This window comes from Dysidea avara, chromosome 1 (genome assembly GCF_963678975.1).
Source record: "Dysidea avara chromosome 1, odDysAvar1.4, whole genome shotgun sequence".
NCBI classification, from domain to species: domain Eukaryota; kingdom Metazoa; phylum Porifera; class Demospongiae; order Dictyoceratida; family Dysideidae; genus Dysidea; species Dysidea avara.
Genome location: NC_089272.1, coordinates 16,866,274 through 16,983,026, shown reverse-complemented (window position 1 = coordinate 16,983,026; position 116,753 = coordinate 16,866,274). Strand labels below are relative to the sequence as shown.

The 116,753-nt window shown below is 37.8% G+C and overlaps 3 protein-coding genes and 1 pseudogene across 3 annotated transcripts; 3 read left to right on the top strand and 1 right to left on the bottom strand.

The window, feature by feature from the left end:
• The first annotated feature begins 6,423 nt into the window (after positions 1 to 6,423).
• Positions 6,424 to 55,483, top strand: LOC136262903 (hemicentin-1-like). The gene is made up of 9 exons (XM_066057356.1): positions 6,424 to 7,351; positions 14,330 to 14,629; positions 14,685 to 14,960; positions 23,128 to 23,418; positions 31,637 to 31,945; positions 32,000 to 32,290; positions 45,244 to 45,570; positions 50,756 to 51,028; positions 55,200 to 55,483. Exons 1-9 carry the CDS (start codon positions 6,424 to 6,426, stop codon positions 55,355 to 55,357), a joined length of 3,153 nt encoding a protein of 1,050 aa, XP_065913428.1. The 3' UTR covers positions 55,358 to 55,483.
• Positions 55,484 to 62,871: 7,388 nt separating this feature from the next.
• On the top strand, positions 62,872 to 64,499 carry LOC136262814 (leucine-rich repeats and immunoglobulin-like domains protein 1). The gene is made up of 3 exons (XM_066057260.1): positions 62,872 to 62,983; positions 63,050 to 63,340; positions 64,336 to 64,499. Exons 1-3 carry the CDS (start codon positions 62,872 to 62,874, stop codon positions 64,497 to 64,499), a joined length of 567 nt encoding a protein of 188 aa, XP_065913332.1.
• Positions 64,500 to 87,718: 23,219 nt separating this feature from the next.
• On the bottom strand, positions 87,719 to 93,702 carry LOC136258050 (uncharacterized; annotated as a pseudogene).
• Positions 93,703 to 95,039: 1,337 nt separating this feature from the next.
• Positions 95,040 to 98,768, top strand: LOC136258042 (52 kDa repressor of the inhibitor of the protein kinase-like). Its single transcript, XM_066051348.1, has one exon. It carries the CDS (start codon positions 95,917 to 95,919, stop codon positions 98,212 to 98,214), a length of 2,298 nt encoding a protein of 765 aa, XP_065907420.1. The 5' UTR covers positions 95,040 to 95,916; the 3' UTR covers positions 98,215 to 98,768.
• Positions 98,769 to 116,753: the final 17,985 nt, after the last annotated feature.

Below are 116,753 nucleotides of genomic sequence, written 5' to 3'. Positions count from 1 at the left end.
GATGTGTGCACTTGTTGCTATGGGATACCTAATTTACAGGTACTTAAATGCGTCAACATGTCACAGACTAATTAAGTGACCATAATATTTCTTTTATTGCAAAACAGACTATGTCTTGGGAAGCCTTGTACGAACTGTACAGAGCACCCTTAAGCTTGTTTAAATTTTCTCAGTCAATAGAATCCTGCCTTACAATTTACTTACCTAGCTATTTTGTACTTTACAAATGAAGATATACACATAGCGGCAATTATACAATATGGTGATTATAAAGAAATGATGTGAATTAGAGTGGCAAAGTCTTCGACTAGGTCAGATTATTTCACAAAATCACTGATGGAATAAAGGTGGACTGGTATGAGCTGAGTCTTGGATGAAGGTGAATGTTGGAGATTAAAGGTGGTAATTTCTTGTCTTGAATATGTTGCTAAGTGGATGTATGCACATCAAATAACTTCACATGTTGGGATAATCTTGACATTTTTTCACCACTATTTTCGAATGAGGATTCTTAGTCCATGCAGCTGATTCAGTGGGATCACAGGTTCTTGCTATGAAGCATGCTCTGCACTAGATCTGCTGTAGTTGATATTTCAAGGTAGACTCCCAGGGAGCCCACACAAGCCACACTGTTGCAGCAAATTACAGTACATGCTAGTTTTATTGTATGGAAGCATGTGAAATGTTACACTCTAGAAATCCCTAGGATCATGGTCCAAATCAAGGTCTGGTGGCTATGAGCATGGATGCATGAAAGGTTTAGGAGATCAGGTTGATTTTGTCGGTGGTCTCAAGTATTGATTCAAGGCTAACAGTCGAAGACTTGGCAAGCTCTTTATCATACAACAGAAAAATTTCAACTTACTACTGGTTTTAGTCCACTGCAGTGTTAATAAATCCATGAACTTTATTGATTTTCACAGAAAATAGCCTTGTCGTGGCACTCAGTCCGCCAGAATGTTTGTGCTTCACACACTGCACAAAATTCCTTGCATTTTGACTGAGTTCCTTCAGCTGGCTCTTTCTTGTCACCATTGCCTTCTGTTTGTTTCCTTTTTAGCATACAAAATTCAGTGTACTGATTCAGGATTGAAATGCTGGCCCTAGACTGTAGTCTATAGTCACACTAAGCATAAACAAGTGCAAGCTTCAGTGAAAATAATTGATCCATTAATTGCTCTTCTTGATAAATTCTTAGATAAACATCACTGAGACAGCTAATCCCACAATAAGTACTTCGTTACTAATGACAACCAACAAAAACCCACAATCAGTCCTTTAATTGTTTCTTTCTTGGGGCTCTGTTTAATCACCGGCTGGAGGTCCATCGATAACTTGTAAGGGAAGTTTCAGCAATGGTAAGCTGAAGGCTTCATTTTGAGAAAGCGTTCCGTTCCGTAGTTTAGTCCATGATTCCGTTCCGTAGAATAAACCCCACCTTTTTCTTCCTCTTTTTGCACACTTACAAACACTGCTATAAAACGCGAACGTCATATCTGATTGCCTTGAAATTTGGAACACAGAAGGGGGGGGCATAACGGCGCATTTCGGTACCAACTTTGGCTGGAATACGATAAACAGACAAAGAGTTATTAGCGATTATTCACGAAAATAATACCAATATGTTGTCACGCCTACAGTGTAAGCCACTTATGGGAAGAAGCTGAAAATCCATGGGTGAATAGGTTAACTATTAAACCTCAAACCTTTTGTGGTTTGAAAGAAATCGAGCTAAAAACCAGGAAGATACAACGGAAAAAACCAACAGTGTGTAACAATTATGCAATCGAAATTAGCTAATAAAACACGGCTACTTGTCACGCCTACTAGAAAAACCGCTTGGGGTAATGCTTTGAAAATCACTGTACAGATAGAGCAATCATCTTAGAAAGGCTCTTCAAGGGTGTAGAAGAATCAGACTTAAAGCCACGGAGTTATAACACGAAATACAACTTGGTGTAGCAAGTGCAAGATCGAGATACTCTAATAGAGCAGTCATCCTAATAGAGCAGTCACCCTGAAGAGAATTCAAGAGGTCAGCTAGAAACAAGTAACCTGTTTAGAGACAAGCTACAATCAAATTACCCCGTAGAGAGTTCAGCTACAAACAATTCACCCTGTAGAGAGATCAGCTAAAAGAAGTTACCTTGTAGGGAGTATAACTATATGGAAAGAGATAGTTCAGCTAGAAGAAGTCACCTTTGTAGAAAGTTCAGCTACAAAGAAACCACCATGTAGAGAGTTCAGCTACAAACAAATCGCCCTGTAGAGAGATCAGCTAGAAGAAGTTACCTTGTAGAGAGTTCAGCTACAAAGAAACCAGAGTTCAAATGTGACCCCGTCTGAGAAAACTGGTCTTATTGCCCATGTCAGCAGATTCGATTTTTCATCCAGGACAAAAAGCTACATGAATAAACTATCTAATTCCACAATCGAAATCAGTTAGACTTGAGTGGTCTGGTTTTGCTGGCTGCTTTTCCCAAACCCAGTGGCGATCCGTACGTGCGGTGTGGGGCCTTAATGAAGCTCTGGTCAGCCTGGGGATGACTGTATGTGGCTGTACAGCTCTGTGGTGTTGAATACGTACCTCTGCTGTGAATTTCCTTTCATTTTAGCCAATTTTGAGACCTCAATGGCCCAAAACGTGGCCTAATTCATCCCTACACCTTCCTTTTCAATTTTTGAACACCATCTTACCCGCCTTCCAGGTTCCCCTGCCTCCCACCCATTTTGTAGCTCGCCTGATACAGTCAACTTCGGTTTAAAAACTATCTAAAATGGCAGGAAACTTAGTTGTTGACTACTTGCACAGTTGATTCTGTGGAAGGTAAGGGATTGGTGTAAAACGTGTGAAAATTTGGTGCACATAGCTTCAACCATTGGCGAGCTACAACACACTAAATACTTAAAACCAGCATTTCTCGATACTTTTAAATAGGCCAGTTTTCCCAGACTGGGTCACATACAACTACAGATTTATAGCCAGATACTCTATAACAGCTAAATTACCAAATTCAGCCATGAAACACACCCAGAAGTAGTACTAGCTACTTAGAACAGCCACAGCAGCCAGTTTATAACTTTGTATTATTGGGTGGATCACGTGATCTCACGTAACACAGTTGTATGTAACCCCATCTGAAGAAAACCGGTCTTATCTCCCATTTCAGCAAATTCGATTTTTCACCCAGGACAAAAAGCTAAATGAATAAACTATCTAATTCCACAATCAAAATCAGTTAGACTTGAGTGGTCTGGTTTTGCTGGCTGCTTTTCCCAAGCCCAGTGGCGATCCATATGTGCGGTGTGGGGCCTTGATTAGGGTTTCCTATGTAATAATTTGACATCTTCAAAATAATTTGCTAACTGCTGTTACATGTTGGACTAATTCTCACTTGAATACAGCTACAGTGGCGATAGATTCCATTCCCTTCTTGGAGTAGAAATCGATCGAAATATCTGCAAAATCCAAGATTACGAGCTGTAACTCTTAGAGCCTTGATCCTTTATCGCAATACTGGAGTTCAACCTTCCTCTGTGAGTAAACCTTCACCTAAAAGCATTGGTAGTTTGATTGGTGAGGTAGGTTTCCTGTCGCTGCATCATTTGAGCACGATTTTGGATTCCAAAAATGGGTTATCGTCTATGGACACCAAACGAATGATAGCCCAACTTCCTCACACCACAGTAGTAATCATCCATCGACAAAGAAGTCACATACGAAGTATGGTTAAGGTTGAACATCTCTAACTATCTGGTTGAGCACAATATAGGGTAAAATTTGCCAGAAATCACACTTTGACTACACAACTTGTCCACTCAACTGCTTAAAAATAGACATCTTAGTGTAAAACAACTGTATGATCCATAAAGTGCTTAAAAATAGATATCTTAGTGTAAAACAACTGTATGATCCATAAAGTATAACTAATAGCAAGGTTATCGTCGCTGCAATTCAGTTACAAAAGCACTTAGCCTATTCGATCAGGCTCGTGTGACTAGGCTTGGGTGTGGTCAGTAATGATACACTGCCTAAATTTATCACTAGGCATGCAATCTAGGGATAAAATCACAGTTGTTGTAGCACTGCACAAGACATCAAGTCGCATCAAGTGTTTAAATGGCTGAAATCACACGAGTTTAATTGTAATTTCATTTGCGCCATTTAAATAATAATAATAATAAATATATTTTATGATTCCTGACGATGATAACCCGGGATAACCTCACTTCTAGCTGAGTTTTATGGATCATACAGTTGTTTTACACCAAGATATCTATTTTTAAACAGTTGAGTGTACAAGATGTGTAGTCAAGGTGTGATTTCCAGCAAATTTTGCCTTATATCGTGCTCACCCAGATGGTTAGAGATGTTGAACCTTAACCATACTTCGTATGTGACTTCTTTGTTGATAGATAATTACTACTGTGAAGTTTGGGCTATCATTTGTTTGGTGTCCATAGACAAAAACCCATGTAGCCCAAAATCGTGTTCAAATGATGCAACAACAGGAAACCTACCTCACCAATCAAACTACCAATGCTTTTAGGTGAAGGTTTACCCACAGAGGAAGGTTGAACTCCAGTATTGCGATAAAGGATCAAGGCTTCTAAGAGTTACAGCTTGTAATCTCAAATTTTGCAGATATTTCGATCGATTTCTACCCCAAGAAGGCAATGGAATTTATCGCCACTGCAGCTGTATTCAAGTGAGAGTTAGTCCAACATGTAATATCAGTTAGCAAATTATTTTGAAGATGTCGCATTTTTAAATTGGAAACCCTACCGTATATTCTCCAATAGAACCCTGGCACAAAATAACAACTCGTGTTTAACTTGGAACTGCTCCGTCGTCCGAGCTCCAATGAGAATGAAAATCGCTGTGGGGTTTGTCCACACGCTAATCATCATGAAATCTTAGTTTCATCATGCACGTTACATATAAATAAGTTTTGTATTGTTTTGTAATCTTTTCAAGCCTTGTAATGTATGTAGAATACTTTAAAACTTTAAAAATGTACTGTCGGGTGGAAGGTAGTCACTGGTGCTTACTTTAAAGTGCGTGGTTACTTCACTCGGGTTAGCGATCTGCAGAGCAATTTTCTGATGGCTGTGTCATCAGCTCAAAAGTATAAACCGCTTCAAAGTCAGCATAACAATACCATAACTGAAACCACAACTCCACCTTAGGTATTGTTGCATCATTGTGGCACCTCCACTTTAGTTGTTTACCTTTACAAGTTGTTAACTTGATGTTTTTTACTTACTTGAGATAGCTACTTCCCTATGGGTATACACCATTGTATTGAGAAATGTGCAGTAGGTAAAACATATTTGCTCACCAAAAAGCATACAAAGATCACTGAGATCCGATATGATCTGAAGTTACTCTCATAACATGTGCAAACTAGCAGCTAGAAGCAACAGCAGTTTCAAGATAGTCCAGATTACTAGATGGCTTCCTGATTCAATTGTGCCATTTTCCCCTTTAAAGTGTATGGGGAGCCCCGAGAAAAAATGTCAGTTTTTAAGCACTGTGCATGCCAAAAGTAGCTAATTCCAACCCAACAAACTATATATTTCTGAGATCGGCAATTGATACTCTATCTATTGAGCATATAAAAATCCCATTTTTCCAAAACTTAAAAATTGGGCTGGAATTCCTACTTTAAGTGTTCCAAATTTCAGCCTGATTGGAGTACGCATTCGTGTTTTATGACAGATTTTGCAAAGTGTGCGAAATGAAGAAGAAACAAATGAAGAAATTAAAGTGACATTTGATCGCTCTTATCTCAGAAATGTCTGAAGTGATTTTCTTCGAATTTGGTATGTAGACTCCCCTACCTGGCCGGCACTTCTGTAGCAAAGTTCGTTCCAATCAGATAAAGGATCACAGAGCTACATAGGTGTGCAAATCGCATTTTCTTTCTTCCTGTCAATATACTCACGGTGTGGCACACTGGCTTCTTGGGCCGCACGACACACAGCAGTGTGTCTTGATACCCAAACCTCCATGATCCCTAACATACAATACTTCTGTACTGTATGATACTACCATTCTGTATGATAAAGTTAAATGTTAGTTGTCTTAATTGCATGTATTGGTTTATATAGTTTGTTTATTTGCTGTAGTTACTTCCAACCTGGAATTATAACAAACAGGTACGAATGTTAGAATTATTACCATTGTACAGAGCATCATTTATGTATGCAAATAGTTTTATATTCCCCATATTTTAGACCATATGTAGAGTAGATTAGTTTACATGCATGACTTTACACTAAAGTAATGTATAGAACAGTTACCTGAATAATGTAGTAAACTCAAGGTTGTTTTCTTTGTTTTGGTAGATTTTATCTCCTATTTACTATATACTAACATCTTTTTTTTACACTTGTGCCAATATATTATACACACTGTAGATGGAAATCGTCTATCACATATCATGGGCTAGAACCAGTAGTGACTACGGAGGAAATTGTAATGGTACTATAGTTCGTAATGGTAATCTAATTGGAAAGGAATATCTTACTTGTCAATATGGTTGTTCTGGAACAATTTCTTCACTACAGTACATTTGTACAGAGTTTAGCATCAATGATAATTGGTCATTTGGTAGTCGAGTAATATCATATGATTTTAGTGCTGCTAGTGACAATATTATCACAGTAGGTTTTACTGGTAATGCCTGGCTTGGTTTTGGTCGTTGGAATGTTTCAACAACATTTAATATGAAAGCAAGAAATTTCTTTGGTCCAATCAATTCGTCACCACATGCTATCACTCTCCCTATACTTCGACTACAGTCAGGATGTTATCACACAATACCTATGGCAGTTAGTGATCCAGATGGTGATGTTGTCCGTTGTAGATGGGCTGTGGGTAAAGAGTGTGAAAGTGTCTGTAATGCAATACCTGGAGCTGTACTGGACACTGCTACATGTACTATAACTTATTCAGCTAATAATGGAACTGGGTACAAAGCAGTGGCAGTTATGGTAGAGGATTTTATTCCTGGATCATCACAACCTCTAAGTAGTGTTGCTTTTCAGTTTTTAGTATTAGTTGTTTCATCTAGTCAACCTTGTTATCATAAACCAAAATTCATAGCTCCAACACCATCATCGGGATCATGTGTGTCAATACCATTAGGAGGACCTTATACAGCACAACTGAGAGCTTATAGTGGACATTCAGATGCTTCAATAACAGAAATTCAAATTGCTTCAGCAAATGATGTAAGGAAAGGCTCACTGTCACATATTACTAACACACATAACTATTATGTTAGTATTCAGTGGATACCTAAGAGTACCCATCAGTTGTGTTTTGTGGCCATTAACTCAGATGGTATAGCCAGTGACCAATCTTGCATACAAGTAAATAATACAATTGACCTTTTACAACCATCACCTCCTCATCACGTACCATGGACAAATAAACTCTTGGTTCACTTAACTGATGTTAAATTGCCTATTGATTTTGATAAGTCAATACAGCTTTCTCAAGACAGTGCATTTATTATATTTGTTGAACAGAGTTCAGATGTAGAAGTGTATAGAATTAAAGCATCATCATCATCACCATCAGAACTGAATATTAATAATTTAAAACCAAAACAAATGATAATAATGCCGAACTACACTTTTACTGATCGATGGAGGCATTTATTACATTAAGATGGATAAAGGAATTGTTTATAGCAAACATAAATGTATAATTAACAATGCCATAGTAGATAAAACATCTTGGGTTTTTGAAATCACAGGTATGTAATCACCTACAGTATAACTGTATATCAAGACCCATGGTATTGTGTTGTACGACCCAAGAAGCCGGCACGCCACACCATGAGTATAGGAAGAAAACGCGATTTTCACACATATGTAGCTCCGTGATGTCTTATCCAATTCAAACCACATTTGGTACAGAAGTGCCCACGTGGTAGGGGAGTTACATATGAAACATGAAGAAAATCGCCCAAGCCATTTCCAAGATACGAGCTGCCAAAGTTTAGGGTTTTTCTTCGTTTGCATGCATCTTCTTTTCACACACTTTGCAAAATCTGCCATAAAATACAAATGTGTACTTCGATCAAGCTTAAATTTGGTACATTTAAAGGACTCATTAAATCGAATCTCAGCACTAAATGTGGTAGGAATCCAACAAATATTCACGGAGTTATGACTAATTATTCATGTAAAATAAGATCGAACCTCAGTCACGCCCACAGGGTAAGCCCCTTGAAGGAATGAGCTGAAAATTGCTATGTAGACGGAGTAACCATCATAGGAGTGCCTTTCTGTGGTATGAAAGCAATCCAGATAAAGGCCATCAAGATATGACACAAAATCCAACCTGTGTCACAATTATGTGATTTTTATGGATAAAAAACTATTAGTTTTCATGCCTACCAGGCAAACCGCTTAGAGCAATGAGCTGAAAATTGGTATGTAGTTGGAATAATCATCATAGAAAGTAATACAGAAAAATTGGATTACAAAACACTTAGTTATGATTTGAAATCCAACTACAAAGCTACATCGAGATACTCTAATAGCACAGTCACCCTAATAGAGCATTCAGCTGCCGAGATACTCTAATAGAATAGTCACCCTATAGAAAGTACAGGTACAGTTACAAACAATTCATTCTAGAGTTTCATACCATTACAAGCCACCTTGTAGGGAGATCAGCTTGAAACTAATCACCCTGTGGAGAGTTCAGCCACAAACAAATCAACCTAGCCACTGTACAAAGTTTAACTACACTACAAGTCACCCTGTAGAGAGTTCAGCTAAAACTAGTCACCTTGTACAGAGTTCAGGTACAAAAAAAATCACCCTGTAGAGAGATTGGCTACAAGCAAATTACACTGTAGAGAGATCTGTAAAGACATCAGCTAGAAATAAGTTACCTTGTAGAAATACCAGCTAGTTCAGTTACAAACAAATCTCCCGATTAGATCAGCTAGAAACAAGTCCCCGGAAGAGAGATCAGCTACCTACAAGCAAATCACACTGTATTGAGATCAACTAGAAAGAGTTACCCTGTAGAGATGTCAGCTAGAAGTAAGTTATCCTATAGTGAGTTCAGCTAAAAAGGAGCCACCCTGTAGAGAGATCAGCTAAAACAAAGTCACACTGTAGAAAGATCAGCTAGAAAAAGAGAATTCAGCTACAAACAAATTACCCTGCAAAGAGTTCAGCTACACACAGATCACCTTGCAGAGAGATCAGCTGCAAATAAATCACACTGTAGAGAGATCAGCTACAACATCAGCTAGAAATAAGTCGCCCCATAGAAAGATCAGCTAGAACAAAGGCACAACGTAGAGAGTTCAGCTACAAACAAATCACCTTTTTTTAGATCAGCTAGAAATAAGTCACCCTGTAGAGAGATCAGCCAGAAACAAGTCACCTTGTAGAGAGTTCAGCTATAAAAAAATAACCCAGTAGAGAGAACCACTACAAGCAAATTACACTGTAGGAGATCAGCTAGAAAAAGTTACCTGTAGTGTAGAAAGGAAACAATCACCCTGTAGAGAGGTCAAGTCACCTTGTAGAGAGTTCAGCTACAAAAATATTGCCCTGTAGAGAGATCAGCTGCAAACAAATCACACTGTAAGAGGTCAACTAGAAAAAGTTACCCTGCAGAGACATCAGCTAGAAATAAGTCACCCTGTAGAAAGATCAGGTAGAACCAAGTCACCTTGTAGAGAGTTCAGCTACAAAAATATTGCCCTGTAGAGAGATCAGCTGCAAACAAATCACACTGTAAGAGGTCAACTAGAAAAAGTTACCCTGCAGAGACATCAGCTAGAAATAAGTCACCCTGTAGAAAGATCAGGTAGAACCAAGTCACCATGTAGAGAGTTCAGCTACAAACAAATCACCCTATAGAGAGATCAGCTAGAAACAAGTCACTCTGTAGAGAGAGCAGCTAGAAGCATGTTATCCTGTAGTGAGTTCAGCTATGTATGAATGAGCCACCCTGTAGAGAGATCAGCTAGGAAAAATTACCATGCAGAGAGTTCAGCTGCGAACAAATCACACTGTAGAGAGATCAGCTATGACATCAGCTAGAAATCAGTCACCCTGTAGACCAGCTAGAACCAAGGCATGATGTAGAGAGTTCAGCTACAAACAAATCACTCTGTGGGTAAAAACAGGTCACCCTGTACAGAGTTCAACTACACTCTGAGCAAAAACAAATAACCCTGTTACAGAGTTCAGCTACAAACAAATCACCCTGTAGAGATATCAGCTACAAACAAATCTCACTGTAGAGATATCAGCTAGAATAAATGTAGAGAGTTAGCTAGAATCAAATCACCCTGTAGAGAGATTAGCTAGAAACAAGTGAGACATTAGTTAGAAACAAGTTACCTTGTAGAGAGTTCAGCTACAAACAAATCACACTGTAGAGAAACTAGTCACCCTGTAGAGAGATCAGCTAGAAACAATTTACCCTGTAGATGTTCAGCTACATACAAATCACCCTGCAGAGAGTTTTGGTTTAAACAAGTCATCCTGTAGAGAAATCAGCTAGAAATAAGTCAACATGTAAAGAATTGAGCTACAAACAAATCAACACATAGAGAGTTCAGCTACATTTTATGTCGCCATGTAGAGAGTTCAGCTACATTTCAAGTCACCCAGTGGAGATCAGCTAAAATCAAGTTATCCTGTAGAAAAGAAATGGCATGTAATAATTTCAAATTACTGATAAAATCAAATATACAATAGTTAATATAAAACAAAAAAGTCTGCTTTGAACATCTTTCTTCTTTCTCTGTAGTAAAGGAAACAAACATCACAGCATAATTCATGCACAAATACTGACTATATTTATTCCTTCTATGTTTAGGTATTGGAACTAATAGTCCAAAAATTCTACCTTAGCTCAAACAAAAACAGACCAGGGCCCCCAACAGTGATTAAAATTAGAGTCAATTATAGATTTGAGGTTTATTTTGTCTGGTTATAAGGAGTTTTTTTAAAAATAGCTGTTCCAATACTGAATAAAGATGGGTTAGAATAAGTAGTATTTGAACACTATTTTTGCTGTGCACAGGTTTAAAAAACTCAAATCCAACAATAAGACAGCTTTGGTATGTACATATACAAAAAGAAGTGATATCTAATCCAAACACCCCAAGCTGTAAAAAAAGATGTAGCCCTCAAAAGGGCTATGTGAAAAAAGATGTGAAATCCAAGGTGGCGTCCAAGAATTGGCTGTGATGGTAGGTTAATGGTAAAAATTTTAATAACGACAATTCAGGTGAATTTGGTGCCAAGATCAAGTCTCACCAAATTCACCTGAATTGTCGTTATTAAAGAATTTTTCCTTTAACCTACCATCACAGCCATTTCTTGGCCGTCACCTTGGATTTACATCTTTTTTCACTGTGGCTTTTTTGGGGACGATACCTTTTTTACAGTTTGAGTGTTTGGATTAGATTAATATTTTCATCATTAAGGACCATGAAGGTTTGGGTTTATGTGGACAAAAAAATCACCCAAAAACCAGCTTCACAATGCCATCCTGGTACCTTGGCAGTATAACTATAAATGCTTCCAATAACTAGCCACAATTTTTAAAAAATATTCAATGGATTATTCTACTACCTACCTGCCTGCCTGCCCACCCCCATCCCCTCTGCCTGCCTTCAGACTAGCATAACTTGATAATGGCTAAGGCTATATGCTTATTTTTTTACTCTTTGACATCGGCTTTATCTCAATTTATGCCTTTTGGCATATCACAGTACATAAAATACTGTACATGCATCATAAACTTACCTTAGTCCTCCTTTGTGTTCCATTTCCTTTTGCTTACAGTCCAAGGTGTAAAATTCACAGTATCACAATGCATGGCTTTCCATTTGTAAGTGGGAATCGTCTGTGGTGAGAGGTGCTTCTAACAATGTTCTTTGTTTGTAATGACTGTAGCGGGCTGAAAAATAAGTGAAAGTGAAGTGTATTGGTCACATCATTTGTAAGCCAGTAATTGTTAGTTGGGGCACGTGAATCATCCATATTTTCATGGAAACTCGGTTGATTGCAGAGATGCTTCTACTGTTCTACATTTGTAACACTGCATGACATAGCTGAAAGTGAAGTAGAATGGCCACTTCACTATAGCTGGGGTACAAGTTCAGATGAAAGCATTAACTCTGGCACTATTCTTTTCTGTTGATGCAGTATGCAAGGGTTCACCAGTCATAGCAATGTTGCAAATAAAGTAAAAGAAAAACAAGTACAGTGGAATCTCAGTTATCCAACCCCTGAGACCAGGGGTGGTCCTTAAGTCTGAAAAGTTCATATCTCTGACACTAAATGTTTTCAATATTATTAACTACTCTAATAGAACAGTCACTACTCTAATAGAGCAGTCATTTCCATAGTTAGGTTAACAGAGAATTTAGCTGAGTAAGCTTTAGATAACTGAGGTACCACTGTATGGGGAAAATTAGGAATTTTAAGCTCAATTAAGGATCATAAAAAATGTAGGGAAACAAGGAAGGTCACCTACACCTGCAGATATTCTAGTGAACATTTAATCCTTAATTTTGTCATCGGTATACTGTAGACTGAAGACTGAAGCAGTGATTAAATATTCCCTAGTATATCTGCAGATGTAGGGGACCTCCCTTGTTTCCCAGCTTTGTAATCCTGGCATGCACCCATTTCGGCCAGCTGTGGGCACGCGCATGCTTTACTGAAATAGTTTTTGTTGTGTTTGTGTGTACCTACCTATGTTTGTCCATACACACCCACGTGAGTTATAATGTTTTTTAAAATGGTAAGAAGCAGCCAGAATGTAAGAATTGAAAGCTAAATTAAATTTGTATTAAGTTTCCGCACACTTAAACTTTCCTCTGAGGTGGTTTCTTCTCGGTGGTCTGAAAAAGGGCATGGCAACTCTTCATAATATTATACTTCTTAAACGGTCTTCCCTTTCTGATTTTATAGACGTTTAATGACTTTAAAACAACACTGAAGACTTCTTAGGCTACTAGAGGTAGCGTATCCTTCAACTTAAAATGGGGGCTTTATCCGTACCACAGATAATAGAGTACATAAAAGGGATAGGAAAAGCAATATTGTGACGTACATTTCTATTGGAATTCCATGTATTACACCACAAACATACTCGTTACGTTTGCTGCGCTTGTATCAAAGAAAAACAAATTGTTGTAATGACAGAATTTTGTAACCAACGACTGTGAAACTTCGCTACAGTGAACTAAAGTAAGTAATCGAAGGAACTAGGATGGTACCAACCCTCAAGGAAATTATACACAAACATTGAAAGTGAAAAAATGGCTCAAAAATTACTTTAAACCACTTAACTTTCTTCGTAAATATATTCTATCCTTTTAACTTTGATAAACCTAGTATTCCTTACAATTTAACAGAGAGAACCAGAGGGAATATCAGAGCAAAACAGCAACTAATTATCTTTCATTTTTAATAAAAAGTTTAAACCACCTAGCAGTACCACACAAGGGTAAAAGACTGTGTTGGTGACACACCTAGCTTACCACAAGATTTGAAAGTGGAACCGGCTATATAAGAAGCGGTATGGACAAAGCATGAAGGTGAAAGTATGACAGCGTGTAACAATCACAGTTAATGCGATATGCTTTGGTATAAAATCTATGGTCTGAATTCTCTCGCCAAATTCTCTCACAAAGGCCTAAATACTTGCTGTAGTCTGTTGGATTACTATTTACGCTGCTCAGAACACTAATTCCCTTGCTTGAGCACAAAACTGTCTTGTCCTTTCAAGTCACACGTAACAGAAATCAAGCCATAGTGTACGGGATTCATTACAAGGGCAGTAATCTCCATAGTGTACAGGATTCATTACAAGGGCACTTCTCATGCTGTTTCTTTGTAATGCTCTATAATGGTTGGAACATACAGTACATGTACAGTAGTTGAAAATGAGGTCAAATGGTCATTTTGAAATTGATAGTTGGTGCATGCATTCAATTGCATAATTATTATGTGTCTATATAGCACCATTCTTTCTTTGATGCAGTATATTATTGTTCACTACTCACCAGTATTTATTACAAAAAAGTAAATAAACAAGTGTAAATAAAGAACTGACTTTTTACATTTGTGTAGGGAATCAACTGACAGACCAAAGTAGGGATTAAACATCCACTAGTATAGCTGCAGGTGTAAATGAACTCCCTTGTTTCATTGCTTTTTATTTCTAAAATCCCTACTCCATAGTAAAATTTCTAATTTTTACTTACGCTTGTATATATGTAAAACGTCATAAAAAATTATTTGTAAAATGTATAAACAGATCCAGCTCCAATTGTTATTTCCCATCCAACTGATATCAGTGCAGCTGCTCCATTTAGTGCAGTGTTCACATGTTCAGCTGATGTGTATGATGGTTCAGTACTGCAAGTTGAATGGAACAAGAAAAACTCTGTTTTACCTAGCAAGTCAAATTATTTCACAAAATTCCTCCCATCTGGAATCACCACTAGTACTCTTGTTATTCCCAATGTAACTAATGAAGATGTTGGTAGTTACTATTGTTCTATGTGGAATAACAGGAAAGGAGCACAGTCAAGAAGTGCAAGTCTTTTATTTCCAGGTTTGATTATGTACATGTCTGTTTCAGTTGTATTTAGATTATATACAAATTACAGGTTCACCACTTCAACCACTGGTAGTAATTCCTACTCCACTTGTTAGCCTCACCACAAACAATTATAACTTGACAATGAGGTGTCTGCCAGAAAGTAACACTTTACAATACTTTTGGGAAAAGCAACACAACAATCTGTCCACAAGAGTTCATGATGTACACTCATCAAATCTGACTATTACTAACTTGAAACCAGATGACTCTGGAGAGTATCAATGTACAGTGAGTAATTCTACTGGAAGAATAACCTCTGATTTTTTTAAGCTTGTTGTTCAAGGTAATTGGATCTCATAATAATTCATATGTACTGTAGCATTACAAGTCTATAGAAGCTATTACAAAGGGAGAGGGAGTGGAGGATAAGTGCAATTTTTGAAACACTGTAGCTCAATGCCTATTGACCCTAGCCTTTCCATGGCTGATCAGTACACCTTGAGAAATTATAATCAACCTTTTGAATAAGATAGTAGCTTAAATCTTATCAGCTTAAAGTTGTTCCATAGCATAACATTGTACCAAAATTTAAAGTAGATTTAATAAAGGCACAGAAAGTATGAGCTGTCAAATTTGGATATCTGGAAAGGACATAAAAGAATGGCTTTGGTAGACCAGGGCATTACACTGAAGAAATGGTCAGCACTGTGTAAGTTTAAGGTGAAGTTAACTGTGAGCATATACCACTTTATACACACTCCAAGGTAGTATAGAAAGCAAACAAAACATCTGTCCCACATGTATGCTTGTAATAAAACTGTTTACTCAGTTTTGCATATGTACACTACACAAATGCCTGACTTCAAAGTGGCCATGAGATGCATAAGTAAATGATAGGAGTGATGAATGATTCCTAATCTGATAGATTTTGGGCAAATCATTCTTGGTACAAATGTTACAGTAGGAATGAGTTGAAGTTGAGCTGGGTGAAAAGAGTTGTAAAATTAAAGGTATAAGCAAAAAAGATGTTAAATAATGCCAATCATGTGTAATGATCATGGTGTAATCATATCTAATCCAAAACAGCCAAGCTGTAAAAAAAGTGTGCGGCCCTCAGAAAGGCTATGGTGAAAAAAGATGTGAAATCCAAGGTGGCGGCCAAGAAATGGCTGTGATGGTAGGTTAATGGTAAAAAATTTAATAACAACAATTCAGGTGAATTTTTGTGCCGCTTCACAAAATTTACCTAAATTGTCGTTTTTAAAATTTTTACCATTAACCTACCATCACAGCCATTTCTTGGCCGCCACCTTGGATTTCACATCTTTTTTCACCATAGCCTTTTTGAGGGCCGCACACTTTTTTTACAGCTTGGCTGTTTTGGATTAGATTTCATTTCTTTTTGTATTTGTATACCCCAAAGCCGGCCTATGGCCAGCTTTGGGACTTTTTTAACCTATGTTTTTTTCTTTACCACAGGAAGAAGAAAAGATGAAGTAGATGTACTTTAAATATTTTATCAGTAAATGTACAAATTATATATATAATACATATGTGACCGGATTTGCGAAAAGGGGTCTTCCACACACATCCAATTTGCCAACTTTGACAATTGATAACTTCAGATTGGAAAGAGCTATTGCCTTGCAATTTGGGCAGTGGTGAGCACTACTATAGCTGAATACATGGTGAAATTTTCAGGTTAATATGTTACTTGAACACTGAGTTATGGTCTCCAACGTTTACGGAATTGGATGTGTGTGGAAGACCCCTTTTCGCAAATCCGGTCACATATATTGATTACAGAAATCTCCATGGTGGTTTCTTTGTAACTGAACACTCTACAAGGTGACTTCTTCTAATTGTTCTCTGTACAGGGTGACTTGTTTGTAGCTGAACGATCTACAAGGTAACTTCTTCTAGCTGATCTCTCTACAGGGTGATGTGTTTGTAGCTGAATTTTGTATAGGTGATTTGTTTGCAGCTGAGCTCTTTACAGAATGGTTTCTTTGTAACTGAACTCTCTAAAAGGTAACTTCTTCTAACTGATCTTTCTACAGGGCAATATGTTTCTGGCAGAATTTTCTACAGGGTGATTTCTTTGCAGCTGAACTCTCTACATGGTGGTTTCTTTGTAGCTGAACTCTCTACAAGGTAATTTCTTCTAGCTGATCTCTCTACAGGGAGATTTGTTTGTAGCTGAACTATCTACAAGGTAACTTCTTCTAGCTGATCTCTCTACAGGGTGATTTGTTCATAGCTGAATTCTGTACAGGTGATTTGTTTGCAACTGAGCTCTTTACAAAATGGTTTCTTTGTAGCTGAACTTTCTCCAAGGTAACTTCTTCTAACTGATCTTTCTACAGGGTGATTTGTTTGTAGCTGAACTATCTACAAGGTAATTTCTTCTAGCTCATCTCTCTACAGGGTGATTTGTTTGTAGCTGAATTCTGTACAGGTGATTTGTTTGCAGCTGAGCGCTTTACAGAATGGTTTCTTTGTAGCTGGACTCTCTACAGGGTGATTTGTTTGTAGCTGAAATCCCTACAAGGTAACTTCTTCTAGCTGATCTTTCTACAGAGCGATTTGTTTGTAGCTGAGTTCTCTACAGGGTGTTTGTTTGCAGCTGAATTCTCTACATGGTGGTTTCTTTATAGCTGAACTCTCTACAAGGTGACTTCTTCTAGCTGAACTCTCTACAGGATGATTTGTTTGTAGCTGAACTCTCTACAAGGCGATACTTCTAGGTGATCTCTCTACAGGATTCCTTGTTTCTAACTGAACCCTCAACAGGGTAATCTGTTCATAGCTGAACTTTCTACTGGGTGATTTGTTTGCAGCTGAACTCTCTAAATGGTGGTTTCTTTGTAGCTGAACTCTCTACAAGGTAACTTCTTCTAGCTGATCTTTCTACAGGTTGATTAATTTTTTTGTAGCTGAACTCTTTACATGGTGGTTGCTTTGTAGCTGAACTCTTTACATGGTGGTTGCTTTGTAGCTGAACTCTCTAAAAGGTGACTTCTTCTAGCTGAACTCTCTACAGGATGATTTGTTTGCAGCTGAACTCTCTACATGATGATTTCTTTGTAGCTGAACTCTCTACAGGGTGATTTGTTTGTAGCTGAAATCCCTACAAGGTAACTTCTTCTAGCTGATCTTTCTACAGTGTGATTTATTTGTAGCTGAGTTCTCTACAGGGTGATTTGTTTGCAGCTGAACTCTCTACGTGGTAGTTTCTTTGTAGCTGAACTCTCTACAATGTGATTTCTTCTAGCTGAACTCTCTACAGGGTGACTTGTTTTTAGCTGATCTCTCTACAGGGTGACTTGTTTCTAGCTGAACTCTCTACAGGTGATTTGTTTGCAGCTGAACTTTCTACATGATGGTTTCTTTGAAGCTGAACTCTCTACAAGGTAATTTCTTCTAGCTGATCTCTCTACAGGCCGATTTGTTTGTAGCTGAACTCTCTACATGATGGTTTCTTTGTAGCTGAACTCTCTACGAGGTGATTTCTTCTATAGCTGATCTTTCTACAGGGTGATTTGTTTGTAGTTGAACTCTCTACATGATAGTTTCTTTGTAGCTGAACTCTCTACAAGGTGATTTCTTCTATAGCTGATCTTTCTACAATGTAATTTGTTTGTACCTGAACTATCTACATGATGGTTTCTTTGCAGCTGAACTCTCTACAACGTAACTTCTTCTAGCTGATCTCTCTACAGGACAATTTGTTTGTACCTGAACTCTCACATGATTGTTTCTTTGAAGCTGAACTCTCTACAAGGTGATTTCTTCTAGCTGATCTTTCTACAGGGTGATTTGTTTGTAGCAGAACTCTCTACAAGGAAACTTCTTCTAGCTGATCTCTCTACAGGGAGATTAGTTTGTAGCTGAACTCTCTACACGTGATTTGTTTGCGGCTGAATTCTCTACATGATGGTTTCTTTGTAGCTGAACTCTCTACAAGGTAACTTCTTCTAGCTGATCTCTTTACAGGGTGAATTGTTTGTAGCTGAACGATCTACAAGGTAACATCTTCTAACTGATCTCTCTACAGGGTGATTTGTTTGTAGCTGAACTCTCTACAAGGAAACCTCTTTTAACTGAGCTCTGTACAGGGTGAATTGTTTGTAGCTGAACTATCTACAAGGTAACTTCTTCTAGCTGATCTCTCTACAGGGTGATTTGTTTGTAGCTGAATTCTGTATAGGTGATTTGTTTGCAGCTGAGCTCTTTACAGAATGGTTTCTTTGTAGCTGAACTCTCTACAAGGTAACTTCTTCTAGCTGATGTATCTACAGGGTCACTAGTTTGTAGCTGAATTCTCTACATGGTGGTTTCTTTGAACTATCTACAAGGTGACATCTTCTAGCTGATCTTTCAACAGGGTGATTTGTTTGTAACTGAACTCTCTACAAGAAAACTTCTTCTAACTGATGTCTGAACAGGGTGAATTGTTTGTAGCTGAACTCTCTACATGGTGATTTGTTTGTAGCTGATCTCTATACAGGTTACTTATTTCTAACTGATCTCTTGAATTCTGTTCAGGGTGACTGCTCTATTAGGATGACTGCTCTATTAGAGTATCTTGATCTCGCACTTGCTACACCAAGTTGGATTTCGTGTTATAACTCCGTGGCTTTAAGTCTGATTCTTCTACACCATTGAAGAGCCTTTCTAAGATGATTGCTCTATCTGTACAGCGATTTTCAAAGCATTACCCCATGCGGTTTTTCTAGTAGGCGTGACAAGTAGCCGTGTTTTATTAGCTAATTTCGATTGCATAATTGTTACACACTGTTGGTTTTTTCCGTTGTATCTTCCTGGTTTTTAGCTCGATTTCTTTCAAACCACAAAAGGTTTGAGGTTTAATAGTTAACCTATTCACCCACCGATTTTCAGCTTCTTCCCATACGCGGTTTACCCTGTAGGCGTGACAACATATTGGTGTTATTTTTCACGCATAATCGCTCATAACTCTTTGCCTGTTTATGGTATTCCAGCCAATGTTGGTACCGAGATGCGCCTTTATACCCCCTTTCTGTGTGCCAAATTTCAAGGCAATCGGATAACGCGTTCGCGTTTTATAGCAGTTTTTGTAAGTGTGCGAAAAGAGGAAGAAAAATAAGAAGAAAAAAGAAAGAAAAAAAAACGAAGAAACTAAGCCAATTTTTGAAGTCGCATATCTCAGGAATGCCTGAAGCGATTTCGCTCAAATTTGGAATGTGGAGTACTGAAGTTGGAGGGAATGTACACAGCAAACTTCGTCTTGTTTCATCAAGGCAGCACAGAGCTACGGAGGTGCGAAAATTGCGTTTTCTTTATTCCTGTCAATATACTCACGGGGTTGCGCACCGGCTTCTTGGGCCGCACGACACACTACCGTGTGTCTTGATACATTAAAATGTTTTGCATTAACATCATTACATCCATTTCTTGCTATTTCACAACGTTTTGCCTTGAATTTTTTTTTTTTTTTTTGGGGGGGGGGGGGGGGGAGGGTGGGATGCACAACCCTTTTCAGAGTCTGGCTGTTTTGGTATAAATATCACTTCCTGCTTAAAACCTTCTCTTCTGCAGGAATAGCAAAGTGGTACATAAGATAACTAACTTGTGGTATTTATATTGTTAAATATCAGAGCTTATTTTAAATGTAAGGATAAAGTCCTTGACAAACTTACAGGTGGCCAGACAAACATGTAGTTGGCTCGACACACCAATGCACTGTCTTGACACACCAATGCACTGCTCTTTGCCTGTTGTGCTGCCAATTAACCTGAGTTTTGTCTGTAACAGCCACATAACTGCTGTATAGCTGCTTGGCATGTAGTACCTCCCTTGGTTGCAAGAATGTAGCATCTCCTAACAACTAATTGGTAATTATTATTATTATGGAAAACAAACAGTCATGCACATTTCAGACAGTAGATTAGAATGGTTTATTCTGCAGTGCTGTTGAATCACCTAACATTAATTTATTTAAGCAACATATTGATTTTAACTGAGTAATTAATTGATTGTTGTACTATAACTCTGTATGGAGGTTTCTGTACAGAAAAAATAAAATAAAAACTATGCAATACAGCTTCCACTTATACTGGAATCAGAAATGAAATATTGTCCAGCCAAATACAATTATGGTCAGAAAAAGAATTTTTCCTCTATTCCACTGTTATCATAATCCCTCATTAATATATGTACTATTAAGTGTCAAGGTTTATTTGCTGGGTGAATGTTCTATTAGGATGACTCTTCTACTAGAGTATTTCAAACACACTTTATTACACACCATTGAACACACCATAGGCAGTGTAGTCAAGGGGGCTGTGGCCCCACTTTTATGGGACAATATTTGCAAGAAAAGATCAAGATACTCTAATAGAACAGTCAGGATCTACATACTCTATTAGAGCAGCCACGTTATTCAGAGAAGCAGTGTAGCGAGCTACTTAGCTACATATGTGTAGTTATAAATAAGGAGATATAGTTGGTGGAGGACAGCTATTGTCAGCAGACAATCACCTTTTCTTTTTTTTTTAATCTTCACTTACAGCTGGCCGGCCCTCTCACTCTTTGGCCTGCTCCACCGCCACTGGAACACACATTAGGCTTTTGAATTATAACCCCGTAGCTGTTATTCCAATTCATTTGTAACCAAAAAAATGTAAGTTTTGCAATGGATAGGCAATTTTTAATTTGTCATTATTAGCCATTAATTATCCTGTGATGATAGGTCATTTTTACTAATCATGATTTGTGAGCTAGCTACAGTGGCTTTTGGTTGCATTCAAACATGCTAACTTCCCTTATTCTGTATTGTGCACATTCCTACACTTTCACAGCCGGCTCATTAATAATCTTCATAGGTCTAACACAAGCTGATTGTGTAGTTAACATAATGAAGCTAATGTGCACTGTATACAGAGTGCAGAATATTTGAATGCAATTAAGGTCCACTGTAGCCATGCTTTATTTTGTTGTCATAACTCTGTACCTCTCTGTTACTTTGACTTGTACCAAATCACAAAAGGTTTGAGGAATGATGGTAAACCTATCCATGTATCAATTTTCACCATACCACCTTGTCTACTAAAGAAAACAAACAATGTAGCACCAGCATTATCACTAATCTATAAAGTATCACTTACACCAGGTCAACTTCCTAATGACTGGAAGAAATCTTTCATTGTTCCAATTTTTAAGTTGCACATCTCCAGCCAATTATCAACCTATTTCATTAACGTACATCTCTTGTAAAGTATTTGAGTACAACATTTACTCCAACATCTATTATCACCTTAGTTTTATGTAAACAACAGCATGGATTCAGAAAAAAACCGCTCATGTGAAACTTATAACCACTGTCAATGACTTTGCCACTCATCTTAACGCAGGAGAACAAATTGATGTCATTTCTCTGGACTTAAATAAGGCCTTTGACATGGTATCACCAGAAATTATTTCACAAACTCTCTTTTTACGATGTTAATACAACCATTTTATTAACTTGGATAAAAGATTATCTAACTAACAGAACCCAGCAAGTCCATTTCTCTCTGGTGTCCCACAGGGTTCAGTCTTAGGCCCTCTTCTTTTTCTCCTGTATTCCCTGAGAGAATTTCAAGCACAGTAAAGCTCTATGCCTTGGTGTGATAATACCTCATCCATGCATCAGAGTACAGCAGTCTTGCCATGTCACCTACATTGCTCAAAAAGCAAACAATGATAGAGCATTCTTGCTAAGAAATCTAAAACACTGTCTTCCATCAGTCAAGATCAAATCTTATGAGTTGTATGTATGTCCTATTTTAGAATATTGCTCCACTGGGTGGACCTCCCACACATCTCAGGACAATTACAAACTTGAATCAGTTCAATGCCATATGGCTAGATTTGTCTTAAATGATTTTTTGTACACTTCCAGTGTTAATCATATGCTTGAGAGCCTCCACTGGACCACACTGGCACAATGCCATACTCAAACTAAGCTGTACATAATAACTCCATGCAAAATCATAAATGATATCCTTCATATTCCAACCCACAATATTTTAATGCAATCCATACCACCTCATCCAATATACAGCCACTGTACTCATCACTTCAAAGTTCGAGATTACAAACATACAAACTGTCACTTTTCCCTCATCTATATACAGTACTCTGCAATGGACATTGCTTTATCACCTGACATTGAAATTTTTGAAGACAGACTAAATCATCATTTGCAATCACTATATAATAGGTCAACTGTAAAAAATTATTATAATAAGTACATGATACTCACGTTGAGTTTGTACATTATTAATAAATAATAAGTAAATACATATGTTTCAAAAGACGAAGAAAAATAATAAATTTATTAAGAAATTAAGCCAATATTTGAGAGAGAGCTCATAACTTGGGAATGCCTAAAGTAATTTTGCTCAAATTTGGTATAACCATAATGAATTATTATTATACTGTGAAGTATAGAAATTTAATTCATTACATGTATTTTGTTTTGACAGTATCTCCTCCAAAATTTCTTAAACATCCAAGCAGGGCAAATGTTCAGTTTTTTTCAAGTGTTACATTTAAGTGTACAGTGGAAACATTTGGATATGCAACAGTTGTATGGAGAAAAGTTGGATCAATACTTCCCATTACAGCTATTGTTAAGAATACTTCATCACTGAATGGTGTCACCAGTGTGTTAACAATTACCGGAGTAGCTGGTTATTATGGTGGACTTTATTACTGCATTTCAATGAATCAAGCTGGATCAACTCCATCAAATCATGCAGAATTAATTGTGCAAGGTACGATAAAAGTTCTAAATCAGTACCTGTGCCTACACAACTAAATACTGTATGTACATTATACACAGTATAAGTGTTCTGCACAGTGGAGGTTTCTCAGCAGACTAATGCCATAGAAAATCAGATTTGTGTGTCATTATATCAGTACAATGCAAGTGTAAGAAAAATTAGGAATTTTACAAATAATAGATTTTAGAAATTAGAAGGAATTATTACAATACAACATACCTAAAGAAGGAGTTTATCACATTTAATTTCTGCTTTTGAGCAATATTAATAAGCCATTAAAATTACACATTGGTATTGACTCCCTTTGATTAGGTAATTTCTATCATGGTCATTTATTTAAATTCCTAAGCAAGGTGAAGTGCACTTTTAATCCCTGCTTTAACCATGCTGATTTATTGCTCATCATACAAGTATACAGAAAATTTGGAATTTTCAACTAGAGTAGGGACCATAGCAAATCAATAAAAAGTAATGAAACAAGTTGGAATATAGTGTACGATATTAAATAACTGTAAAACAATAGGAAGTGTTATATATATCTAATCCAAAACAGCCAAGCTGTAAAAAAAGTGTGCGGCTCTCAAAAAGGCTATGGTGAAAAAAGATGTGAAATCCAAGGTGGCGGCCAAGAAATGGCTGTGATGGTAGGTTAATGGTAAAAATTTTAATAACGACAATTCAGGTGAATTTTGTGCCAATTGACCAAGCAGCACCAAAATTCACCTGAATTGTCGTTATTAAAATTTTTACCATTAACCTACCATCACAGCCATTTCTTGGCCGCCACCTCACATCTTTTTTCACCATAGCCTTTTTGAGGGCCACACACTTTTTTTACAGCTTGGCTGTTTTGGATTAGATTTCACTTCTTTTTGTATTTGTATACCCCAAAGCCGGCCTATGGCCTGCTTTAGGACTTTTTTAACCTATCTTTTTTTCTTTACCACAGGAAGAAGAAAAGATGAAGCAGATGTACCTTAAATATTTCTGATTTTATCAGTACAAATTATGTATATAATACATATATTTATTACAGAACTGTCCATGGTGGTTTCTTTGTAACTGAACACTCTTCAAGGTAGCTTCTTCTAGCTGATCTCTCTACAGGGTGATTTGTTTGTAGCTGAACTATCAACAAGGTAACTTCTTCTAGCTGTTCTCTCTACAGGGTGATTTACTTGTAGCTGAATTCTGTACAGGTGATTTTTTTGCTGCTGAGCTCTTTACAGAATGGTTTCTATGTAGCTGAACTCTCTACAAGGTAACTTCTTCTAACTGATCTCTCTACAGGGAGATTTGTTTGTAGCTGAACTCTCTACAGGTGATTTGTTTGCAGTTGAACTATCTAGATGATGGTTTCTTTGTAGCTGAACTCTCTACAAGGTAATTTCTTCTAGCTGAACTCTCTACATGGTGATTTCTTTGTAGCTGAACTCTCTACAAGATAACTTCTTCTAACTGATCTTTCTACAGGGCAATTTGTTTGTGACAGAATTTTCTACAGGGTGATTTCTTTGCAGCTGAACTCTCTACATGGTGGTTTCTTTGTACTGTAGCTGAACTCTCTACAAGGTAATTTCTTCCAGCTGATCTCTCTACAGGGTGATTTGTTTGTAGCTGAATTCTATACAGGTGATTTGTTTGCAGCTAAGCACTTTACAGAATGGTTTCTTTGTAGCTGAACTCTCTACAAGGTAACTTCTTCTAACTGAACTCTCTACAGGGAGATTTGTTTGCAGCTGAACTCTCTTCATGATGGTTTCTTTGTAGCTGAATTCTCTACAAGGTAACTTCTTCTAGCTGAACTCCCTACATGGTGGTTTCTTTCTAGCTGAACTCTCTACAAGGTGACTTCTTCTAGCTGATCTTTCTACAGGGTGATTTGTTAGTAGCTGATTTTTTTACAGGGTGATTTGTTTGCAGCTGAACTCTCTATATGGTGGTTTCTTTGTAGCTGAACTCTCTACAAGGTGACTTCTTCTAGCTGATCTTCCTACAGGGTGATTTGTTTGTAGCTGAACTCTCTTCATGATGGTTTCTTTGTAGCTGAACTCTCTACAAGGTAACTTCTTCTAACTGAACTCTCTACAGGGAGATTTGTTTGCAGCTGAACTCTCTTCACGATGGTTTCTTTGTAGCTGAACTCTCTACAAGGTAACTTCTTCTAGCTGAACTCCCTACATGGTGGTTTCTTTGTAGCTGAACTCTCTACAGGTGATTTGTTTGCAGCTGAACTCTCCACATGATGGTTTCTTTAAATTTGTAGCTGAACTCTCTACAAGGTAACTTCTAGCTGATCTCTCTACAGGATGATTTGTTTGTAGCTGAACTATTTACAAGATAACTTCTTCTAGCTGATCTCTCTACAGGGTGATTTGTTTGTAGCTGAACTCTATACAGGTGATTTGTTTGCAGCTGACCTCTTTACAGAATGGTTTCTTTGTAGCTGAACTCTCTACAAGGTAACTTCTTCTAACTGAACTCTCTACAGGGAGATTTGTTTGCAGCTGAACTCTCTTCATGATGGTTTCTTTGTAGCTGAATTCTCTACAAGGTAACTTCTTCTAGCTGAACTCCCTACATGGACGTTTCTTTCTAGCTGAACTCTCTACAAGGTGACTTCTTCTAGCTGATCTTTCTACAGGGTGATTTGTTAGTAGCTGATTTTTTACAGGGTGATTTGTTTGCAGCTGAACTCTCTATATGGTGGTATCTTTGTAGCTGAACTCTCTACAAGGTAGCTTCTTCTAGCTGATGTCTCCACAAGGTCACTAGTTTGTAGCTGAACTTTCTACATGATGGTTTCTTTGTAACTGAACTCTCTACAAGGTAACTTCTTCTAGCTCATCTTTCTACAGAGTGATTTGTTTGTGGCTGAACTCTCTATAAGGAAACTTCTTCTATAGCTGATCTCTCTACAGGGAGATTGGTTTGTAGCTGAACTCTCTGCAGGTGATTTGTTTGCAGCTGAACTCTCCACATGATGGTTTCTTTGTAGCTGAACTCTCTACAAGATAACTTCTTCTAGCTGATCTCTCTATAGGGTGATTTGTTTGTAGCTGAACTATCAACAAGGTAACTTCTTCTAGCTGATCTCTCTACAGGGTGATTTGTTTGTAGCTGAATTCTGTACAGGTGATTTGTTTGCAGCTGAGCTCTGTACAGAATGGTTTCTATGTAGCTGAACTCTTTACAAGGTAACTACTTCTAGTTGATGTCTCCACAGGGTCACTAGTTTGTAAACGAATTCTCTACATGGTGGTTTCTTTGTAACTGAACTCTCTACAAGGAAACTTCTCATAGCTGATCTCTCTACAGGGAGATTTGTTTGTAGCTGAACTCTCTACAGGTGATTTGTTTTGCAGCTGAACTCTCTACATGATGGTTTCTTTGTAGCTGAACTCTCTACAAGGTAACAACTTCTTCTAGCTGATCTCTCTACAGGACGATTTGTTTGTAGCTGAACTCTCTACATTCTGGTTTCTTTGTAGCTGAACTCTACAAGGTGATTACTACTAGCTGAATTATCTCTTTCTATAGTTGCATAAATTCCCTACAAGGTAACTTCTTCTAGCTGATCTCTCTACAGGGTGAATTGTTTGTGGCTGATCTCTCTACAGGGTGACTTGTTTGTAGCTGATCTCTATACAGGTTACTTGTTTCTAGCTGATCTCTTGAATTCTCTTAAGGTGACTGCTCTATTAGGATGACTGCTCTATTAGGATGACTGCTCTATTAGAGTATCTCGATCTCGCACTTGCTACACCAAGTTGGATTTCGTGTTATAACTCCGTGGCTTTAAGTCTGATTCTTCTACACCATTGAAGAGCCTTTCTAAGATGATGACTCCATATGTACAGCGATTTTCAAAGCATTACCCCAAGCGGTTTATCTGGTAGGCGTGGCAAGCAGTCATTTTTTTATTAGCTAATCTCGATTGCATAATTGTTACACACTGTTGGTTTTTTCGCTGTATCTTCCTGGTTTTTAGCTCGATTTCTTTCAAACCACAAAAGGTTTGAGGTTCAATAGTTAACCTATTCACCCACCGATTTTCAGCTTCTTCCCATATGCGGTTTACCCTGTAGGCGTGACAACATATTGGTGTTATTTTTCGTGAATAATCGCTCATAACTCTTTGCCTGTTTATCGTATTCCAGCCAAAGTTGGTACAGAGATGCGCCTTTATACCCCTCCTTCTGTGTGCCAAATTTCAAGGCGATCGGATATGGCGTTCGCGTTTTATAGCAGTTTTTGTAAGTGTGCGAAAAGAGGAAGAAAAATAAGAAGAAAAAAAAAACGAAGAAACTAAGCCAATTTTTGAAGTCGCATATCTCGGGAACGCTCGAAGCGATTTCGCTCAAATTTGGAATGTGGAGTGCTGAAGTTGGAGGGAGTGTCCACAGCAAAATCGTCTTGTTTCATCAAGGCAGCACAGAGCTACGGAGGTGCAAAAATTGCGTTTTCTTTCTTCCTGTCAATATACTCACGGGTGTTACGCGCCGGCTTCTTGGGCCGCATGACACACTACCGTGTGTCTTGATCCCTACTGTGCTCAAAATACCATAATGGAAATGCATATTAGGGATATAACACTTCTTATTGTTTTACTGTGATTTAGTATCATGCACTACTCCAGCTTGTTTCAGTACTTTTTATTGATGTACTTTTTATCGATGTGCTATGGTCCCTACTCTAAAATTCCAAACTTTTCTGTGTATTTGTCTGTTAACTTTTTTTGTAAATAATTATTATGACTGGTGAACCCAAGCATTCCGCATCTGAAATTCCACCGCGTGCCCCAATTATCATTTGAAAGGGAAGTATCCATTACGCTTCATTGTCAGCTCTGTTCAACCCGTTACACAGCAGTACGAATCAAGAACTGTTTGAAAAGCACCTCTGCTATCAAAATAGCCGCTATGACAAATACAAACGATTTCCGTTCTTGTTTCTGTTACGAAGGGAAGCCATCACATGCTAATTCCAAATCAACACTTTTCGCTGTCAGCAAAGATGAATGGGACACAAAGGAGGACACTGGTAATTATATAAGTCCATGAAGAATGCATTGTACGTACTGCGGTATGCCAAAAGGCACCTGTCGGGCCGAAGCAATGTCAAATAGTGAAAAATCAAGCCCGTAGCGTTAGCCGTTACCACGTTACGCTTGTCTGAAGGCATCAGTTAGTTACTCAGTTACTCGGTCAGTCAGTAGAAAATTCTGTTAAATAATTGTTGTTAAAAATTATGTAGCAATTTGTGACTGGGCCTGCGAAAATAGGGCATGTGGGCACAAACTACACCAAATCACTCTACAGGTCATATCTCAGTAATGAAATAGTATTTTTGCATTCTGTAACTTGCATCATGATGACAATTAAATGCTTACTAAGCGCTGAAAATTGCAATACCATAGCATAATGGTATAAAACATTATTAGCGATGAAAGACTGGAAAAGTAGGCAAAAATCATGTGACCACATGCCCTATTATCGCAGGCCTGGTCACATTTATTGAAAGCGTTTTAAGTTGATCTGAAAATTTGTTTGGGCTTAGTTTTACCTGCCTCATCATCATCAGGGAAATTTGAGGCAGGTTTTTGGGTGATCTTATCCCATGGGCCACGCCCACTCCTTTTGTGGTCCCTACTATACACTACTATCGTAGTGTATGATGGGCTAAAGTTGGAAGTTAACAGTGCTTCAAAGGAAAGAATGGAACTATAGTGGAATCAAAGGCTACTACTATACACGTATGACAAAAATATACCCCACACAATTTAATATGTATATAGCCATTTCACATAGTTTTCAATATGTACATACAGTATGTATGTTCTGTCCATTGCACAACCCTACACATGTACAGTAGAATGATATGTGTAGCTAACCTCTCCTTACTTTGACTGTTGGAGCCATGTCATACATTATAGACAATTTCCATTTTATTCAGACAACATTAAGCCATAAGTGTATCGCCACAAATTGACACCTAGAATGAACAACAGTTAGGGATCAAAATGAACAAGGGTGGTATTGGTACAAAATGGGTTGAAATTGCATACACAGTTCATGTTTTCGTTAATTCCTTAGGCTGCACAAGCTCATGACATAATCTATATTATACTTCAGAGTGACAATCAGAGTCCTCCATGACCAAAGTTAGTCAGTGGTAGCATTTAAAAGTTTGGCTTCCGTCAACAAATTCTAAAAGTAATTTTGTAAATAAATCTGTTGTAAATGATACCAATTTTTGTGTTGCTTATATACAAAGATTGCTCTTGGTTCTAAACGATTAAGCTTACTAAGTTGCTGCCAAGCTAATGATTAGATTATGAAAGTTACAATACTAAAAGTCTATATAATTATAGTGAGAACAATTAATCAAAAGTCACAGTAGTTTGAGTCATGTGCCCAAGAAAATAAAAAATGCATACCACAATTTATTAAAGCACGACCACTAATCTGTTTGCAATCCCTACTGTAATTCATGTGACTTTAATCAGGTTAATGCTTCATCTCAGTTTTTCAAGTAGTCTACCGCACACAATATACTGTAGGTACTGCCTAAGGGCGTGCTGTACATAGTTTATTATGCATGCATTATTTACATTGCACCACAAAATGAGAACTCCCCTACTCCAGGAATTTCTGGGTATCAAGACACACGGTAGTGTGTCGTGCGGCCAAGAAAGCCGGCGACCACACCGTGAGTATATTTACAGGAAGAAAGAAAACAGCTTTTTCACGCATGCATAGCTCCATGGCCTCTTCTCCAAAGCACACTATTTTTGCATTATAGCTGTCCCCCAGGTAGGGTACGCCACACAGCAAATTAGATTAAATTCACAACAGCCATTTGCGAGATATAGGCGTCCACAATTTCGTTTTAATTTCTTCGTTTTTTTATTCTTATGCCGTACGGGGGCTACGGGGGCTTCGATTTCTTTTTGCACACTTTGCAAAAATTGCTATAAAATGCAAACGTGTAACTCGATTGCCTCGATCTTTGGCACAAATTAAGAACGTGTAACGGTGGATTCACGTACCAAGTTTGTTGTAAGTCTGAGTAGTATTCAAGGAGTTATGGACGTTTATTCACGTAAAAACAGATCAAACTTCTGTCACGGCTACAGGGTAAACCAAGCATAGAAATAACTTGAAAATTGGTGTGTAGATAGGCTGATCATCGTAGCAGTGCCTTTTGATAGTTTGAATAGCAATAGAGTTACAGCGACAAAGTTATAAAGCAAAAACTAAGCAAGTGTAAAATCGCGGGATCGAGATACTCTAATAGAGCAGTCACCACGGGGTAAAAAAGGTGTGCAAAAAATGTCGAAAAAAACAACTTACCAGAGTTCGAACCAGGGACCTCCATACCTAACACCTCCATCCTTAACCACTGAACCACTGCTACCTTGACTGATCACCTTACTTAATTTCTGCTTTATAAATGAAATTTCTAGTTGAAATCTGCTTATAGTCAAACGTTTGTAATTTCATAGATCTACCAATAGAAGTTCTAGACTGTTCTAGAACATTCTATGTATGTTCTATTAGAAGTCCTCAAAAAAATGTGCACTCTATTAGAGTATTACAATAATATTATCAAATATTGAATTAAATCATGCAATGAAATACATTTATAAGTCTGTCTTCAATAATCATCATTGTATCTACATAGAAAAGAAGAAATGTGAGTAAAGACAAACCTCAAAGTCAGCCATAGGCTGGTTTTGGGGCCTTGTAAAGTACAAAAAGGAGTGAAATCCACACAAAAACAGCCAAGCTGTGAAAAAATGGTGCGGCCTTAAAAAGCCTGGGTGAAAAAAGTTGTGAAATCAAAGGTGGCGGCCAAGAAATGGCTGCAATGATGTTAATGCTAAAAATTTTAATAATGGCTGTGTGCATTGTTAAAATTTATTAGCATTAACATCATTGCAGCCATTTCTTGGCCGCCACCTTTGATTTCACAACTTTTTTCACCCAGGCTTTTTAAGGCCGCACCATTTTTTCACAGCTTGGCTGTTTTTGTGTTGATATGCCTCTCATACTGTGTTTTGTGCTGTTAACCAATTTTAATTATTTTGAAACCCAATGGCATGGATAATACAATGGAGAATATTTGGCCTCATTCCGTTTTCTTGCTAGCAACTTTGTAGTTTATTAAATTGCTGTGTACAGTACCATGTTGTGTTTGATTATAGTTCCTCTTCCGGAGATTGTGAGACCACTGGAAAATGTTTCTGTTCCATTTCTACAAACTGTCAGTCTGTGTTGTCTTGCTTTAAGTCATGGAGCACTGACCTACAACTGGAAGAGATTGGATGGAAACCAGTTGTCTTCAGGTTCCACTAAATCTTATATTCATAAAAAGTTTTCAGATATCAATCAAGACACTATCACTTATCAGCTAAAGATTCACAAAGTCAAACTATCAGATGAAGGATGGTACTGCTGTGTGGTTACTAACAATGGTGGGCATACTGAGAAATGTATTTGGCTAGAAGTAGACTGTAAGTTGAAGTAATATACATCTTTGAGGGTATAATGTGGTTATGTATTTGTAGCTACTCCAACTATTATTCATTCACCAAAATCAACTACAGTCAGAGCTGGCAGTGAAAATATTACTCCATTATGGTGTTCAGCTACCGGAATGGGTCACATTCACTACCAGTGGGAGAAATATCAACCATCTGATGGTAGCTGGATAAACCCTTCCTATAGAGTTGTTAATATCACATCGCGTAAACTGATATTTAGTGTGATCAGAGAAGACGATGAAGGTGTCTATCATTGTATTGTTACTAATAATGATGGTAGTGTAGTATCTGATAATGCCACTGTTACTGTGTATGGTGAGTGAAGTGTACTGTGTATGCCATTGTGTTATTCCAATGTACAGAATTCTGAGACTTAGAGTAAATTATCTATTCTCGGACACCATGTATACTCGGACACTCGTTCTCGTAAACAACTGGACGGAATCCTACGAAAATTGGTGTGGAGATACCTTGCATATAGCCCAAATATACCTCAAATTTTGAGCCAAAACTCTTGTTTGATTGTTGTGCTAGACCACATCAAAGGCGTTGCTCAAAATCATAGATTCTCGGACAAAATTCAAGTATTGTCGGACACCGGTCAGCAATCCTACATCAAATACTTTAAAGATTTACCACCAACACCATCTGTTAGGGCTATTCATTAGCTATCAGCAGAGCCATAGTTTATTTCTTTCTATCTCATTTGCAGGAAGCTGTGATCGGAAATGTGCGAGCATGTCACCACCTCTATTCTCGGACACGAGTTATCAGCTGGTTCTTCTACATGGTTATATCAAATCGTACAAAAATTATTATGGACATACTTTATACACAGCCTATCTGAACCTCCAAGTTTGAGGTTAAAAGCTTTTATGGTTAGCTAACTAGAGCGGATTAAAGTTTCCACAAAAAAATTAGTATTCTCATTTTTCTCGGATAATAGCCAATGCTTCCTACCCCAAATAATTTAGCCACTTCCTACCACCACCATCTGATACAGTTGTTCATTGGCTATCAGCAGAGCCATAGTTTATTTCTTTCCATCACCGTAATGGATAGTTATGATCGGAAATATGTGAGTATGCAATTACATCTATTCTCGAACACATTGTTTCTGTGTTGTCTGATTAAATCTTGGCTCAAGCTATTTCTGGTGATGCAAAAAGGTAGTTCACTGGCATTACATGCTATTTAAAGTAGTTCAAGTCTATAAAAATTTTAAAAAATTCACAAGAAATAGCTTGAGCCAAGATTCAATCAGGCAGCATAGAAACGATGTGTCCGAGAATAGATGTAATTGCATACTCACATATTTCCGATCATAACTATCCATTATGATGATGAAAAGAAATAAACTATGGCTCTGCTGATAGCCAATGAACAGCTCTATCAGATGGTAGTGGTAGGAAGTGGCTAAATTATTTGGGGTAGGAAGCATTGGTTATTATCCGAGAAAAATGAGAATACTAATTTTCTCGTGGAAACTTTAATCCGCTCTAGTTAGCTAACCATAAAAGCTTTTTACCTCAAACTTGGAGGTTCAGATAGGCTGTGTATAAAGTATGTCCACAATAATTTTTGTACGATTTGATATAACCGTGTACGAGAACCAGCTGATAACTCGTGTCCGAGAATAGAGGTGGTGACATGCTCGCACATTTCCGATCACAGCTTCCTGCAAATGAGATAGAAAGAAATAAACTATGGCTCTGCTGATAGCTAATGAACAGCCCTAACAGATGGTGTTGGTGGTAAATCTTTAAAGTATTTGATGTAGGATTACTGACCGGTGTCCGACAATACTTGAATTTTGTCCGAGAATCTATGATTTTGAGCAACGACTTTGATGTGGTCTAGCACAACAATCAAACAAGAGTTTTGGCTCAAAATTGGAGGTGTAGTTGGGCTATATGCAAGGTATTTCCACACCAATTTTCGTAGGATTCTGTCCAGCAGTTTACAAGAACGAGTGTCCGAGTATACATGGTGTCCGAGAATAGATAATTTACTCTAGTTAGGGTAATTCTGTGTGCGAATGTTTTTTCAGAGTTTATACAACTGCATGGCTTCTATTTAGTAAACAAAAAAACAGTAGCTATTTGTTATCATCATCACCATTCGAATTTTTTCCCTATATAATTGTGTGGCTAGCTCAGCTAGTTTGCAAAATCAAGACACATGGTAGCGTGTTGTGTGGCCAAAAAAGCTGGCATGCCATACTGTTAGTATTGTACACTCTGTACAATGACAGGAAGAAAGAAAACAGCATTTTCACGTGTGCATAGTTTCATGGCCCCTTCTCTAAAGCATAACAATTTTGCATTATGCAGTAGCTGTCTGCCAAGTAGGGTAGGCTACACAGCAAATTTGATTAAATTTGCACCAACCATTTGCGAGATATAGGCGTTCAAGGTTTAATTTAATTTCTTCTTAAACTGTAGAGGGGGTACAAGGGCTTTGATTTATATTCTCACACTTCTGCAAAAAATGATATAAAAAGTAATATGTAACTTGATTGCTTCAATCTTTGGGACAAACGAAGAGCATATAAAAGTGAATTAATCTACCAAGTTTGCTGTGAATCCACTGAATATCGAAAGAGTTATGAGCATTTATTTACATAAAATATCAACCTTCTGCCACAGCTACAGGATAAGCAGACTAAGGGGATAGCTTGAAAATTGATATGTACATAGGCTGATCATTGAAGCTGTACCTTTTGATGAGTTTAAAAGCAATAGAATTACAGCTACGAAGTTATTGGAAAAGCAAATTGTATACCTCAATACCATTTCACACCTGAGCCAAGTCTGTTGCAGTCATGTTTTATGAATGGTTGCTTATATGAAGTGCCTGTAGTTTGTTATTCATGCTATAGTTGTTGTACAGGTTTTCAAACTGCCTGCACAAGCTTATGCCTTTTGTGTAACTACCTGTCGGTTTAAATTAATAAATAAATACACTGTCTATCACCATCACTTTAAGACTACATATGAATATAACATTTCAGGGGCAGATCTAGGATTTTTTGAAAGGGGAGGCTAAGCTGGACAGGGACATGGGTAACTAGCCTACCAAGCCTTCTCACAAGGCCCTAGTTGTAAGATTTTCATGTAGTATCCATGGTCAAATTAGCTATTTGGAATAGTGACTACATTGGTGTGCAAAACACACTAGCATCCCCCCCTAGGAAATTTTTGAAAATTAGGCCCTATAAAAATGAATCTGAGCATATTTTTAGCAGTTTTCAGTGGAAAATAATGGAAGTTCAGTTTATTATATATCATTCAAATTTTACTTTCCATTAAATCAAGACTGATGGCAATATGCATTGAGTAAAGCTATCATGCATGCATAACAGGGGCATAGCTAGAAATTTTAAATAGGTGAGGCAGGCCTTGCAATGCTTTATGTTTGCCATGCACTCTATTGTGTAAGTACAACTGGCATGCATGCTCCAGCTAGGGGCCGGGGTCTGGGGGCATGCCCGCAGGAAATTTTTGAAAATTAAGAGTTACAAGATTGAATCTGGAGGCAGCTTTAATCCTACTATTATGGTAATTGCAAAGAATGCACATTACCCTGGGGAGGTTAGACCATCTGAGATTGATTGTGAGAGCAATTTAATTACAAAACTATTATGTTAAAAGTTTGCTTGACTGTTCTATTAGGGTAAGTACTCTATTAGATTATATCTATCTTGCTTGACCAGTTTCTGAAAACCTCTGTTGCTAACCCCCTAGAGTTTCCCCTGGGTGGACACCTACAAATTGAACTAAACAGCACATAAACTTTGTTAATGCAAACTTTCAATGCATCTAAAAGGTCCAATGTAGCTCTGAGTTCAGTGACTTCAGTCACTAATATTTGGTGAGGTACCTACCTCACCTGCCTACATTGTATCTACGCCTCTGGATATCTTTTCAGTTGTATCTACCAAGCATTTAGAAATAACTAGCTATATGCCATAATGTATCAGATCCTCTTAGCCATGCTCTAATCAGCTAAATCTGTGAGGTAGAAACATGTATAGCTAAGTAGTAACGTCACAATTATTAGTATGCATGCTCCTTAGCCTAGTGACACTTTGTTAGCCATAACACCAATAAAGTATACTGAAAAGCAGAATGCAGTGAAGGGTACTAGTAGCTATTAGCCAGTCCATTGGCAATCCTTAGCAAAGTGCAACTATATTTACATTTATGGGTTTTCTGAATTTGTTGTTGTGATAGTCAACTTATTATATCTGCCAGGTTATGAAGACTGAACTATAGGCTAGCTACAAATGTCATGATCAGCACCATAACCCACAGCATGAGGTCATATCAGAAGGTAACTGATACAGATTTTACATTCAAAGACAAAAGTGGGTGAATATGCTATAGCTGCCTTATGAGACTGCAAATTACCAAAAGATTACAGTTTGCTAAAATGGCTGAGTTGGTAGCTAGCTACATATTATACTGAAGCTGATAAATCTAACCAATTAAACCAACTAACACTTTTTGAATCATATAGTTCATTTTTAAATATAAAAAACCACACTAATCACCTCTTATAGCCATAGTGGAAAACACTGCTAATCATCTGAATAAAACAAAACCCACAATTAAAACTTTTGTAACTGGAGGTGCAGCCCACAATCAAATCTTGTTTTTGAAGGGGCTTGAGGAAAAGGAAGCTATATTCTCCTGGAACAGAGTTGAACAATAGGTATAGTTACATAGACATTATTTGTGTTGGTAGTGATGCATAGTTCCTGAAATAAATCTGCTTTTGAAGATTTAGGGTTTTATTGGCCAAGTACTAACTTAGAAAGGAAAGAGGGGGCTACAACCCCTTTAGCCCCCCTCCCTAAATCCACCCCCCCCCCCCCCCCCTAAATCCACCCCTGCATTTGTCCATATTATTGCTAAAGAGAATTTAATAGCAAGATCTCTGGACATAACAAACAGGCCATAGAGGTAGGAAATATAGTAGTTGTACATGATGACAAACCCAGGTTACAATGGAGATTGGCCATCGTAGAAGAACTGATAAGGGGAAGGGACAACTTGGTCCGTGAGTAGAAAGGGAAAATGCATGAAGACGAAAACGTAGCATGATAGAGCAAAGGTTGTTCAAAAATGGTGGTCCTGCTGTGAGACAATCATTCAAGCTTGCTGAGCTACCACCTCCCCTGTAACTACAGTCATACACAATTCTTATGGGAGTGATAGCTGACTCCTTCTTAACAGGGTGGTGGGGCAAGTAATGCACATCTGTTGTGTTTACATCATTCACTTGTTCTATAAACCCACGTTGCTCTTGTTCTGTGATAATGTTGTGATAGACTTGTAGGAGTTCTGGAGTCTTCTTGAGATTATTGACTAGTGCACAGGTTCTCCTTTTGCAAGTGGTGAAGTTAGAAGGTAAGTGTGGCTTATTTTCCTTCCACAGGAATCTTGCAACATAAGCACCTTCACTTGTCTGTGATATACAGGACTGCTGGTAGTATTGAAGAAACATCAAATCTGGAGATGGTGTGTCAGTTTCTGTTCCAACTGCTTCGATTGACCAAAATCGCTCTATGTCTGGTTCCCTTGGCTCATCAGTGATCATAGTAGAAGTGATTTGGAGTAGGGCAGATGAAGTAGCTTCAGAGAGTGTGGTTGGTAATGGTCCAGACAGTAAGTAACCTAGTTTAGACCGTTGTGCAGTAGGACCCTTGCCTCTAATAATATGATCTTCAACAAAGCTCCAGTAGTGGTTTGTTCCAATTAGGAGTGATATCGTAAAATTGTTCCCTGATGTGACTGGATGGGCAAGCTTCAAGTCCCGTAGGTGTGGCATAGTGTAGACTGAGGTTGACACTAGATTCTGGATAGGAGCTGCAATTGGCGGTACAATTAAGACTGATATTGATATCAGCTCACCAGATTCTGTTTCTACTTCCACTGTGGCAACTCCAAGCTTCTGGCTGGTAGTAGATGTAGTGCCAAATGATGCCACAGCTATGTCTGCTGTGGATGTGGGAGAGATCTGTAGTTCACTGGCCATTTCTGCTGAGAGAAACGATCGTTGTGTCCCCTCATCAAACAAGATATTAGCTTGAGTCTTCATGTTGCCAGCAATTATGGGTGCAACAGCAGTCTTGAGCAAATATGTTGGATTCTGGGGAGCCTCAGCACATGATGCTGGTGTTAGGAACCCACCGGTAGTGGTTGTTGGTGTACTGTTAGAAGCACTCTTCTTCTCAGGTGTTGTAACTTCAAGTGATGAGTCATGGTTACAGAGGCTGGTGTGGTGCTTCTTCTTGCACTTCCTACAATGAAACTTGGACGGACACTGAGACACTCTGTGATGGGCTAAACAGTTATAACACAAGTTACTTGCCTTGACAATGTTGATCTGCTTCTGGATATCAGTTACCACATCACAGTTGTGAGCAGAATGGGTTTACTTGCAGAACACACATTGCTGTTGTCTCTTCTTACCATCAGTGTCTCGTTGCTGTTTCTTGAGGGGCTCTAGTGAATTGATGTGAAAAGAAGCTGCAGTCGACCTTGACATGGGACTGTGCGAGTCATTTAGTCCAGGCTCAAGAACTCTGATCTCCTTTAAAAGTGCTGCCATTAGGTCTGCTAGAATCCACTGAGAGTTAGAGTGTTCACGAGCTAAGTTTCTGCGAATGTCTGACGGAAGCTTTCTCATAAGGATTGGTACTAAGATGTCTCCATAAGAGTGCTCTGACTTGCCTAACGACGATAATTCCCGAATATGACCTTCAACTGAGTCATAGAAAATACGCAAGCTGGCAAGACTGCTTGTTGGGGATGGCATTTTCAGGAGTGCTTTCATGTGGGCATTAACCAGCTTGTGTGGTTGAGCATCTCTGTCTTCCAGTAGTGCAATTGAATGTACATAGTTTGCATCGGTAAGCGGTAGTCCTGCAATCGCACGGGCAGCATCTCCTTCCAACTGTGCCTTCAGGTAGGTAAACTTCTGGATACCACTGAGGTTGTGGTTAGCATGAATTGACACGTAAAAGGAGTCCCAAAATGTTTGCCATGTCAAGGGGTCTCCAGAAAACATGGGTAAGGTGAGCTTGGGGAGACGACTGTTTGCAAACTGTTGGGGAGTATCACCGCTCGGTGTAAATGGCTGTATCATTGGATTCAGGCATGTACTCATTGGATTCAGATGTGTGCTCATTGGTGACTCATATAGGCTCCTGGGGACAAACACTGTTGTGATTAACGACCTTTGTGAGCTGACACTGCTAAGTTTTGATGAGTGAAAAATTGCTGGAATCAGAGGAGGTGGGCCAAAGGATTTGCTACACGTTGTAGTAGTCACTGGAGAAGGTCCTGGTACATTGTGTGTGATAGAAGTGTCACTATTATTATGAAGCTCTGCTGTTGTGGGAATAACTGGTAAGGTATCACTATTCTGTGTAGTAGTGCTTACTGATTCCAAACCTGACTCATTAACACCTTGTGATATTACTGACTGTGCTGTCACTGAAGACTGATCAGCTGGTAGGGTGACAATACCTTGTGATTGTGGGTCCACTGAAGACTGACTAACTGGTGGTGAAACTCTGCCTGACTGCTTTGTACTGTTCAGCTCAATGTACCTTCGATTTCTGGCAATCTTATCCATGATCTCATCATGTATGTCTTCCGCTTCTAGCACAGCCGATTCTAGTTCACTTGCATCATCAAGCGCTTTCAGTAACTGTTCATCAATGTGTGCAATCTTTTCCATCTTTCTGGTGAGCTGTTCAATAGCGTTGTTTAACGACGTGGTTGTATAGTCGTCAAATTCTCTGCCAACTAGTTCGTCGATCTTGTTGTACAATCGAGTCACGTGTCCCTTGTATCCATTCCGGGATGTTTGAAGACAAGTCCACTCCTCCATTGGTCCGCTAAACAATAACCACAAACAAATATTCTAACGAGAGATGTGGCTTGCCTCTTGGGGTACCATTAAAGGAATTCCACAGTACAACGACTTCTGAGACTGCGATTAGAATAACGTCGAGAGCAGCGGCCGGCCCTGCCATGTCACAGCACCAATAATGTCTGTACGAAGATGTTGAGGTTCGAGGAGGGGAGGTAGCAGCTTGTGACAGTGGGATTGATACAGATAAATATTAATGCACACTACACACACATGACACACACTATTGAATCACACATGACATACATATTACATCATACTATTCTAATTAAGGTCTCAGTCATCTCCTACAATAATTCATGAAAACTGCTAGAATATTGAGTAGCACTTGACCAGAGACTTTCAGCATACTGTATTTACTCTGTCAAATGTGCTGGTCACTGTAAAGTGTTAATATATAATAATAAAATGCCACACCTCCAAAAGTAGCCACACTTGACTGATCGTGCAATGATCAATTTTGAAAATTAGGGCTTCAACATTGTTTTCAAGCATCGCCACATTCGAATAGTTGCTGCATTGATTTTTAACACTAGGGTAAATTAACACTGTAGCATTTAACCAAGTAAATATCATACACTACAATAGTAGTGTATAGTAGGACCACAAAGGAGTAGGCCACGAAATAGCATCACCCAAAACCAGCCTCAATTTTCCCTGGCGACAATGAGGTTAGGTAAAACTAAGCCCAAACAAGCTTTCAGATCAACCCAAAACGCTTTCAACAAGTTGCTACAGAATTTTAAAAATACTTTATTTAACAGAATTTTTTACTGACTGGCTGACTGATGCCTCCAGACAAGCGTAACTTGACAATGGCTAAGGCTATGGGCTTGATTTTTTCACTGTTCGATATCACTTTGGCCTGAGAGGTGCCTTTTGGCATACTGCAGTATGTACAGTGTATTCTTCATCAACTTACCAGTGTCCTCCTTTGTGTCCCATTCATCTTTGCTGACAGCAAAAAGTGTTGATTTGGCGTTAGCACGTGATGGCTTCCCTTCATAATGGAAATTGTCCGTAATTTTTATAGTAGCTATTTTGATAGCAGAGGTACTTTTCAAACAATTCTTGATTTGTACTGCTGTGTAACAGGTTGAACACAGCCAACAACAAAGCATAATGGATACAGTGAAACCTGTCTATTCCAGTCATCATAGGGACAAAATTTTCTGACCTCAGTAAGGAGGTGGCTGCATTATACAGATCACTTTGTACACAGTTAGCACATGCGGGGATTTTTATAATGGCCAGTTTAGACAGGTGACCTCTTTATGCAGTGACCTGATTAGACAGATTTCACTGTACTTCATTTTTCATACAATAATTGATATATATAACTGGGGCACGCAGCACTGTTAATTTCACTATGCATGGATTGCAGAGGTGCTTTTCTAGTAGTTCTAGATCCAAAAGCATCGTATATAATGGGTTGAACATAGCTGACAACGAAGTGTAATGGATACTTCACTTAGATGAATAGCTGGGGCATGCTGTGCCATTTCAGATGCGGTATGCATGAGTTCACCAGTCATAATAATAATTTACAAAAAAGTTTACAAACAAGTACACAGAAAAATTTGGAATTTTCAACTAGAGTAGGGACATTATTAGCGCATTGATAAAAAGTACTGAAACAAGCTGGAGTAGTGCACAATATTAAATCACAGTAAAACAATATGAAGTGTTATATCTCTACTGTGCTCAAGATCCTATAATAAAAATGCACAGTAGGGATATAACACTTCCTACTGTTTTACTGTAATTTAATATCGTGCACTACTCCAGTTTTTTTCAGTACTTTTTATCAATGTGCTATGATCCCTACTCTAGTTGAAAATTCCACATTTTTCTGTGTACTTGTAGTATGTATCAGCCTTTTGCCATTCCACTGTTATATTTACTGTTCACTACCAACTTCTCTTAATTGTTTTGCATTTTGCAAAGGTTAAAGGTGGTACTCTTATATAGCTACAAGTTTAAGGAAAATTAGTTTGATTAGGGATCATAGAAAGGAAAGTAGGGAAACAAAGGAGGTCGCCTACACCTGCAGATATACTGGTGAAGTTTTAATCCCTACTTCAGTCTATACCCAAGACCATGACTGAATTAGGGATTAAATGTTCACTAGTATATAGGTACCCGCCGATTATGTTGGCATAATTATGAGCATAATAGGTGCCTGAAGGCATTGAGCATAATGCTAGCATAATGGGTAGAATATTTGTGTAATAGTATGAATTCTTGCTTATCAAAATAGCTATCACAGAAAGATCGATATATTCTAATAGAACAGTCAGTAACTCTAATAAAACAATCACATAGCTGACTATTCTATTAGAGTATATCGATCTTTTCTGTGATATGCATTTTGACAAATAAGTTTGTGCTTTAGCCACTTATGTTTATCCATAAACTGGAAATTATTAGTAGAGCATGAGAACTGAGGCATAAATAATTGGGCATAATTTGAGCATAATAGGTAAGTATTGAGTATAACTTTAAGCATAATAGGTAAATTTTTGAGCAGTGCAGCATAGCATAATAGGTAAAATTATGACCATAATCGTTGGGTCCCTATTAGTATATCTGCAGGTGTAGGCGACCTCCCTTGTTTTCCTTCTTTTTATTTCTATGATCCCTAATCAAACTTAAAATTTCTAATTTTTCCTTAAGCTTGTTTGTTAACTTTTTTGTAACACTATTTTGACTGGTGAACCCACGCATACCACATCAAAAGAAAGGATGGCACCAGAATTAATGTTTTCGTCTGAACGCTTGCCCCAGCTATCAAAGACTGCTTCGAAAGTGCAGTGACCATTACGTTTCGCTTTCAGCTATGTTCAGTCCATTATTCATCACTACAGACAAAAAAACATGCCTCTGCAACAATCCAGTCACCATGAAAATACAACAATTCGCGTGCCTCCAACTATCAATTACTGCCTCAAAAGTGCAGCGGCCATTAAGCTTTGCTTTCAGCTATGTTGAGCCCATTACACAGTGTTAAATACGAAGAACAGCGTTAGAATCATCTCTGAAATCAGTCCAGTCATCATGGAAAATACAGACAATTCCCGTTTACAAAACACTGTAGGGAAGCCATGCATCTCACTACCACAAATCGACACCTAAGACTGTCAGAAAAAAGAAATGGGACACAAAGGAGGATAATGGTAAGTACATGATGTGTGCATTGTACGTACTGCAGTATACCAAAAGGTACGCCTCAGGACGAAGCAACATCGAACAATAGAAAAATCAAGCCCATAGCCTTAGCCATTATCGAGTTACACTTGCCTGAAGGCATCAGGCAAGCAGGCAGTTGGTCAGTAGAAAATTCCATTAAATAATTTTTTTTTTAATTTTGTTACAATTTATTGGAAGCCTTTAGGGTCATACTGAAGGCACTTTTGGGCTTGGTTATACCTGAGCAATATTACCAAGGTGCCAGGATGGAGTTGGGAAGCTGGTTTTTGGGTGATTTTTTTTGGCTAGGAAACCCAAATCTCCATGATCCCTAATATGCAGTACTACCGTACTGTATGATAATACTCTTATAAAGGAGCTATGTTGAACCCTAACCTTACTCCTTTGTTGCTTTAATAAAAACAAGTACATAGAAAAAATGGAATTTTCAACTAGAGAAGGGACCATAGCACATCGATAAAAAGTATTTAAACAAGCTGGAGTAGTGCTCGATATTAAATCACAGTAAAACAATAAAAGGTGTTATATCCCTACTGTGCGTTTCGATTGTGGTATCTTGAGCACAGTAGGGATATAACACTTCTTATTGTTTTACTGTGATTTAATATCGTGCACTACTCCAGCTTGTTTCAATACTTTTTATCAATGTGCTATGGTCCTTACTCTAGTTGAACTTCCAATTTTTCTGTGTACTTGTTTGTAAACTTTTTTGTAAATAACTACTACAACTAGTGAACCCATGCATACCGCATCTGAATAGTGCCGCGCACCCCAATTATCGTCTGAAAAGTGACGTATCCATTATGCTTCATTGTCAGCTATGTTCAACCTTTTACGCAGCATTTTGGATCAAGAAATATTTGAAAAGCACCTCTGCAATCCACGTATACTGAAAGAAATGGTGCCGCGCACCACAGTTATATCAATTATTGTCTGAAAAGAGAAGTATCCATTACGCTTCTTTGTTGGCTATGTTCAACCCATTACACAGCAGTACGAATCAAGAACTGTTTGGAAAGCTCCTCTGCTATCAAAATAGCCACTATAAAAAATACAGTTTCCGTTACAAAGGGAAGCCATCACATGCTATTGCCAAATCAACAGTTTTTGCTGTCAGCATAGGTGAATGGGACACAAAGGAGGACACTGGTAAGTCCATGAAGAATGTATTGTACATACTGTGGTATGCCAAAAGGCACCTGTCAGGCCAAAGCGACGTTGAACAGAGAAAAATCAAGCCCATAGCCTTAGCTGTTATCAAGTTATGCTTGTCTGAAGGAATCAGTCAGTCAGTTACTCAGTCAGTCAGTAGAAAATTCCGTTAAATAAAACTTTTAAAATATTCCGTAGCAACTTGTTGAAAGCATTTCGAGTCAATCTGAAAGTTTGTTTGGACTTAGTTTTACCTAACCAATACTGCCTCATCGTCGTCAGGGAAATTGATGCTGTTTTTTGGATGATATTATTTTGTGGGCCACGCCTACTCATTTGCGGTCCCTACTATCAAGAGCACATAATAAAAATAAGGAGGGAGAGTGTCTAACTAGGATACTTTCAGCCATAATCACTGTGTAGTATAGAGTATCCACACAGTGGTAGAACAAAAGCTTTGCCTTAATCAACACCTACCAACAGCACTCACCACCTATCAACAGCACTCAACATCTATCAACAGATCTCTATCATCAGTAAAAGTGTTAATTTGTTCAATGTCTATTCAATAATATGCAGTGATTTTGTACAGGCTGTATTGGCAGTTAGACACTCTCCCTCCCTATTTTTATTATGTACTCTTGCTACTATACAGTACTATCATACTGTATATTACAGAATCAATGAAAAAAATTTTGAAAAGTGTGCAATTATGAAGAGTTTTCACTCAGTCCAGTGATTTCACTTAATGAGTAACTTAGATATGTAGAGTGAGACATCATCTTGTTCAAGCACATATATCCTGATGATGACTGCAGCTGCATGAGAAATGTGCATGAGCAATATGCTATTGTACCATGATAAACTTATCTACACAATTGTGGTTGGATTATGTACTTATCATGAGTATAATACAACATAACATACATGTAGTAGTGCCCAACAACTTGCTATTGCAGGTCCACCAACCATCACGTCAGTGAGTAGTGATACAACTTCAGTTGAAGGCAGTAAAGTTAGCTTGATGTGTAATTCTACCAATGATGTTGATGCCTTAGATGAAGTGAAGATAGTTTGGCTACACAAGATATCAAAAGATCTTAAAGAGGAAATTACAACAGGCGAGAATGTTTTAATTTACAATAAAACTGATTCACCTACAGACAAGACACACTCAGTATTACTGTTTGACCCAGTTAATCACACTGATGATGGAGAGTATTTATGTCGAGCCTTCAACCATCCTCAGTCCTACAGTGAAGGAAATACCACTTTGAAGGTTGAATGTAAGTAAACATGCTGTAGTATTCAGATAAAAACTCCGTTGTAAATATCCAAATCACATATGGTGCCTGCATTCATAAATGTCCAAATTTTAAAATACCCATAACTTTCTACTACATGATCCTTAGTACATTATTTTTGGACTCCAAGTGGAAACAAACTTGACTCAGGGGCGGAGAAATAGGGGGCAACTGCCCCCCACTTTTACAAGTGGAGGGACAGTGACCCCTCACTTTTTCCAATGCCCAGTTGCCAACTATTTTAGTCATTAGCCAACTTGTTTTGCCTTTATTTACTGGAATTTGTGCTAAAGGTTATGCAATCATGGAAGACTGCATGAATCAGTGCTGGGAGTGCACGAGATTGATATACTCTAATAGAGCAGTCACCTAACTACTCTAACAGAACATTCAGTGGAATTATTATACGTTTGCCCTGCTATATGCAATTAATTCAATATGTCTTCACTAACACTTATATCTATATGTAAATAATCAACAGCATGAGTCTATCTGAAATGTCTTCATTTACTGATGTATCTAATTGCATGTACAGTGTCTCAATGATAGTCATTGCATAGGAGTATCCTATTCAAGTACACATGTTCCACTGAAAATGCTCTCAGATTCAAATCTCAAAGCATCCAAATCTCAAAATTTTCCTGTGGGGGGGCATGCCCTCAGACCCCCTTAGTATTTGCATGCTTTGCATGCTAGAGTGCAAAGCACACTAAGGTACAGTTAATGATTTAAAACACTTTGTAACTTACAGCCAACCCACATGACTTGCCCCCCACTCTTGAGTACTGTTCTCCACCCCGGACTTGACTTATAACATACTTCAAGGGTGAGGTCATGACTCACCCACAGGAAGCGTGGTTGATTAACATCAAGTATACATTTTGAGAAATTTCTCTACTACCATAAATTTCAAAGTGCTATCCTTTCTTGCACAGATTTCCCTTCATACCATGCAACTTTTCACAGAAGATTTTTTGCATACAGAACAGTAGCCTTGATTTGTAACAGTTTCAGTCACATCCACATCATTTTTATAAAAAGAAATTTCAAGCAGTATACAAAAGTTATTGACTTAAATAAAAATCACAAGAATGTCAGTAAAATGTTCTTGAATCTCACGAAAACATTTGTCTAACACAAAACAGATGTATAGAAGTAATTCCATAAAGTTTGAAAGGTCTTTTTTCCTCTTCCATCACACACACGGTTGTCAAGATTCATTTTGCATAGATTGTATTTTTGTCTCAGTCCGCCATTTTATTGTTGCAATCACGTGATACTACCCACCATATGATGTGCTGTAACGTGGCAAGTCTTTTGATGTTTATCCCAGCAATGTAGTGTAAATGGGGATGAAGTTACAGCAGGTTTTGTAAGTATAAACAAAGGACTTAGTTTTAAAACAATGTTTTAACACCTTAATATTGTTCAAGAAAGAAATCTTTGGTAACATAGCAATCGCCAATGTATAAGGAATAAAATGGCAGTTGATTCATGGAAATAGCCTCAGAAATAGCACATGTGAGTGTCAAATTATAAGACTTTGAATGGAATGGTGTAAATCTAATGCATAATTTTTGGGCATTTATGGATGCACTCACCTTTTGTAAAAGTGTCCATTTTGTCACAAAAGCGAAATTGACAGCAGCCACTTTATCTCAAGCATGTCATGAGCAGGATTGTACTGAATGTGCAGACAAAATTTTATTTTATCTACAGTATGACCCTAGAAAGGCACTGGTAACTGGATATGCTATGACTGGCTTGTATACATCATTCATCTGTAGTCAAACACAAAAAGTAATGTGTGCACATTCTTGTAACTGGAAGGTTATCAAAATACTGTAATACACTTCATTTGTTAGAATGCCAACTGCATGATGACCACTTCACCACCCTTACCAACCGATCACCCATTTGGAGCGGAGAACAGTAACACAGCTATGTTCATTAAAATATGTATCTAACATACAGTACAATATGTTCTGTATTAGGACAAGATGTGAACTGGCAAACAGATGCGAATTAACCAGTCAATATTGTTTGCTGGAGTGTATATTGCCAATTTGTCAAAATATTATGTACTTTAATTATTGTTATAGTAGGGATCATGAAGGCTTGGGCTTTTATGGCCAAAAATATCACCCTAAAACCAGCCTCACAATACCTTCATGGCACCTAGGCAGTATTAGTTAGGTATAATCAAGCCCAAAAATGCCTTCCGTATGGCCTCCAAAAGTTGCTACGAATTTTTTTTGTGGAATTTTCTAGTGACTGACTGACTGACTGACTGACTGACTGACTGGCCGACCGACCGACCGACCGACCGACCGACTGACTGACTAATGCCTTCAGATAAGACTAACTTGATAACAACTAAGGATACAGGTTTGATTTTTGCACCTGCTTCAGCTTAACAGGTTCCTTTTAGCATACCGCAATACATACGTACAATGCATGCATCATGGGCTTACCTTTGTCCTATGTTCAATAGCCAATTTTGGCAAGTTTAAATAAACTCAGTTTTTCAAATTTTGGCATCATTTGGTATCATATTTTTGCCAATTGTGGCAAAATTAGGTTTTTCCCAAATTTTGGTAATTCAGCATTGTACATACTGTGCATTGCCAAATGTGGATCCAACATGTTGCCATTTATTGGATTCCATATTTTGCAGCTTATGGGCTATTGCCAAAGTTTGAACACTATTAAAAGCAAAGTCTGGCAAAGTAAGGAATCTCTTTTTGCCGTTATTGGCAATTTATGAAATCAAAACTAATGCAACTTTAAAATTTTGACAACAACTAATGTAGAAGTTACCAAGCTTCCAAAACTGGTTGTTCAAGACTCAAATTTGGCATAAACCTTTTTTTGTCAAATTTAGCAATAATTTTGATTCCCTATATTGCCAACTTTGGCATTGTGTGGGATCTGAATTATTTCCAAATTTGGCAAAAAAAATGAGCAGTGTATTTTCCTTGTCGAGCTAAGAAGAGTACACAGCTTTGTCATGGATCCCAGTAAGTGCTTCGATTTCTTTCACAGGCATCTTACAGAAATTGGAAGGTATCGAGTTGTACTTATATTATAGTGGTGTGTATAACCATTGAGTTTGGAAATGATGTGTTTATATTGTTTTTATTTCCAAGTTTGGCATGACTACTTCATGCCAATAATGGCAACTTTGTTATACAGTATGGCCAAGTTTGGTAGTAAACAGTAAGTCTGCCAAAATTGGCCATATACCACTATTGGCATGAAGTAGGCATGCCAAACGTAGCAATAATAAACAATATAAACATCTCCTTTTCTTGCCAAAATGGAAACTCAACCAACAATCAAAGGTTACACGTGCCACTATATAAATAAACCCGATACCTTCCAATTTTGGAATATCTGTAATATGCTTGTGGGAGAAAGCACTTACTGGGTTCCATGACAAATCTGTGTACTCTCCTTATCTTTCCGAAGAAAACACACTGCTCTAGTATTTTCCAAATTTGGCAATAATTCAGATCTCAAAGTTTTCCAAATAATTGCCAAATTTGGCAAGAAATAGTTTTATCTAAACCTGCCAAATTTAGGTCTAGAACATACCTCTCCTTTGTGTCCATTTCTTTTTGCTGAGGTGTTGATTAATGTTACTTCAATGGTTTCCCTATGGTTGTAATGGGAATTATCTGTATTTTCCATGGAAACTTGATTGAGTGCAGATTCACTTCTCTTGCTGTTTATATAATGGGCTGAGCATAGTTGAAAACAAAGCATAATGGCAACTTCCACTTTAGAGGCACTATTTGACAGCTGGGGCATGCGAGCTGTCTGTATTATAGGATTGATTGCAGAGGCAATTCTCCTACTCTCTTCATTTATAGCACTGTGTAATTATAACCTGCTGAACATAATGTGAAAGTGAAGTGTAATAGCTACTTCACGTGCACGTTCAAGGTAGTAATTGATAGTTGGGCACATGTTCAAACAAAAGATTAACTCTGGTACCTTTCTTTCTTTTGATGCAGTATGCATGTGCTCACCAGTCATAATAATGTTACAAAAAAGTTAATAAACAAGTACAGTATAAGGAAAATAGGGATTTTAAGTTTGATTAGGGATCACAGAAAAAAGTAGGGAAACAAGGAAGGTCACCTACACCTTCAGATATACTAGTGGAATTTAATCCTTAAGTTGGGTATAGGGATTAAGTGTCCACTAGGCACTAGTATATGAGCAGGTGTAACAACTTCCCTTGTTTTACTACTTTTTCTATGATCTTTATACTTGTAACAATTTGTAGTAGCAAACTGAAGAAAGAATAATATGCAATATGGTATTGTTATGTATTCATTGTTTGAAATGTGTACATACAGTACATATGGAGCCAATTAGTAGTGGAATTACATTACAATGATGACAGTCATTGTTATGAATATCCACATTTGAATCTACATACATATCTCCACTTGACACAATGAACGATCTTTAATTTTTGTTTTACATAAAATAATAGATTGTGCATTATTTGATCCTCAGGAGAGGATAGGCAAGAAAGTATACCAACATACACTTATTTGGTTTTTTGCTTTATAACTTTGTAGCCATAAGTATGCAGCTGTTATAACCACCAAAAGGCAGTGCTACAATAATCACTCTATGTACAAACAAATTTTCAAGTGATTCCTCTAAATGGTTTACCCTGTAGGTGCGACAACAAATTGATCTTGTTTTACGCGATTAATCGGTCATAACTCATGAAAAGTTCATCGAATTTGCACCAAGCTTGGCACTAGGATTCATCCTTAGACTCCCTTTGAGTGTGCCAAGTTTCAAGGCGATTGGTTAACGTGTTTGTGTTTTATAGCAACTTTTAAAAGTGTGCAAAAAGACGAAGAATAAAAAAAATGAAGAAATAAAAACAAAATTTTGGCCACTCATATCTTGGAAACAGCTGGGGTGATTTCCTTCAAATGTAGTATGTGGGGTGGCCTACCTGGCAGGCACCTCTGCAGTGAAACTGGTTCCAATTGGTGAGGGATCATGTAGCTACATAGGTGTGAAAATCATGTATTCTTTCTTCCTGTCAATATACTCACGGTGTGGTGTGCCAGCTTCTTGGGCCACACGACACACTACCATGTGTCTTGATAATTACATTGCTAATTGTATACAGATGCTCCTATATTGACATTACTTCCTGGAGACTCCCCATATCATGTTAATGTCAATCAACATGTTCAAATTAGTTGTATAGCCAAAGGATTACCTCTTCCTGTTGTACAGTGGTTCAGTAATGGTATAGCTGTGTCCAGTGTTGGACAACTGCAAGCTTCAGTGACTGTCCAAACCAGTTATCCACATAATGCAATGTACACTTGTGTGGGGATGAACAAAATTGACAAGATGGAGCATAAAAGAAATGCTAGTATTACAGTGATTGTTGGACGTAAGATTGCGAATGTTTATATACATGTGTGCATAACTATTATCAGTATGATAGTAATGTATAATAGAGACCATGAAGGTTTGCACTTTTCAGCAAAAAAATAAATATCGACCAAAAATCTAGCCTCAACTTTCCTTCATAGCAACCTAGCAGTATTGATTTGGTATAATTTCAAGTCCAAATGTTTCTTCAGAGTGACACAAAATGCTTCTGATTTAATAGCTACAGAAATTTCTATTCAATAGACTACATACATCACCAACTGAATGCTAACTGATGCCTTCAGACCATACAGTGTAACTCAAAAATGGCAAAATGCTGCATTAGTGGTTTGGGTCTCAGATGTACCTTTTTTTGGCTACCACAGTACCTAGTACAGTAGCTACACAATGCACATGTCATGAACTTACCATTCTCCTGTCCCATTTATTTTTGTAAATGAGTCAATTCGTAGACAGACCAAAAAATTAGCACCAAAAAATAGCACCAAAAAATGGGCATTTCATGCACTTTGTGATACAATTATGAAACTTTCCACACAGATTGTGCTCCTTGTGATATATGTTTTTTTATATAGAGCCATCACAGATTTGACCTTTGGTGACCTTTAGAGCCATTTTTCACTGAAACTTAATCATTTTTGTCTTGATCTCCCTGAGGCATTTGTTAAAACATGGTATCAAATTAAAGGTGTTAATCTAAGAAGTATATTGATTTTTGTTTGAAGTTCGTATCTCATTCCACTACAAGGTTATTATCATTTTTGTAATTCATGAAATTCTTTGCCCTTGGGATATAAATTACTAATGGGCAAGTAATTCATAGAATTTCATGGTTAATATAAATGATCATAACTTTAGAATGCAATCACTTATTGACTTCAATAAAAGCCGAGTAGTTCATTTTAGCAGCACCTTTAATTTGAAACTGTGCAAAATGATGCCTGAGGGAGATAAAGACAAAAATTGTGAAATTTTCAATAAAAAATGGCTGTAAAGGTCACCAAAGGTTAAATATGCGATGGCTCTATATCCAAAAAATTATGTCACAAGAAACACAATATATCTTGAAAGTTATAATTGTATCAAAAAGTGCACAACTGTCGCACTATGCCGCTCTACTATAAAATGCACTCAGAAAGCATAATATTTATTACCACAATATTGGATATTTGTACACAAAGCTACAAATTTCAGTGTAAAATGTATAAAAAAGTGCTGTGCCCTCCAGACCCCATGCTTAAATCCTGGTGCACCTCCCCTTTCCAAACTCCCTGATACCAATGAAGTGTTCCTGCAATCAATCCACTCACGTATGTAGTTCAACTGCTGGAGACATAGTGCAAAAATTATAGATGATTTTCATAAAACATTCATAAATTTCATGGGTTCATGTGTTGTTTTCACTGTGTGATAAACTACACATGAAGCCATTGTTGTACTACCCACCCACACACCTTAGTAATACAATCCATAATCAAAAGAAATCTGTCTCAAAAAGGACTAACATAAGCCCATAATTATAGTATGTTCACATTGAGCTGAATCCTCAAAAACGTTTAATAACTCATGGATGCAATTACACATGGTCTTGACATTTGGCTCATTTGTAGTACTGCTTGACCCGCTGAAAATGTTTCAAGATCTTGTTATTCAAATGTTTGACATAATATTTACGGCCAATCAAAATTTTCACAATACATTTCCTATAGGGAAGCCATATAAGTACAGTGTCCATTACAACCCTTTCCCAATGTTGTAATGGAGCCAAACCGTGCGTGTCTGTTGTTGACACCTTTGCCGTTACTAATAATCATCTGGTTGGCTGAAATGTTAACTCTGTTGAGAAAAAATCCACTTTTAATTTTTAGCTGTTTTTCAGGATTCAGCTCAACGTGAACATACTATAATGCATTACTCCTACTGGGGGGAATGCTGCATGGGCCAAGCAATGTCTATGTCTATAATGGTAAAAAAGTCATGTCTTGAGCATCTTTCATTACTGAGTCACGCTTGTCTGCATGAAGGCTTCTGTTAGGTGGCTGTGGACATTAGTGTTAGTCAGTCATATTAATAAATTTCATATAATAAACTGTAAAGGACTTTGTAGGAAATAAAATGCACTTTCCGTTGCTATATAAGACAGAAAAAAGATGTTTAACAAAGATGCAGTACGTATTAAAGTTTGGACTTTTCTGGTCAATGAAACTAACCTCACAACAACTTCATGGCACTATGACAGTATTGGTTAAATCACAGTAAAACAATAAGAACTATATAATGTGATCTTCCTTATGGTATTTGGTATCTTGAGCACAGAAGGGATATAACACTTTTTGTTGTTTTACATACTGCAATATAATATCATGTACTACTCCAGCTTGTTTCAGTACTTTTTATTGAAGCACTGTTGGTCTCTACTCTGATTGAAAATTCCAGATTCTTTGTGTACTTGTTTGTTAACTTTTTTGTAAAATAAACAGTGTTGGGAAAGTTACTTTGTAAAAGTAACTAGTTACATATTACATATTACTTGCAACAGAACTATTTAGTTACAGTTACATATTACCCATAAAATAAAGTAACTGAAATAATATTACATATAATATAATACTTTGTGTCCACAGCCTTAAGCTGTCACATGTGAAACTACCACCTAATCACGTGACATGATTTCGTTGTTGGACAATATGCAAATTTTGGTTGTAAGTAAGAAGCTGGCGAATAAGCTTCATTCAGTAGGCCTCGTTACTTCGTTGTGGCTAGGCGTTACTCAGAAGATAACTAACGAGATTAGTAACTTCGTTACTTGTAGTAATAATATTACGTAATATTATACTCGTTACAGTAACTATATTACTTAGGTAACGCGTTACATTTGTAAGTAAAGTAGCTTGCATTATATAACTTGTTTTTATAGCGTATTTCGTTATATTACTTTGTTACCACAAAAGTAATAATATTACGTAACGCGTTACATAAGTAATGCGTTACTCCCAACACTGAAAATAAAATTATTATGACTGGTGAACCCACGCATACCACATCAAAAGAAATGACGTCGCATGCCAGCTACCAATAATTGTGTGAAATATGAAGTATCCATTACACTTCGTTGTCGGCTATGTTCAACCCATTACACAGCAGTACAAATCAAGAACTGTTCGAAAAGCACCTCTGTATTCAAAATATCCACTATGAAAAATACGGATGATTTCCATTATGAAGGGGAGCCATCACATGCTACCACCAAATCGACACCTTTCGCTGTCAGCAAAGATGCATAGGAGAGCACTGCTAATTCCATGAAGAATGAATGCATTGTCATTGTCAAAGAAACTGAGGATGGTTTTGGGTGATGAATTTTGTGGGCCACACCCAAACCTTTGTGGTCCCTACTATACAATACTATTGTACTGTATGATGAACTATTCATGCCAATTATTTTATACATTAGTGTAAGTGGCTGTTCTATTAGAGTATCTCAATTTTGTTCTAGTTATTCTCTGAAAGTGCATCAAAATGCTGTCTTTTACCCCATCATTATTCCCAAAAGGCATAATTCCCGCATCCCTACCACTTAGCTATTTCAGTAATCATTTGGGGCATGCAATAAGACCAAAACAATAAGCCTGGCACCATTCATTCATCTGCAGGGTGTATAGGTTCATCGGTCATAATAATTTTACAAAAGCAAGTGTACATAAAAATTAGAATTTTTAAGTTTGATTAGGGATCAAAGAAAAAAAAGTTGTGAAACAAGGGAGGTTGCATACACTTGAAAATATACAGTACTTATCTATCTAGTGGATGTTTATTCCTGTACTTGTTCTGTTAAACTCACTCCACTATTGTTTGTTCATTATATCATGAGCCACTACAAGATAAAGAATTTTAAAGTATACTGTACATACATAAGTAAAATTTACTTAATTTGATTTCTCTCTTCTGTATTTTATGTTTTCAAATTTCCATACATGCTCATAAATGTATTTTTCATTGTGTACAATTTTAATGATAGGGGGAGGGGAGGAGGGTAATGATAGTGGTTAGGAAATGCTATTTTTGTCAGGGTGACCTCTACTACTTACAGTCCTGCCATGTTGTATTTTAGAGGTCTGGTATTTTAATGCTAAACTATTTTTTTACTAAAACATCTTTATTGTTTACAGAAACTTGTCCAAATCTTGCTAATCCTGTAAATGGAAGAGTGATTGTTGTTGGTCAAAGTGCATTCTATGTTTGCAATACTGGATTTACTGTGGTCGGAAATCCTTTCAATACTTGTGTGAGTGGAAAGTGGATCTCTCCACCAGCAATGTGCAACTGATTTGCAAGAACATCATAACATTCCCCTTTTGTTTGAATTTCTATATTTAACCACAGTAGCTTTCATAGATACACAGTGTGACATTCATTTTAGTTAAAATCATTATTGTATCATTATTAGTTATCCCTTAGGACTTTTTGACAGAAGGTATTATTCTGTACCTGGCACATTCTGAGTTGTGTTATCACTATTGTGATCATGATACACCATGTACACTGGGTACATAGTTGTGGTTGGATCTGTGAAAAGAGGTCTACAAATTCCCTACTTTAACTAATCATAACTCCTCATGTTTTTACTCTATTACCTTCATAATTACACCAAGCAATAATGGTATGTTATGGGTACATTGTGACAATGTTTTGAGCTGATACCTTACTTACATGCATACATACAATTTAAAAGACCATTGACCCTTTTCACAGATCCAGTCTGTATTGTTATGTGAGACAAGCTGCAGGCCTGAAAAAATGGGACATGTGGGCACAAACTACACCCAGTCACACATCTCAGTACTGGAATGAAATATCCTCCTTCTCTAACTTGCATAGTCTTGAGCCAAATATGCCCAAAATGCTTTCAGGAATTTCCAAAAATTTTCATGCTCTTTAGTGTTCCCATTAAGCTTTTTGCTCCTAGGTTAACAAATTTCTTACAATCATCTTGGAACATTTTAATCAGTGAATGCTCTATTAGGGTATTTCACTACAAAGTGACTGTTCTATTAGAGAGTATTAGTGTGAAACATTATGCTGGCATAGCAGTACTCTAGCCAATTAAGTGATAAAAATTGTATTGCCAGTCATGAAAGTTTGAAAAAGTTGACAAACTCTATGTGAACACATGCCCTATTTTCACAAGCCCAGTCACATACAGTATGGTGTAACATTGGTGTTTACTGATGTAATGGACATTGCAGAATAAGTTCATGTAGTACAGTCTTGCTGTACTGGTACTTCAAATACAGTGCAAGCTTTGGTTACAATTATGAATTCAAGGTTGTGAAATAAATGGCTATAACAGTGCTGGCAATCACATTAAAACATACATTCTTGGAACATATGAGACTTGGTTCGGATGGATTTGCATGTTTTTCATTATCACACAACAAGAGTAAATAATGTGGTTGTTAAAGTGGTTAAATACATAGCAGATTATATACAATGGCAACAGCATATTTGTACAGGTTTATAATAGATGTCACATCAATGCAATTCTTGGTGGCTGAGATGCAACAGTTGCAGTGTTGACTGGTTGTAAGCATATAAGTCCTCTAAAACATCTCATCATCAGCTCACAAACTTGTTTGAAGTACACCCCATACACCAGTGGATGAAGAAGGAGGACTACAAAAATAATATTAGGAACAATGATAAATTCCATAAACTCCTTATAAGCTTTAGCTTCTATCAGATATCTACCCAACAGATACATAAGGGGAAAGAAAAGATTAATAAATGCACTCCCCAATACAACAACTAATATTGTTATGATGGGCTTAAAATGGATTTTGTTGGCTTGCTTCTGGTTTGAATTATCAGTTTTGATCTCGGTGGTTAATTCCTGATAATCTGGTCTCCTTTTCAATTTGCTTGTGAACCTTGTATACCTTAGCAGCCAAGAACACATTGATAACAATTGTAAGAAATGATGACAAAATAATAGGTAAAATGTATATCTAAGCTGCTTCAAGGAAAGCATATCCAGATGCAAGGCAGGTGCCATATGGGACTGCAGTGTAACCATCAAAATTACAGACTAATCCAACTATAGTAGGAACTGCAGCCAATAGCCAGGAACCTCCTATCAGACAGCCAATAGCACAAGGTGTCATCATTCTCATGTGCTTGAAAGGAAACGTGATGGCAAACAACTTATCAAGTGATATTGTCAAGTATGTGCAGTTGATCACATTTGCTGGAAGATACAAAACCTTGTGAATATTGCAACTGGAAAAATCTTTCTCTCCAACCACAAAGGCTAAGGTCATTGTTGTAGTAGTAGATGACAGACATGCATAAAATACCATCATCATATCTGCAGTCATCAAGTTAGCCACAAAGATATTATGAGGCTTGTGCAGACTTCTTGCAGTTTTGATAGTGTAGAACACCCACCAGCTATCAGCAAGATGATGGCTGTAGTAATCAACCTGAATACTGAGGACAGGTAAGTGAAGTATCCTGGGAGGACAAATCCTTCAAACGTTCACTCAGAAGTGGCCATTTCCTCATTGTTTCCCAAACCACAATGATGCACTCCACTGCTTATGCCCTCTTCATCAACATCGTATGTATTGACAAGATCTCTTAAGCAACACACACACATAGTGATACTTGTAAACTGACACTGTTGTCAGAATAGTCACTATATAAATTATGATAAAGCCTTAGCTTTGCACTTATGTCACAGTCAGTCTGATAGTTTACACTATGTGTCTGTATGTATATACACACAATATCATTATATAGTTGAGTCATCTCTCATGGAGTTGTTATAGTATTCTATAGATCCATATAGCATTCCAACATTTAGCATCTTTCTACAGTGTGCTTATAGTATGTTCACGTTGAGCTGAATCCTGAAATCGGCTAAAAATTAAAAGTGGATTTTTCTCAACAGAGTTAACATTTCAGCCAACTAGATGATTATTGATAACAGCAAAGGTGTCAACAACAGACACGTATGGTTTGGCTCCATTACAAGTTCGGGAAAGGGCTGTATTGGACACTGTACTTATATGGCTTCCCATAGGAAATGTATTGTCAAAATTTTGATTGACTGTAAATATTATGTCTAACACTTGAACAACAAGATTTTGAAATTTTTTTAGTGGGTCAAGCAGTACTACAAATGAGCCAAATTTCAAGATCGTGTGTAATTGCATCCATGAGTTATTAAATGTTTTTGAGGGTTCAGCTCAACGTGAACATACTATAGTGGTATGAAGAGATCCTAATTATATAATGTTTGGATCCTATGTAAGTTGATCTTGTCGTTTGTATTTACCAAAGTTGACCATACATAATGGGTGACCAAAATCAAACCTTAATGTATATACCATTCTTGGTTACAATGATTGGGATACATGGTAGTAATTTAGAGAAGTACTTGTATAATGCAGAAGTGTATGGTTTCCACTGCAGCCTAGTGACCGTTACATTAGATTACCCTGGACTGCACATGCTTTATTAGAATATTTCAATCTTTTCACCAAAATTATTGTTCAGAACAATCTACAAGTGTTGCTATTTGTGTAAAAAACCATTAAGGCCAATGAAACTTGATTAGCAGTTTCGCGTCATCGCCCGCATGCTTTTGATACACCCGCATGGAATTTCATTATTGGTATTTCAGATCGAAATACTCTAATAGAACGGTCACTTTTACTCTAATAGAGCAATCAGCTATACTCTAATGGAAAAATCACTTGTTATAGATTAGTAACGTACCTTAGCTATTTAATGCAAGAGTAATCAGTGTAGATCTCACTATTTTTTGGCAGAAATATTCATGTTTGGATGTGTGTTGTGCTTTTGGAAAAATAATGAATAATGAATAATAACCGCCCGCCCGCATCAAATTTTCAAAAATCTGAGCGAGAAACTGGTAATCAAGTTTCATTGGCCTAAAGGTTTTTTGAATTGAGCAGCTATGATGTGTTACTGTAACATCTGCTTCAACAGGATCTGTCACAGTCACATTATAATTATATATCTGCCTTATACTTTTTGTTAATCAATATTTGTGACAGACATGTACTCTAATAGCTACTTCTGAATCAGTAGTCAACTACTCTAACAAAACAGTCACATTAACTTTTTTTTTAATCTACAGGTATCGTATAATGAAACATGTGATACCAGAGTGTGGCCATGAATGTGTGAGGCCTATAGGTATATCTGTCAAAACAGAAATCAAATATTTAATTGGTGAAGTCTAGTATTGACATGTAGTTAAGTAACACTACAAGGTTTTATATCCACATGTTAATTTTAATATCATTTAGTAAACATTCTCTATACAAATACAAAGTGTTTAGACATTCTGATAACAATAAATAGCTTGAGTTTGGCTGCCATTCTTCACTTTATAGCAGCGTACATGAAAGGGGGCCAAACTCAAGCTATTTATTGTTATCAGGAAGCCTATACACTTTATATTTGTATAGAGAATGTCTACTGAATGGTATTAAAATTAACATGATCTATTATGTGTAGCTACTCAATGACCATACCAGTGGTAAAATGACAGTGTGCCTACTTTAAGTAGCTGGTACACTTGTAACAAAAAGTAGTGATACCAAAGTGAAGCCATGCATGTGTGAGGCTTATAGGTATATATGTCATAATAGAAATCAGACATGTAATTGGTGAAGTCTAGTATTGACATGTAGTTAAGTAATGCTACAAAGTTTTAACATGTAACTTATGGTTCTGCTCTTTATTATCACTTCTTTTGGACAGATTTGATTTTCAGTTACTTCTACTTTACATGGATGCACTCTTTTTTACAACAATGCTGTTTTTGCAGGCGAATTTCCTTTACATTTGTACAACAGTTGTGCCCTTATTGTTTTACACTAGTTGCACTTCCATACTCACATGCTGTCTTCACATATAGTTCATGTCATACATTACACTAGACTGTCCACATATTTGCAAATATGTAAGGAATATAATTTTATTATAGACTAACAAATTTTATTATGGATTACTCATTTTTCACTAAGGATACCTACTATGTAGCGTAGAGCCAATCTTGATAGTCATTAACTTTTGAGAATGTTTAATCGATAATTTGTGGGCAGCTAAACAGCCATGTAAAGTTATTCAGTGGCAGACAATGTGATGGAGTAGTGTGAAAAAGTTTTGGGAGTAGGTCCTAATTATAATCTCCTATTGTGACAGAAAAGTGGCATGATCTACCCTTGCGGAGACCCATGACATCAAAACCAACAGAGATAGAATGTATATAAACGTCATGAAGTGCATAATTATTATCAGTAAAATCATAAGAAAAGCGATACTAACAGGTCCCTGAGTCCAATTTTTTACCTACCCATGATCACACCCAGAGGGTGTACTTTGCTTAAACCTGCCAAGTGCATGCCACTCAGGGTGTTACCACACTAATTAGCATGTTAAGCTGGATTGAACAATGTCCATGTTTGTGTCTGCATTCATTTCAGTGTACGACTGTGTATATCTCTTCCAACTACTAGTTCATTTGTGGTTGCAGCTGTGCTTTCATTGCCAATAACTACTGAACTATGTAAAAATATAGAAAGCAAGGACAAACTTGTCAATTCATAATTCAAAATATCATGATTAAACAATTACCTTTGCTCTATACAGACATGTTTTATTGGCTTACTGTTGGTTACTATAAATTGTTTTCGGCTTTTTTTTACACACAGCAACTGTTCCATCAATTTTAATTTAAACCAGCCATCGGATATTATCGTCAACAACTATCATTTATCCTATGAGTTTAAATGTACAGCTGAAGCAATTGATGTACAGATTTTATGGAATAAAGTTGGACCAATTCTTCCTGTTATAGCCACTGAGAGAAACACAATATCAGGAACTATTACTACTAGTACACTGAGATTTAATAATAGAATGACTGGATATTATAGTGGGGAGTATTATTGTATTGCAAAAAATGATGTTGGAGAAACTACTACACAGCATGTCAGTTTACATGTACAAGGTATAGTTTTCAGGATTGTTAAGTAAAGAAATACTTGTAATAACTAAAGTACATGGCAGGAGTTTTAATTATCTGTTAAGGTTTACTCCAAACGTACATGTAATTTTTGTTTACCTAATCCATGTGAAAGGAGCCAGGTGTACAAAGGGTGTACCCTTTAAAGCCAGGTTTTTAAAAGTTGTGAAATCAAAGATGACAGTCAAGAAATAGCTGCCATTATGTTAATCTGTTAAAATATTGACAGCATCATTTATTATTAGAGACTGAAGGTTTATTAGATAGTTTTGGCACATTCACATTTTAAACACCACCACTCAATAATTATATACATGCCACAGAGAGAATGGTCAGGCATACATCAGTTGTATGTTCCCACCTGGATTGTTATTACAGTGGTACCTCTGTTATCAGAATTCATTGGGCCCTAGGTGTTTTCGAATAGTGGAAAGATTCGGATAAACAAAGCCCATACATTTATAAACAGAGCTCAGTAAAAATACTCTAATAGAACATACACTTTGGGAAAATACTCTAATAGAACAGTCACTTCCACAGTTCTGTTAACAGATAATCAAAGGCCAAATAATGTAGGGGCCACTGTAATTTGAATTTTAATTTGCGTTTCATGTATTTAAAACTCAGCATAATAAAAACATAATAGGATGGAGTGGTATGCCAGCATACATATTAGGTGAATATTACAGACTGTGGAGCTTGATTCCATGAAAATAGATCAAATTGCAAACTGCAATAGAGCACTCAAATGCATTGTACATAGCTTCTTAGATTGATATTCTCTAATAGAACAGTCGCCTTGTAGTGAAATACTCTAATAGAGCATTCACTGATTAAAATTTTCCAAGATAATTGTAAGAAATGTTGCTAACCTAGGAGAATAATGCAAGCATAATGGGAACATTCAAGTGCATAATAGGTGAAACTTTTCAGAAATCCCTGAAAGCATTTTGGGCAAAACTTTGAGCATATTTGACTCAAGCCCACCTGAGCCCCCGCCAAAAACAGTCCTATCAAAGATATGCACATATGTCCACTCCCAATGGTTTTGTACTGGAACAAGCATATTTTCATGTTGTAAACATGTCTGCATGCCTAAATCATGCATACTAAATGTATGGAGTGTCATAACTCACCTGTTCTTGCTTGTATCAAAGTGCCTTTATGATAGGTGTTTAAAGGGCTTCACAGCACTACTAAATGTTGGGGGGGCTGGCCCATGTAACAAGAGTTATTAACTAGAAATTTGTGGTACTTTTTGATGATGATCTTAGCTATATACTAAAGCCATTTCACAGAAACAAACCTACTGAAAGTCTATGCATGGGCTGGAAAAATATTGTGGATAAGATTTTTCCCAATAGAGAAATCACAAAATTAATATCCCATGAAAAATTAATTTCTTGTTTTACAATATAGTTACTAATAGTTGCACATGTTGCATTTGCTGCCTCAATTCCCAGTTTCTTTGTTTTATGTAAATAATAATACTAGGGTTCATTTTTGGAACCATTATAAATTTTACATAATGGTTTTGTGACAATGTATGCAACTACTGCTTCATCATTTTTAATCATTAGTACCTCCACCTGAAATCATAAGACCCTTGGAAAACTCTTCTGTTGTAATTCATAAAACTGCTATATAGTCTGTACTGCCTAGCAGTAAGTTTTGGAGTACTTACTTACAAGTGGAAGTAGGTAAATGGGAACAGCCTTTCCTCTAATGCCAGCCAGTCTCTCACCTTTGGAAACTATTCAGATACTAATCAGGAAACTATCATGTATCAACTGACAATTCCTGTTGTGCAATTATCAGATGAAGGATGGTACTGTTGTGTGGCTACTAATGAAGATGGTAGCACTGAAAAATGTATTTGGTTAGATGCAAAAAGTAAGTGAATCATACATTTTGGAATTTCGTTTTACAACACTGTCATCTTTTTACATGGGTATGTAGCACCATCAACCATGACCAGTTCACCAATGGACCTCACCATTAGAGCAGGCAGTAAATATGTTAATCCGTTACAGTGCTTAGCTACAGGAATGGGTCTCATTCACTACCAGTGGGAGAAATATCAACCATCTGATGGTAGCTGGATAAAACCTTCCAATAGAGTTGTTAATATCACATCACCTCAACTGATATTTAGTGTGATCAGAGAAGAAGATGAAGGTGTCTATCATTGTATTGCTACTAATGATGATGGTAGTGTAGTATCTGATAATGCTACTATTACTGTGTATGGTGAGTGTAGTGTGTCATTTAATCACCGATAGGCGAATAATCAAAATACTTAGAAGCTCAGACAGAGAAATGTCTTGGGTAATTCTTTACAGAAAATTTTTTCGAATGAATTTTTGTAATGTTTGCAAGGTGCTGTAGTAACTAATTAATCTAAGCAGACTACATTTGCATTAATTATTAAACAAAGTACTATATAGCACAACATTACATCTTTGATGATTACTGTAACAGTGTAATATTTAGTTATAACATCTTTACCATTAGTTAATCACTGAAGTCAATTTAGCTTTTTGTATGTTGTAAATTAATGCACTTGATGTAGCACAGAAAATTCAACTGCAGGTCCACCAACCATCACTTCAGTGAGTAGAGATATAGCTTCAGTTGAAGGCAGTAAAGTTAGCATTATGTGTAATGCTACCAATGATGTTGATGCCTTAGATGAAGTGAAGATAGTTTGGCTATATACGCAAGATATCAAAAGATCTTAAAGAGGAAATTTCAACAGGCAGGAATATTTTAATTTACAACAAAACTGATTCATCTATAGACAAGACACACTCAGTACTACTATTTGATCCAGTTAATCACACTGATGATGGAGAGTATATATTTCGAGCTTTAAACCATCCTGCCTCTTATATATAGCGAAAAAAAATTGACATGATTATTAAATGTAAGTACAGAAATTTCTAACTAAATTTTTTTACAGAAGATCTAAGTACTCTAAAAGAGCAATCATTCATGTAAATCATACTAAAATATTTTTACACAAAATTTTTTATCACGGAAATTTTTTGCATGAAAATAATGGTTGCTACAGAGCTATACAGCCAGATACAGTCACCCCTGATTGGCAGTGATGGGTAAGGTGTGGGGTTGTGGGGTGGTGAGTAGGGTGGTGGTGGGGCAAAGAGGGGTGATAGATGATTCATTATCATTTATATTGTATGCATATAGTACATGTGACTATGTATTACATTGTTTGTACGTAGGAACTTGTCCAACTCTTGCTAATCCTGCTAATGGAAGAGTGATTGTTGTGGGTCAGAGTGCATTTTATGTTTGCAATACCAACTACATTACAGTTGGTAATCCTTTCAACTCTTGTGTGGGTGGTAAGTGGACATCTCCACCAGCAATATGCAAACTATCCTAACTGGTTAATATGCACAATTAGTCTTATTGACAATTTAGGTAGTGTGTTAGGTGTATGTTACAGCAGCTACTGACTTTTTTGTGTGATAGCTCGTTTACTATAGTATTATAGAGTTTCCCATTATAGCTAGCATGCTTGACAAAAGTGTTGTAATTTACCTGCAATACTGTACCATTCCCATTTTGTAGCAGGAATTGTCTTTCATATGTGATTGGAACAAAAAGAATAATTTTAACTAGGATATATGTGATACAGTACGGTATACACTCTACATAGTATTTCTACTGTAGCTAACTACTGATCCACTATAATAGTATTCATTACTGATTGCTGTTCATAATTAAATTAACCAGCAATTTCTAAATCCAATTATTTACTCAATTTCAACATTATTTATTTATTTGAAATAGTACCAATAAAATTGCTTTACTACTAATGGAGAGTCAAGTGTACTGTTTTGTACTGGCTTTAGAATAATTATACAATCCAGTACATGTACGAACACAACATACCAGCTAGCAGTTATGGTAAATATGTAGTTGACAGCACTAAGAGGGTGGAGCACAGAGCTCTCTTCATTGAATGCAAGGACAATTTAATTTATCTAATCCTATTTTACTAGCCATAATGAATGTCCTGCAGCTTGACAATAATCACATTCACTACACATAATGTAACTATACTCTGTGTATATACTGCACCAAAATTCAGCAGCACCACTTTGTAAGATCCGCCCCTGAAAAATTGCAGGTGTCAATGTATCTAGCTAGATGGAGAAAGCCAAAATTATGCACAGTGCCAGTACTGACATGTGCAAACCATAGACAGCAGAAAGGTAGGGGGAGGGGCTAGGAGTCCAAAGCCTAAAATGGACAAAAAAAATTGCCTACAGTGGGAATTGAACCACTGACCTATTACTTTGAGAGTTGGCATGTTACCACTGTACCAAATTACAGTACTATTTCCAGCTGTCTAAAAACTGTTTTGTACTGCTTTTAAATCTTGTATGTTTATTATCCTATTAGTCAACAGCTATAAAAACTGTTGTTTTTTTTAAATTTATTTTAATTAGCAAAACCCTTAGGGGTATCACACTAATGCATGATGTAATATCAGTTTCTGTTGGGTTACACCATCATGTCTGAACAGTAGATGGAGTGAGTGTTGCTGATTTATATAGGAGCAACACAACACTAGCTTTAATAAATTAACTAAATGGACACTAACCGAGTGGACACTAGCTTTAATAAATTAACTAGTGTCCATTTGGTTCTACTTGGGGTACTTAGAGATAATGAGTCACTCTCTAGAATTCCTATGGATATAATTACATGAAAATATCAAGGAAAAAGCCTGGTAGACTCCTGTAAGCATTTGAGCGTAAATCGGATGGCTGCAGGTTCGAGGCCACCTAGGTCCAGCCATGGATTTTTTCTCCTTTCTGCAACTTTTCAAACACACCTTAAGCAGCTAATGTTTTAGTATCTAATGTCTTTGAGCAGGCTGTAGGACCAGGTGTCCTACAGACCTTCAGCACTTGTGCTGTAAAGCTTTAATAAATAAAAATAAATAAAATAAGGAGGTGATAAAATTGTTGATGTCTGAGAAGTGCATAAAGCAACAATCTTGTTTTTCCAAATGACCAGATTTCTTTCTCCTTTCTGTCTTCTTTCTCTTACAGTAATTCTTGGTGCAATAGCTGGTTAATGCTTCTCTCTGCAACACTCATATCAGGGTTGATATACACATTATTCCATTTAGAGTTGGATCTGAGTTGTGGTGAAATTTTCCATTTGTTTGCTTCATTGTCTAAGCATGCACGTAAGGGTCTGATTTCATTTGTCAACTTCTTGCCAAGTCAAGTGACTGAGGTAATTTGAGTCTCTGCACCTAGAAAGTTACACAAGTTGTTGAAGGTGGATGTATCAGTCAGAGTTGGACTCTGTGGTAGGTTATGGATTATTAATTCTTTCTCAATCTGAGAGTTCATTGGTAAGGTCAAAAGTAATGTAAGTTTACATGTTGTTCTGAGAATGGGAGAGAAGTAGGGGGAGATACATTTAACTGTTTGAAAGATTCTAACATATCAGTAACTTCACTTTCCAGCTGTGTTGTCTGCTCAGATGAGCTATGAGCTTTGCAAGTTAGATCTGAAAGGGGTTTGATTTCATTAGTTTCTTGGTCAATACTTCTGCTTGTGAGCTGGCTTCACCTAGAGTGGAAATATATTGACTACAGATACCCTGTTTTAAATGTTTTGACTTTAAAAGTTGGTGTTTCAACTTATAAGAACTTTGGGCCATCATGAAAGCTAAAATATGGCTACAGATTCTGAGTGCACCCCCCAGACCCCAGAAATTCTGTACTCAGGTCAGTCCCCCCTCACATCAACTACTTCCTCACCACTGGTGCAGACATAGGTACACAGACAATATAGCTATGTCAAGCCACAGACTATACAGTAATCTTTATGGTAAAGTTAATGTACTTACCATTTTATTCTCTCTCACATGCAAACATTATGCATAACACTTGCCTGGAAAGATAATTATATGCGACCGTATTTGACAAACTAGGCTTCCACACACATCCAACTAATTATGCAATTACAGGTCAGAATTTGAAAGTGATAGCATACTCCTACATTGAATTATAATCCTTCAAATTTGCAAATCTGGATGTGTGTGGAAGCCTGGATTTGTCAAATCTGGTCACGTTAGCCATGTTACAAAGCTCAAATATATAGTACAGAGGTAGAAGTTTAGAGGAAATATCATGTTCGAATTCCTAGTGGTTATTATCAATATACTGTATACCCAAGTGCAACCAGTTGTCTATCCAACACTATGTATTTATTTTTTATTATCAGTGTAGTAATAAAAGTTATATCATCCTTTAATATACACCATCAGTACAATTAGTTTTTATGTGTATCAACAATGACATCATTTGCATACATTTACCGCATACATGTAACAGTGTCATTTTTATATCAGTACCAGTAAATTATGGACACAGCTAGCTACATGCACATCCATTAACTGTAATAAGTCACAATATTTTCAGTTTGGTCAGTAGTTGTGTAGGTGCATATAGGGATTGGTCTTGGTCCATAAATATAATTGCCTATACCGGCAAGGAATTGGAATTTGACATTGTTGTATAAAGAACTGGCTTACAGTTAGTTACATTGGAACTCAACTTGAGCTGCTAGCCTAATAGCTATAACTTACTCTGTCAAAAGCATGTATATACTCAGTAGGTAGAGTATTAATTGTGGACCTCAGAAATATACGTACACGTAGTAGTTAGTGAATGTAGTGACTACATGGATGTAAGGTGTAGAGCACTGGCTGTTCTTTAAAAAGTTTAGAATTTGACCACTTTCTTCAAAAACCTCAGATATCCTCCTCCTGATTTAGAGTTCCTAGGAAGATAGTTTGCAGAAAAAACAACCTACAAAATCATTGATTGAGGAGATCTTTGTGCTTGTAGCAAGCCAGACGGTTAGAAAGATTGAATCTCTTTTAAGCTTGGTATGAAGAATACTTGTACATCTAATTTCTTCATTACCATAAAAAATTATAAGTGATAGGTTTGGTTTCACTTCCCTTGGCTGGTAGAGCACCTTGAATGACAATTTGCTTGACCCATCCACAAAAACCAGCCTCCGTGAAAAACACATGCACAAGTTTACTCACTTCTCTGGTAGGCTAACAACATTTGAAATTACATGCAAAACCTGGCCATGGGAATTCTGGACATCTTTTTTTGAGCAAACAAATGAAAAGAAGATAATGATCAATACAGTACCTCGTACACTACATATAGTAGTACTGTATTATTAGGTTTATATTTTCTCACAAAAAAATACTGACCAGAAACCAGCCCACAATACTTTATGTCACCTAGGCAGTATAATAACAGTGTGACTGGGTCTGCGGAAAAAGGGTATGTGGGTACAAACTACATCCCATCGCATAGCAAGTCATATCTCAGCAATACAATTAAATATTTGCATTCTGTCACTTGTATTATACAGCTAACTAAATGTTTAATAAGTGTTGAAAATTACATGGCCATATGATAGCCACATAAAAAGTTATGAGTCATGAAAGTTTTAAAAGGTAGGTAAATTTTTGTGTGCCAACATGCCCTATTTTTGCAGGTGTGGTCACCAATATTAAAAGTGCTGTAAAATAAAAATACCCTATTTACTCGATTTGTGCCCCAGGGGTACTATAATAGCCGCACTGTGCTATTATTCGAGGGTGTGCTACTACTAGAGATTTCCAACCAAATTAAAAAATTTACATTCCTTAAATTCTTTGGTATGGCAAATATTGTGCTATCTATAAGAATCATTTTAGTGCAAACCGCATCTCAACCAGTGGCTCCTACCAAAAGATATAAGCAAAAGAAGTCAGCAGAGCGGTGATTCTTGTGTACAGAATTTTTAGGCCTTTTCTGTACATTAACGTGGCACCAAGCACAATATCCAAAGTGTAGGCTTGAGTACATTATGCTTTTAAATTACCTATTATTCTTTCTTGCAATTCTTTTTTTATTCACCTTCCAAAATTATTCCCAAATATTCCTGGAGTAATTCCTGAAATTGTAAAAGTCAAATGGATATTCTTCTGCAGCTGAATATATATAACCACTTGCAAGCATAAAAACTATATAACCAAAGATCGAGATACTCTAATAGAGCAGTCACAACTAAACTTGTCTGAGTGTTCTATTAGGGTGAGTGACTGCTCTATTAGAGTATCTCGATCTCGATCTCGATCCTTTTGTCCGATTTTGTGTTAGCAATATTTGTGGATGTTCCTTTACGAATTTTTCTGCAATACTACACAAAAAATGTATGAATTCTAATTAATTATTCTGGAATATCACTCTACTATTCCGGAATTATTCCTGATTCTTTTACCACCGATTATTCCAAAAATTATTCCGGCATAATGTACGCATACAGTACCTACCAAAGTGCAATAAATTTGACTATGAATCTCCTAATTACATGAAATTTTCACCACATCACCATTAATGTAGTAAAATGCATGAGCTAGGTAAAACCTTTCTAAAGTGATTGCCCAATGGCGGATCCAGGATGGGGTATTTGGGGCAAATGCGCCCCCCCCCCCCCCCCCCCTTCAAGAAATCGCATACAAGATCGAGATACTCTAATAGAGCAGTCAATTACTCTAATAAAGCAGTCACAATGTTCATGAGGCAGTGTAGCTTACCTATGAAGCTATAAATAGGATTTTATTTTACATAACAGACGTGATATATTTGGTAAAGGATAACTAGCTATTATTGTTGTGACCTTTTTTTTTTTTTATCCGCCCCTGTTGCCCATAACAGCAGATTTAATTTTTCACCAAGAACACAGAGCTACAAGAAATAAACTATCAAATTTCATTATAAAAATTAGCTAGACTTGAGTGGTCTACTTTTGCTGGCTGCTTTTTCCCAAGCACAGTAGAGATCTGCTGCATGGGCGGGAGCCCCTAATGGAAGCTCTGGCCTGGGGATGGTTGTATGTGACTCAAAAGACTATTAAACAAATCAAAAGTCTATGGTATACGAGGGCCTCTTCTTCAATGGATCTCTTCCTGGCTAACCAAACGATATCAAAGGGTAATTGTTGATGGAGAATCATCTAGCGCAACAACTGTTAAGTCTGGGGTACCACAGGGTACTGTACTAGGCCCCCTTATGTTTCTTGTATATATTAATGACATAAATGAAAACATTACATCTTCAGTTCGATTGTTTGCTGATGACTGTGTTATTTACAAGACTGTTACAACACCGCAAGATTCAAAGCAGTTACAGGAAGACTTACATAAAATATGTGAATGGACTCACAAATGGCAAATGAAAATAAATGTTGAGAAATGTGCTGTGCTGAGGTGTACTCAAACCCTGAACCCCATACAATATACGTATACCTTATCAGGTCATAATGTCGATATAAAGAAGTGCCATACATACTTAGGTGTAGCGATTGATAACACTATGTCATGGTCATCACATATACAAACAGTAAGTAACAGAGCAACCAAAGTGCTAAATTTTATTAAACGAAACCTAAACAACTGCCCATCTGATACTAAAAGAACAGCGTATTTAACATTGATTCGACCAATTATGGAATATGCCACCCCAGTTTGGGATCCGTATTATAACACTGACATTTATAAGTTAGAAAAGGTGCAAAGAAGAGCTGCTCGATGGATTTTATCAGATTACTCCAGAAATAGTGTTACGTCATTATTGTCCTCTCTTAGTATACCTACATTACAACAACGCCGTCAGTTATCAAGATTAACACTATTCTATATAATAATTAATAATACACTACCGATCTCCATCCCCCCATATTATCAAAGAACTCAATTTTGTACCAGGCAACATCACCCCAATCATTTCATTCTGCCACAAGCAACCCTCAACACCTATAAATATAGTTATTATCCTAGAACTGTTAAAGACTGGAATGAGTTGCCAATTAATATAATAGAATCAAGAAACTTGGATGAATTTATTTACGTACTTAACCTTCACTACTGTAATTAATTATCAAATTGCATGTATGTATGTATGTATTTGATTGTACCATTTGGGTTTTCACCCCCTGGGCAAACCAGCTGAGCTGACTGCCCAGTACCTAATCTTAAATCTTAAATGTGGCTGTACAACTGTGGTGTCAAATAAAGACCTGTGGTGTAAATCAACGTTGAAACCGGGTCACTACTGCTGACCCGGATGACCCACAGACCCGGATTTGACCTGGATTAATTAAAGCCCAGACGTGTTTCGGCTAGTTTCGAGCGAGCGAACGAGTCTACATTTTGAGCGTTCGATTCGTGTTGAGTAAATATTGCAACTTCAGCCTAGCTGTAGGTTGAAGACCAAAGAAAAAAAAAAGGTCTTCATCTACTGACAATAGCTACCCTCGCGTATGTTGGTAATGCGATAAGTGGGCGTGGCTCACGAAAGAGCTACGCGATAGCGTTTATAAGTTTCCACGTCGTCAAACGAACAATTTCGTTTCTCACGTGATCCAAACCGGGTCAGACCCGGATGACCCGGAGAAACTGTGACCCGGATGACCCGACCCGGTTTCAACACTAGTGTAAATGTCTTTCATTTTAGCTTACAATCGGAATTCTCAAGACAGGTTTTCCCAGACTAGGTCACATATGCATAATATAATTTATGTACATATGTGTATGTGTGTTTGCGTTGTGTGTATGTATGTATTAGTGTTGTTTCAGTTAACTGTAACTAAAACTTAAAGTACTTTTAGTAAGGTGAACCCATCCAAAAACAGCTTATAGCTGTAAAAAAAGTGCGCGTCCAAGTAAAGCAGAGTTAACTGCGACAAAAAGTTATGATATCATAATGCGGCCATGTGTGAGGTGTGCAAGTTGTAAAATTAATATTAGCTAATCAGATAATACAATGTTATTGTTAAAGTGTTAATGAGAACTATGTGATGCTGCTAGTTTTTAAGTGTGTGAGCATCTTCATAAATGCCACATAAATTTAATTCTCAATAAAGCAATGTGTATAGATTCTCTGATAGTAATAAATAGTTTGAGTTTGGCCACCTTTCCTTTGTTCATAGCATTGCTGTATACAGGAAAGGCGGCCAAACTCAAACTATTTATTGCTATCAGAGAATCTATACACATTGTTTTATTGAGAATTAAATTTATGTGGCATTTATGAAGATGCTCACACACTTAAAAACTAGCAGCATCACATAGTTCTCATTAACACTTTAACAATAACATTGTATTATTTGATTAGCTAATATTAATTTTACAACTTGCACACCTCGCACATGGCCGCATTATGATATCATTACTTTTTGTCGCAGTTAACTCTGCTTTACTTGGACGCGCACTTTTTTACAGCTATAAGCTGTTTTTGGATGGGATTTCAATACTTTTTGTTAGAATAAGCAATGCACTGTTGATAACAGAAGGTGAGTTTCCATGGTTTTGACAGAAACCCCAGATTACAGTGACAGAATATTAAAATATAACTGTAATTTTAGTGGCCAGGGCCGCCAACATTGGGGGTAACTGAGGTATTTTGCCCCCTACCACAGCCCGAAAGGGGCCACTTGAATACCTGTTTAAAGAAAGATCGATATACTCTAATAGAGCAGTCAGGATCTAGACCCTTCCTTGCCCCTGGGCCCCTCTTTAACTCTTTTCCCTGGGCCCTCTAATTTCTCTGGGCGGCCCTGTTAGTGGCATGCAACTGCAGTCAACTAACACCCATTTTAACTAGTAAACCCTTAACAAAACTTTGCCTTTCATCTTGTACTGCATTGAAACGATCAAGATACTCTATTAGAGCAGTCACAAAACAGCTGTAACACAACAATCAATATTTAGCATAGTTACAACTTCTGCTTAGCATCGGATTGTATAGTTCTAGCTACTTACAGACTTTACAATATAAAAATATGGCACTTGTAGAAATGTAACTGTTCTATTAGAGTATCTCGATCTACTTCAAGCATTGACTAATTCAAGTGAAGTAGCTACGCCCCTGCCAAGAGATCTTGTGAAATGAAATGAGAATAGTAAAGAAAAGGCAGGTATGTACAGAGACAATAGAGGGGCGCGTAATTATGTCCTGTTGTAAATAAACGGCTTTAAAATTTATATTACTACTAAATAAACGCACCAGAATAGGCTTGTGTGGCTGTTGTCTCCAAGGTTGCCTCATTACTTGTCTTTTCGTGTTGAAGAGATTTAGTCACAATTGGTGAGTTTAACTATACATGTATTTGTGTTGTAAAACTTAATTGTAAAAAGGCGATTAGCACATATCATGATAAACATGTATTTGTCACAGTAGAGTCTCTCACGAAGTCACGATTATTACGAGACATTGGACCAGGGTAAAAAATTTACTGCTATATTTAGAGGTTGTAGCGTTTGTATATCTTAGTATCTTAATAATCCCCCATGATCACTAATCACTAATAGTACAGTGAAAACTGGACATTATTCAGGCCGTAGGGACAAAATTTTCTGACTTTACCTTTTAAAGAGATGGCTGCATTATGCGGCCTTAAAAAAAGGTAAGAAGCATGCTGTTCTAACTGGCTATAGAGATGGATTTAGTGTATGACAGCTTATGAGACAGTGAGTGCTGGCAGCAAGGGGGCAGCCAATCTGTTAGAGTACCAAAAGCACTGCTTCAGACATAGGCAGTTGACTGACAGCCCCAAGTGTAAAAAGTTTCACTATTGGTCCTTATAAGCTCCTGATGAAGAAAGTGATGAAGTCATTATCCATAGGATATATTTTTCAGAGTATCCATTTCAGTTCTACAATATAGTAGCCAAGCATAAGATGAACATAACACAGCATTCCAGTAGTTTAGTGGTGACCACAACACTGCCTGAGTTAAACTGTGGTGAGATTTGAGACTACCAGAAGCCCTGGAATGTCTTCAACACATGAAATACCAAATATCTAATGCCTGGCTTTCATCCACAGTGGACCTGTCTTGGTGGCCACTTGTACAGAAGGGAAACAGCTGCCACATAGTCTTGTGAGTGAAACAGCTAGTTGCCACACCCCTTAATTATCAATTTGTAAAATCTTTAGCAAAATTGTGTGTGCGAGCAAGTGTTATGTGGCAGTGCCGTGTATATGGTTGCTGCCTAGCAGTGACACATCACGAGTATTGAAGTCACAATGCGTTACTGTATCATCCATCTAAATACAATCTCTGAATGTGTCATTTTGTGTAGAGAGCAATCTTCCACAAGAAGTGACCTGCAGGTTTCAGTGTATATTGTTAACCATTAATACTGTTCACAATATTGTGAACTGTATGTACAGTGAAACCTCACTTAGTGGCCACCTCTTTAATAAGACCACCTTATTATATTGGCCACCTCTAGTAGGTCCCAAATATAGCTAAGCATTACTTATGACCTCATTAATAAGGCACCTTGTTATTCAGGCCAAATTTTTTGGTCCCACAGCTGGCCATATTAATGAGGTTTCATTGTACTTATGTGAATTTTTATTTTTCGTAACTTTTCTTCAGGTTTACTGATGGGCACTATGAAGCATTGTTGACTGGTACGTGTATAATGTGGTGACTTGAAATGCTAAAACAGTACGTATAGCATGTCTTCTATGTACATGTAATGTGTTGTAATGTGTCCACACATCCACACATCTTAGAAATAAATATAATTGTATTCTCTATAAATAGTCAGTTCCATTGTGCCACTGGGTCATAAGTTGGTTGAGTATGGATCATCCAGGACACTTGAGTCACATTTTGTCCTGGCCAAGTGGATCTCATCCACTGACAGAATATACAGGATCAGATCACGTGTATAAATTACGGTGGAACTTGTTTATTGCCACCTTCACTCATTCAGCAGGTAACAGTGTATAAATTCTCAATTGTAATTGGCTTTTCAAGAGTGGTTGTCTTTCTATACTAGTGGCCATTAAGACAAGTTGTACTGATAGAGTGTACATACTAGAGATGCAACAATATCCTCCACTTAGTGTCGTTTGATAGTGATGCAATGGAGACTATGTATAATTGCATTTAAATACTATTATATTGCATCTCTAGCACGTATTTATAACAGGAATGTTTGTTAACTGTTTAAACATACTGGAGCCACACCCACTCATCTGGATTCTACAAATGGAGTCATACCAACTTGTTGTCATCATACTTACTCGTTACTCCCATTGTGTTTGGATGAATATACATGCCGTCATGTGAGACTTGCTACCATGGCGGGCCACTGGAAAACATTTGCATAGCAGTTATATTACAGTCATTATTGTACAATTCTTACATTATTGTTGTGAAAAGTGTTTGGTATTCATGTGTCTCCTCTGTATGTTGTAATTACATGTGTAATTTTGTGTGGAGGTGCTATAAAATGCAATAATGCATGGTGACAATTGTATTAGGCGATTTTGCACACTTCCTTTTAAGCTAGCTACATGTGCTAATTACTCACAGCTTGTGTCAACAACTGGTAACCGCAGTTGTACTCTTGTGTCATTCTTTAAGCCGCGTCCTTAGAGGACAAATTATGTGGGGGCGACTAATTTCAAAACGAAGGATGGTATGCAGCACCATAGATTATATCTATGGACTATAATCTATGGCAGCACACTTCTTGGTGGCTATATGTACTGATTAACTACATAGAGCGCCAGTTCATCAATACCCAGCTGAGTGACCGCAGTTGTGCTCTGCGTCATTCTTTAAATTCCGAGTAAAATTCTTAGAGAGCAAATGACGTGGGGGCGACTAAATTCAAATTTCAAACTAGCCATTCTCGAAAACAAATGTTTCAATCTGAACGAAACTTTTAGAACAGTTTAAAGACACATTGCCCTACATGCCAAGCGAGTATTGCGGAAAACAACAATCTGGGATTTGTATTTGGCCTCTAGGTCGACTGAGGACGACTGAAACTTCGTTTGGTGCTGAAATCACGACTGTAGGGTAATCATGTGATGTATGGTGAAATCGATGATGTGAATCTTGAGGTGATTGAGTGAATACTGAAGCGACAACGGGGCGATCAATGTTCGGAATGCACAAAGGAACGCAAGGCATACACCTGCGGTTGCGTCTAACCGCATGCGATAAATTTTTTTTTTAAATTAAACTTCCCCTTTGATGTCGGCAACCTCGATCACGAAACAATCGACATGATTTGCTTCACTGCTTGTGTGGTAGTTACTAGTGACATGATGAGTTCAGCTCCAGAGTTTCAGAGGGATAGCGTAAGTGACGGGTGGATTACAGGAAGGCCGAATTTGACAACGTTCGTTCTTGTAAAATCCTCACGTAGTGGTCGCGTCATTTATTGTCTGCGGCGCGCGTTTCTGCTTTACTGGCCGCGCGACTCACTACCGTGAGTCTTGATATGTTTTAGGTAACTAAAACTAAAACTATAACTAAAAACAAATGGATATAATCACTACGACTAAAACAAACGTATATAATCACTGAAACTATAACTAAAATCAAATCTATATTATTACTAAAACTAAAACTGCTTACAATATAGCAAGTTGATCTTATTACTGAAACTGTAACTGCTTGTTAAATGTATTTGATACTACTTCTAAAACTATATGCAACTAAAATATCTGTATCATATAGTTACGTACATACTATTAAATCTATAACTAATAAAAACTGTTTGACCAAAATTCACGAACTCAGTAATGTAGGTACTAGGTAGTAGTGATGGCCTATAGTATGCTAACCATTTTTGTTAATGGTCACTGTAATGTAATGCTTTTAGCTAATGGCTACATTTATGCATACCTGCATGCTTCAATAGCCCCTATTGAAAGAGTATTTGTCTACAAGTAGGGAATCGACATCTGGCAAACGCAACAGACTTACTAATAGTAACTTGGAAAGGGAAGTTCTGCTAAGAAAGAATAAGGAATACCTGTGACAGAGATTGCGTCAAATGCACTGTATTAAGTGTTGTATTAATCTATATTATAAAAAAATTGACAGGTCTTGTAATACAAAGATTAATGCCAGCGAATTTCTAGCGGCTCGCAGCGGCTCGCGTCCATGCAGGGTGGAACTTAACATGACTTTAATACTCACCATGGTAGGTTCAGCAGAGGTAGCTAAAGTGATACACTGTGATAGTCACCATTCTGGCTCGCCTATAGTACAGAATCCATTCTAGGGAATCGTGGAATCAACTTGGAATTACAGAATCAGCCGGAATTATTAGAATCATGGAATTATATAGGAATCCCTTTTGGAATTAGACGGAATAAAGGAATCGCGAGGAATCGCTAGCAGAATCAGAGGAATCAGAGGATTCAACGTTCGGAATCTAGGAATCAACTGGAATTACGCGGTGATTCCGAATCACGTCGATCATAATCCTGAGTGGCGGACCCTTCGGACTAGTAGAGTAAATTATCTATTCTAGGACACCATGTATACTCGGACACTCGTTCTCGTAAATTTCTGTACGGAATCCTACGAAAATTGGTGTGAAGACACCTTGCATATAGCCCAACTATACCTCCAATTTTGAGCTAAAACTCTTGTTTGATTGTTGTGCTAGACCACATCAAAGTCGTTGCTCAAAATCATATATTCTCGGACAAAATTCAAGTATTGTCGGACATCGGTCAGTAATCCTACATCAAATACTTTAAAGATTTACCACCAATACCATCTGTTAGGGGCTTAGGGCTATTCATTAGCTATCAGCAGAGCCATAGTTTATTTCTTTCTATCTCATTTGCAGGAAGCTGTGATCGGAAACGTGCGAGCATGTCACCACTTCTTTTCTCGGACACGGGCTATCAGCTAGTTCTCGTACACGGTTATATCAAATCGTTCAAAAATTATTGTGGACATACTTTATACATAGCCTATCTGAACCTCCAAGTTTGAGCTAAAAAGATTTTATGGTTAGCTAACTAGAGCGGATTAAAGTTTCCACGAGAAAATTAGTATTCTCATTTTTCTCGGATAATAGCCAATGCTTCCTACTACAAATAATTTAGCCACTTCCTACCACCACCATCTGATAGAGCTGTCCATTGGCTATCAGCAGAGCCATAGTTTATTTCTTTCCATCACCGTAATGGATAGTTATGATCGGAAATATGTGAGTATGCAATTACATCTATTCTCGGACACATCCTTTCTGTGCTGTCTGATTAAATCTTGGCTCAAGCTATTTCTGGTGATGCAAAAAGGTAGTTCACTGGTATTACATGCTATTTAAAGTAGTTCAAGTCAATAAAAAGTAAAAAAAATTCACCAGAAATAGCTTGAGCCAAGATTTAATCAGACAGCACAGAAACGATGTGTCCGAGAATAGATGTAATTGCATATTCACATATTTCCGATCATAACTATCCATTACGGTGATGGAAAGGAATAACCTATGGCTCTGCTGATAGCCAATGGACAGCTCTATCAGATGGTGGTGGTAGGAAGTGGCTAAATTATTTGGGGTAGAAAGCATTGGCTATTATCCGAGAAAAATGAGAATACTAATTTTCTCGTGGAAACTTTAATCCGCTCTAGTTAGCTAACCATAAAATCTTTTTAGCTCAAACTTGGAGGTTCAGATATGCTATGTATAAAGTATGTCCACAATAATTTTTGTACGATTTGATATAACCGTGTACGAGAACTAGCTGATAGCCCGTGTCCGAGAATAGAGGTGGTGATATGCTCGCACATTTCCGATCACAGCTTCCTGCAAATGAGATAGAAAGAAATAAACTATGGCTCTGCTGATAGCTAATGAATAGCCCTAACAGATGGTATTGGTGGTAAATCTTTAAAGTATTTGATGTAGGATTACTGACTGGTGTCCGACAATACTTGAATTTTGTCCGAGAATATATGATTTTGAGCAACGACTTTGATGTGGTCTAGCACAACAAATCAAACAAGAACTTTGGCTCAAAATTGGAGGTATAGTTGGGCTATATGCAAGGTATCTCCACACCAATTTTCGTAGGATTCCGCCCAGCAGTTTACGAGAACGAGTGCATGTCCGAGTATACATGGTGTCCGAGAATAGATAATTTACTCTATGTTTCAACATTCTGTACATAAATAGGAACTACATTGATTTCTCTTCCGTTTCGTGGCTGTCTGCTTTTGGTGGGGACTATTGTACGGAACGGAATGGAACGGAATGATGGACTAAACTACGGAACGGAACGCTTTCTCAAACTGAAGCTTGCAACTTACTATTGCTGAAACTGCCCTTACGAGTTATCAGTGGCACCTCCAGTGGGTGATTAAACATAAGATAAAAAGATATAAAGGATCGATTGTGGGTTCTTGTTGGTTGTCATTAGTAACGAAGTATTAGTTGTGGGATGAGCTGTATCAGTGATGTTCATCCTTGGTTCATCTACAGATATACCAAGAAGGGCACTTTATGTGAGCTGGTTTGCTCATTTTGACTTTAGAAAACAGTCTGGGCCGGCTTTTCAAGTCATATGTCAGTGTACAAATAAAGCAAGCAGGAAGACACTGGTAACAGGAAAGAGCCAGCTGAATTAATACTTGAAGAATTTTGTGCAGTGTGAGAGGAGCAAATATTTTGGCAGATCGCAAAGGGGCTATATTCTGCGAACATCACTGAATTGTATGCGTGGAGTTATTAACAGCCGGTGCAGTGGACTAATGCTGTATTCAATAGTGAACTGATTTTTTCTGTTGCACAAATTCAAGGATGTTTCTGACTGCTAGCCTTGAATCAGGCCAAATGCCAAAACTCCAAGATCAACCAAATCTCAATTATAAGCCTAGCTATGCATGTGAAACCATGCCCATAGCCACCAGGCAAATGTGATTTGGACCAAGATGTGTGTGTAATTTCAATGTATCTAGTCAGACCGGAAATGGAACACTCACATTAATTACATACCACCTAAGAATCCTAGGATTTCTTAAATGTAACATTTCACATGCTTCACTTCAAACAAAACAGTTAAATTTGTTCATCTATTTTCAAGTGATTCCCAGTCCAGCTGCATGGTCCATGAAATTACAGTGGGATCTTACAGTGTGGGCTGCTCTGTGTTGGATCTACTCTAGAGTTGAGATTTCAAGGTAGACTGCCAATGTACCGACACTGTTGTAGCATATTTAAGTGGAGGACAAATGAATACAGTAATGCTAGATTATTTAAGTATACAAATTTTTCATAATGAAATTGATATCCCATTTTGATTTGTACCTCCACTTTGCAACATATTCAAGAACAAGAAGTTACCACCCTTTTAATCTCCAACCGCTGTCATTAAATCTTTCTTGGGGTACGTTTGTTTAGCAGCTGGAAGTGCCACCGATGACTTGTACAGCAATGGTAAGCTGCAAGCTTCAATTTGAGAAAGCATTCCATTCCGTAGTTTAGTCCATCGTTCCGTTCCGTAGAATAGACCCCACCTCTGCTTTTAATACGATAAAGAGTTAGGCCACTCCAAATAAATTCTCTGTTTCTGGCCCACCGCCTGCATCTAGTTACTGTCAGCTCTAAATATTCTATTATCCCGTATTCTTCCATTATTTTCCGATTATTCTTGCATACTGAGAGGCTCAGTAAAAGCATAGATTATATATTCCTTACCAGGATTGGAAACCAAGGCAATTTACACCAATCAACAGTTTCACTCAGCACTGTAGTGTATGTAGTAATATGTATTAAAACGTGTCAATCAGTACATCATGTGCACAATCTAAAAATAGCCTAGTGTTACAAATATGGTGTGTGCATGTGCAAGTTCTGTCTAAGTCTATCACTACATCTCCTCTCCTTTAAGGTTCAAAACCGTAGTCGGTCGGGTGGACGTGTAACCATTCCAGTCATTGATCTGGTAACAGGTCTTGAAGAGTTGCCACTAGGTTGTTGTGTGTCCGGGTTTACTGTGACCACAGGGTTGGTGCTATCAGGCTGTACAGTGTTAGTACTACTACTGTTTGGAACCACACGGAGATGGCAGCGGTTACGTCTGATTGGCCCCTGAGGTGTGTTTACAATATAAGAGCGAGGGGTGTCGGCTTGAGATCTGACTTGGCCTGATGTTGTTGACTGGCCAGTTGTTATCCACACCTCCTCCTCATCAGGGATAGGAGAAAGAGAGTGAGCTTGATGACGTTGATCATAAGCCATCTTCTGTTTGAGTTTAAATTTGGCATTTAGCTCTTTAAACGTTTCAAGGTATTCCCAGTGTGGTATGTATTGGTCTTGTACCTGAGGTAAAGTAGTGCGCAGGGATCGTCCCATCAGTAGTTGCGCTGGGGACAAGTTGCACCAGGGCAGGGGGGTAGTGCGGTAAGTTAGCAAAGCAGTGTATGGATCATCAGAGCTTATAAGCAGCCTTTTTACAGTTTGAACAGCACGTTCAGCTTGTCCATTGCTTTGCAGGTAATAAGGGCTGCTGGTAATGTGGTGAAATTTATATGATGAAGTAAACTCAGCAAACTCGTGAGAAGAGTACTGTGGACCATTGTCACTGATGATCTTTTCTGGAATGCCATGTCGTGAAAACATGAACTTGAGTCCCTCAATAATGCTTCGTGCTGTTGTGGTTTTAAGTTTGATAGCCTCGATGTACCTGGAAAAGTAGTCAACAGCAACCAAATAGTTGGCTCCATTCAGGAAAAATAGATCTGTTCTGATCTTCTGCCAGGGGTAGTCGGGGAGATATGATGGCAAAAGAGGTTCTCTCCTTGGTGTCGAAACTCTCACACATGTTGGACACCTTTCTACCATGTCTTTGATGTGCTTTGTAATACCAGGCCACCATACTGATATGTTAGCTCTAAGGCGGCACTTCTGTATCACTGTGAAAAAAGTGGGATATAATATGGTATTTCTAGTGGCTTATTGAATACAAATAAGCCTTAATATAAACCCTGTATTATACTCATCTTATACTTTAGTATAATGCATACTACACTATTACATATATGGTTTCAGTTTATTTACCACATTACCTAAAATAGCTTATATCAAATATAATGCCCACACTATACCATCACATATATGGGAAGCAATAAAACCCGGAATACGGAATAACGGAACAGCGGAATAACGGAATAAGCGAAAATTACATTCTTAATATTTTACTACTATATATACAGTCTATAGCATTTATACAATACTCACCTCGTAGCAATTCCACAGGGAATCACTAAGGCGATCCTCAGGGAGATCTTTAAATAGAACTAGCACAAAACTAACCACTCTAGAATAATCTAACTAAGCTAAAATACTTTCTAATACACTTTACTACAAAATCGCTACAACACTATAAGTTCTTTTTGCTACAGCTACTTATACCAGCCATCACACACGAGTAACTGCCCAAATTTATTAGAATCAAGCTGCACAAAGTGATGTCAGCTAAATACAGCACTTAACCTTTTGAATTTACATTAAGCTTGTTTGGCGATGGATAACTAACAGGTTAGCCAAAGTAGATTATTTCAGGGAAGATTTCTTAGGATGGAATGTTGTCACTAATAAATTCGGGCAGTTACTCGTGTGTGATGGCTGGTATAAGTAGCTGTAGCAGAAAGAACTTATAGTGTTGTAGCGATTTTGTAGTAAAGTGTATTAGAAAGTATTTTAGCTTAGTTAGATTATTCTAGAGTGGTTAGTTTTGTGCTAGTTCTATTTAAAGATCGCCCTGAGGATCGCCTTAGTGATTCTCTGTGGAATTGCTATGAGGTAAGTATTGTATAAATGCTATAGACTGTATATATAGTAGTAAAATATTAAGAATGTAATTTTCGCTTATTCCGTTATTCCGCTGTTTCGTTATTCCGTATTCCGGGTTTTATTGCTTCCCCACATATATGGTTTCAGTATGTTTAACACAATAACTAAAGCCTTACATGTGATTGTTAGTATACTACAGGTTATATCAAGCTTTTTTGTATTCAATAAGCCACTGGAAATACCATCTTATATCCCTCATTTTTCACATTGTATGCCCTGGTGACCTTCATGGAGCTTGGATAGAACCTCTCTTTGCAGCAACTTAGGAATCACTATTCTTGGCCCGTACAGCAATAGGTTATGGTGCAGTGTAAGATGGCCCCTGGCCTGCCAGTACGGTTTGAGTTCGAGTGGTATGTCCCATTTGGATGGCCAGCCATGCTTGCAATAGTCAATCAGACTAGAGCAAACTGGATCACTGGCTTGGGCTTCACAAAATTCATTAAGCCGGTGGCTGCTGGCTGGTAGCATAGTAACACAGGTCTCTAATAAGTATTCTGCTTCTTCCTGTAGGGGACAAACAGCCGCTGAGGCTGTGGAACCCAGTGGAGAGCGAGACAGTGCATCTGCAGTGACCAACTGCTTGCCTGGTGTATGTGAGATACTGTATTCAAAACGTCCCAGTCTCAATCTAAATCTCACTATTCTTGGTGGAAGGCTATGCAAGCTTTTGTTTCCTAACAGAGGTAACAGTGGCTTGTGGTCTGTTTCAATCTGAAACTTCTTGCCCAGAATGTAGCTGGAGAATTTTTCACAAGCCCAGGTGATGGCAAGGGCTTCCTTTTCTATTTGTGCATAACGACGTTCTGTGTCTGTCATGGCACGGGACGCGTAGACTACTGGGAGCCACCCCTGGTCACTGTGCTGCAGCAACACTGCCCCCAAGCCATAAGAGGAGGCGTCAGCAGAGACTTTTAAGTCTGCATTTACATTGTAGAGGGCAAGAACTGTAGGCTTTGTTAACTCCTCTTTGATTTGGTTATAGGCAGATGCTTGTGCATTGTCCCAGGTCCATGCATTGTTCTTGCTAAGCAACTCACGAAGTGGTTGGCTAAGGCTTGCAAGACAGCTAGAAAATTTGCCCAAGTGATTAGCCATTCCCATAAATCGTTTTAATTCTGAGACATTTGTTGGGGCAGGCATCTTGGCAATAGCAGCAGTTTTCTCGGGGTCTGGCATGATCCCTTGCTGAGTGATTAGGTGACCCAAAAACCTGAGTTCTGTCTTAGCAAACCTACATTTGTCTGCGTTAAGTGTAACACCCGCAGATTGAAGTCGCTGAAGGACACACTCTAATCGAGTATCATGTTCATCTTTGTTGGCACCAAAAACAATTACATCATCCATGTGACAAAGTACACCTTCTATTCCAGGCCTTAATTTAATTTTTAAGGTACTGAGGATAAATGTCCTTACATATTCACAAATGTACAGACATAGCGTCAAATTGTATAGACATGAGCTAGAGGAGCACTTTGTATAGACTGCTGGAATTGGAATAGGGAGTTTCCATTGAAAGTTTTGAGGTTAAACACAACCACATAGCTGCAACATATCACCAGACTGTGTCATAACAGCTGCTGGTGATAGCAGTACACAAAGGGGAGGTGGCATTGGTAAATCCTTGGGTTGGGAAAATGTAGTATCTCCTAGCAACCAAGTGACAGTTATTGTTAGCACTACAAACAAACATGCACACATCAGCTTTTATGGTACCACTATTAGTTTTGCAAGGACATGGGTGTCCGCCCAAAACTAATTATGTGCAGACATTGTGCTATTCGTGCGGATTTTGTCCGTTGACCGCACGTTAATTTAAGGCCTGTATTCCCACTAAGGTTTTGTCCTTCTGGTGCTGGAAATGTTCCGGGGCACTACAGATCCCAAATGGCAGCTTGTTAAAGCAGTACCGTCCGTACGGGGTTAAAAAGGTTGTCAGCAACCTTGATGACTGTGCTAAGGGGACCTGCCAAAAGCCACTATTGGCATCAAGTGTGCTAAAAATTTTGGCGCCAGCCAACTGTGCCAGTGTATCATCTACAGACGGTAGAGGGTGGACCTTACGCTACACATTTTCGTTAAGCGGCTTGAGGTCTACACAGATTCGAATAGCACCTGTTTTCTTGGGCACAACAACCATCCCTGCGCACCAAGGTGATGGTTCTTCTACTTTAGAGATGACATTCAGTGACTCCATTCTATCCAGCTCATCTTTCACCTTGGAGTGAAGTGGCATGGGGACATGACGTGGTGTGAATATAGCATAGGGTTTGGCTCCCTCTTGCAGTGCAATTGTGTATGCATCCCCAAAGCTCCCTAGCCCCTGAAAAATGGATTGAAATTTCTGTACTACTTTATACTGGGTGTTGTCACTTAGGGAATCTACTTTAACCACAAGGTTCAAGGCCTCAATTGCAGGTAAGCCTAGCAGGTTTTTTTTCAGGTTTTCTATCACATACACTGATTGTATGGTTTGCTTACCCTGGTGGTCAAGTTTTCCCTCGAATTGTCCTTTCACTGTCAGGGTGGCCTGTGATGGTCCGTAGAGGGTCTTCTGTGGCTTTTCTAGCTTAACACGTAGCTTTTGGTAGGTTTCAACTGTGATGGCAGAGACTTCTGCCCCAGTATCCAGCTTAAATAGTACATCCACATTGTTCAGTGTCACTGTGGCTGTCCACGTAGTGGCTCGTGTGTCCTCAATGGCATCCAAAAAGGCAGAGTCTAGGCTAAGGCCCTGTGTGGTTGAGATTGTGTCCGTATTCTTACCGCCACAGGCACAGCAATGATCTGTAGCTACCTTGTCAATTTTTGTAAGACAGCAGGCTCCATAATGCCCTTTTTTCTGGCAGCGATGGCAGACAGCATCCTTAGCAGGACATTTCTCCCTTGAGTGTTGTCCCTTTCCACAACGTAAACAAGATTTGCTGTCCGACTGTCTCTGTTTGAAATACTTTTGGATTCTGCTGTTGCGGTCGTCTTGTGTCATAGCTAGGTGTTCTACGGTAGCCTCGTTGCAGTTCATCCAGGTCACCCGACGTTGCTCCTTTGAGCATTTGCTGCTGCTCCTGTACTGCCTCGCGCTGACGGACAAGCTTCTTCGCCTTCTCTAGGGTCAGCTCGGGATCTAACTGGAGTCGCTGCGACAATGAAGCATCTTGTATGCCAACAACGAGTCTATCACGGATCATTTCGGATGTGAGAGTACCGTAGTTGCAGTGTTCAACTAAGTTGTATAGCTCCACGATATACTGCTCTGCTGATTCGCCAGGTAGTTGGCATCGGCGGTTAAACCGTGCTCTCTCGAAGATAATGTTTCTCCGAACCTGAAAGAACCCATCGAACTTCGCCAGAACTGCTGCGTAGTCTTTCCGGTCATCTTCACTAATGTTCGTAGAATTTAAGACGGACTCCGCCTCCTCTCCTAAACAGTAAAGAAGTGTGTTCACTTGCTTGGGTGCAGAAGCGTCTTGAAGGCCAGCAGCAGAACGAAATTGTTCAAATCTCCGTTTCCATCTTGGCCAATCATCGGGCGTCTTGAAATCAAAGGGATCGGGAGGCTGGAGATGGATTTGTTGAGTCGCGAAGCACGCTGCCACCATGTAGTAATATGTATTAAAACGTGTCAATCAGTACATCACGTGCACAATCTAAAAATAGCCTAGTGTTACAAATATGGTGTGTGCATGTGCAAGTTCTGTCTAAGTCTATCACTACAGTGTAGTGTAACGGAATCTCGTTTCACTATACCGTGTTCTTTATGCGATAAGATGTCACAAGTGATGGCGGAGTCTCGAGCGAGTAAGGCCAAACGGAGTAAAAAGAAGAGTACTAAAGATGCTATGAAAGATACAGATGAAAAGAGTAAGTTTCATATAAAGATTCTCGAAATTTCGTACTGAGCTACTGTCCCATCATATAGAAGGAAAGGAAAGCCTGGATACATTCATAGCGGCCATTAGAAACATCCTGGAAGATAGTTCATTTGAAATAAAGTCTCCTGTTGCAGCTGAGGCTAGAAAGGTTGCAGTGAACTTGTTAGCCTGGTGTTCAAATGGAGTCAATGTGGATAATTGTTATTTGTTCACCACAACACTATTAAAGGAATTAAACCAACCCATCCTTTCTAGTAAAAAACAGTACTTCAACAGAGAAAAATTGTGGAGGAAATACGTTTTGCTATGGTCATCAGAAAAGTTCATAACTCAATGGGTCACATTTTAAAAGCTGGCAGATTTATCTCCAACACCAATCCTGTACCAGCATCTCACTGACCTTTTATTTTGGAAACTTTTAGATGATCATTGCACAGCCTCATCCCACAGTGAATCATTACCTTCTGCAATTACGCAGCGTGAAGGAAATGCCATACGGTATGCTGCTGGTTATGTATGCAAGAAGCTTCGGAAAAAAATTGAGAGGAGTAAACATGACTACAAAGAAGAAATGGTATTGTGCCTTATGGAGTTGGTTAAAGATAAGGATAGTAGCTATGGCAATTCTGAAGAATGGACTGTGAAGGTGAATAGAGGGGGATTATGTCGTATCAAGGAGGCCACTTTTAATGTATTTCTAGCTATTGAGGAAGAATTGAAGGAGTGTCTTCATACACTCAATGGAATTCCAAAAAAGGATGAAATTATTCAAAGGGTCACTGCAAATGATGACGTTGAATTCTACTGGCTTATTGCTACAGCTGATTTTGAAATTGATGAAAGAGAAGTGCATCAAGAAATCTTAAGCAAGATAGTGGAACTATATGTGACAGTACGAGGGTTTTCTTTTGCCAGTGCATGGCTTGAAAAATACAAACAGAAAACCAAAAAGAGTACGCAGCGATCCAAGAGTCTTCGTAGAGATTTATATGACAGCAGTATGTAGATTTATTAAGCAAAACGATAGTTCAATTACATGATTGTACAATTATTATTGTAATCTATATGTTCTTCAAATAATTTATATGGTTAAGGTAATAGCTTCCGTGAAAGGAGCTCAGTATAATCTGCTTTCTGATATTGGAAATGTCATTCTGGGTAAAACTGAATGGTTGATTAGCTGCAACGCACCTAGCCAAAGCACATACAAATACACCGCAGTCAGATGAATTTAGTTGTTTTGGTGTATTTGCAAAAGGACTACAAGTCCATTGTCTGCCAGAATACTCCGTTCCTGCTGACACCTGTTCCGTGTACTGGTACAAGTGTCTCACACAATCTGCGTTGTAACCCTGCAGTGAATCATAGTACACTATCTGCTGTTTCGTAGGATTAGGATTCACACTAGCCAAGCACCAGTGCACATCAAGGTGGATTGGAAATAGCAAAATTTTGTTACACAGCACATTTTTCTCTTTGTCCAATGCTGCACGGCTTCATATCCACCACTTGCAAGCTTCGAATAAAAAAATGTACTGTAAACATACACATCCCCGTAGGCTGCTGATATCAACTTAAAATATGCATTGAGCACCTGGAGAAGAGGAATATATAATTGCAAATAACAATACACTGATATACTTACTTGGTCATTTAACCACCTCAACTCATTCAGTGTCTGGAAGTCACAACGCTTCAAGGAGATGGAGCCACATGTTGATATCACTTCTTCTGAGGGGCCAGGGCCTAATGCAGTACTAATCAAATCTATTTGTAGTTGGGAAGCCACAAACGTTCCATTGAACATTTCATTCCCTTGAACGTCTAGTTGGTGACCATCATTTTGACCAGGCTTGGGAACTCCCAGAGGTACAGCATTATCAGTAGTATGATTTCCTCTTGGTATTTTAGAAATATCACTAAGAGGCTCGGCAACACCTGGAGGTACAGCATTATCAGTAGTGGGCAATTCATTGATTATCTCTAAGGAATCTTTGCTCTCTATGAGATCAATTGTAGAAATATCAGATGAATTGCATCCAGGATTATTTTCATCAGCTGGCTTCTGAATTTCATATTTTGTCACTGTTGACCTCTGTACCTGCTTCAGTTCTTTACTTAGTGCACGGAACTTTGGTTTGTGTTTGAACACTTTTGGTAGTTTTATCACCTTTGAAAACAGTGTCCTTTTTCTATCTTTAGTTCTGCAACGTTTTCGGAGAGGTATACTTTCTACCTGTACATCTAAATCCTTCTTATTACCTCTACAATTCCCTTTTGAAACATTTCCACATACAGAATTAATCACTTTGAGAGCATTTGTGTTCTTACAAAACTCGTGCACGTTGGGATTTTCATGTGCACCTCTCCTCTGCCTCTGACAGCCGAAAAAGTTTTCTAAGGGGTCTTGGGAAAGCCTTTCACTAAGGAAACACTTAACCTCAGGGATTGTAAAGATGTACCGCACAAGTTCCAAGAACGATTTCACTATAAGTAAAAATGTAATTGTCTTTCAAACAAAACTATAATGCAAATACCTGTGATAGTGATACCAATACGGATCTCTCTTGCCAGCAACATCAGTTCTTTATCCTTAGCAGAAAAGCCTTCCCGTTCCATTACACTCTTTTCCCATTGTTCCAAGTACGGGATGAATTCTGTTTCAAGCCACTGCAACACAATTATAATGTTCATTGCATATGAACCTTAACATGTGTGATAGTACTATATACCATGTAACTAAAGCTATTGTGAAAGCATTTTAGGGAAAAGATACAATTGTTATAAGCAGATGATTTTGAATTTGCTAAATAAAACTATAAAATTAATAGCTATACAATCATCCTGATCCAAAACAATTGTTGATAGTACACTCAAGCACAATATAATGGTAGTATTATAAAACTGTCAGACCAATTAAAATGGCATGCTGAAATACAACCTGACAATTACTGTCCTTAATTATCACTGCTAGTAGAACACATGCATTTAGAACCATGATTGAAGCTTTACTTTACAATGGATTCAGGGTGTCACTATAGACGGGTTCTATTCATGATCTCATGCAATATAGGCACTTGTACAAATGTATAATATTACTTTTAAACACTCATCTTCATGCCATTTGCCATCAGGAGGAAGGTATGGATCCTGAAAAGCTTTCTGTTTGTGCCAACCAGTGACAGGGTTTTTAACATTCAGGCAATCAAAGAATTTATCAATCATCCTGATGAACTTGACTGTTGCACTCACTTCTTCTCCACCATCATGCTCCATTGCATTGGCTACGGTCTCACTCAGAGCCTTGTAAGTACCACAACAAAATCAACTTATTGTGTATTATATATAATCTTACTTCTGCTGCAAGATCAACCCTCATCTTGGAAAACGTTGTCAGATATATGTGCTCATATTTAAGTTTTGGAACCAATCTCTTTCCGTCTGATTTAGTTTCATCAAGGTACAACTTTTCCAAATGCTGCCAAGAGATCTCTTTGCCCTCACACTACAAGCGAAAAGAGTATAACAAGTTCACTACTATGAATTAGGTGCATATATACATGTTGATAAGTAGTATAGTATCAAACATTCAAGTTCTGTTTTCTTACCCAAAGATGTCTTTTGCTACTGTTCCAGCTGTTTCTGATAGTATTTAGTAGATGCGGGGGGTCAGAAATAAAATACAGATACCCAGATCCTTCAGATGCAAAAACATTAGGAACCTTATAAACCATTTCATCCTTTTGGCTGTGCAGTTTCCAGTCGACGGTTTGGGGAAGCACCATCACAAGTTACTCCAAGAACCCGGAATCCCATTCTTTCTAATCTTGACACTGCTTCCCATACCATGTCAAACATCAAATCCCCACTTAAAGTTTTACATGAAAACTGAGCATATGGATAGTTCAACTTGAAGAAGATACCTCTAACCATAAACACCAGCATTGATGAGGCTAGATCCTGTTGGCTTTTATCATCACCACACATGGCATTCTCAAACTGAAGTAGCTTATTATTGGTATCCCCAAGATCAACGAAACCAATCAAAGAACCATTGTGTTTGTCATACACAAGGTCACTCTTAATATGCACCTCATCCATAATCAAAAATACATATCTGTTGAGGTCATTATTCAAAAAAGCCACATCAAAAAGATCACGATCTGTTTCATTAGAAAATCCAATTGTAGTTGATGTGTAGTGTGTATAATCACACAGCGTACGTTGTGAAGGTAGCTTCATGCATCCAGACTTTTGCAGAAGTTCGTAACCTTTTCCAGATAAGCGTCTAAGGTACAGGCACCACATTATAACAAGTGGGTGCCATTTCATTGATCTAGAGTCTTTTAAAGATAACGCAGTTTGTTGTTGATCCCAAAACAACCTCTGGAATGAACCCTCAGGATAAGTTGAATACACCTGTTGTGTATTTTCAGTCATTATAGTTTTGAGATCATTGCTCATTTTGACATCCAACTCTACACCATTTTGAGCAGTATCGGCAGAAATCTTCTTCTTCAATCTGGTTATGCAAAGTTTGGCTTTCCTATTCTCATTATGCAAGCGTCTTAAACGTTCATCCTTCTCAGATGAACACAAATTTGCATAGGTGATATGGCTACTTGGGTTGGTTCCATCATCCTTTCGGTAACGGGAGTTACGTGACACCATGGTAGTCAGTATCTTTCGGTATGCTTTACAACTTTCACATCGTCTAGAATCATCTGATTTAATCAGTATCTCACATCTGCTGTGATAAATGGACATATGGCCAGTTCTAGTGCTGTCTAACATTGCAACAGTTGAACTTCCTACGTAAAATAAATAGGCATGTGTACCAAACAAATTTTTGAAATAAATGCATGCAGATATCACATTGTCAATCATATTTGCAAGTGTTATAATAATTTAACAGATTTACTTTCTTGTATTTTACAGAATTTATTGAAGGAGATTATCAACAGAAAAAGACAAAACGCTCTCCTACTATATACAGTTAAATGTTCATCATTAAAATTAATATACATTACTGAATTTGACAAAACCAGGCTTCCACACACTTCAACTTTTATGAGTTTGAAGGACCATAACTCAGTGCTGTCACTTTAAAAGTTATTTCAGAATCAATGGTAATGATTGTGAACAAATTTCATGTCAAAGGATGCTGAGACATAAAGTTGCAGTTCGTTAAAGTCAAAGAATCGGATGTACGTGGAAGACTGGTTTTGTCAAACTATAGGGTCACTATTTAATTGAAGATAACATAAATTCAGAAAAAAAGCAGTTAGGAGAAAATAGAACATGCTTGCAACATCACCCATTAAGTATGAATAACTTACGTGAAGCATCTTTGAATTCCCCATTGCGAATATTGGGAAGTCTCAAGTACTCATCATCACAGTTCCCTTCACAAATGCTACTGGTGCATATGATGTCCATTAAGTCTGATACTCTAGAAACTAAATATATATCCACATATACAGCATAACTATGACAGTGATGCATTATATTAATAGCTATACAAAGCAAGGACAAATAATGTACTGAACACAATGATCCAACATTAGTTACTATTAACTGTGATGCTATTGTAATTATTTACTAAAACACTCAAAGGAAATTTCCTCCCTTTTCCCCACCTATTGAAAAAAAGATTTGAGAAAAGTTGTAGTATAGATTGGCATTGTATATTTTAGTATCATGTTATAAACATCAATATAAAGCCATTTTAAGGCAAAAATCATGCAGCTTCTAGGGGTTGCACCCATACTTACTCTAATGCTACTTTATACTAGAGCTATACAACAACCTATATGCTAGAATTGCCAGTAAAATCACTAGAACATCATGCTAAACAATTTTTCACCACGACATATTTTCATCTCCACAGTAGTATTCCTGGGCTCACCTGAATTCAACAGTGATGGAGTATCTCTAATCAGATTGCAATTTTCAGACTTTACAATCTGTTTCTTGTAGCTTAAAATCCAAGTAAAATTCTTCCTGACAGTTAAGGATAGCAAAACTTCACAGCCATATTCAGGGGAACCCAATTTGTAGATACTAATTTGATCATTATCATATGATTCAATCCAACCTGCTGCTACATGAAGAGCTAATACAAAAGTTTCATATTAATATGCATACCTGTAGGTACAGCAGCACACTCCTTCAATCTACTGTGTAGTGTTTCTAAGCTTTCGACTGGTGCATCACGGTATGCTGACAATGGTAACTTGACATTGAATGACAGGGGCAAAGATACTTTCAGGACTGAAACTTCACTCAATGGGATTGATACCCGGAGTCTTTTAGGCTTAGGCTTAAAATATTTTCTACTAGTGGGCCTGAGTGGCCTTTTCCCTCTCCTGTCATTGTACTGTAAAAACACAGACAAATTAAGTAATTAATACAACACATCAGGTTTTAAAAATAAATATTTCAGAGCAATGCCTACTGACAGTAGCCAGAAAAAACTGTCAGAACAACTTCTATAACACTGCATTCTTGGAAATACTAGGCAAACTTAATGATAACAGCTCAGGCAATGCACTAAAACCGCGATGGAAAGCGCTTTTCTTTGTAATTTCCCTTAAAAACCAACTGGATGAGAGCGCTAACCAAGTCAGAACGGCGTAAGAATCATTTATCTGTTGCTTGAAATTGTTCTCAGGGAGTTTGGATGCTTCCATAGAGCAATAAAACCTCCATACTTAAAGGTGCAACGAAGAGCGCTTCAGTAAACTAAACGGATAATGCGAGTAACTTCACCCAGTTTTCGACGATTGTTTGCCAATAAAACAATTGTGTTCAACTTACCATGACGAGAAATCCTTGTAATGAAAGGGACAAGATGCCAAACTGCTTTCCCTCTTCACTTCTTCATTGGCAAACGAAACCATAGTAATCAAAGGAGAGGTGTTGATTATTACAATACTGACAGCTCGCCCTTTTTATACAGGAATATCTCTGGTTTCCAATCCTGGTAAGGAATATATAATCTATGGTAAAAGCCATCTTGAAACAGTGTCAGCTCACGTGTCAGCAATGCTATCGAGTTGGCACAAACTTCACGTTTGCACTATTTTTGCAACTTGAAAAGCTTAAGCATGCTTTTATGCAGCTTTTTATGGTTGTGCCAGGAAAATAATGTCTTGAAAAGCCGCCAATCTTATAATGAAATAATGGAAATGGACCGCCCGCATACAAATATGCTTGAGTCCAGGACGGGAAACAGAAAATTTATTTGGAGTGGCCTTAGTGAGTTATGGAGTCATAAAGTTAAAGATTTTACAAAACAATGCTTTGCAAGGCTGATAGATCTACTTCTGAGTTTCTACTGGAAAACCACTCAGAACTAATTGGCAAAGCTTGGTAATAGATAATTTCATTGATTCCATGGAATATGAATGCTGTAATCGACCAGACGGGACAACAAGCAAACATGAAGTTTAGCATGCCTGTAAACACTATCCAGGTGATCCTAATGCTTGTTTTTGTGTTGTTCTTCAATCAAAACATACTTAGAAACAAGCATCTGTTTGCTTTCCTCGATACCAGAACACTTTCGCCAAGCATTCTCAACTTCAGCAGCTTGTAAACACATACCCTATGATGAGCAGACATCCACCAACGTGTGTACAAGTCAATGTAGTTTCAGGAGCTATTACAAGACTGGAGTATCTTCTTTTGTTTCCAGATAACAAAGGTGTGTAGTGTCCGTGTTCATTTGTTTCCCAATGGCAGGCCAATATACAGGAATTTCAAAAAGGGGGTTCATGGTAGGCGATCCCAGATGCAGGGGTCTGGGGGCACAGCCCCCAGATGCTGAGAAAGGTTTAATATTCAATGTCCTGAAAATAGCCTCAAATTGCTTAAATGCAGAAATGCATGCACTGATTAAATAAACTTCTCACACATCATTTTGTTGACACAAATTCCACTCAACATGGGCCCATCGCACACTAATAAAAACAAGAGATTAAAATATGGTTGTAGTGCATGTACACTCCAGCATTTCTAGGACTGCTCAGTGTCATTCATTTCAGCTATAAGCTAAACCTTACATTTCACCATTATCCAAACATGGATGATAGCTAACTACAATAAGGTTAATATGAAAACAACTGACAGACTCACACACTTGACATTTCAGAATACATATCATAAGCCATGCTTACTTGTGTTATAGTTAACAGTCTATCAGTCACATGCAGTGTCCATCAAGTCGGTTGCTATTCCGGGCTCTTATTAGAAAATATTTAATTACGATTGGACTTGATTTTATAATTTTGTGATTGTGGCTTGTTATTTTACTCAGGCCCGTAGCCAAGGGGGGTTCGGTAGGTTCGGACGAACCGCCCTCTTGGGAAAAAGGTCCACAATTTCAGTAAAAAGGTCCACAATTCCAAGTCCATATAAGTCTACAGCAAACTGGAATCGATTCCTTAAAGTCCCCAAATCGCTAAAGCTGATAACAATCGATTGTGGTTTTACATTATACACGTGATTTAACACCTTATGTAAACAACGGTGATGGGACGCGCGAAACAGAAAGAGCGTGAGAGGAAGCGGTCAGCTTCTTCCTGTCAGCGACTAGATAAACTTTTTGCGAAGAAGAGCAAGGTATTTGAAGAAGAGGTGATTGCAATTGATAGTAATTCTGACGACGATTCCGCTGAAGATGTTTTGACCAGCTCTACTCCCTCCTTACCTTCTGGTAATATAGCTAGCTAGCTATATAGTTAGCTTGCTATAGTGAATAGATAGTAGATAAACATTCTAATTCTCGTAAATGCAAGTATTAAATTACCCGGTTTTGAGTGTAAAATGATTCTACTGTGCTCATGCAAACGTGGCGTGGCTTGTGCCTGTCAGTTATCTACTATACAACAGACTGTCAGTTACTGATTACTCCAGGATGCTGTAATTCAATGCACAACATATAAACAATAGATTGTGCTAATAATTTTAATTGTCATTAAATTATCAACTCAGTATACCATGTATAGTAGAAATACAGTGTAATGTATAGTATGAGTACGTAATACGTAGTATGAAACTGATGGCTCACAATAAATCATTCTTCTAATCTATTATAGGAACGGAAGTCATTTTAAATCCGGTTGAAGATATTACCAGTAGCCATACTCCACCATCACTACTTACCCCTGCATCATCATCAGCTTCTGAGTCTCAAATGGTGAAAGCAACTGATGTGCCACAACCTAGCAAAACACCAAGCCTTGTCCAAATGGACATTGGCATAATCTATTCTAAGGCTACGTCACCTGCTGATTTTTCTGCTGCAGTGCACTCGCTGACGGTGGCTGAAAAGTATGAATTGCTTACAAACCATAAAATTCCACACAAGGACCATGCATTTCCAACACAGCATGTTGGTGGTTGCAATCGCAGTTTCAAACCTGCATGGCTTTCACTGCATCCTTGGATGGTGTACAGTGAGCAGGTTGATGGAGTATTCTGCATCATATGTGCCATTTTCTGCACTGATTTGTCCAAAGGAAGCTTTGTTAACAAGCCATTCCATGCATGGAACAAAAAAAGTGAAAAGGCTAAGGAGCATGAAAATTCTTTGTATCATCAAAAGTGCATGGAACTGGCTGATAGCTTCAAATATAATGTTGAGCATCCGGATGTCTCCATCACATCTCAGGTAGATGCTCGCAAAGCTGCAAATATCGAACGCAACCGTAGCATTCTGAAATCTTTGGCTAGCGCTGTGCTGTTTTGTGGCAAACAGTGCATAGCCTTGCGAGGAGATGCAGAGAAACCTGAAACACCAGGTAATCCAGGAAATTTTCTTGCTCTACTAAAATTGCTAGCTACAAATGATGATATATTAAGGAAACATCTGGAAACTCCTGCAATGAGAAATGCAACATACATCTCTCCTCAAAGTCAGAATGATTTGATTGAGGTTATAGGTGAGCAAATATTCCAAGGCATAGTAGATGATGTCAATGCATCTCCATTTTATGCTATTCTGGCAGATGAGGTAACATCCCACAATGTGGAGTACCTAGCTTTATGTGTCAGATTTTTTGATCATAAGCAGAATACAATCAGGGAAGAATTTTTGGCATTTCTGCCCTTAGTAAGAATAACAGGTGAGGCAATTTCTGCTGTCATATTAGGCTTCTTAAGTAAGAACCAAATTCCAGCATCAAACATGCGTGGTCAGGGGTATGATGGTGCTAGCAACATGGCTTCAGATTCGGTAGGTGTCCAAGCACGTATTAAGCAGGCAGCCCCATTAGCTACGTATGTACATTGTAATGGCCATTGTCTTAATTTAGTTATCAGCAAAAGTTGTAAATTACCACAAGTACGCAATGTTCTTGATCGGATGCAAAGCTGCAGTAAGTTTTTTCTGTACAGTCCAAAGCGAATGGGTGTTTTAGAACTCATTATAAGGCAAAATGTGGTTGATGAGACAAGAAGAAAACCCTTGTTGGATGTTTGCAGGACCAGATGGGCAGAACGGCAGAGTGCTTATCAACACTTCTATCAGGCATATGTGTTCATTACTGAGGCTTTGGAGCTGATCGGCTACAAACGGCACATGGAAAAGTATGGCACCACCTATTCAGATTGGGGTACAACAAGCCGTAGTGATGCACAACAACTGCTAGCAGGAATCATCAGCTTTGAATTTATTGTAGTCTTTCTTACAACTTACCAATATCTCTCACACTTAGCTGGTATCACAGTAAAGCTACAGAAACGTACACTTGATATTATTGAAGCTCATGAAGAAATTACAGAGATTACCAAAACTTACAGCCTTGAGCGGAAAAATGTTGACTCTGGGTTTGCTAAGATATTTGAACACAGCAAAAGAGTTGCAGAAAAAGTAGATTGCACCATTCAAATGCCACGCATTGCCTCTAGGCAGAAGCATCGTAGCAATGCTGCAGCAGATAATCCTTGTGAATACTTTCAAAGGAATGTAGCAATACCACTGCTGGACCACATAATTTCTTTCTTGGACCAGCAGTTCTGTGATTCATCTGTTACTGCTATTATGCTGTTAGGGCTTGTGCCATCTATTCTTTGCAGAAAGAATATTAACCTTGAAACAGCTGTTTCCAAATACAGTGCAGATCTTCCATCCCCAGAACTATTCCAAATGGAACTTAAGCGTTGGAAAAATCGCTATACTGGTAAGAAAACCAGAGAAAGACCATCATCAGCTGGAGAAGCACTAAAGGAGTGTGACAAGGATATGTTTCCCAACATATTTGTACTTTTACAGATTGCTTGTACCATTCCAGTAACATCCTGCGAATGTGAGAGGAGTGCAAGTGGATTGAGGCGTTTAAATAATTTTCTAAGGGCATCAATGGGAAAAGATCGGCTCTCCCATTTGGCATTAATGCATATACACTATGACACTCCAATAGATCTTGACAGTGTAGTAGATACTTTTGCCACACAACATCCACGTAGACTCGAGCTGGATTCACTGCCCTGAAATTCACATAATTATTATTATGATTTGGCACTTGTAACATTTTTTTAAACCACTTACAGTTTAATAGCGATAACAATTAACACTTTTATAGTGTACAAATTCTCTATCATGATAATATTATTATGTGTATAACTACATAGTCCCTTGTTGCAATGCATATGGTACAAAATTGACACATCAGTAAAAATCGTGCTATTTTAGTGGCTGAAATGTCACCAAATTCAGTCTTTTAGCATGTATTCCTTAAAAAATTTCCTGGGGGGGCATGCCCCCAGACCCCCCTAGTTTTAGCATGCTTCGCATGCTGGGTGTGCTTCGCACACCATATCACACCATATGCATAATTATGGTGCAGAATTAGTAAATAATTGTGCTATTTTAGTGGCTCAAATTCAGTCTTTCAGCATGAATTTTTTTTTAATTTCCTGGGGGAGCATGCCCCCAGACCCCACTAGTTTTGTGCGCTTCGCACACCTCAGCATCACACTAAAAGGTCCACTTTTTCTTCAAAAGAACCTACCAACCTAAAGGTCTGCCTACGGCCCTGTTACTGCTTTCTTATATCAATCATAGATCCTTTACACACCCGGGATTGGGATCTTCTGTTTTTAACACTTCCATCTGCACTTCCATCAACACCTTTCTACAAAGAGATCTACGAATTGATGCATCAGTAACTTGACTTTAGCGTATTAATTCTCTGTTTAGTGGACAGTACGGTGGGTTTACTTCGGTTCGATTAACAAGGAAGGATAAGTACACAAAACAAATTGTAAGTTAAGAAGACGTTGTTTCAGGCGGGTAGAGCTAGCCAAAATTTGTCGCCGCTATTCAAACAACAAGACTTGAACACGAAGATATGGACTAATGACTTCGCTGGTTCGATTCCTTATCCCAAGTTATACTTACAGACTGAATTTGACGCTCATAGAGTGAACAATTCCAGAGTTACAGCTAGCCAAAGTTTTAATCGCTTGGGTCCGTCAGCGAGTTTTGTTACTGTTTTTGCATCCACAGTCACATTTCCGCCTTATTCGAAGTAAGGAACAAGATTACTGTATCAAACAACACGAAATTCACTACAGAACAATGGATCAGAGTTTTCTCCTTCCAGTCAACACCAATTAATTAACGGTGCGGATAGTCCAGCACGTAAGTACAGCAAGTAGCTATGCGGAGATTCCTATCTCATCTATGTATCAATTTTTATTACCTTTGCCTACCCCGTATTTACCGTTGGTGTTTCTTACTTTACCTTGGAGAATACTTAAGTGTGGTGACTGTGGTTGTTCTTATCGTTTTTGGTGTTTGTTCGACGGCGGGCATTAATTAGAAATGTCGGAAGAACAAACTGGAACTTCTCAACCAGAGAAGTGGCGTAGACCTGAAGACGATGATAACAATTGTCCCTCCTGTGCGGAGGATGTTTTGGATAACGGAGTGCAGTGTCAGTGGTGTGGTTCCTGGGAACACTTTTAAGTGTACTAGAATAAGTAAAGGTGAATATGATATGTTGTCCTTAAACTCCCCTCGTATCATGTTTTTTTGTTGTGAATGTCAGCCTAAGGTTAATAGTGCTTTTGAATTTTTTGACAAAATGTTTGCCAGGCAGGACTTGTTTGATAAGAGGCTCCAGAGAATAGAACACAAACTCGATAGATTGTCTGAAGGAGTCTGTGAAGTTCAGGAGGGTAATGAAATGTCCACTGATGCCAATGAGGATAATAGTGTGGTGCCAAAACCTGGCCTTCTACCTAGAGTTGAATCGTTGTCTGTTGGTGGTTTTTCATCTGCTGTGGCATCTGTTTTGAACGAAGAAAAAGATAAAGAAAAGAGGAAGTTGAATGTTATTCTTCACAATGTTACCAAACCCACTGCTGATGACGGTCAGTCTAGGAAGAAGGAGGATATTGATCATGTTTCTAGTATTTTTCACAAATCATTGGGTGTGCCTGCTCAAATCACTAATGCTGTAAGGTTGGGTAAAAGAGGCGATAAGCCTTGTTTGCTGAAGATCTCAGTTGACTCATTAAAGTCTAAGGCTTCGATTCTTCAAAATTGTATCAAGTTGAGAGGTAAAGACGTTCCTAAACATCTGTCCAAAGTTTTATCACTCCTGATATGACCCTCAAAGAGAGGGAATGCAATAAGTTTTTGAGAAATCAGCTTAACAAGAATGGAAAGAACTATAGGATAAAAAATGGCAAGATAGTGCAGAAGAACAACTGAGTTCTATCTGCACTGATAATCATCATGAGAAGATTCAAAATGTGTCTAGCTATACCATGTCTGCTATTACTTGTCCATAAACCTACTCCTCCTTGGTGGTCCAAAAACCTCTCTAAAGCCATTAAAGCTAAGCAGCTTTCCTTTACCAAATATAAACATTCCAAGTCAAGATCTGATTATGCCACCTATGCAGCAAAACACAATGATGTCAAATGTAAGATACGATCTGCTAGAAATTCTTATGAACAGTCCCTCTTGGACAAGCTATGTTCTAATCCAAAAGCACTGTATAGTTACATCAAGTCTAAACAGAAGATTAGATCTAGTATTGGCCCATTGGAAAAGAGTGATGGTTCTGTCACTGCTGATGATCAGGAGGTGGCTGAAACCCTAAACCAATTCTTTGAGTCAACATTTACCAGAGAAGATTTATCTAGTATGCCTGTTCCCTCTTTTGTGTCTGAAGATAGTATTAGTGATATTGACATAACAACAGAGTCAACAGTTCTTCAGAAGCTACTTGAGCTCAAGGTTAACAAAGCTCCTGGCCCAGATGGTATACATTCTTACATCTTAAAAGCTTGTGCTAACACACTTTATGTACCTTTAACCATTCTGTATTCTCGATCCTTATCTAGCAGTGTCCTCCCTGATGAGTGGAAACAGGCACACGTTGTTCCTGTTTTTAAAAAGGGTCAAAGAAACCAAGCTTCCAACTACAGGCCAATTAGTTAGACATCTTTAGTTGTTAATATCCTGGAATCTATTATACGTTCTGAATTGGTAACCTTTCTTGATGGACAAGGCATACTTAATGGTGAACAGCATGGTTTTGTTAACAGCAAGTCCTGTTTTACTAACTTGTCACCAACTTTTGAAAAGTGGACTTCTACTTTGGATCAAGGATTTGGCATTGATGTCATATTTCTAGACTACAGTAAGGCATTTGATTCTGTACCTCATCATAGATTGATCTCTAAGTTGGAAGCATTTGGTGTTCATGGTAATTTGTCTTTGTGGCTATCAAACTTTCTTTCCAACCGCTTCCAGAGAGTTGTGTTGAATGGTCACTTGTCGTCTTGGGCTCAGGTGGTGAGTGGAGTCCCCCAGGGGTCTGTTTTAGGGTCCCTGTTGTTTATATTATGTGTTAATGACATCCCAGACCTTATCGAAAGTAATGTAAGAATGTTTGCTGATGACGCAAAAATCTATTCTGTTATTCAGAGCTTTGACGATCACCTTAGGCTGCAAAGTGATGTTGACCGATTGTTCAGTGGTCCCACACATGGTTGCTTCGGTTCAATATAGCTAAATGTAAGCTGATGCGGATTGGTAACTCTGCTCCGTTCACCTACTCTATGCTGGACAGTTCCACCAACTTACCCTTTGAAATCACAGAAGTGCAAGAAGAAAAAGATCTTGGTATTTGGTGCACTGAAGACTTGAAACCATCTCTACAGTGTCATAAGGCTGCAGCAAAAACTATGCAAGTTCTTGGTTTGCTAAGAAGGTCCTTCAAACTTCTTTCTGTTGACTTGTTGACTTTTTTGTACAAAATGTATGTCAGACCTCACTTGGAGTATTGCATCCAGGTCTGGAGCCCTTTCTTAGCGAAAGATATTGATCTCCTAGAGAAAGTACAGAGACGTGCCACCAAGTTATTACCTAGTTTATTTGATTTACCATACGAAACTCGTCTAGAGAGACTTGGTTTATATTCACTGTACTGTAGACGTCAAAGGGGAGATCTAAATGAGACCTACAAGATATTGAATGGTTACTATGACATCAACCCTACCTCATTTTCACTTTGAGTAATACGGATACCACCAGAGGTCACCACCGTAAACTCTTTAAATTTCGATCTCGGCTGTTAGTGAGCCATAATTTTTTCACTAACAGAGTAGTTAATTAAATTTTGTGGAATTCTCTTCCAGCAGATGTTATTTCTGCACCAACCGTGGCATTATTTAAGAAGAATCTTGATGATTTATGGAGAACAACAAGATATGGACACTCTCAAAGGCCTACGGCCTAGCTTGACAGTCTTGTGCTGCCAAACAATTTTTAATAATAATAAAATAATAATAATAATAATTAATCGAAATAATATTAATAGTAGCTATCAGTGCAGTATGGTCAAGGATGGCTCGATGGATAGCATTATAATAGAAGAGGAAACCACTGTCTGTATTCATGCATCATTAAAGTGGTTTCTATGTACACAGATAACCTCGAAGCGCTATGGTTAATACCTGGAAGCCACACGCGGTTCAGCTGGTAGAAGCCATGGAATGCGTGCAATGAATGCTAGAACACAAATTACAGTAAAAATAAAATTTCCAGTTTAAAATAGAGGTTTCGACCGAACCCCCTGGGTACGAGCCTGGTTTCTGTACATTTTTTAATCACAGCATCCAATAGTTGTGCAACAGCAATTAACAGACCAACTAAAATATTTCCGCTTATGCTAAACTCCACCAAATTTTAATAGCTTGAAGCAACTGCTATATTTGACTAGCATTAGTGTTTCATTAAATGCTATACCACTTTTGGAAATTGTACCATGTGTTGTTACACTGGTGTATAGAAAAGATTCTGACAGGCTGAGAATAGTTTAATTATAAGTGCAGGCATCTGATTTTAGTACACAATACAATACAGTGTTTGTTTTCATCTGCTTTACCAGTTAGGCACTCAAAGGCAAACACAGAATGCAGAGCCTCTACAAGGTGTTTACCACTAGCCTAGGAGCTTATAAGCTATAGCTAGTATGCACTTGCTTGTATATCATCTAGTAGTAAAGAGCTACATCCACTTGTGTACAGATAATTCACAACTACCTACTTGTAGTAAAATAAATGTAGCAGGCAGACAGGCTGTTGCACTGTATTGAGTATTGAAATTTAATTTCATTTGCATATTTGTTTGCATCATCATAAAATTATAAATTACTGCTGGTGAGATTAATGCTGGGGAGACAAATATATTGTAAACATCATGGTTGTTTTGTTAAAGTTGAACATTCTTGAAACCTTGAAACCTTGCAGTTGAATAGTGTTATTGGCTATGGCAGATACACAAACAGCATATTGGCTATACACTGATTAGATGTCTGTGTATATTTATAATAAAAGTTATACTAATGCCTAAGTCTTGCTTTGTGCCAGCTATATACACTACAGATATGTACCTATACATGTGTGTACACAGTGGCTAGTCCTTTGTGGCACTGTGCTCGATAACAATTTTGGACTGGCTATACTTTCTGCTTGCTACTTATAGCTCATAGGTAGTAGCTACACCGTTATTCTGCCAATTTACATACGGTAGAATTTGAATACATGTCCACAGTATAATGATACATGTCTACAGTATAATACATAACACTTTCACACCTCAGATCAAAGGAAAGCCTGTGCATATATATCATGCACATATACCACTTATATTAGCTGGTCACCGGTCATGGTGCAAATATTTATTTAGCTGATTGTTTGTTGTATAACTCCATCTTTATAGACAACAGTAATTTTAAGCTTACATCTTTTCACATGCACACAACACTCAATTATGAGGTATGTGCATTAAACAAATTAAATTAAAATTAAACTCGAGTATCAAACACACTAGTTGTATGAAGGTAAGTTTTTGGGTGAGCTCGAGGCGGGCTGGTGTTGGAGCGGCCATCCCAGCGAAGCTAGGCCAACCCTAGCTCACCTCTAACTCACCCAAAAACTTACCTTCATACAGATAGTGAAAGTCATCATTATGTTTAATAGGCAAACATTAGGTTAGCATTAGGGTTAGGGTTGGGTCCAGCTTCGGTTTCTTCTTCACTGGTATGGGTTAGACTATATAGTATTTTATATTTGTAACATTTAAATAGTACAAAAACAAGAAGAGTAGCCAGCAAGTATTGGTGGTACAGTGGTAGAGCGTGGGTACTCAAAACCTGGATGTGTGGGTTCAAGCCTCAGTCGCATCACACTTTTTTCTTCGTTTCTTATACAGAGGTTTTGAGGTTGACTATGTCGTGCATGTGCACCAACTAGCCAATGAAATTTAAGCAGCATATTTGAATTTCACAAAGAGTAAATTTCATTGGCTATATCTGTTGCACATGTGTAATACGATCGTGCCACTTGAATCAAGCAAGCTCAAAACCTCTGTACCTTTTTGTGTCACAATTTTTCTATTTTTTTAAAAAATAGCAATGATTGGCTAAATATCAACAGCCTATAAAATTACAAGGTTTGTGAAAAAGTAGGATTGAAGTTGTACCATTAGCTAGTGTTTGGGTCATTGGGCACTGTCCATGAAAGTACAATCAAATGTTTCTAGTTTCTTGACATTACTATCCACCAGTTAGTGAAGACTGTGCTGCTGAGAACTGCTAGCTACAATTTTGAGGAAACATTTGGGACTCCCAAGTTCTGGTTGAACTACAGTAGTCAATAATATTATTACTGTCCCATATCTGTATGGTGTAATTTTTTACTAATAATAATACAGTTGCAGTATGCAGTAGCTATATTTAATAATAAAAGACTGCACGATGAATTACCGTTTAATTCTACAGATGCATGTAGCTATGTATGTACCATACATACAGTAGCTAGCTACAGTAGGCGAGACAGTAGCTGGAAGTTCAGTGCATGCATTTTAGGCCTGTTTATGCGATATTTGTTGATAAACACTATCGGCAGTTGCAGCTAAAATGATGAATGGTACCACGCAGTATGACCACAGCATTAATTACTTTATATGGCTTCCCGTTCATGCTATTTTGACTTTTTATGCATTAGATTAGTTCGTAGGGTCCGAGAAGCCAGATGGTTAACACTGGGCAGGAAGTGTTTACTGATTATGCCCAGGGGGGGAATTACATGCAATGCAGCATAGCTACGTAGCTATATATGTGTGATGCGGTACATGCATGCAGTTATACTATATAAAGTAACTATACACCATAGGCATAGCGATCTGCGTTGCTACTGTAGCTGGATCGAAGCAGACTGAGAGCAACTACTGAGCCATGCTTTCAGTGAGACGACACAGGACAGTGATTTTTACATTGCTACTTTCTTACATAGTAGTGCGATGCTCCTTTTCCACCCACTTTCGCGGGACAATTTTTATGGTGAGACCTAAACCAGGAGGTGCACATGAACAGGTTAGCGTGTAGATATTTATGCCAGCTAGTATGAGGGGTCAGCAACGAACTACGTACCGTAGATAATTAGCTTTCTATGGAACTATATGGTACCAACTTCAGTGGCGGATCTAGAAATTTCAGAGGGGATTTCAGATTCTACTCAACTTCAGCCTAGCTGTAAGTCGGAAAAAAAGGTCACAACCTGCTCGTGAACGCCGTAATTGTGATTTCAAAGGCATTTGTTAAAGTTTCGCCAGTATAAAGTCCTATTAGTCCAGCACCTAAGTCAAATATTCGTTCATTTTCTGATAAAAGCATCAAATGTTTTACAGAGTATATGGAGCGTGCACTAAGTGTTTTAAGAAGGGGAGGCACATAAAAAGTACTCAGGAACACCCCCCTGACAAGGAAACTATTAGGTTACTATTAAAAATCAATCATGTTTCTATCAAGTTAACTGCTGAGCCTAGTATCATAGTAGTACAAAGCATACAGCTGGAACATAATAGCCTATTAGTAATCTATAAAAAAAATTGTTTTCTCACCTAGGCAGTAAACAAAATCACTAAAATTTCCATTTGAAGGGATTCTGTTAAGTTTTTGACTTTCAATGCTGACGATTGTGTAGTACTATGTACAAGGATCATCCTGATGTGTATCGTTTCTTTGTTGAAGGGGTATAAAAAAAGTTATGTAATGCTAAAGTTTTAATAGGTCACAGGTGGATATCTCAACAACTACAGCAGTTCAATTATCAAGCACAGAGCTTGAACAAAAGAACCCTCGTCCTTATACTGGGTACCATATGAAAGGTAATTAAATTTCTAGTTTAATGAAGGCAGTTGTAAGTTGTTTCAACATCTTGTTCTCAAGTTACAGCACTTTTAATTCAGTGTAATATAGCATAAGCAATAAAAGCACACAGATGAGTATTAAGGTATTTCTTAGTGCTGTGATAATGCTCAAATTAAGCATAAAGGAGCTGGGTTCCAATGAAGTGAGATTTTGAGCACATACGAAGTACCTTATGACACATCCTTGTGCTTTTCTTGTTTATGCTATATTACACTGAATTAAAAGCACTGTAACTTGAGAACAAGATGTTGAAACAACTTGCAACTGCCTTCATTAAACTAGAAATTTAATTACCTTTCATATGGTACCCAGTATAAGGATGAGTGTTTTTTGTTCAAGCTCTGTGCTTGATAATTGAACTGCTGTAGTTGTTGAGATACCCACCTGTGACCTATTAAAACTTTAGCATTAAATAACTTTTGTTATATCCCTTCAATAAAGAAACGATACACATCAGGATGATCCTTGTACATAGTACTACACAATTGTCAGCATTGAAGGTCCAAAACTTAACAGAATCCCTTCAAATGGAAATTTTAGTGATTGCCTAGGTGAGAAAACTAGCTATTTGTTTTTTTTTATAGATTACTAATAGGCTATTATGTTCCAGCTGTATGCTTTGTACTACTATGATACTAGGCCCAACAGTTAACCTGATAGAAACATAATTGATTTTTAATAGTAACAAATAGTTTTCTTGTCAGGGTGCAAAAGGGGTGTTCCTGAGGACTTTTAACGTGCCTCCCCTTCTTAAAACAGTTAGTGCACGCTCCATATACTCTGTAAAAAAAATGGTGCTTTTATTAAAAAGTGAACGATTATGTCAATTTTAAGGGCTTATGTACTGCACTATATAATATACTACGTATAACTCGTGGTGACACGACGAGTCGTCAATAAATTTGGGGCGCGCGCTGTTCTTTGATGGGTTTTCAGCTGAAACAATTGCAACCCCCGTATCCGCCACTGAACTTGGTAACCCTGACACTAGACTCCTGACCCCTTGTAATTGTATTGTACATGTAGTTAATTGTCAAATTATGACGTTTTCATCATTTACTATAGCTAGTAGCTATTAATCTAATAGTCGTCCATTGATAAAAATCTTCGAATCTTATAGGATCTCAAATCCCATATACAATGTATGTATCTACACTCCATCAGATTGTCTCGTCTTCCTCAAGCGCGCTTGTCGATTTTGATTGATTGATCGATTTTTTTTTTTGGGGGGGGGGGGGGGGGTGGTTTGATTGGTTGATTGATTTTTACTTTAGCTCAAATATTCGGCATACCCAGCAAAAATGATCCTGCAAGAAATGACCGGATTCTAATTTCTCCTTATCAATTTGGCTTTATGCCGGGAAGATCATGTTCTACCCAGTTATTGTAGGTATTAGATTACCTTACTCAGCATTTGGATAATGGTTATAGTGTTGATGTAATCTACTTAGTTTTTCAAAAAGCGTTTGATACTGTCCCACACCAACGTTTATTGCAAAAGTTAACTTCTTTTGGCATTCATGGCAATCTCTTAGAATGGATTAAGAACTCCTTATCTAACAGAAAACAGCAAGTTGTATTGAATGGATATAAGTCTTATTTAGGGATCAGCCGATTATGCTGGCATAATTTTGAGCATAATAGGTACATAAAAGCATTGAGCATAATGCCAGCATAATAGGTTAAATATTTGTATGATAGTATAAATTCTTGCTGGAAAAATGACAATTGCAAAATAAGATCGATATACTCTAATAGAGCAATCAGTGACTCTAATAGAACAATCATCAAACTGACTGTTCTATTAGAGTATATCGATCTTTTCTCTTACATGCAGCAAGAATTTATTATTTGTGTTCCAGCCACTCATTTTTTTTTCTTTCTATACAGTTTTAAACTAATAACAAGCATATGAACTAAGGCATGAACATTGAGCATAATAGGTAAATATTGAGCATTAATTTAAGCATAATAGGTGAATTTTTGAGCAGTGCAGCATAGCATAATAGGTAAAATTATGAGCATAATCGGCGGGTCCCTAGTCTTATTCCTCTCCAGTGGTGTCTCTCAAGGATCTGTGTTAGGCCCTTTCCTTTTCACTATGTTTGTTAATGACATTCCATCAATTGTGTCTAGCTCTGTGTTCATGTTTGCAGATGATACAAAGATTTTCCGTGTGATAAGAAACGAAGAAGACTACGTTACATTACAAAATGACTTAAATTGCCTCTACAGATGGTCACAACTCTGGCAATTGAAGTTTAACATCTCCAAATGTAAATATCTCCATTTTGGCCCAGCTCACCATCATGGCTTCTATTATCGTAATGGAACTCCAATTGACACAGTTACGTTCATCCCACAATCATCTCGGAATTCTCTTTGATAACAAGCTTAAGTTTCATGATCATACCGCTAAAGTTACAACCAAAGCTAATCGAATACTTGGCATGATCAAGAAATCTTTTGACTATCTTGACTCGGGTATGTTGTCTAAGTTGTTTACCACACTAGTTCGACCCATCTTGGAATACAGAAATTCCATTTGGGCGAGGGGTCCGTCACGGGCTGGAATCCCGTACAAGTTATTTGGAATCCCTCGGAATCTCGCACAAAATCTGGAATCTTGCCTTGGAATCTGGAATCTTTTGATTGATTAAAGTCCGTGAATTTCCGAATAATTCCGGATATTCTAATAGCGTGCAACTCGTGACACGTTTTGTTATTGTAGATTATACTTAAGTTCTTATATTTAATTGTACAAAAATCATGATAAATTGTATACAGGGTTTTTAACACTTCTGAATGAAAGTCGTAGAGCGGCCCGGTTGCGCATGCATGCGTCTCTACTGTCACTGGACGTTCTAGGAATGAAATAACCTGTGTTACCATTTGAAATCCCTATCATGGTAGTTTTCATAGCAAGACGTATAATAGCGTTGTTATTTATAGGCAATTACCGGTAATAGATAGCTAACTAATACCACAAGTAGTAGATAGTAGATAGTATACACACGCAAGAGCAATCGCACTAGCTACGACTTTCATTCAAGAAACGTCAAAACCCTGTAAAGCAGCTTTCTAGATCATCCTCGTGTTCTACCTTGCCTTCTACAGTATGGCTGAGCTTTTCTAGCTGACTGCTAGCCTCGCTGCAAGCTTTGTTGTAACTGGATTTCAGGATTATATTTTCGATTGTGGTATGCGTAGTGATTTTATTCCTCTCCTTAAACTCATCGTGAAACTCGTTGTGAAACTAGAGAAGAAAGAAGCTACAACTCTCACAGCGAACCTTGAAGTTATCTCGTCATTTTGTGAGCAGAGAAATGTCGTCAGATGCCATTTCAACTCCCCAGAGTCCAAAATTATTATCTCTAAAGCGTCCTAGGTCCAAAGAAGGCTCTAATCAATGTGGAAAAAGTCTAAAAGAAACACTACTTGTCCTATATGTGATGAAACTATCAAAGAGCCCACCAAGCACAGAAAGGGTGACGATTCCATCTACTGTGAAGGCTATTGTGACGCCTGGATCCATCGCAGATGCGCGGGCTTATCAGCAGCGACCCTTGCTGTACTTGGTGAAGCTGGAGAAGATCAGACATTCTTTTGTCTGTACTGTGAATTACAAGCACACAAAGCCGAAATAGAGAACTTAATGTCAACGATTACTGAACTCCAAACCTGTCTCTTTGATTTAAAGCGCAAGTTAGATGCTACTCAACAGTTACAGCAGACATCAAAGTCTCAAACATCTGTTCCTTCAAACACTACAGCTAAAGAAACACATGAAATCCTTAACCAAAGCATGAACAATGCTGAGAGAAAATTCAATGTTGTAGTGTATGGCATTCCTGAGTGCCCTCAGAAAACCAATCGCCAACTCCGTACAAAGCAAGACTTGGAAAATGTAATTGATGCTATGTCCAAAGCTGACAATGAAATTGAGTCAAATGATATAAAAGACCTCTATCGTCTTGGAAAATATGATCACAAAAGCCAGCGTCCAAGACCCTTACTTATCAAATTCCTTCGTTCCAATGTGGCACTTGACATTTTAAGCTCAAAGAACAAACTAGAAGCTCCTGTATACATAAAACCAGACCTGACTCCATTTGAACGCCAAAAAGAACGCCTACTACTCAAAGAAAGAAGATCTTTAATTGATAATGGCACTGAGCGAAGAAATATTAAAATGAGAAATGATTCCCTGTACGTAAACAACAAGCTCCACTGCAAAGTAAGCACAGATGGTAATAAATTAGAGTTCATGTCAAAATCTGTTCAACAAACTGTCAATGCTCCCACTACAAGCATGGAGTCCTCCTGACTCCCTGCTTCTACAAACTCTAATACAGTAATTTTAAGTGATTTAAAACTATCTATTGCAAATTTTTGTAGTGTTGTGAACAAACAAGTCCAGCTTGAGACCTTTTTAATCAACAATGACATTGACATTATTATAGGAACAGAGTCGCACCTTACTGAAACTATTCAAAATTCAGAAATATTTCCAAAGAACTTTCATACTTACAGGAAAGACAGAAACAACTATGGTGGCGGTGTATTTATTTCAGTCAAGAACACTGTCCACTCCTCACAAATAGACACTGACTCACCTATTGAAATTGTGTGGACGTATGTTCATGTTGGCAAGAACAATGATGTAATCATTGGTTCTTTTTATTGTCCCCCTCACTCAACCAACACAGTACTTGAGGATTTGCAATCCTCTGTAGATGCAATCAAACAGAAATACCCTCGTATCCGAGTCATTCTTGGTGGTGACTTCAACTGCCCAGGCATTGACTGGGAGCACGGTACTTTAACAGAGTCATATGTGCCATGTCACTTCCGTGAAAAACTCATTACTTTAGCTGAAGACACCCAGATGACTCAACTAGTCACTTTTCCAACTAGATGTAATAATACATTAGATTTATGCTTCACCACTCACCCAGATTCTGTGTTATCTTGCGAGCCAGTTCCTGGTTTTAGTGATCATGATGCAGTCATATTATCTGTCCAAACTCCGACACGTATGATTAAACAACATCCCCGAACCATCTACCTCTACAAGTCAGCTGACTGGGATACAATCAGAGAAAAACTGTCAGAACTATCACATGTTTACTTTGAGTTAAATAACTCTACACCTCAAAACCTAGATGAAAACTGGATGTTCTTTGTACAAAACCTACAACAAATCATTAAGGATCATACTCCTACCAAAGTATTAAGCACAAGGACTCATTTACCATGGATGTCTACTACCTTAAAGCGATTAATACGAAAAAAGCAAAGAGTATACAACCGAGCCCGGCACCACCATCGTGAAAACGATTGGTTAGAATATAAATCATTACAGAAGGAGGTGGATCATAAACTTAAGCATCAACACAAATCTTATGTAACAAACCTGATTTCAGCATCCAACAATAAAAAGTCATTGTGGCATTACTTAAAAACTCGAAAACAAGGAAACTGTGGCATTAGCACTTTAAAAGATCCACAAAGTAGCCATACCGTGACAGATCCATTCGATAAAGCCAACATCTTAAACCAACATTTCAAATCTGTATTTACAACTGAAGATACCTCCACCATCCCTGATAAAGGTCCATCTCTATTTCCATCTTTGCCAATGTTTGAGATTACTGAGCAAGGAGTCTACAACTTAATATCCAACTGTGATTCATCCAAATCTCCTGGACCAGATTCCATTCATCCATATGTACTGAAAACTACAGCAACCGAAATCTCTCCTATATTAACTCATATCTTTAAACAATCATTAGAGTCTGGTACTGTTCCATCAGAATGGAAACATGCCTATGTTACTCCAATATTTAAAAAAGGCACAAAATCTGACCCAAGAAACTATCGTCCTATTTCACTCACATCTGTAGTCTGCAAAACAATGGAACATATTTTAGTAAGCCAAATTATGAAGCATTTAGAAGACCAAAACATCCTATCAGAAAACCAGTTTGGTTTCAGATCCAAACACTCCTGTGAGTCTCAACTATTTGTTACCATTAATGATATTACTAAACACATGGACAACAACCACCAAGTTGATGCTGCAATACTAGACTTCTCCAAAGCATTCGATAAAGTAGCACATTCAAGACTCCTATACAAATTAGAATATTATGGAATTAGAGGAAACATGTTACATTGGCTGAAATCATTTCTCCACGATCGAACACAACAAGTTGTAGTGGAAGGTTCCAAATCATCTATTTGTGAAGTGATATCTGGTGTCCCTCAGGGGTCTGTACTTGGCCCTGTACTGTTCTTAATTTATATCAATGACATTGCTATGAACATCAAAAGTGAAATACGACTATTTGCAGATGATATATTACTCTACAAAGTTTTAGCAACACCAAATGACCATCACATTCTGCAGAATGATCTAAATTCTTTAACCAAATGGGCAAGCGACTGGCTGATGGAGTTCAATATTCCTAAATGTAACATTTTACAAATAACATTACATCACAACAAAAGTAGCTTTACATACAAAATGTCCAACATCCCACTCAATACAGTATTGGAACATAACTATCTAGGTATCCGTCTTCATCACAGATTATCCTGGAACCCCCATATCAACTATATCTGCAGCAAGGCTAACCAACTTCTTGGCTTCCTAAAAAGGACCTTGCACACTGCACCAATAGAAATTAAAGACCACCTATACAAACAACTATTACTACCATCCATTGAGTATTGTTCAGCCATCTGGGATCCCTACCACAATACAAGTATATACAAACTTGAAATGATCCAGCATCGGGCTGCTCGTTTTGTTCTAAACAAACCATGGTTCAGATCTAGTGAGCAACAACACGACAGTATAACAGATATGCTGACATACCTTGAATGGCCTAGTCTCCAAGACAGAAGGACAATGACTCGACTTATTTTGCTATTTAAAATTTTGAGAAGGTTAATAGTCATACCTGATCGTTGTATACCACTATCAGTTCCAGTATCATATACTCGTTCCAACCACTCCCTCAAGCTATTTCACTTACCAACAAGAATCGATGTTTACAAATACTCTTTCTTACCACGAACAATTATTCAATGGAACCAACTACCTATCTCTGATATTGACAAGACTGACATTGACACTTTTAAGAACAATCTGATTGGTATTGTGTGTAATTGTAATGAACATTAGCGTGTTGCCCCTGGTGGGCTTTGCTAATTAATAATAATAATAAAAAATAAAATAATAAAAAAAAGTAATTTAAATATTTCTTGGAATCCGGAATCTTGCCTGAAATTTCGTGGGATTCGGAATCTCGTACAGGATTTTAAGGTCGTGGCGGACCCCTCGCATTTGGAGACCACTATTTACCCTTGATCAGAGAAAGGTTGAAAAGGTACGTCAAGCTATCCGTCTCCTCCTATCATTATATGACAAATCCTATACTGAGAGGCTGTCAACACTATCCTTACCATTACTGTTGCACATACGCCAGAAAGGTGATTTAATTTTTCTATACAAAATTCTTAACAACCACTTCAACTCTGACTTTACTATAATCTATACACCTACTCCACTAGCTACTACTACCAGGGGACACCAGTCTAAATTGTTCAAGCAACATTCAAGATTATTATGCAGATCTAATTATTATATGAACAGAGTGATTAATGAGTGGAACAGTTTACCTACCTCTGTTGTAGAAAGCTCTTCAATAAATCGCTGTTAGATAATTATTTTTAGATTTTAGATTTACTTTTGTAATGCATTGACCGGGTATACAGGCTTTGCGTATTTAATCATAATCATAATTATTCTCTTGCAAGAGTCTTGCAAGATCCTGGAAAGCTCTTGCAGGATTTTGCAGGGTTGTTTAATGTTCTTGCAGGATCGTTTTGTCTGGGTAGCTAGCTGTTCTTTCATACAAGAGCGTAGCTACAAAGAACAAACGTACAAGTACACTTTTCACCACCTCTCCTGACCCTTAGCTACGTAGCTAATATAAGCGTGATTAGCAGTGTTTGGGTTAACGAGTAACGCGTTACGTAATAATTATTACTTTTGTGGTAACTAAGACTTAAAGTAATAATAACGAAATATGCTATGAAAACAGCTAATATAGCTCAAGTTATTTTACTTGCAAATGTAGCGCGTTACCTAAGTAATATTATAGTTCCTGTAACGAGTCTAATATTATGTAATATTATTACTACAAGTAACGAAGCTACTAATCTCGTTAGTGATCCACTGAGTAACGCCAGGCCTAGCCACAACGAAGTAATTAAGCATACTGAGTGAAGCTTATTCAACAGATTCTTACAAGATTTGCACATTGCCCAACAATGCAATCATGTTACGTGTAAGGTGGTAGTTTCACACGTGACAACTTAAGGCTGTGGACACAAAGTAATGATTATGATTACTGAAAACACAGTTACAAACTGATATGTTCAGGTAAGGAAAACATTACAAATCACATAGATTATCAATTTACCAAAAAGGAAGGCATACACAAAAGGCAAAGCCTGTACAAGGTGTCTGCCTACAAAAAAACAAACATACATATACATGTACCTACAGTACACTACAAACTAAACAGTACACTACAAACTAAACAGTACTCAACAAAACACAAAACAGTGATTAAGAAGTTACTTGGCACATAAGTAATTATTAAGGTGATGCCGGTAAGACTTTCGATTACTGTCTTCAAGGATATGTAATGGCACAGTGTTCCAGAAGAAAGTTGTGTTGACAAAAAAAGAATATCTCCTAGAAGTAATGGTGGACTGTGGAGGGACTAGTGAAAGATGGTGACTTCTGGTAGATGCTGTGGAATTAAATGAACAGTGACTTGATAAGTGAATAGATAAGAGTCAGTTAATAGATAAGAGTCAGTGAATAGATAAGAGTCAGTTATAATTTATCAAAAAATACTTGTAGAGATTGGGATTCTATTGTGTCAGTTAGTAAATTGTTCCAATCACAGATAGATTTGGGGTAATAGCTAAATTTATAATGATCTGTTCTAGCAAATGGAATCTCAAAATGGAAGGGGTAGTGGTGGCGGGTGGGATATGTGGTGTTAGTGAAATAATTTGGGACTGTTAAGACTGATGAGGAGTAAACAATGTTGTAGAAGAGTTTTAATCTAGTCACATCAGGGGCGGATCCAGAGTTTGGAAAGAGGGGGCACCTTCAGTTGCTGAAAAAAGTTGAAGAACAAAAAAAAAAAAGGTCACAACAATAATAGCTAGTTATCCTTTACCAAATATATTATATCACGTATGTTATGTAAAATAAAATCCTATTTATAGCTTCATAAGTAAGCTGCACTGCCTCATGAACATTGTGACTGCTTTATTAGAGTAATTTACTGCTCTATTAGAGTATCTCGATCTTGTATGCAATTTCTTGAAGGGGGGAGAGGGAATTTGCCCCAAATGCCCCATCCTGGATCCGCCATTGCACATATCGTCGGTGTTGAAGTGATGGCCATTGTAGATCTGCTAACATAGATGTAACACTACTGTTGTATTGGTAGTCTGACTTGACCCAACGAGCAGCACAGTGACGTCATTGTACCATTTCTATACTTTGCATCTCCTTCTGCAAGTAGGGGTCCCATACTGCCGATCCATACTCCAACAGTGGTCTCACTATACTGGTATAAGCTAAACATTTAGTTTTTTGCAGAACATCTGTAAAGGTTACATTTAACAAAGTTTAGCATCCTTGTTGCTTTAGAGATAACTTGATTGATATGTGGTGAGAATGACATTTTTGAGTCAAAGAGAATTCCTAAATAAGGGTGTTGGGTAACTCGCTGCAAAAAGTGATTTCTGATAGTATAATTGAAAGTAGAGGAAGATGTTAGTCTACTACAGGTAAGGATCACACACTTGGAAGTGTTTAATTCCATTAACCAACTTTCAGTCCACTTTATTATAAGGTTGAGGTCATGTTGTAATAATAATTGATCTTGCTGACTATTGATAGTTCGATATAATATGTAATCATCTGCAAAAAGTTTCAAATAGGATGAGATGCCACACTTAATGTCATTAATATAGAGCAAAAACATCAATGGGCCAAGAACATTTCCTTGGGGAACACCCGACTGAACTTTCACAAAATTTGAATCATGTCCATTCACAACAACCTGCTGTGTTCGCTGAGTCAGCCAAATCTTTATCCAGTCATAAGTTGTACCTTGAATCCCATAGTGAGAAAGCTTGTTTAAGAGTCTACAATGCAGTCAAATGCTTTCCTAAAGTCAATGAAAATCATATCTAC

What these genes read in the sequence shown, in the direction of transcription:
- LOC136262903 (XM_066057356.1), top strand. Translation starts at nt 6,424, where the DNA reads ATGGAAATCGTCTATCACATATCATGGGCTAGAACCAGTAGTGACTAC. An exon ending in TGCAGAATTAATTGTGCAAG is followed by an intron (nt 23,419 to 31,636) that starts GTACGATAAAAG and finishes GTTTGATTATAG; the next exon opens with TTCCTCTTCCGGAGATTGTG. An exon ending in TACCACTTTGAAGGTTGAAT is followed by an intron (nt 45,571 to 50,755) that starts GTAAGTAAACAT and finishes AATTGTATACAG; the next exon opens with ATGCTCCTATATTGACATTA.
- LOC136262814 (XM_066057260.1), top strand. Translation starts at nt 62,872, where the DNA reads ATGTATCAACTGACAATTCCTGTTGTGCAATTATCAGATGAAGGATGG. An exon ending in TATTTGGTTAGATGCAAAAA is followed by an intron (nt 62,984 to 63,049) that starts GTAAGTGAATCA and finishes ATGGGTATGTAG; the next exon opens with CACCATCAACCATGACCAGT. An exon ending in TGCTACTATTACTGTGTATG is followed by an intron (nt 63,341 to 64,335) that starts GTGAGTGTAGTG and finishes GTTTGTACGTAG; the next exon opens with GAACTTGTCCAACTCTTGCT.
- LOC136258042 (XM_066051348.1), top strand. Translation starts at nt 95,917, where the DNA reads ATGGTGAAAGCAACTGATGTGCCACAACCTAGCAAAACACCAAGCCTT.